The 104,761-nt window shown below is 39.4% G+C and overlaps 1 protein-coding gene across 3 annotated transcripts; it reads right to left on the minus strand.

Annotated features, from left to right (window-relative positions):
- Positions 1-9,419: 9,419 nt before the first annotated feature.
- GALNT7 (polypeptide N-acetylgalactosaminyltransferase 7) lies at positions 9,420-89,418 on the minus strand. Of its 3 annotated transcripts, XM_027676720.1 has the most exons (13): positions 89,301-89,418; positions 86,131-86,272; positions 50,962-51,416; positions 34,430-34,596; positions 28,546-28,676; positions 28,222-28,301; positions 25,862-26,044; positions 22,122-22,239; positions 20,231-20,353; positions 18,037-18,255; positions 15,808-15,906; positions 14,384-14,512; positions 9,420-11,647 (listed from the first exon to the last, which is right to left on the minus strand). In XM_027676720.1, the coding sequence occupies exons 3-13, from the start codon at positions 51,390-51,392 to the stop codon at positions 11,510-11,512; spliced, it is 1,818 nt and encodes a 605-aa protein (XP_027532521.1). In that variant the 5' UTR covers positions 51,393-51,416; positions 86,131-86,272; positions 89,301-89,418; the 3' UTR covers positions 9,420-11,509. The 3 variants fall into 3 exon arrangements, with proteins under 3 accessions (XP_027532521.1, XP_027532519.1, XP_027532520.1); XM_027676718.1 differs by lacking the exons at positions 86,131-86,272; positions 89,301-89,418 and adding an exon at positions 83,683-83,809; XM_027676719.1 differs by lacking the exons at positions 25,862-26,044; positions 86,131-86,272; positions 89,301-89,418 and adding exons at positions 26,210-26,392; positions 83,683-83,809.
- Between the last annotated feature and the right edge of the window lie 15,343 nt (positions 89,419-104,761).

Consider the following 104,761-nt stretch of genomic DNA (forward strand, 5'->3'; position numbering starts at 1 on the left):
TTTGTTTTGGTGTAGTAGCTGATAATGAGTGAATCTTTAGAGCTTTCTCTCCCAGAGCTCAGGGTCACTGGCCTTTTCTGTTGTCCATACCAGGACAGGAAGGCTATATGACAGACATGGTTAGAGGCATGTCTTCCCAGATGTTGCCTACTCCCTCCCTCTTCCCCTGGCCTCAGTATTAGCGGCTTCTCATAAAATACACAGCTTGCAGAACAGCATGAAAAATGTTGGAATGTTATCTCCACACATGCCAGTGGATTCCTGCAGAAAGGAGAGAAGGCATTTGTAAAGAACATGTGCTCCTGATATGTTCCTGTTTGTGGTGGTAACACTATCTCCAGTTACACCATTTCTTGGTTTTCAATTTTACTTCACCATATTTAAAAGCCTAAATCTAATATCTAACAATATTTGCAAGTGGGGAATTGGAGATAGTACAGGTAAACTAAATAGCTTAAGTTTAATTTTTTTGAGATAAATACCAGGAAATAGTTTTTACTAGACTTTGAAAGCCCAACACTGAAATGTGTAATATCTAACAAATTAAGTATAAAGGGCAGTGTTCCAAGGTTTTTGTTTAAACTGTCTCCCTATTGTCCATCAACTTAGGCAATATGTTTGTGTCCCATCATTGTACATGTGTGAGATAAAAAGTGTGTTCAGCACTCTTAACTGTGGTAAATGTCACTGTAGTAGGTCAATGATAGCTTAGCACTTTCAGAAACAAGTCTTGACAAAAAATATTTTGTATATTCCTATAAGTATGGAAATAAAGTAACTGTAAAGGCAATTCAAACATTTTTATACTGAAGTAGGTATTAATCTTTGGGACCTTTAGAAACCCAGAGTTGTTTTTTCCTCCCCACCATGCCCCTGAGATACTTAAAGTGGTATCAGAAGGATTAGCTGCTGTTTTACATATTGGACCTGCCAGAGATACTTGGCACAGGCAGGATCAACGGCTCCATTTTTCAGGCTCAGATTTTGGGAAGCCGCAGGCAAAAACTGGAAGTGAGGCAGTGGTTCTGTGCACAGTACTTCCAGTGTTCAAGAACATTTTCTGTAGAATTTGCATTCCTACAGCACCTGTATCCTTAAATCAAAAATTCTTCCAGCTAAAGGCAATTCCCTGTCATCATGTGTAGCCAAGATCATGCTGGTCTCACTCATTGTCAGCATATCCTGTTCAGATTTCCCTGTAGAAATGTACCATCACCTCCTCTCAGTTCTCATGCTCTTTCCCTGTGCAGAACAGTGATGCTTCAAGAAGTTTTTAGATTTAAATAATCTTCTGCAGTGGTGGAGGAGGAGTGTCAGAGTAAATTGACTAATTTGATTATTCCAAATGTTTTTTACTTCTGCTCAAGTACTTTTAAATTGAAGCAAAATATAGCCCTCAGGTGTCCTAGAAGCTGCATGGGTTATAGAATTTTAAATACTGTGTCAGAATAAGAGCATATCTTGAGATAATTCAGAATAAGGGAGCTCTTTTAATATTTTCCTCAGTGAGGTAAAATGGCTTTTGGATTCTATTTCATTTAATCATTAACTGTCTAATTTAGCTTCAGCACGACTTCTGCACAAATCAGTGCAGAACTGCCTAGTGTTGCCACTCTCTTGTCCCACATTCTAACAATGCTCTATGAAACACTAGCTGTGGGTTACTTTTCTTTATGATCTCATTCACAAATATATCCTGACTGCTGGAGAGATCTTTTTTGCAAAAAATAGGCTACTGCACTGCTCTGTAGCCTGCCCCACATCATGAGACAAGTCTCTTTGTTTACACACCATGTCAGCATGAGCTGCAGCAAGTCACGGCAAAGCTCTGCATTGGGCTGATCTATTAACTGAGAATGATGTCATGACTAAAGATAAGTAGCATTTTTAAAAAATAATATTTTGCCCCTTCTCTAAGGATGTTGAATATAAAGGCAAATGGAACAAAGCACATGAAAATTGCTATTTTCAAATTAAGCTTTAAAAAGTATGATATGTCAGGTTAGGGGATTCAGATAATCCCCATCTGTGAGCACTCACTGGAAAGAAGTAGTAAGTGATCAAAGTGTAACAGTAATGTTCAGGAAAGATAAGGCAATAGAAGAAAAGCTAAACTAGTTTTTCCCATAATTTTTTAATATGGACAAACTTGTGAAATAGCTCACTGGAGGTGAACTGGGAGGTCTGTCTAAAATCAAAACTAAAAGGGATGCCCGAAGTGGTTGCGGGCATCATGCAGAATGCTCACACTGCACTAGAGGTCCAGCATAAAGGCATCCCACATAGTAAAGCAGACCAAAAGACTACCAAAAATAAGACTGAGGTGGATAAAGAGCAGGAATGAGAGAATAACAAATGTAGGAAAGCAAGTCTTTAGAAAGTTCAAATTATTTCTAAATCAATAATCCAGAAAAAACCAGCACATCAACAGGCCAGACACAGCAACATGTGGCAAGGAAGAAAAGCATCAGGGCACCTTGAGAAAACAGATGGACTAATAACAACTTTCAAATACATCTGTCATGGTTCAACCTCTTCTGGCAACCAAGCCCCATACAGCCACTTGCTCACTCCCCCACGTGGTGAGACAGGGGAGAGAACTGGAAGAATAAAAGTAAGAAAACTCATGTCTTCAGATAAAAACAGTTTAATAACTGAAATAAAATAATAATAAATTAATATATTATAATGAAAATAAAAATAACAAAAAAGATAAATAAATCCTAAGACAAACAAGTGATGCAAATGAAAGATAATTTCTCACCACTGGCCAGTTCTCAAGCAATGGCCCTAAGCCAGCTTTCATCCTGGTTATATGCTGAGCCATGTGCTATGGAATATCTGTTTGGTCAGTGGACATCAGCTGTCCCAGCTGCGTCCCCTTCCAGCTTCTTGTGTACCCCCAGCCTCCTCGCTGGCAGGGCAGCATGAGAAGTTGAAAGGTCCTTGACTTAGTGTAAACACTGCTCAGCAACAACTAAACCATCAGTGTGTTATCAACATTATTCTCATTCTAAGTCCAATACACAGCACTGTACCAGCTACTAGGAAGAAAATTAACTCTAACTCCTCCAAAACCAGGGCATTCTCAGAACCAAGAGGGCTGCCATACTGTCCTAGAGACAAGAGATGTTCAAGATACAGTAGCAATGACTAGAGAAGATTTTAGAAAAACTTCTTTTTTTACCTTTTAGAGAAGCTTCAGGAAGTTTTCATGACACAACTTTATAATGGAAGAGGCATGGTGAAGCATCTGTCTCAAATCCAAGTGTAAAAGGTCTTGAAACAAAATGACAGGACAGATGGTATTCATCCAAGAGTTCTAAGGAAACTCAAATGCTGAAATGGCTGAACTATGAACTATACTTTATATTTTTTTTCACTTAAAACTAACTGCCTTAGTGCTAGAGGAATTAAAGGTCACAAATATGACACTAATTTTTAGAAAGCATTCTGTGGAGATACAGGGAGCCTCAGACCAATAATGCCCATATGGTAAGTTGGTAGGAGCCACAGTACAGCTGAGAGCTGCTGGACAAATGGCTAAATAGAACTTGTGATTTCACAAGAGGAAATCCTGTTCCATAGACCTGTAAATATTCTTCAAAGAAATCTGTGAACTTGAAGGTAAAGGAGATCAAGTAGTTCTGGTCTACTTGACTTTGGTCTGGTCTACTTCCTATAAAAGAAATAAGTCACCATTTAAGATCTTGCATGAATGAAAAGAGCTAAAAGTGAAGAACTGTAAAGCCAGCCTGCAGCCTGAAGTGACAGCATAGTAAAACAAGCAGGTGAAATATGGTATTAATACAAAGTGTATTAATTGATATGTGCTCCCCCCTCACATGTAAAAGGGAAAATGCAGGCTTAATGTTCATGTCATGGGTAACATGGGTAGACAATAAACTACAATACATTAGTCTGGAGGAGATGCTGGAGCTGTAAGAGATAACTCTGTGAAGATGTAACAAATGTTTGCTAGAAAAGCAAGTAGCACGTTAGGCATTATTAGGTAAAAGAGTTAAGGACAAAAAAAATATGTAGTATTGCCTTATCATCTTCCTAAAGGAATATAAAGTTTCCTTTTTCTTAGATCATCTTAGAACAAAGCCTATTTACAAACTCAGTCTTATTTTTCCAAAGCAAAACCTATGGTCTGGAAAATTCTAAATTTGCATGAGTGTGTGTGTGTTTGCATATGTACATGTGCCTGAGCGCATCTTGTTTAGAACAGCTACAGACCTGGGGACTGACTGTAGTATATACAGGCTTTAGAACTCCTACAACACAAATGAAGTTGTAAATGAGTGTGGAAAGAAAATCAGAAAAAAATCAAACAGGAGTTTTACCTTTGATTAGCCAATGACCGATTGAACCATTTCATAAGAGTGTATCATAGCCATCTGGTATATAACACTGGTATATATTCAGTACACATTGCTCAGAGATGGATTATTTGCTGTGGTGGTGACTGTCACTGATCCTGCTTCACTTGCCTTACCACCCTCAGCATATATTTATTTTTCTGTTTGTTTTCTCATTTTGGCTTGTATTTCTGTCCACATCTTGAAATATCTGTTTTTCCAGCAACCTCTGCATTTCCAAAATTGCTGGGTCTCTCGTATGAGCTGCATCACAACCTGTCTGCTTTTCCGTAATCCCATTTGAATCCGATGTCAAGAGTCCCATAACAGAGCCCAGATGTCGAGCTCACTGCTGCATTCTCCAATGGACACAGCCCTCCAGGGAAACATTAAGTCTCCTAACTGTGGGATATCATGAAATTCAGACCAACCTGGTCAAAAAACTGACTGCCTACACAAATTCCTCAAGTTACTTAATTGTCACAGGCCAGCACCAATTAGTGAGTGAACCTGTATGTTGCTCTGATTATCCTGTCCTGTGATCATCTATCCTCCTTAGCCTCAATGTTGGAGAGGCTTGTGATGTTCCAGGACTGAAGTCAACCACCGGAAAAATCTTTATAGTCAGCAGATCCAGTGCTCCATCTATAAGTTGTATGGCTATTCTCTGTATTTCTTGGCCCAAACATCTAATGGTAAAGTTTGTACCCATAAATCAGTTTTCCAGCAGAGCTGGAGGGATGTTTGTGTGGATAAGATCACAACATTCTAAAAGGCCTTTTCAAAAATGAGCTGTTGATGATGTTATTGTCAGTGCTGCTAGCTCTAGTCAAACTAGCTCCTGGTTGGCTGAACCCTGCATGGACCTAGCACTGACTACTCGTTCAGGAATTAAGACCTTTAACAAGCCTTCATAATTTGCCTATATCTCACTGATTTGTCACCACAGAAGAGTGCACTGCAGAGCCAGCAAGCCTCTTCAGAAACCTTCAAACTCTTTGCATAAATCAGATGATGCATGACCAAAGTCTGTGTAGATTCAAACAGCAGTTGGAGGAATTTTGGACTATTAAACAGAAAATACCACTTCTAGTCAGAAAGTGCTTGAGTTATATAATGCCAGAAGTAGGGACAATGTTAGACAAGTATCCTTGCTGCATCCTTTCACTCTGCCCCATGCTCTTTGACCACACTGATCCTTCTGACCACTGAGTGAGACAGGCTGCTGTGCTACCTGGACTTTTGATCTGATCTTGCATGTGCTTTTAAGTTCAAATGTTACATTCAGTTCTTATCCTAATTCAAAACATTTTTTAGCTTGTCCATCAGAGACAAAGGGTCCTGATATTGTTGGAGAATGAACTCCATTTTTCTCATAATAATCACATGGAAGATAATGCAATACTATGGCAGGAAAAGAAAAAAAAAAAGCAGGAGTGTTTCCTATTTCCAACTGGGAATGACCCAGTTCAGTATTACTGTATCCTCAATAGCTTTAATATCAGTAGTAACCAGACCCCACTCTGCTATAGGGTTACAGAATTGTTTTCCTCAGCAACACCCCCCACCATCTTACCTTCATGCACACATACAGCAGGACAGACAGCTTTCCCTTCCTTTGCCAAGTTGATTAGCTTGGTCTTTAGAGGTTCCTCAGCATCTTCAGGACAGGTAGGACTTCAGTGCATTCCTCAGTGCAATTGAAAGAGCAGCATGACTAGAAGTGCTTCCAGAGCTGGGTGTGCTTTTTCTTCTGGTCAGCTTTTCCCAAATCTCCCCTCCTTATGAACTCACAAGAATCTTCCAGAAGGCTTCTACTTTCATCCAGTTCTACTTTCTTTCACAGTTTCTCCTGCCTTAGAAACAAAAATATGAAAACTGCACGAGCAGCTGCCTGTTGGGCAACTGCGATGGCCCTGAGGGCTCTGGCAAAAGGCTGTAGCCATCCCGCAGGCTCAGGCTAGCAAGGCATTCATTGCCAGGCAGGGCTCAGGGTCTCCTGTGCCTACCACTGAATGACACAGTGCCTCCCCAGTGCAACAAGATCTCTGGCTGTATGGAAGCACAGCTGTATAGAAGCAAAGGGGTGTTTTCACTCAACAACCCTCAGAAGTGACAGTACCAGTCTTCATGGCTCTGGCACAGCTGTTACCCACAAGTATTAATGCTGTATCCTGTGGCAGGTCTAACTCAGAGAACATGCACTCACACACACAGAAGATCCAGAGGACTTTATACTCAAAGACCCACTGCTGTTTAATGTCAGGGCTTGTTGAAAGATACTGGCCTACATTATTTTCCTGGGGAATCCTCCCACAAATTTCAAGGAAAAAGGTTGTATTTTGATTCCTATTTCCACTCCAGTGCCTTCAAGTGATTCAGAAAGCCTATTCTAAACTGTGCTTCTTCATCTGAATACTGTGGTTTAACAGCTGTCTGGGCATGTTGCCTTACCTGACACACACTGCCACCAGCAGCTCTTTCCAGGGAAGTAAAATATCATCTCTCCATTATTTTCCTTTTCCCTCTCAGGACCCCTGGGATGCTCAGCCAAAGGGTTGCTGATGCCATCATGCGCATCTCAGGCATTAGTTTGTTTTGGTTTTATTGTGAATTAGTGCTATGCTGCTTCTCCCACCTTTCTGCTCCTTTCTTGCGCAGAAGACATTATGCTTGCACAGGAAACATCACGGAGTTGTTCGAACTGTCACACTGGAGGCAGTTCTGCTTTTACACTGAATGATCACATTCATGAGAGCTGCGGGACCTACCCAGCCCTCAGCCCTGCTTTATCCGCCCTCCGCTTCAGAGGGGACACTGTTCTTGTCTCTAAAGCAATTGTGTTTCTTCTCTGTGAAGCATATTTGTGAGAAAAAGTAAGGATCTAACAAGCAAACATACCTTTTCATCTTGGTGTTTGCGCAGCTCTAACTCCTCCTTACGCACTTTGATGCTTGTCACCTTCATTGACCTGTTGACTGAAGAAACATGCATTTTTCATCAGTCAGTTCAGGCCCATCAGACCATCAGTTATGCCACTACCTCACTGAAGATTCTCTATTCATACTGTTGTTCAGAAAAGCCACAGAGCAGTGCAATGCGATAAAAATTCTAAGAGCTGAGCAGATAGCTTAGTTTTAGTATTACCAGGACCCATATTACATGGTAATGGAGAATACTTCATTTGTTTCTCCATGTAAAAAATGGACTAGATTTTTAAGATTTTAAAAAATAAAGGTTACTAACCATTGCCTGGGTCACCGAGATGTATAATCCACAAAAGCACCTCTTCCCACTTTGCTGGGATCCATACCAGTGGCCACAGCTGAGGGTGTGATGAGGGAGGCAGCACGCGTCAATACACACGCTTGTGGCAGCAGTGTGTGAGGGAAGATGACCAGAAGCTACCCACAGTGAAAGGAGGGCCAAAGTGGTTTCAGGCTTCAGGGATTATGCACAGTTGATGTTTTGTTTTTTTTTTTTTAAACCCCAAGGGAGCCAAAATCACCTGCATTTTTTGATAGCCTATTACTTTTTCTACCTAGACTCATTCTACGCAGAGAATCCTCTCATACAGTGCCAGCCAAGCTACACAACTTACTATTCCAACACTACAGGAGTTCGGAGGAGGACTAAATGCTGGCAACTAGTTCTGATGTTCCCAGAAAGTACATATTACCCTGGAAGATAACCACTGACACTTCTCAAGGATTATTCTCATAAAAGTAAGCAAGATAAGATTTCAGAACACAGCAAGACATAGTATTCCCATGCTTCTTATAGTGAGGAAAACAACAAACAGAAACAGAAAGACAAACACGGCCAATTTGTTTTTCCTTGAGTTGTTTCTTTTCACCTATTACAATTGATGGATCCAAGCTCACCAGCAGGAAACAAACAATAAATACTTTTACAGAAACAAAGTTTGTGTTCAATGGTGTAGATGATTTCTTCTTCATGTTCTTAAATTCCCCTTCTTATTACTTTGCTTCCATGGATCTTGCTCAATTTGATCTTTTTTAACGTAAAAGGAAAATTGATGCACAGCAAAACCTACCAAAGCACCTTTTGTGTTTTTATAGGCAGTGGTATGTTTTGCTGTTTCTTGTGAGAAAGCTCACAGATCAGAGGTAAGCATAAAACTTTTACACCTCTGGCATGGTGTAATAGATCTCAAGTTTCAGAGCCGTAAGTTGATAATTTTTGGCTTTAAGGACTGCAAGTTGGAAGCAAATGGTATGGAGGAAGCAGACAGTAGTAAAGGAGATTGACTAGCATTAGGGAAAGAAAATGCACTGATTCTACGATGCCACCAGTGGGGACAGCATCTTTGGTACTGCCCAAAGTGTGCTGTAGGTTCTCCTGGTGCTAGGATCTTTGGTAATGAAGAAAGATGTCCCCTCCTTCCTATCAGTCCCTGTTTTCATACATAAAAGGGTATTGCCTACATGAATCGTCTCTTCCTATACTTCCATGGTTTTGTCAAAGGAGCCTTTCGAAATCTGAATACGCAAAAGTGCACTGAGAGATATGGCTGGGAAGCAAGAATCCCATCTGTAAAAAAGCCCTGTAGATTTCAGCATTTAGGTTTGCTCTTAGGCCAGAACTTGTGTCTTTCATGTCCCAATTTAATTGCATACTCTTTTGCTGAAGAAACTTCTCAGGAAAAAATAATGTTTGATTGAAACATGTTTGTTGGCAGAAACATCAATGAACCGAGATAAAATATAGTCAAAACACTACAAACTGTCCTGATGCTTGGTTCTACTTTAGAAATAATTCTCAAGTTCATTTTCTATGAGCATATTAAATCTACCTAATTAGATGAGGACAGGTGATATGAAAATCCAAATATGTCTATGTGACTGCTCTTAGTGGGAATTTTTCATTTCACTGGAAAAATAAGCTGAGTCCCCACAGATGCGACAAAAGGTACCTCTATAAAAATTAAAATAAACCACTTTTAATATTTGTAAATTTGTAACATTGAAGCTGTCTAGATTTTGAGATATGGGGTTTCTATAAAGATAATAATTCATTTTTACTTTGTAAAAGTATAGTAAACCAAAAAATTCAAATATTTTATTTACTTCACCTAAAAAACAAGCAACCCATGAGTAAGATATACATAGGTTTCCCAGATTTATCCCTAATAAATTTTTTTAAGATTTATACAATTTCTACAGAAACATACAGTGTATCAAAATCTGCATAAATCAAAGTTATAAAATATGTAGAAATGCATAGTGATATTATCATCAACTTACAAAGCAAGAATATGGGAATTATTTTTTTCCAAGCCGGCTATAGTAGGAAAAAGTCATTACAGCAACAGCTTCTTATGATTTCATGTTTTGTAAGGTTTCAGTCTCACATACAGATTCATATTCACACACAGCATCAGCTTTCAATGAATTGCACATAATACCCATTTAAAATGCACACCCACACAATTTATGTGCCACCATTCTTTCTTTTATGCATAGTTGTATGATTAAATTAATCTACTCAACACACAAATGGAGTCAGTTTTCATACACACAATTAACAACGTACCAGCACACAACCTTATTTTCCTTTTTTTTTTTCCAGTTTCTCCCTCCTTTATTTTCTATTTTTTCATAGCTCTGAAAGGATAGATGAGAAGTTTAAAGAAATTAGGAAAGATCCCAGACTAATAGATCAGTGCAGACAGCCCTATAAAGATCAAACTCTGTCACCAAATATGATACATAACCCTTGTTAACATCAATGGGAGCTGCATGCAGTGCTATTCTAGACTTTAGGGAAGTATTTAGTCATACTTAATTGTGTGACATGTTATAGGGATAACTGTTATAAATTCAGTACACTGATGTCAACATTTAAGTCACAAAATCTGGACAAAGGAAGTGAGGATAAGTCATTTCTCCTCCACCTCTCTATTCATTCAGAGTAAATATTTATACTCCTAAGGGAGTTTGCATCAACTCCTTTCCAGAATATTTTAAGAAACAACTTCTTCATATTCTACTCTGTACACTATAGCACCGAACAGTTGTTTTTTGTGTTTGTAATCCCTCCGGAGAAGTTGCAAATGACAAAAATAAGAAGAAAATTAGTATGAATAAATGTGGTTTCAGGATTTTCATTTCTTTTTTCGAATCTAAATCTGGCATCCAAAGTGGTTGACAGATGTCTTTGTAATGAACTACGCAGATGTGAAGCTGGATGCTTTTTCCTAATTAAAAGTTTTAGTCCACCTCTAATTGATTTCCATTCAAAATAACAATATAAATGAAGCATTTGATTATTTCCAAGTTTTACATAATCGTGCAGCTTTTTTTTTGTTTATTTTAAATATTTTTATGTAAGGCATGGTTTAAACAAGCAAGTTAGTGCTTATAAATTCTTAACTGGAATTGTGTGGGTGCTTACCTCCATTAAAATGTACCGCATTAGCACTAAACTTGACACTCTTCCTTCCACCGTACAAAGCATTCAGTCGAAGTAGAGCAGCCAAACTGGCAATAGGAATTTGTCTTTGCTAACACAGTAATTACATAGGTGATATAGTTGGTCCCTACCCCTGGTGACAGCTCAGAAAAATCCATTGTATAATTTTCAACAAATGCTTTTCTTGTGAAAGAGAGAAAGGAAAGAGGCACTAAATATGTTGAAATTCATCTTCCAAAAAAGCAGCATGACTGTGAGAGAAGGCCACCCTGGCTAATAACCTGTGGCAGTGCTTAGTAAGATGTAAAATTAAATAAAAATATACAACAGGTTGATAATCACCAAGTTCTATGAAAATCTGGTTACTCCAACCTTTTCAAGTGTGTGTAAAAAAACTGCCTTCAGACCCCTGAGTGTAATCCCAAAGAAGACGACAACGCTTTTAACTATGTTCCTATGAAACATAGCTAACAGCACATTAATTTACCAACATCTTAAAACAAAAAGATGTAAACATCTACAGAGTTTAAGGTAAAGCAGTTTGTAAACATTAACTGCGGATGATAATGTTATTGTAATAATCACAGTTCCTCTATGTCCTTCATCCAAGCCAGGAGGCTCACAGCTGTACAAAGTTAATAACTGCAGCAGTTTTCAGGCTATTTTCAGTCCTGTACAAATGAATGCGTCAGTAGGTAGGTTTTGGCTGTCTACACACTAAGAATGTTGTTCATTTCCCATTTTTGTGTTGCTTTACTGGAGTCACACTCTGAAATGAAAACTTGATGGAGGACTTCGGAGCGATCCAAGCACTTCCCTGACGGAATGTGAGTAAATCTGTGCAGATTCTGAAAAACAAAACCATCAGGAAAATGTGTTGGGCTTTTGTGTTTGGTTTATTTTTGTTTTGTTTGGGGTTTTTTTGTTACATTTTCTTTACAACTGCGATATAACTATTTAAAAAACCAGGTTTCAGGGTCCCAGAACAGATCAGTTCTATACTCATTTTACTATTTGTTAAAACTAGAGTTTCATAGCCTTCATAGCCTTTTGGTTCATATAGGTCCACTTGAGATGCCTCCTGTTTCTCTTAGGCAACAAACTGCTAAGAAAATGAGCAAAACTGTATCTAAAATGCTTCTAGCCTTTTCATCCATCCTGTAACCAAAATAAAAGATTAATTTTTGAGGTCAGCTTTATGAGGATTTCCCTGGGCAGATCCTCCTCTAGTTAGCCCTCACAGAATGCAACTGCACAACAATAATATTAACAACACAGGGGGGGGAAGTAGTAGTAACTTGTCTCCCTGTTTGGCTGGCAGAGGAAGAGTAGAGAGTATAAGAGTTAAGTCTGGCTTCTGGAGCAACAGGAGGCTGCCTAAGAAACTGCAAACCTATTGTGCCAGGCACATTCAGGCTGACTGGCACATTTGTCTCTTTCCACACCCCCGTGCTCCCTTGCTCAAGTGTCCTGCATTTGCAAAGTGGCCTGTGGTTCCCTTCCTGCTTGCTGACCCACTGTGCCAGATGCAGCCCTGACTCACTGACTGATTGCATCTAGTGTGGAGGGGAAGGGAGCAGAAGCAGAAGCAAGCCCATGGCACTGCAGCGGGGCCAACTGTGCCCATTTCCCCCGGACACGAGGACACTCTCTGCCACCCCCACACACGTGCATGGCCAAATGTTGGTTCAGCTCAATACTTGCTCCTTCTGTGTGGCCAGCATGGGGGTCCTCTACTTGGAAAGGTAAATGGATGTCTGAACAAAAGCAACAGGCAGACCACTGCCAGCCCTGTTGTTGATGCTTGCTTGTGGGCACTGAAGCCCTGCTACTGCTCAGCGCTCAAGCAGCACACATTACACCACCAACTGGCACACAAGCTTTCATTCCAGAACCAACCAACCAACCAGATAAAATCTCCTGGCAGCTTTCATTTACACAAGGCCACAACATTTTTCAGCAGTTCATAAGCATTTAATTCCTCACACCTTCCTCATTAGAAGAAATCGTCATACTCTCTGTACTACACAGCAGAGTGTGCCAAATTTGTACTATTTGCTTGGTTGCACACTCTTGGTGGTCCTTTCACTCTCACCCTCCCTTCTTTTTCCTTTTAGAAGCCAGTCAGTGTTTTGTTCTACAGCCCAGACCGTGCCTACTGGGCTTCCTTATAACGTGTGGTAATAAGCAAACAATTACACAACTTGGTACCAGTGTAGAGAAAATGAATCTTCTTGCATAAAAGAAATGCTTAGAGAAAGCCAAGTAACATGCTGGGATGCAGTAGAATGGCTGGAGAGTTAACAACTGCTATGTATTATTCCAATATTAAAACCAAAGTCAGCAGGCACTGAAACACTGCTTATTGATTTTTACATTTCAGATTTAAAGAATTTTGTCTGTCTATATGGCACAAGAAAACTGATCTGGGTAGAAATGGCATTACAGTGCCTGGTATTTCCTAGCTATATGCAGACACTAGAAAGAGTGAAGTGGCTTAAAGGATAGCAAACAGATTTCCCTGCACTCAGTGCTCGCATCTTTCAGATAAACAACAAAAAATCCAGATAACCAGCTAACAAATTATTAAATATGCAATATGCTAGTTAGACTGAAGAAAAGTTGACACAGAATAGTTTCTTAGATACAGAATCAAGTTTTATGTGTGGCTATATCCAGGGATAACGTCACCCTTAGACTATTCAGTCTAATTTTTTAAGAGACAAACAGAAATAGAACCTTAGATTTTTTTTAAAGTAACACTTACAAAACTACTATGAATAGAGAACTCACAGATGTAGTGAATAAATAGACTATAGCAGCCTTCACATGTATATCAGCTAACATTCCAAGTCCTTATTAAAAATTTACAGATTTTGCAATAGCATTATAACACCACCACACCCAGAATTAACGACAGAGCATGTTATTGTTATTAGAGAATGGCTAATGAACAGGAAAAAGAAATACTGAAGAAGACAACACAGAAATGCAGAGTATGTCACATTTACCTACTGCTATGCAGGCTTAAAATTACCTTGTCTTTAAACAGAGAAACATTTCAATTTAGACTGCCCAAAATTAGACCTAATACTGACCCTAGCTGCTAAATGCACTCCAGTATTTAAACAATCTTCTCACAGCATACATGAGATAAAGAAACTTTCTTGATAGAAAGCATGCAAGGAGAGATGGTGATGGCACTAAAAGCTTTTATAAACTTTGTCACTGGTAGTGGACATGCTCTTTTCTTCCTCTGAGACAAGTGCTAACTCCTAACAAACCCGTGGCAGCACATGTAGCCTCATAAGATTTCTCATAATGACTCATAATCTCAGAAGATTTTCCTTAAAGATTTTGCTACAGAAGACACCAACTAGAACTGATAAACAAAAGCACCTTTCCCTAGAGGAAGTTTTTCTGTCAAGCATGTATTTCCAAAAATGTACCATTAAAATTTACTCTACTTGATTCAGTTAGTCTTGTCATAGATCTTTAATTTTAGATATACATAAAATAATTTTAAAAAGTGCAAAAAACAGGATGAAATCTAACAATTTTTCTTCTACATATCTGTTGCATACCTTGAAGAATTGCCAGTCCTTGTATTCATTCTGATTACAGTGTGTAATCATAACTTTGGATCCATCTGGTCCTTTAGTTAAGCACTGATCATACTGCATGAGTTGATTAGCTTCGTTGATTCGAAAAAGCTAACAGAAAAAAGAAGCCATTTTTTTAACAGTTGACTCAAGAAGTATTTTAGAAACACTGAAAATGCAAGGAAACTGCTACATTCAAAAAAGTCTCTGGTTTTATTACACCTGTCTTTCAGGAGGGTTCTTCATTTTGCACAATGTAACACACCTTTACTATCACAACAGTAAATTTCATGGATAACTTTCCTGTAGGATTTAGAAGGCTAAGAAACTTAACCAGCAAGACAAAAATGGTGAAGGGATTCCTACCGGGGAGACTTCTGAAAAGTGTTTGATTAAAAACCTTTGTATGATTTGATGGTCAAACAGTCCACTATTTTTGTAAAAGTCTGGTAGCAAGACCTTGGTCCTGGACAGTAATTTCATGTGAAAACAGTAAAACTTTGACATTTTACCCATGGAGGAAATCAAACCCATGCATCTAGATACAAAAAGATTATCTTAGCTACTTCTTATTAAATAATTATTACAGGGGGTTTTGTGTATCATATCATATAATATCATATCATAGTTTAGGGAACCTTTTCATTAAATATCAAAATAAAAGAGAATTTCCAGGGCTACTAAGAGCTAACCCATATATGATTTGTAAAAACATCATCCTGCATGTGATTTCTGTCTGATGACTATCATCACAAAACTGCCTGGTTTAAGTTTACAATGGCTTAAATAAGGACTTTAAATTCTGAAAAAATTTCCACCGAAAAAGGAGGTGTAGAGACACCTTTGTGTGGTAATGTGAAGGTTTGCGAAGATACAGGTCAAACACAAGAGAAGTTTGGGTTGCAATCATCTAATAGTAATTACGTTCTGTCAATTAATTTATAAATGGAGCAGACAAATTTCTATTCAATTTCTTCTCTCGTGTGGTGGAAGATGAGTTATTGCACAAAAGTGTTTTATACTTCCATTAGAGCAAAACAACTTTGTGAAATAATTGAGACAGAGTGAATAAAAGGGTTTTCCTGAAAGATAAATTATTAAGTGAAGATAAGTGATGAATCAGCAGCAATGCTAAGAGCCGTAGTTACTCTAATGCAGTGATTTGATTGCTTCCTCATGCTTTGGAGAAGAGACTAAGAATTTGCCTTCAGTTTTGCACCAAAATGTTTGAAATGGTATTTTCAGATTGCCATACTTTAGCAATGGCATTACGCTTATGGAAAACCCTAACTCCCATCTTTGTAGCAGGCACCTAAGTGACTTTATGTACAGGCTTAACAGAAAACTAGCCTGTTATCAATCCACAGCAATCAATTCACCTTCAGACTTGCCTCCAACCTCCTTACCTGATTTCCTCCCATTCTGTGGCATGGGCCAAGCTCAACAAAGCCACCATTGGTGTGCCCCATGCTGTCAATGCAGTAAGAGGTTTCAAATCCTCTAATCTGGAAAAGAGGTTTTGCAGTCTAAGTTACTCTCAAGGAAAAAATAAGTGACAAGGAGTTCAGAAAATTCCCATTTATTTTTCAAACCAGGAGCAGGTATCTGACAGAGAGAGATGAGACAAACCTGTGTATGAAATTTAAATACTGATGTAACCATTCTGGAAGATGGAGCTTCAAGCTGCGCATGTTAATTTGCAGGCTCTTATATGAGTTGGAGTACACTGATAAGTTAGAGTTGCAGAGCTTAGTTCCAAATTAATAGCACCAAAATATCAAGTATTTTAATTTATTCAATCTGCTATCAGAGCATGTTCCATCTCCCACGTCTTCATAAATAAAGCAGGAGCTCAGCTAAGTTGCTCTCTCTCATCTTGTGGATGAAGAGAAGCGGGATGCAGAGAAGTTATGCACAGCAGCTATTACCCACAGCCAGGCACAGCCCACTGGCCCTGCTGCTCAGATGTACCTTCTGCAGCAGCAATTACATGGAAAAAAAAAAAGAAATAAAATTGACGAGAGGCAGGCACAGACATAGGAATAAAGAACAGAAGTCCTGTCATAAAGCATGCCTCAACTGCTGATTATCTCACTCCCTTCTCAGAAGGGCCAACAAGCAGATTTAAAAAGACTTTATGACACAAATAACATTTTCCCCAGATCTATTTTCTTTGCCAGAGCCTTCTTCCCCTTCGTAATGGTACAGAAAGTCTGGAGGACTAGGCTTAGACCTGACTTCCAGAGAGCATTAGGGAAGATGAACCCCTTTCATCTCTTATGGTTTGGAAATGCAATCAGTGTGGTGTTACAAATGGGGGGGGAGGAAGGAGGGATTTATCAGATGTAGGATAACTAGTAGCCTGTGAAGAAGAGTTGAAGAAAACTTCAGAGAAGTCTCTGAACTTAGAACTTTCCTGTTGCTTCACCAGACCTGCTCGCTTTTACCAGAGATGATTTCCCGCAAGGTCGCCATTATTATTTTATTCTCTTCAAATGCTTTCACCTCGGTGATTAGTTTTATAAAATGTGCCTTCATAACCCTTTATGTAGATTCAAAAGAAGCTCTAAGGCTAATATAAGTAGCTGATGCTTTGTGCTAGCTTTCAGGTAAGAAATCAAGGTAGCATTGTTCACTTGGTCCTTCAGATAAAAGATTGTTTGAACCACCTTTCACCATGCGCATGCTCTGTATCGCTAATTCTTCTGAGAAATTAGAGATGACACTTCCTTAGCCATAAGAAACAGCACAGATGTGTACTTTTTAATCCACGTCTGAAATTACAAAAACAGGTCCATCATATCTTGAGAAAGAAGGTTGTTAAATTTGGTGGGATACAGGATTTCTTCTCAGCTAGCAAGAAGATTTTCTGATTTTGCCTCAACAATCAGCAAAAGTGAAATTAATAGGAGAGGGCAAGGCTGGAACCAACTGCAGAGGGGAAAAAAAAATCTAAAAGCAGGCAGGGGACCTGTAGTAAGTGCTCTCCAAGGTGTGGGCTAAATGCTAGAATGAGACAAGCAGGGTTCAGTGAGGTGTCCTGCATTCACCTGGTGATACGCTACCTCTCTCTGCCAACCACCTGAAAATGCCACATTTATAACCACTTTCTTAATTTAGTGAAGTCATACTTATATACAGTTACAGAATCATATCAAATTATTACATGCAGATAAGGGATTCACTGAGGCTATAACTGTATGAGTACACCCCAGTCTAGTAAGCATGGGCAGAACGTACTCCGCCTTGATTTCATGATCTATTCTCTAGGCCTTCCCAGAAAAATATTTTCACCTATTAATACTCCTACACGCAGGATTCACATTTTTTCTTTTTAGAAAACCTAAATTCCAATTATGGAAAAAAGAGCTTTACATATAATTGAAGACAGAGTTAGGCATAAATCATCCATCAATGACCTGTGGAGCTAATTAAAAAAAATTACACCAGTGAAAGTAGATATAATTTTTTCCTGGGGTTATATTTCTATAGCTCTCTGGTTAGTACCACATAGCTTAGTACAGCAGTAATCAAACAGCTTGTTCACAGAGTGACGTCAAGTAACAATTGCTTCCTTTTGAATTCCCAATTTTTAAAAAAACCTAAAATACACAGAGGTTATGTGCTGTACTTACCTCTCCCCAGTCCACGTTTTTAGGTGGTAAGGGATAATATGAAGTTATATCATATGCTATTTCTTCCATAAACCACTTAAAACTTTTGCAGTTGTGATCTTCACGGAATTTTTTCAGCTCAGATATATCTCCATAGGGTAGCGCTTTTGTCTCCGGCCGACTGGCATAGAAGTAATCTTTGTATTCGTCCCACCATACCTCTACAACTCTGACGTAGTTCTGTGAAGAACAAAGACACTGCTGTGACCTCAAAGCACACGCAACAGGTCAGGCACAACTCCACGTTAATAACTGAAATGTAAGGATTTATCCTCTTAAAAAGTAGCAGCTTGAAATTATTATATAGCACTAATAAATTGTCACCATCAGTAGATTATACAAGATGCATGAATATTATTTTCAAATTGCTGTTTAGGACTGAAGCCAGCAAATTAAACTGGGTTGCTTAATGAGAGTGTAAAGTCTTTTTCTAAGGTTAGAAAATGTTTATTTGAAACAAAGCCTTTTCAGTTTTGTGTGCAATAAAATGTTGCATTCATTTGCTGTTACCAGAACTGCAATTCAGGGTTTCTATTCACCTTCTACAGTTTTAATACAGAGAATGATACATGTTAGTCCACTAACGGGGAAAAAATTCAGTCTTAAATGGGTCAGCTATTTGGAGAAGGGGGAAAATTAGATAGCTCACTTGGTGAACAAGCCTCTCTCTCACATCTTTCTTCTCCTTCTCTTTGTTGGTTCCTACCTCTACATTACCTATACAAATTCTAGATGCACACCTTGCTTTGTACAATTCTTTAGCATTAATGACCTGGTGTTAAATCAGTCTTAACAGATCTGACTAAAGGCACAAATTATTGTGACTTTAACCCACATCCAGCACAAACTGAACAAAGCTATAAAAAAAGGACATTTACTGTGGGGGATAGGAGGGTACCTGAAGAGGAAAAAAAGCTATTTCTACATCTTACCTTGGACAGAGAAGTAACTTAATATTTAAAAACACTCAGCAGTGTTTTGTTGCATTCAGTAAGCAGATCAGCAGAGTCATGTAAGGTGTTTATATATGCAGTAAATATTTTTTATCAGATTTTCAGAAGACCGAAATGGTTTTTATCATTTCCAACAAGGCAAACATATATCTTGCCTGCACTGAGCAATGGAGCTATCATTTGCTATCCTGCCACCCATTGCTCCGTTTCTACTCCCAGATACTGGCCTCCCTTGTACTGGTCCTAGTCCTTGTTTCATCAAAATGTTAATCAATTCACGTTACTAATAAGAGACTTTTTTTTGGCTGAGACATTTCCTTCTCAACTAACTATCTTGGCTCAAGCCATACTCTAAAACCCTACCAGTAGTCATTGTCAAAGGTAATGTCTTGGAAGATTGCTCTGGGATTGGAATTTACCAGGAATTGTGTCTTTGGGAATGGGATTTACCAAGGCCAAAACAGTACACAAGAGAAAGCTTAAACTAGGCTATAGGAAATCCTAGCAGAAGGGTTGCCTCTCTTCCTGCTGGTAGATGCAAACTGATATGGAACAGTTTTTCTTGATTCAAATTATCCCTTCAAATATAGACAGCTGGCTCACTCTTTTCTTGAGGTGGAGTCTAATTTTAATCTCACATCTTGAGTAACATTTCTAGAACCTGCAAGGTACCTGAGGAGTTACCAACCTTTATGGTGAAATGCAAAGCATGCCATTTTCTCAGGTGTCATTTACTGCTTCTTAACTAACAAAAGCAGTCACAAAAGTCTGAGAAACGCTAGATTACAGAATTTGCTAACTCAGCCTAGGATCACACCCTATCAAGATAAAGAGGGATTTCAAACCCATGATCATCATCTCTAGGAGTGTGTGATAGTTACTGGAGTTGTTCATACATAGTTGGGGACAGCCCAGAAATGGCTTGAAGGGCTGACATTAAGTAATATGAAATGTGATTTGTACCTCAAAGATGGTGGGGGAAGGCTTTAGAGCAAGAAGATGGGTTCCAGGAATTTCTACCCTTAATAACTGTGGGATTAACACAAAGATTTTTCTCCCATGAGGACGACCGTCTTAGCTTTGGATATTAAACAGCTTTGATGAAGTGCTTTCTAAATTATTACTGATAATTTCAGCAGATTTATCTAAAACTGCTCTTATCTGAAATCAAAACCACCTTCAAGGTTATATCAAAACTGTACCTTTAATGTAGGAGAAGACCCAACATACACAGGGGGTGGATTTCCTTGCCAGCCCTGGAGACGATAGATGTGTCCAACACGAGAACAGGGAACAAACAGCAGTTTTCCCCCACACTGCCAGATCTACAAGTTAAAGCATAGGTATTATTAATATATATGCACAGGAATTTAAGACAGACAGATAATAAATTATGGAAGAAATGTCAGCTACTTTTCTTACTATGTTGACTGTGATATATTTACATATTTTTTGCTTCATTTGTAAGCATAAAGAAAATAGGTCTCTGAAATGAAAGGCTGCACTGAATACATCTCCAACTCAGCCATGAAGCTACTCAACTAAAATACTTCGTTAAAAAGCTTTTTAAAAGGTTGGGCATCTCATTCCATTATTATTTTAAAACAACAGTAACAAATGAGTGCACAAAATCTGGAACTGGGTAATCTTTATTATGACAGAATAAATGATATTTTGATTTCATTTAAGTATCTCACATGCCATCACTAAAGTGGGTTTTGGTTAGATGCCCATTCACATTTAAGTTTTTCTTAATAAAGACTAGTAGGAGATAAGGATGTCTTAGGTAACCCTTTGCTCCAAGTAGGAACAGATTTTTTGTTAACTATAGTAGCTGAAAATAAAAAATGGGTAAAATATATCACCATTCTGAAATCCCCCTCTCCCACACATCTTTGGATAATCCCTTTACGGGAAAAAGAAAACATACCTAAATCTGAATTTAATTGCTCATAGTTTGCACAAGTTTAGTTGTAGCATCAAATCCAAATTCAAGCTAACTGTGGGGATGTTCCAAATTCCAGATCAAAAATATGACTCACCAGTATTAGGAAAAAAGGGCAGAATAGCTTACTTTCTTCATTGCATCATGATATTAATTTTCTTAAGTTTCATCAAAAAACCTCCTCAGATATGCAAGGCCATTCATAACATTTGCTATCTAGGAGCCAGCATACAAGACTGATAAATGATTAGTTCTTCTGAAGATTGGTTGTGACCTATGTGAAACAAATTTGGAGGTCTCTACATAATAAGCTTTTAAATTACAGAACTACTGTATGTAATTTCAATCATGATTTTGCTCTAAGCAAGATGGAGAATTATATGGATAAAGACCCTGTGTATGTAACATCCTCAATAACTACCTTTTGCATATGCATTTACAGCTGAGCAAGTGCACTCAGAGCCTTCCTCTAAATCAAGAAGAGCAAGAGTAGCTAAAAGAGCTCTGAATGTACTTTTACAAAAATTCAGCTATGATTTCTCAGATTGCTGCTGAGGATATCAGACATCTCCACTTTTGTTTGTTAATTGGTCCAGATTCTTGCTGTCTGCCACTTGAGTTATTATGAATACTGAAGCTACAAGAAGCTAATGACGATAATCTTACATTTCCTGCTAACTGAAGAGCATGCATACGCCTAGGAGTGAAAATAAAATCCTCTGCAGTGATTATGAATTATGCAGTTAACGTTTCAGTTATGAAGACTTCTCCTGTAAAGAAGTTCTCTCTCATTGCTTTCATTAGTAACAGCATTTTTCTATACTCACTATGAGAACACTCAGTTTCCCCTCATCAAATTTGAGAGTGTGCTTTCACATTAGATATTTGAGGGGCGTTGCAATCCCAAACCATTAACAACATCTAGATTATGCATCATTTGTGTCTCAGCACTAGGCCACCTCTCTGAACACTTCTATCCCAAAGCCCACAAGTAAACACTGAGGAGACACATCTCTGACATAATATCTCCTCACAACAAAACCTTCTGGGCTTCATAAGTCAGAGGTAGGCCTGCCTGAACTCCAAACAGAAGTATTTATAGAAAAAAAATCTATTAAATTGAATTAAGTTTCAAATATTCATGTTACCTTGTAAGAAATTTCAAAATTTTCACCACCCCAAATTTGAAGCCCTGGATCATAGAGACCTAGTTCAAAGAAGAAATCACGTTCAATGGCAAACAATCCACCAGCCATTGCAGGGGATCTGAAAGAGAAAGACAGTGTAACCCCTTCTGCCAAAAGTCTCACTTTCAGAGAAAGCAATAGTTAAAGAAGCAATTCACAGTTAACGTATAGTAAAGATCAGGTAAATGGCAATACACTGAAAAATCATGAAGCTTTGTCACCAGATTGCAGCAATTTTTTGAAGTGACATCTATATAATTTTTAGTTAAGTCACAGTTTTTATTATGTTGTAGGTTTTCTTCTAAAATTAATTTATTTAATTAATGAATTTGATGATACAAAACTTTGGTCCAAATTATCCATTTAGCCAGTCAGCATGCTTCTATTAATATAAATTTAAAAAAAAGGAGATAAGAATCAGTGTCATGAGATGTTTCTCTCTTGAAAGTTTTTCAAGTTTTTGAGATAACATACGAGACTGCAAAGCAGATTTAGGCTTATGTTCTGAGGAGCTGCCACATTGAAATATATTGTCTATTAAACAAGCAAGAGTTTTTCCAGTTAAATGATACCTTTCTTATCTTCTTCCTCTAGCTCTTTTTCTACTACTGCCATAGGAGACACTTTACATTATTCTCAGTAAAATTTTTAAGAGGGTGTGGATAAAGTTGTACAAGGTTTCCATTTTGGTTTAGTCTTTTTTTTTTCTTCTTTTTTTTGCCTTTAATGGCTTTGTAAATCCCTTCCCATATGGCAAGATTCAATTAGTAAGTTTTAATGTGTCAAAAAGATGCTGTGGTTTGGATTAGAGCATGTGCTGGTTTTGGCTGGGGTAGAGTTAATTATCTTCACAGTGGCTGGTATGGGGCTATATTTTGGATTTATGCTGAACATGGTGTTGATAATATAGAGATGTTTTTGTTACTGCTGAGCAGTGCTTGCACAGAGACAAGGCCTTTTCTACTTCTCATACTGCCACATTGGCAAGGAATTTGGGGGTGCATAGGGGGTTGGGAGGAGACAGCCAAGACAGGTGACCCCAACTGACCCAACAGATATTCCATACCATATGACATCATGCTCAACATATAAAACTGGGGGGAAGAAGGGAGAGTGTTTGGAGTGATGGTGTTTGTCTTCCCAAGTAACTGTTATTATATGTGGTGGGATGGCTGAACACCTGCTTGCTCATGGGAAGCAGTGAATTAATTCCTTGCTTGTGTGCATGTTTTTTGCTTTCCCTATTAGACTGTTTTTATCTCAACCCATGAATTTTTCTAACTTTTAGTCTTCAGATTCTCTCCCTGATCCTACCGGTGGGAGCATGAGCAAGCAGCTGCATGGTGCTTGGTTGCTGGCTGAGGTTAAACCATGACAGAGCATTTTTGCAGAACAGCTCTAAGCAAAATTCTTTGGTAGTTTGCTCACACTGAAATAGAGAGTAGTATATGTTAAGCCATTTCCAGTGCACATAGCAAGCATTTTTCACCTGAGGATCAATAAATATATGAAAACCCTAATGTATACAATCTAGAGTCCTTAGTAAGTAGACAATTTTAAAAAAAATGTAAGGATAAAGTGAATTCTTTCTGACTTCAAATGATCTGCAGTGCTGAAAGGAGGATCTGAGAGCCCAGATCACCCTGGTGAGCCAAATAAAACACAAGTGAAATACTCAAATTATTGAGATGGGTCATTTCAAGCACTATTCATACATTTCTAGCACTATTCATAGTCTCTTCATTCTATTAGATTTCTAGTTTAGTGGTGTTCCTTTTAACAGCAATGTTAATGTATTTCCTTTCCACACATAAATGTCTGGAGAACTGCTTAAGAAAAAGTGACCTGTAGGGTTAATATATATCCCTCTCTGCATAGCAGAGGCAAGGCAACAGAAACATAGCCACTGACTGTAAGTATTATGGTTATCAGTTTAGTTGCTGTCCAAATCAGCTGATCAGATGCCAAGTTACTGCTAAACGTCCCTTTCTACTTGCTGCCTATTGTATTTTCCTCCAACACTGCTTTCGTATCCCTGTGGTTCAAAGGGTAGGAAACCAGCAGGCACAGCAGGGGAAAGCACGTTGCACAGCCCAGCCCCGTGGTTTTCCTGCACTTTTGGTTTTCCTCAGCACCATAAAGACTTGGCAAGTGCAGATACTGAAGTCTGGGCCTCCAGCGTGCTGTCAAGTGTGTTAAAGAACACAGTAAAATCCACATAAGCTCAGTAGTTTACTTTATAGGATATGAAGAGGTAAGCATAATGTTACTGAAAGAAGGATTCAGTCCTCGGGCAAGTCTCACATTACAAAAAGTTTGTCTCTGTGCTTTAAGCTGTTGAGGATATTTTGTCTGTTTTCCTTTTAAAATAAGCAATCCTGGCTATGGTTTCAGCAAGACTTTTACTTGGTCTTACTTGCCTTGGTACTGTTGCAAGAAAATGCACACAGCTGAACATAAACAGATGTAGGGCATTTCTCTGAAAGTATTATTAAAAATAAAGTCATCTTTTAAACCATTCAGAGAACATGTGTTTTGTGTTGCTGGGAACCGTTTAAAGGATTTTAAGACCTGTTTGGATGGTAAACACAGAACACAACAGCGATTTTTGAAATAGTTTATCCCCCTCTAAGCGAATATTAAAGTTCCAATGTGGACAGCCTCACCAGAAAATGGTATTATTTATACTGTATACAAAGCAGATCAAATCTTCATAACTTGCTTGCATGTGTTGCCATTTTAGCAAAGAATAATCATGGGTGAGGATAGGGAATTACCAACATCAGTTCTAACAATGTTTAAATCATATATACAAGCAATAGAAGACATCAGATTCTGAATATGTGAGGATTGCTTTCAAATGTAGTAATACAATTAGTTAAGTGTGAAGGGGAAAGTAATAAAAACCAGCAGAACCTCAGTCTCCCAGTCTTGAAAAGCCAATCAGAAACCCTAGTTTCTAAGCTAGGGGTTCTAGCCAGTTTTTGTTTTTTTGGGAAGAAACCATACCCCACTACAAAGTGTAATAAAAAAGCAGAACTTCTGTGGAAATTATTGGAGTTTTCTCACAATATAAGGTACTGTTTTAATCTTTATTCCTTTTTATTTTTAATGTTATACGTATTATATTAAAATTCTTTGAAAATATCTAGCCAAGATTCTTAAACAGTATGCTTCTTTGTCAGATGTGATCTATTATGAAGCAAGCGGGAGAAATATGACAAAAGGGATTTTTTTGATACACATGCATAATCCACCAGCTGTATGCATGCATCAGGCCATGACAGCAGGCTACAGATTTTATGCATTACCTTCTATTATAAATACTTACAGCATGCTTGTTATTTCAAATCAAATGGTTAAACAAGCACTGTTGTTTCCAACACTACTTCAAAAAAAATATCATAGCTAAATAGAGTTTCCCCTGGCAACGAAGTTATACAATATTTTATTTTGCCAAACAAAACCCGGTCATTCTAATGTGCACCCTATTAACCATATAAGAGCAGGAATGGAGAGGCAACACAAGGTAGCAAAGATATTTTGTGCAAATAGTCAGTTGTGGCAAACAGGTCCAACTAAACAAAGCAGTTAGTGTGGTTAGAAATGTGAAGGTTTTCAGGCTGGAAGTACATGCAAGTTTTAGTGGATCAATATTGACTTCAGAAAAAAAAGAAACGGGTAAGTGATTTAGTGATTACCGATACGGTTCAGTTTTTGTCTTTCTGCTTTCCTTCTCTTTCTTGGTCAAGGGAACCCTCTTCCATAGCATACTCCAATCCCACGCTCCTCTAGCAAACCCATCTTCGTCACCACCCCCTTGGGGCACAATCTTATAAGTGTTGCCATCTATGACATCTATAAGCGGCACAGTGCATGTGGTTCTGCAGGGTGGCGGGTGGTGGCAGGGAAGATGCAGGTATGTGCAAGGACCCGCATGGCACACGTGCACCGACCGTAGTTCATGGGAAAACAGGGGTGGAGGGAAAAACGAAAGGGTTTAGAAAATTATTCATAATGATTCACAGTATGTAAACAGCTCTCTTTACCGATAAGGCTCAGTTTTATGCTTTCGTTTTGACTTTTCCTTGTGGTTTAACGGAATTCGTTTCCATAGCAAACTCCAGTCCCAGGCCCCTCTGGCAAAACCATCTTCATCCCCACCTTGTTGTGGCTCAATGGAATAATCATTCCCATCTATGTAATCTATTAGAGGTACAGTACATGTAGTTCTGAAACATTTATAGAAGGGAAAGAAAGAGCAAAATACAATTTCAGAAGAGCAATCTCTCTAATCTGAAATTTACACCATTAATTAAACTTATAGAGCAGTGTATATAAAAAGTCACTTGTAAACATATTAAAAAAAATGAAGCATCATTAGAAAAAAGATATAGTTTTTCCTTTATGCTGATTTAAGAGGTTCTGAAAACAGAAAAGTTAGGTCTGAGATGCAAATATATCAACTTATTTATCAGCACTTTTTCCGTTATGTGTACTTCTTGACATTGGTCTTCTACTAAAGCACTGCTAGAGGCAACAGAGGAGCCCTCAAAGGGCTAGGGTTCTCATAGTATTATTATTTCCTGTAATTTTTATTCATATTAGATCTTAGCTGTCAACAAGTATGATGAACTCTTGGCTTTTACTAGTGTTAACACAGATATTCATTATTCTGTCCTATTCAACTGCCCTGAAAATACAGCCTCTCAGGGTAAAAAAACATTACTAGTGCTCTTCTAGCAGCGGTCTTCAGTAGAATTTTTCCTGTTTGATTTGCAGTACACTCCTCTTTGTGACTGATCACATACGATATTCACCAAGGAAAAGACATTATCTTGTCATTGTCCCCACATTTTCTAAATGAGTTTCCTAGTGACCAAACTTGGAGCACTTCCATGTTTTTAAGTGAAATCTTATGAGATAAAAGAGTGGTGGAAAAAGAAATGTTAATACCATGCTCCTCTTTGAGGCAGCAGCAGCAGCAGCATGCTGCACCCAGGGCTTGGAAGAAGGCTGCCAAGCATTGCCCTCTGGCACCATGTGTAACCTCCACCTCTGTGGGCAATGCTGGAGGATGCCTCTAAAGCTGCCTGATCTCGCCAGCCTTTCTTGTGTCAAACAGTAATACACACTCAATGGAAGCCCACAAGCATTTCCATCTTCTCTCTAGTATCTTGGCCCAAATATAGTCTTGAAGTTGAGTTACAGCCTTTAAAACACACAAACCCCAATTCTTCAAGAGAATCCTGGAAGCACAACAGGTTAACAAATAGTTTTTAGGATTAAGCAGCTATTTTATGGTATTAAAGAGTTTAAACAAGCACATGGTTTCCTAAACACATATACCCTTGACTACACAAGCTAAGAGTGTGGCGCCACACAGCAACAACAGCATTGTAACAGCTGGAAGAAATGAAACCCCCAGACATCTCTCTCTTCTGTCACCTCTCACAGATCTCCCCATCACAATGCAGGCACTTCAACCAGAAACTCCTAGCAAGTGCCTGGGCTTGTGGCAGAGAGAGGCTCAAGCCCTGACCTTGCTTTGCTACAAACAACACTCCAAAGTACTTCAGAGCGAACAAATAAGGCCATATATCAAGACCAAAGATGAGAAAGTTATAAAACTCTTGAGATCACAGAGGCTTTAAATCCCCATTAAATCAAAACATTTATTGCTACTTTTCCTCTACCAAAAATCAAGTTTTTGTTTAGTTATTTTGTTTAACCAGGCTCCTTATTCAGCTATAACAGAACATTTTATAACAGTGCCTCAGATCATTGTAAAAAACAAGACTTGTCTTACACGTAATCTACACTACGCAAAATATTCAGTATGCCTATTAAAATAAACTATCTAGAGATTAACTTGCCTGACTATTTTCCTTCCTCCTAATGTACCTTTTATGCTGTGGGATAATGTAATCATCATACAGAAAATATTTATATAGTTTGATATAGATATAAAACATATTGACTATAGTTTGAAAAGTGAAGATTGTTACTGTGCCTTTTTTTCCTAAAAAGTAAGACACTGGAAATAATGGCAGAACATTACCTGTCCTTAGATATAGGAGCTATGAGTGGTGCATACCAATTAATTCCCACCTCACAGTGGGCATCAAGGTAAACCAAAACCTTCAAAAGAAAAAAAAAATATATTTCTGTATACAACATTGCAGTGATTTAATTAAGCTTATTTACATTGAGATACAGAGATATAAACATGAAAATGAAGATTGAGTAAAACTGATCTATTATTAAAACAGTATCAATAATATAATAATATAATACTACATTTCCACACATCTATTGGAACCACCAAAACCTCTCCCCCCAAAAAAGATAAAAAAGACAATCTTGTGTGTGAACTGGCTCCTACCTGTCCAAGTTTAGCCTTCTGGGCTCCAATACTTCTAGCTTGGATCAAACCTTCTCTCCTCTCATTTCGAAATACCTTTACAAGGCCATTCCACTGCTTAATATAGTCATCCAGCCTCTCTTGTAAGTGTGCTATCAAATAACAAAGAAAAAAATTATTTTGGTGATTTTTAATAATAAACAGTTTTGTACTCTTAATACAACCCCAAAATATCTACAGACCTTCACAAGAACCTTTATTTCAACCACTCACAAAGACTAAAACTGAGGAGATCAAGACCTTTGACCTCATGGTACAGAGGTTTATCTCTAGCACATTGGAAGAAAAAGCATCTGAAGTGGTTGGCCACATCACAGGGTTGACAATTCCCAATCACTTCAATATATGACATAGTAGCTTAGTGGTTTTCATCTATATTCCAAGAGGGCAGAGAAGTTTCTACACTTTAGCACACAGACTTTCCTCATCAGATAATGTCAATGTACAGTTGAAGGCATCACTTCTCAGTTAAACTTTTCTCTTCCTTCACTTTCTGACTCATAAAATTTTCTGTCAGTTTATTAAATCTAGAAACCTGAGGCAGGAACCCACCGTGCTCAGATTATTGCCCTTCCTCATACAGACCTGTTCCCTCCTGGGGAGGTCTTCCACTAGTCTTCTAATGAAATTAATAAGAATAATTGGAGGGCCAGAAGTGAAAATGGGACCTTTGTCAGTAAAGGGATGAGTAACCATGTAACAATCAAGACGAGCTATGCTTAAATGGCTTCGGATTTGTATTTGCACATTGGTCTTTGCCAAACTACTCTGGAAACCACATTCCTATTGCACAATGTGAAAAAAGGATCCTAGTGTTGCATAATATTTTGCCCAGATGATTCTGTTGAGAAAACTCATGAAGGCAGCAGGGCTGATAATCAGGCACCTCCTGTTTGAGGCTATGCTGATTTAGCTACTGGTGTTCATTTAAAATCTATTTTTGTTCTGAAAGGCTCAAAAGAATTGCCTACAGCTTCAGTTTCTCTCAGTCAGGAACCAAAATAAGCCACTTAAGCTACAGCCGAGGCATCCATTCACTGGTTTGCATCAGTTCCAAGGGGCTGATAGATGCCTGTGCTGATCTAACCAGGAGAGGGGACATGTGGAAGTGGAAGAAGAAGGATGTCCCTTTCAACTGCAACGGGCCATCAGGTTACTTCAGTAGCAACATTTCTTGCAACCTGAATGAAAACGATGAAGTCCGGAGACTTCTGCAACTTAGTTTCAGTGTCTTTTATATTCTGGTTTAAAAAAAAGCTACATATAATTGTAGTGGAAATGGTGTTTTTTTGAAGTGAAGCTTCCAAAATTGAAAATTCAGCAATTTTATCAAAGAACAATCTTCTGAAATCACTATCTTTTCATACGCTTATTATCCTTTCTCTCCATCTTTATAAAAGAATAAGTTTTCTCAACTGAGTTTTATGTATTCTCTTCCCACACACATTTACAATTTCTTTTGTAAATCCTGGTGTATAAGGAAAACCTCAAGGATACACAAATGTCAAATTATAGAAAGAACAATTTTATCACATATGCTGAATAGAATAACATATCATGTAATAAATAGAGAATATATGATATGATAGCTGTGATATAAATTTTTATAGGATAAAATCAACAGAGTTTTGAGGTCATACTGAAGTGGTACGAAGAGAATCTTTATACCACACCATTAATTATGCTGCAAATTCCAAGTATGTGTTACAGAAGGACTGTCAGGAATGTTTTAAAGATTTAAAACCTTAAGTTATTTCCAGCTCTCCTGCCTATGAAGCCAAATGTTTTAGTTATCAAATGTTCAACTATGTAAGGCTCACAGGGAGCTGTAAAAACCTGTCATATTGATTGTGTAAAGCTTTTCTACAGTACAAGTCTCAGGACTGTGCAGTCCATTATCTGAAACCGTGCCAGCGTTAGCAGCAAGTGCTATTTCCCATAGGAAACCCGAATTTTTCCTCCTTCCCATACTACAAAGCCTGCATGACAGCAGTATATAAAATCCCAATACTTTTACAGATAAAAATACTGTTTGGCCAGCATTAAATTTTGTTCACCTAGAATATGTATTTATGACATCTGTCAACAGCCTTACAGAAATCTGGTTTTTGTTCAAAAATGTATATTTTATCTTTCAAAATATTATAACCACCAACCTGGCCTTCCCCTGTTTGAGTTCCTCTCTCACATTTGACTGCATGATTAAAGCATGAATCAGTGTCTTTTAAAAACACATAGTTTCTCCAAAGGATCTTAGGCATTGCAGATTAGAAGGTGGAAGGAGGAGGAAAGCAGTTTTTTTCCCCTTGACTCATGGACATTAGTTTGAGAACTAGAAAATGGTATCAGAAGTCCTCCCTAAAGCAGCTGCCTTTGACTGACCTGAACTGTAATACTACTAATGTGGGGCTCTCGGCTCTAACACAAACACTGATCAGTGCTTCAGTTTCCCCACAGCAAGCACCATTAAACAGGTTAATAAAAATACTGTAACCTGTCTACTCTCATTACTTCCCTTCTGGTTATCTCACGGGATGCTGCATCAGTGGGAAATACAGATAGCAATAAAGAAAAAAATAAGTAAACACAAAAGGTTGACAAAGCCTTTAAATGCTACTAGGAACATTGGTATTGACCTTGCAGTCAGTCTTTACAGGTGCACAGACTACAAAAGCTGTACCAGCTGAGATATTGACCTCTATGCTCCAGAAAGAAAGCAAGCTGGTACCCAAACAGGTAACAAGTGGTTGAAGACCTAATACCCAACTGTAATTGTAGGGAGCTTTAGAATTCTCTTTGCCCTTCCATAACAGCTGTTTCCTTCACACAGCTAACATTCACAGGAAAACAAACTTTTTCTATGAAGAAACACAAGAAAAACTGGGAAAAAAACCCATGTGCAACAGTGTGGCCTCACTGACACTGCTGCAACACTTCTCAGACTCTAATACAGAGGTCTCCATTGAAAATGGAGATAGCATCATTTACTTAGCTAGGCATCATCTTCTTGCTACTGTTCCCTTTGTGCTCTGACAAAGGAAAAAATGCCAGAGTACAATTCAGCACATATCTCTGCACAGTTCTCCACAGTCAAATCCCGCAGTTTGCAGAAGAGATTAAGGAAAAAGTGTCATTCAGCAAAAAGACTGCTCCCAACTGACTTTATACAAAGAATTATAATGCAAAGAACATTTTCCAAGCGTTGCAACTGTTCCTCCCTGTAAGGCATAACATATATAAGCTTCTATGCAGCTGCAACTCCCTTCCGATGAAAGAGGATTTCTCAAAAGGAAGGACAGGCAGGGGTTTTTATGAGCCAGTCTTTAGAAGTGTTTGCAACCACTATGTTCCATTTTAATTTTATATCGCTGGAGAAGGCAGCAGCTAAGAAATAAGGACAGTCACACTGAGTGTGAGCAAACATCTACCCAGTCCAACTCCGGGCTCCAAGAGCATAAGATGGTCTTTGCTGGGTGGAAAGGCAGATATGAAGTGTGCAGCCTGAAAGTAGGTGGGGAAAGAGAAAATCCTGTATCTGTGCTATCAGCATGGCTTTTCTTCTGGCTGGAAAAGCAAAAAGCTGCCAGCAGCTCTGCTGTGATTAAGAGAGTTTGTGTTTTGCAGCTCTCCTAACAACTGGAGATGTCTTCAGGCAGCTTGGCACGCTTTGCAACCCATACTAGTTCATCCTTCTCTCCGGGGAGAAAGAAGTGGAGCGAGATTCTACTCTCTTGGCCGTTTTTCATCTACAACACAATTTGAATTATTGAAATTAAGTTAATTATATTTACCAAGTAATAGCCTAAAGCAGTTTGAAGAATTATTATAGTTAAATAGTGCAGTTGCAGCAAGGTGTTCAGAGCAATTCCAGCCTGTGCTTGTCTTCCAGTCACTCATACCTGGGAAAACTGCACCTTGAGCTTTCTGTATTGAATTTTCTGATTCAAGAAAGTTACTTGGGAAATTGAAGTGTGGCAAATATAGAGGCCTATAGAGGTCTACTGGATGTTAGGTCCAGGCTAGCTATATCTGCTAACCATTCATTTATGAGCAGAAAGCTAGAAAGTTCTGTATTTCAAAATAAATTTCTTGAAAAATACTGCTTTTATTTAACAAACATCATCTATTGGAAAACTAGTATGAGTTGTTATGCCAGACAAACTCATTCCATGAACTACATATACATTGCAGAGTCAGCTAAAACTCACGTGAAACCCAAGTACCGAGCCCTATCATTAGTAAAAAATCTGGTAAATTTTCTAGAGACAGTCAGTGTCATAGTTACTTTATACAGCTAACTCAGTCCTTGAATAGCTCTGAAGGAAAGCTGTGATCCCAGCTGAAAAGCAAAACACAGTATATGTCTGCTGACTGAATTATTAAAATAATTACGAGAGAAGATATTTTTATTTTATAGTATGTGCATATATCTAAGCCAAATTCTCAACAGCTGTTAAAGGATACAGGAGACTATAATTTAGCATTCAAAATCTTTATTAGACTAAGCATAGTCAAGTTTACAATACAGGGAACTTTTCCTCTCCTGTTAAAACAAACAGAAAATGATATCTACCTATCTACAGGTACAGTGTGAGAATTGACACAAAATAACTATTTTTAATAGTGACTTATACTCAAAAAAAGGTAAATTCAGCTATGTGATGAGTTCAGTTTTAAAATTTATAGTGGATATACCCACAGAAAACAACTCCCACAAGGCTGGAACTGGGAGAAGCCCAGATCACTCAATAAAAATACGAGTTTCAGAACAGTCATCTGTTTTCTATGCCGCTACACAATTCAGCTATTATAAAAACAAAGAGGAGGGTGTCCTGTGCCGCTGACCAAACTTGCCTGTGTTCCTAAAGCCATCATCATTGTCTAGAAGAGACTGTTACTCCACACATTCAAAATTATGTTTTTATTTATGGGTCTACCCTTTTTCTCTGTCAACTTCTATTCAAGAATTATGCTGCAATAAAATCCTACAGAATGTGCAGCTCTGATGCACTCTTTTGAAATTTGTTTAAAGTTTAAAATCAGTCAGATTTCCTCTATATCAGTCAACTTATATCTCTAGGATACCATTTTCAATTCTTCTCTGTATTCAGCCTTGAGTTGCATTAACACTGAAGTTATCAGTTTACATTTATATTTATACGAATCACATATAAGTACCTGCATCCTGACTATAAAACCAAGACTAGAATATAAATCACAAAGGATGAAGAAAATCTCTGGACTTTTGTTGATATGTAGGACTCAAAGAAAGACAGAAATTAAAACATACTTAAGTTCTTATAAGCTCCTCCCCTAAATAAGAAACAATAAAAAGCTTAATATAATGTTTAATTTAAAAAGGATGTCAGAATCTAAAAGGATATTGAAAATGAATCAGATAATTTGATATCCTTAGATACCTTTTAATTACAGTTAAAAAAAAACAAAAAAGAGACATCTGAATTCCTATATGGAATAAAGAAAGGAATTATTCCTAACAGGCTTAGCTCAAATGCCTTTGATACTGTTCAAACTACTTGTTTTCACAAGAGCTATGAGGGGTACTAGGTATCCCAGCTTTCTTCTATATACTACTCAACAACTGTGGTAGAGAACTTGCTACAAATCCTGTATTTCAAACAGCTACAGAATACAAAGGATTGCTACCTTTACAAGAACAGTTCATTGGAAGAGCTTTCCCTTCACTGAAAACTCAAAGGACTGTGAAGAAGCAACCTACTTTCCTTCCAGAGTCAACATGGCAGGTAAGAAATCAAAAGAAAACTATTTTAAGAAAATAAAAGTTTCCTATTCTACAAGTAGTGTGTTAATATTCCAAAAATACCTTTGTTGCTAAAATCATCAATCAGCACAATTTCTGCCAAGTATTTCCTTGGTGTTCTCTTAATGACACTGTGGACTGTCCTCATGAGCGTGGACCATCCTTCATTATGGAAGACAATGACAACGCTGGAGGTGAGCAGGTTATCGTCATAATGCCAGTATTTGCATCTGTAAAAAGATTTGATTTTATTAGTTTTCACAATGTGATTACAGAACTGCTTAACAACACCTTTGTGCAAATGACATCTTCACTTGTGGCTATCCTTCAAATTTAAGAGGAAGAGGATATAAAAGGTAATACAGCTTAAGTGCACTACAGAGGTATGAGGCCCAAAGAGCAACTTCCTTCCCACCTAGAGCCTTTTTTCCTCCTGAAAGAGGTGCGATGCAGCCGATAAATGATGAGTTCTGCCTCAACATTTACATGCTTCCTCCTGTGTAGGTGGCTGGTATTGCACAGACCCCACCGAGAGACCTCTGTCACCACCACCACCACCACTTGCTGCTTGTGCAGCCAGTAGAGAACAGTGGAAGAAAGGACCCAGACTGCAGCTGCGATGAGTGTCCTCTTCAAAACATCACACTTTAGGATGGGCTGCGTATTTGGCTCACCAACTGCATCACATACACAATAAGGAAGTGCTGTTTCTTCCTAAGGCTCTTTAAATCATATTTACCCAGTAGAAGGACTCTATAAAATATTTCTGTTTGCTTTATACAGTTCACATGCAGAATCTGCATAATTAGCAAAGTTACATTGTTGTGGCAAGGCAAAACTCATTAATTTCTGCTCTTTCACAATAAAATAAATTTAAACATAGTAAGTAAACTTACTAGAAGTACAGCAGCAGCACACGAAAATCTCATGTCATCTGCTCTGCATAAAACTATTTCCTTTTGCAAAAACCATCAGAAAAGCATAGTTACTCATAGGAAACGTAATCCCATGGCAGAGAAAATGTGATTTTTACTATCCATTATCCATGGTTAAACTTTTAGGTTAACTAGCTAAAAAAAAACAACCTTACCAAAACCATTCAGTCCTCCATTCCCTTACTCAAAATGCTAAGTCATGTGTTTCACCATATGTGGGAAATTAACAGCTTTGGCTAAATTTTTGCAATCATACATTTCTCTTTTAAACAAAATACAAACAAAAATTAAAAAAAAAAAAAAAAAGACTGCCAAGCACAAGTTTCAAATCTGGCCCAATTTCAATTGGCTCCTTTCTTGAAAGATATGAAAACACAGGGACAAAAAAAATACAAGACAAGAGAGAAGAAACCAAACAAAAATACTGCAGAAAACTCAAAGGAATAAAGTGAGAAACTGAACACTGAAGTGCTGCCAAATTTTAGAAAAAGACAAGAATTTATAAATAATTTGAAAGTGTAATGTCTATATAAAATTTGACAAAAACGCTATCACAATAACAAAGAACACACATTTTGATCAAAGTTAACGATTTCTAACTCTACAAATGCATTAAATGGGAATTCAAGTAACAGGTTCAATTTAGCACGCATCTGGCTATAATATACATCTTTCAGTAGCCAACATGACAGATCACAATTGCATCAACAGAGTGTGCAAGACTACTCAGTGTCAGAAAGACTGACACAGGAAACGTAACTATTGCCTATGTTCATCTCTATTAAACTTTTTCAATTGAAGTATCTGTATCAATGGGTTCTAGCTTGGTGTGCCATGAAACTCTGTATTCATTTAAAACATTTTGCATTTCTATTTCTCTGTGGACCTGGACTCAGGTATTTTTTCCTAAGGGGTTAAAAATTATTTAGAAAACAAGCAATATGAGTACTTCAGTCCACATTTTCCAATACCTATTAATCACATTTATAAACAATGGATTTAATTTGCAACTATAATGTTCATTTCCCCAACTGCATCCCAAAGTGAGACTGTTCACAGTCTCCCTAATTACAATCAGTCCAAGTATTTCCTTAACTGGAAGTTTCCCCAGCTGATCACTAGCCCCTTTTCCAACTATAATAATTCAATTCCTATCACCAAACACACAGACATAGCACTTTTGATTTCAATGAGCAAAATCCTTCCTTTTTTCATCTTTCAGCAAGTAAAGTCTTTAATAGAAAAAGTCTAACTTTTCAAAGACATCTATCATGTATTAAGAAATTATTAGTGACAAATAAAAACTTTTAAACTTACAGATGCACAAACTTCCATAGTTATAGTTCTCTATATACAATAAGAAGCTTAAATGCACAGAAACATTCCTGTGTTTGAAAAGAATGGCCTTAATCATTAGAAATCACTAGAGTTTCTGAAATTACATTCAGTTAAACATGGAAAAACTCACTTAACAGATCTACAGGTATTTAAAGGGTGTGTCTTTAGTGAAGAAGGACACATTTCACTTATTGTCAGGGAACAGCATAAATATTTATTTCTCACCTCACAGAAAATGAAAAACATTTGGTAGAAACATGCTATTAATTTTGGTCCCGTGGGAAAAGAAAATTACAGAATCAAAACAGACTACAACCAAACGGTATCTAATAAGGCATTTCTTTTCTTAGGTGAGCTGTAAGCAACGTCTGAAACAGCACGATCACTAAAAGTACAACTTACTGACTAAAGTCCTCCAGCTCAATTGTTTTTATGCCTGAAGTAGATGCAGCTAATCATAGTTACAAGTTACCAACATACAAGTGCTAGACTGGCTGTTTAAAAGGTTCAGGCCACAGATGCCTTCTTTCCACAGATCCTTCTCAAAGATTCCAGCTGATTACAGAATGCAGTACTACCATTTGTAGCACAAGCATTTAAGCTGTCAACAACTTACTTAGCCATTTGCAGAGATAAAATTGATATCCTATCTAGGTGTGTTAAGTGGGCTGTGTAAAAGGAATATTTAATATGTTTAATAACAGATTTATAACAGAACTGTGTTGCTTTACACATATATGTTAATTTTGGTGATACCGTTATGTTAAAATGGAGGAAAATGAGGTGTCATACATTCAAAAAAAAAGCATACCAGCTGAATGTTGTTCAAGAGCTCTGTTTAAGAGGTAGTAGAATAGCACCTTTTGCCTCAAAGGAGAAGGCAGTATCTGATGCAGCTTGCACTGTGCCCCTGACCTGCACCTTCAGCAGTTTAGCCAGGAAACTGTTTTGCTCTCCAAATAAAAAGACCGCAGTTTCAAACTGCCTTCAAGGGCAAAAACAAAGCAAACACTGAAAAAGAACCCAAATCTTTTGGTTGCTTATTTCTTCCACTTCCTGCAGTATAGGTTAGTCATATTCAGCAACAAAATGGTGAAGAGTATAAGAATCAATGACAGTATGTAGCTTTATGTAATTTTAAAAAGCCGAACCAAGTACAAACCCCTGAATTTAACAATACAATCTGTGAACAATTTATAACCCTTAAGCAATTTTTGATCTGCATTTCATAAATTTTGAAAACATAAAACCAAAGGTCTAGAAAGGCTTTTTGCTATACATCTGACTTAATCTCTTCAAATCTGTCAACACACTTTACTTTTTAAAGTTGAAAAATCATGCGTTGCTAAATGTGCCATTTGCAAGCAGTGAAGCACTAAATTTATATCTCTAGTAAGAGCATGCTTTTAGTCTTTTTCCAGAGATTTTATTTCACTCATTAGACAGTCCATAGATTGAATCATCAAGCCCATAAGCTCTGATAGACTGCAGTAACTCCTATGCACAATTTTCTCTCTCATCTTACACTGAGAATTAGAGGTTTGAAATATGGTAGTTGTTTCAGATATGTGCAATTAATAAATTTTTAAATCTCTGTGGCAGTTTTTTCCCAATAAATGTGATTGTTGCTCAGGGATCTGAGCAACAAAAGTCAGGAGCCTCAGCTCTCATTTCCTTCACATCTACAGGGAAGGAAGCAGGGAAGAGCCTTTCCTCAGTGGAGCAGCACTGACATCCAGTGGTGGGCAAACCACATACCAAGAAGCCATAAATGCATTTTCCTTGTGTTTGAAGCTGAATTTTAGAGTACTGTTTTCCCTCTAGGTTTTAGGCACCAAAAAAGGAAAATAATGTGCCTGAATTTCCAGGAAATTTCAGTTTTAAAAGAGACGGTCAATGTTCAGGTGAAAGCTGCAAGCTATTGAAAACTGGCATGAGCAGATTCAAAGTACAGAAGGGTCTGTGACAAAGAGGATTTAAATATGTTTCAGCCTCTAGCTTCATCCGCTGGGTGCAGTCCTGCCCACATACTAGCACAGTGTCCATTCAGGTGTAGCCTGCAGGCCAGCTGTGGCAATACACTATGCACCAAGTTAGTTAACAAAGTCTCTTAAAAAAATATTTTGAATTCTTATTGGTATAGCTGAGAGGATGGCACATTGCAGCAGATTTGCAGGAATAACAGGGTAGCATACTTAAGCAAGTTTTGCCTCTAGACACTTCACTTTTCCTGATGCCTGTAAGGAGTTATTATTGTATGGGCAAGAGTAACAGGCGTGCACAGATCTGTGAAGGGCTGGCAACACCTTACCTGGGCAGTGCTGCAGGGAAGAGCAGCTCTGTTTGTTTCCCCTTTCCTTGAGGAACTCATGAGTGAAAGGAAACAACACCTTCAGATCAGTCCGTGAATAAAAACTTTCCATTCCCAAATGAGCACCAGCACTATTGAGCAAAACCGGAAGTGACTCATCACTGGAGCAAGACGAAACCTTTCAAAAGGCACAGTAGTGATCTAATTGAGGAACAGAGTGAGTAATGTTTCTTCTGACTATCAGCCTGCATACTTGGGATGTGAATTAGTTCTACTCCCTCTCCACCCCTAGAGGAACAGCACTGTTGGTTGGAGCCTGTGCCATGTCAAGATCCCTTATCCCTCAATCATAAAGCTGTGTACCAGCCACATCAGAGAGGAGCTCTTTTATGGGGGACCCCTCTGGACAAGAAGCTGGGATCTAGGCTAGAGTGCTCCTTGGCTTGAGGAAATTTCTGCCCTTACAGCTTTGGACTCTGTTCATTGGCTTGCTCTTACAGATGTCCTGGGGCCCCACAGTCGTGATCATGGGTACATGGTCCAAGGATGGGATGACCGTACAGACTCCCTGTTAGTAACTGGTGAAGATGCAGACACAGACTCGAATTTCCTCAGGCTAAAAAGAGCCAAGACTGGAGTCTCCTTCTCCTTGAAGAGTAATCCAGCCACCAAACAAAAATGCAAGAACTGAAAAAGGATTGCACATCGACAGAAAGATATTTAGGAGGGCAATTTAAGACCTTGAGCCAACAGAAGTGCTTCTCATGTCATCTTGAATCCCTAACTCACCCAGCACCTAAGCTCCAGAAAAAGTAAGAGGTCTTATGGCTGCATATTGTGACACTCTATCTTGATACTAGTTTCCCCAGGTCAACTATCTTGCACCTGCATTTACCAAGGACACATCAGTACCCTCTGGATTTTAAGCACTGTACTTGTGTGCTCAGACCAAAATGTAGCAGCAGTGATTCCTCTAAGAGAGAAGGCAGCTGCCATCGCATTCCTGTAAGCACTCCAACAGCCAGCTCCTAAGAAGTTCCTAAGAAGCTAATCAGTTGTTGCAAGATGAGGGACCTGAACCAAAGCTGAAGGTCTCAATTTAGTATTTATCCTGAAACTGTAACTGACGGTTAAATAAAAAACAGAATCTCTCTTCTCCATTAATATAAAATTGTTCATAAATTGTATTTTAAATTTTATTTCATGTTTAAAGTGGTATGAAGCTCACAGTTGTATTATCATCTATTATAATTGCTTTATAGTGCATGCATTTTTCTCATTATTTGAGAGGATCCAGCACTAGCAAAGCCCAGAAATAAGCTAGGAGCTCTATTTTCATTTGCACCTTCCTTTTCTAGTAAGTCCTGTTCTTTTGTTACAAGGAGACAGCCCTTCAGATGATAGCATGGTGTTTACAGACTTTCAATATTAAATTTAGGGCTGCTCCTTATTTTAAATCATCAATTTATTATGACTATTGCAGTAAACTGAATCTAACCCTTAGGAAGACGGATGAAAATTTTTTTTTTTCACAAAACACCATCAACTGTTTGCTCATGTGTATGGTCGACATCATCAAGGTCATAGCTGAGACTGGCTACTAAGTCTAGAGTAGACAGAATAAACAGAAACAGATTACAAAACTGGGCATTTCTTTTTTAATATACAACTAAGTAAATCTAATGTTAATACTGGATTTGTTACCTATGAAGCCTTATTTTTTATGCACCATCACCATCAACATAAGATTATAGTAGTTGCCTTACAAAACAGGGGTTCTGGAAGAGAAGTGAACAGCCAACCCAAGCAGGACAGATTGATCAGCCAAGTCTTTTTTTTTTTCCCCTTTAGCAGACAGCAGCAAAACCTGTATTATACACTACCAAACAGCTTAAACCTACGCTGAAACAGCGTTTTCTATTTTTACAGTAGCTACAAGCTTTACCCATTTCCATTCCTGAAGTAATCTGCAAGGTTATGTGACTACATTGTATTATTAACGCCCTTGGGAGCACAAGATACATCTACCATACTTCTGAAAGCATCACAATCCAAATTCAGGGCAAGGTTTACACAAGGACCCAACACTAGGGTAACAGGAGAATTAAAGGAATAGCCTTTGCATTTATTTTTTAATCACAAGATTCTTGCCCGTATTATCACTTATCCAGTACTGAAAAAGTTGAATCAATAAACACCACAGGGCAGGAAAGCTAGGGCAGCTAGGTGGCTAAAATAAATTGCCTTCCCCAGGGAAGGGGAAGCTCCCATACAGGGAGATGAAGCCAAAGTCCTCTTCTTTCCTGGTTTGGTTTAAAGTGGTGAAGTCCTCCCAGGTCTCTAGGCCTTCTGCAGTGCGGTGACACACCGTGCATGTCACAGGGAAGAGAGGGGGCAAGCAGCTTCCTCAGGACCAGGGCAGGGCAGTGCTGTGGGCCAGCAGCACAAAAGCAGTTTGGATGGGATGCATTACCCTCTCCCCCTTGAGGTGGCGAGTGCTGCATCTTCAGAATTAAGCAGCCACCATATGGCAATTCTTGTTATTTCTCCATTGAGTGGGCACCAGTTGAGGAAGTTATGGCTTCAAACAGTCCAGGCTGTGCATAACTTTGGGTTTATGAAACATTGACAGGTTTTACCTAATGTAATAATCAAGCAACTAGAAAGAAGCTTGAGGCAGTGAGCTCAGTCCCACAGAAATACTGTATTTCCACCATGCCTTGCTCATCAGATATTAAACCTTGAAGTTCCTGCCCATGCTTAGCTGGACTACATTATAGTTTGTATCATGCACACCCATTTGGATGCTCTAGCACAGTATGTTCTGGTTAACAGGAAGAAGACAGAGCGTAAGAAGTCTATTTAATTTTTCAGTCTCACATTCAGATTACAACTCATTTGACAGAATGTTTCCTCCATCTGCCCCAAAATTTCTATGCTGCAAGTCAGCACCTGAAGGGTTACACAAACAGCTGCAGGAAATCGCTCAGACTGCCCCTCCACTGAAGTCAAGGTTTAAGACAGAATTTAAATATACTCCAGGTGCTGCGCTGTACATTTTTGTTGAGTAAGAGGTCATGTTCAGAACTTGGTCGTCTCTTTTCAAATGCACACACAAAGAAGTAAGTAAATCCAGCTACAGATAACACACCTGGTGCCTCTGTCAACTTCTCTGTACTCTTTGGGTGAATTATTTCTCCCTCAAAACTTAATATTTGAAATGCTAGCAGCCAACACTAAAGAGATGAAGGATCCATTTTCTCTGTAGTTTTCACTACTGGGACCTGAAATGTTAACAGAAAATGCTGGGTTTTGCTTTAATGCTTGGAATGCAAATCTTTCCTGATCACAAGGAGATGCTCTCATAATCTGTGGCTAATTACAATTTAAATGCATTCTTTTCCCCTCCAGGACTCTTACCAGCAGTAAGGCAGCTGATAATCTGCAGTGGAAAGCCTTCCTGATTTAGTGTGACCACTATAATTCACCTGATTCTCAATCCCAGCTCTCACTGAGGTGCACAAAGATTTATGTGCACACTATAAAATTAGTTTTCTTCGTTACAGAACAGTTCCAGTGTACTATGTGGCACTTGAATAAAAGATTTTCCCAAGGTACCATGTGAAATGAAACCAAGTCCCTAACGTTCCACTTCCAATGACATAGATATCAAGAATAATTACTGAAATCCTTTTTCTTATAACAGTATCAAATATGTAATTTGGTCAGTACTATAATTAAGGAACTAATCACATTCCTGAAGAAAGCAGGCTTTACTCCAGAGCCTTTCTATTCAATCTTCTTAGCTACAACAAGATTGACTGGACAAGTAACTACTCAGTGTAAGAGAACATATTAAATTCATGTTATTTGCCCAGACTAATAAGACTGTTCATTTCAAATAAGCAGCCAAGATTTATCTGCCTTATTTCATACCCTGAGTAATTAGTTACAACTAAAGATTTCGATATTTTTTGACTCCAGTCCAGCACCAAATATTTTCTACACAATTAAACATTTTTAATAGCACTTGGACCATACAAAGGGTCCAAGCTGTCACCATCAAACTATGATAGGAAAAATATCTTTCCTAACAGCTCTGCCTTACTATCACACAGCTCTGCATGTGTGTATTCTTAGTAAAGTTAGAAGTCTTTATTTTTGGCAAGAATTCCTTCCTCTTTTTTTTACTAAAAATAATTGAAAAATAAAACAAGCACCCTTCAAACATACATGTACAATTTTTAAAAACAAGCCAATCCTCATTCACTTTTGTTTTATAAAATGAGACGCAAAAAACAATTGTCCAAAAATACAAGCATCATTGTACTCAAGTAAGGGTTATTTTTCAGGTTTTTCAACAAAAGCTTGTTGCCAGTTCTGTTTGAAGTCAAAAGGTGACCCATGGCAACAGATCCAATTATTCAAGTACAAATTTGTATGGCCCAGGGGGTATGCCCTGTAACAGGAATAATGTCCTTAAAAAGGAAAACTCAAAGTGGATAATCCACAAAAGGAAAAAACACTTAAAAATATTTATTCTGCCATGATCATACTGACAGATGTGTGGGGGTGATACAGTTGAAATTCTGGCTCACGCTAATGAGCAGACAGCAGCTATCTATCGTCATATTGAAAAAAAATCCAGCAAGAGATTAATTTGTCTCATGCCATAAACATTAATGATGTTTCCTCTCCCAGGTAAACTATTCAGGATAAAGTTCCTGCGACATTTTTCAAAAGAAGCTGTCAAAAAAAAATCTAGTTTAAATAGAGTAATAAGACTAAAATCTTTTGGGTCAGTAAGAATAATTTGTAAGCAACTCTTCCATGGGTTGGATAACAACAGCACATCAAGACTGAGCAAAGCATGTTGAGCTCTGATCCTTTCTTACAGCCAACACTGTTAATTACCCTAGCATGAAATCTGATCAGCACTATGAACATCCCTGGCTTAAGGGCTCTACAGTATTGCAAGTTTGTTAATAGGAAAGATAGGGGGTTTCACAGTGCATCACTTAAAATATACTTTAACAGAATGTTACTTGACTTCAATCTCAATCTAAAGTGCACTAAGCATGACCCAAATGCAGCAAAATACAGGAACAGAAATGGCAGATGAGGATTTGGAGTGTTCTACTGTGAAAGTAACTTCATAAAGCAAAACCTGCATTGATTCTTAGTGGTTTTGAGCTAAAAGTATAAAAAGAGACTACTGCAAGTAATGCATCATAGATATGTATTTTTTAGAAATACTGAATACAGATTTTTTTTAACAACTCACACTGCTTTGGTCTTGTATAACCAGGTGCGGCTCCAGTGAGCCATACACCAAACAGCCTCTTCTCAGAGCTCTACACCTGTAGTCATCAATGGTTTTGTCCATCGGGCAGTTTTATTTCCCTTTTGGCTCTTTCACACATTATTTACATGTTTCCTAATATCTGTCATAAGCAGCTAATGATTTCAGGTGCTACAACTTCGTCAAAAAGGGCCCAGGAATGGCATCTTCCAGGACAACCTCCCCAAAACACAGGAACCGTCCATTCCCACATGCAGTTAGTTAAAGATGCATGGAAGGCAACCCACCTGGATGCACCAAGAACTCCAGAAGGAAGAACAGAGAAGGTAGATGCATGGACTGGCTACCTAGGAGGAGTTCAGAAATATTGCCTGAGCCCGTGCAGAGAGAATTAAAGGCAAAGCTTTATGGAGTTGAAATCCATAAGACAGGAAGGGTGAGAAGAGCTTGTAGGCTAAAGGAGACTAAACTGATAAAAGAGATGCAATTTAGTGTCAAAGAACACAGAAAAGACTAAGACACTCAAAATATAATTTCCTTCAGTCTTTACTTGCAAGGTTTGCTGTCACATCTCCCAGGTCCCCGAGTCAAGGGGCAAAGTCTGCAGAAGGGAAGAAATATCCACCACAGAGGTGAGTCAGGGACCACTTCAGTGGACATATCACAGCAAATGGGATAAACACAGCACAAGCCCATGGGATTTGGATGGATCACACCAGAGGGCACTGAGGAAGCTTGTGATGTCATTGTGAGGTCACACTCACCAATATTTACAAGGTCCTGTGCTTAAGAGTGGTTCCTGAGGACTGATAAAGACAAATTCTTGCCCACCTTCAAGAAGCAGGATCCAGGAAACTATGGCCTGGAACTCATTAGCAATGGGTGAAATTTTTGGAACTGATTAACTTTATCCATGAAGGACTGACTTCTGCTAAAATAAATCAGAACCAGTTTATTGAAGCTTAAATGTGCCAGGGATTGTCTAGCATAAGGACAAGGGAAAGCCATGAACAGAACCACAGAGAAGTACTGGCTGCCCAAGAAAGACTCAGACAGCACCTGTGATGGGTATGGAAGAATCGGAGCATCTGACAGGAGAGAAGACACAGGCAGGAGACACCTCCTTTTAAAAAAGGGAACTATGAAAAAGGGAAAGACATCTGATTTTTAATCAAATAAAACCCCAGATGCTGTTAGCAGTAAGACATACATTCTTTAAATGTACAGGGTGGTGTCCACACTAGGGAAACAGAAACGAGCACTAATTCAGGCTAAGTGCATCTAAATAATAAGAGATTAAAAAAAAACAAAACCCACAAAAAAACCCAAACAAAAACCCAAACCCCAAGTTTGAGAAATAGCTTACTGAAGCGTAAAAGCTGCTATTCAAATATTTCTTTCAAACATCAGAAGTAGGATGCTTGCCACAAAGTCTGTCAGGCTGATACATGATCAAAATGAAAAGACACCACTTCAGAAGCAGGAGAGCTAAATTAAGTATTTCCATTGAACTCTCAGCAGTGACCAACACCACATAACCAGAGAAGAGATCAAAACTAGGGTAAGTGCACAGTGATACTTTCCACTATATTCCCTATTCCTATCTTCAGCTACCTAAAGCTTAGCCATTTCGTAATTTGGAGATCACAGATAATCTGCATGATAGCTTCTACTGGAATTCTCTATTTTCTGCCATTAATAGTCTATTGATTTTTTTTTCTTTTAATAAACCCAGTATTTCCCAAACAATGCAACATAAATAGACAAACAATTGTAGTGTATAACTATTGCTGATTCCAGCCTTGTTATCAAACAAACAGAGGAGGAAAACACAAAACCAATTTGTATCAAAGGGCCCTGCAGACCACTCAATCTGACTTCCCTGTTGAATAGAAGCTAGTAATAAATAACAAAATTAGTAAACAACAGACACAACTTTTGTGGAAAAAAGCCATGCCATGGAAAAATATTATCATCTTCTGAAGAAATCAAAGATTATGTGAACATGGGTCAGGGTATTAATACAGTAACTGAATTTCTAAAGCATTTGATGAGGTTCTTTGCTTTCTTTACAGGCACAGTTCTTAATCAAATATGGCAGATCTCTTAGATTAATAACTGCTAAAGTCCATTCATTCAATAGATTTATTATTCAATTCATTCTAATCAATTTTTAAGTGAGTTTGTGACTGTAGCAGCATAAATGTCTGTGCTGGCAGCCAAGCAGTCCACCTCCTCTTCCAGGTCATTAATGAACAATAAAAAGCTCTTGGTAGTTGCAATTAAAATGACTATAAACAGCTGCAGAACAATTCAAGGACACTACCAAGGAAATGAGCTGGCAGGAGAGCTCACTGTAAGTGCAATGACTGTATATGAAGTGTTAGGCCACTTAGCGCATATGCTCAGCTACAAACCCTAAACTCTGTATCACCACTGGAAAAAAAAAATTAAAAAAAAATCTTGGAGTCAAATGTGGATAGCTCTTTCAGAAATTTAGCTCAGGGGAAATAAAATGGCAAGAACAATAAGGAAGGAACATGAAACATTTATATAGTAGCTTCATGGAGATATCTATTGATATTCCCATACTGTGGAGCAGCCGAGTAACAGAAGTACGTGACAGTATCTGGGAGGAAGGTTAAAACAAACACTACATTCTGCAGTCACTGACTCAGGATGTCATTAATTTCAGGTGTATATATGCATTTAAAGGACAAGTCAGTGCAGAGAAAGAGGTCTATGAAGCATGACAATCCTGTTGCAATTTTTGGCTCAAGTGTTCCAGCCCACTGATTGCCAGGAATGAAGCTTATCCATTCTTGTATGTTTTCTCACTAGTATATGTTATTGGCCAGAGCTAGAGATAAGGTTGTCAACAAAAACAATCACTAGTTAGACTCAGTATAGACGTATTTTTTTAAATTCAATTTTATTTTAAACTTCTCTAGACAAGTGGATCATTATGCAGGATAAACAACTAAGTTCTTGTTATTCCTAGCTACAATTCTCTGAAGTTATCTCTTGAGATTTTTTTTTTTTTTGAGAGGACATACCTTGTTACCCCACAGCATCAATCCTCAGACCTAGGTCCATTTTTTATTTCTCTAGCATGGTGTGTTTATCTTGGATCCAAAGTAGTCCAGAAACTTTATCACTCTAGTTTTACTTCAGCTCTACCTCTGTGGAGACTTCTGATTACAAACAAATAGTCCAGGGAGGAATCAAATTAATATCCTTCTTCCCGAAACCTAACATTAATTTTATCGCAGGTCTGCTAGGAAGCAGGTACAACATGTAAAATCCAATATAAATGACTGCTCTTAAAAGGCTGCCACCCACCAGGACGATAAAAATAGATCTAAAAAAGGTAAAAATCACCAAGTTTTAAGAAAAAGTTTTCTTCCAGCTACTATTGTACAGATGTTTTGACAGGGCCTGCTAAGCCTGCTCTACTTCTTTGCAACAAGAAATAAGGTGGAGAACAGGTTCACCTAAAACCAGTTTATGTCTCCCCTGGCCCTCCTAGAGGGTGCTGAAAAGGCTGCAGTGAGATGAGCCATCTTTGAAAGTTTCTACACTGCCTATTTTATATCCCCATATATTCTTGCTTTTGTTTAACCAAACTTATGACTTTCTGTATGTCAACAGAAGTGCTGGGCTTCAATGTTGAAATATACTGGTTAAAATCCATAAGCCAGGAGTATGTGGTATTGGCAAAACAGAAATATTCTGATGTACCTGACAAAAAATTTCAACACACCATCCAGCATTATTACTCTCTACAGCATACAACAAGAGTTAAGGCTTTTTACAGCAACTGAAACAGCCAAGAATCACCAGCAAAATACCTACTGAATCAATAAAGGCAGCTGGCAAATCATCTTGGTAACGTGTCAGACTACAAAGTCAAATCTAAACAGAGCAGAATTGAATCCCCCTTTATTGTCATTTCTTCCCTCTTCTCCCTCCAGCAGGGACAAGCCCTAAGGCTACAAGGCTTTTAAGGTGGGAGAAACAACTCTTGCAGCACTATTTCACTCTTGCTAGCAATGTCTGGGAAAGCATTTGATATACTTCACTGAACAAACCTGACTGCACAGGGTGACGCTTAAAAATTCTGATGCTTGAAGGAAGAGAGGGCTGAGGTGAGGTCTGCCTGTCTATGAACAAATAACCTGGTCTTTACCAGAAAGATCTTCCTTAATCAGAAATGCCAATATAGCATTAACTATAAAAATATTACTATATTGCTCTTTGGTAGGATTAAACTGAATTTGACCAGACTTATTAACCACAAAGGCTTCTACTCTTTTTAAGCAGGTCAGTGGGAGGAAAATAAATGGTGCATCCAATAGGCAATGTGCTACCTTTTGCTGCACTTCTTGCTCATCTTGGAGGATGCGCTGGAGAGTGAGGATGTGGATACCTAAAAGCATATATCAATATCAGTCAATCTCGCTTGCTTCCCCTCTCTTCTGCTGTTCCCAGGAGACACATGGAAGCTATAAACCTTTAACTTATTAGGGCAATTGCAGGCATCCCAAGTATTCAATAAATAAAATTATATCTAAAAGATGCCTTTTGATCCCATTGTTTTTTCATGCTGTTTTGTTTACTTGCTTAGAACATTAAATAATAAAACATAACTTTGATTTGAGCTACTGGCTTTGACCTCCAAGAAGACTTATCTGCAACTGTGCTTGAAGGAAACTGTTTCTGAAATTCATCTTTCCATAGCTGTCCCTCCTCTTCCCCAAAGTATTTAATAATTTTTGGGAATTTCTCTTAATTAATGTCCTTCAGAACAGAAGTAAAGACAAATTCTGAGATTATGCCAAAAATACTTCAGGAAGCTACAGGTGTGGAACTATTTGGCAGATACATATCTTCTCTGATGCCCTTCACCTTGGGTAAAAATTGAGGGGAGGGAATACTTGAGTTCTGCTGCCAAAGATATGGCAACTAGCCTGGGCAGAGTCAGCCCAGTCCCACCTACACATGACACGCTGCTGTACTTCCAGAGTGGAGGGCAGGAGGAGAGCGTGCTTCCATCTCCTCTCCTTCTCTCTCTAAGGAAGGCAGGGCCAAAGCCCTGTTCTGCTAAAATGAACTCCTGGCAACAGCAGGCAGCAAGCCCCCCTGCTCAGTTAATCACAATACTTGATGGAGAAATGCTTTTTCTTTGAGTTTCCTTAGTCCTGTTGCCTCCTACAAAAGGGATCCCAGTGGCTGCAAATGCCTCAGCAGAAGCAGCTGTGTCTAGGGAATAACCTCCTAAAAACAAAATGCTGACCTACACAGGTTAGCCAGATCATTTCTTCCCCTTCAGAAAAACCTCTTCAGCGCAGAGGACCAACTGCTGACCACAGCAAAGAAAGAAAAACAAAGTGAACACCCAGGAACACCCAGGACAGCTGGCACTTCATTGCCACCAGCAGCAGACAGGCACAGTCCTGTACTCTGACTGCCAGCAAGTGGAAACCTTTAGTAAGTCATCTGAGGAACACAGCACTAAGGAAGGGAAATGCTGTGCTCTGTGTACTTCATTTGCTTTCAATGAGCACACACCAGGTAGTAAATTCAAGCAGCTGTCCATGCATGGGTATGAGTCAGACCCACAGCCGGCCAGTTCTCTCCTGCCTTGAAATGGAAAAAATACCCACCACAAAAGGCCAGAGCAGAGGCCCAGGAACAAGAGAGTAACCAGCTAAACAGATCAGCTATCACAGCTGGAAACATAAGCCCAGAGTTTGGCACCCAGTCCAGGGATCAGCATCGATCCACTGCTAGAGATGACGGGGAAGTGAAAATTGCAAAGTACTTAATTTCATATCTAAATTCATACACCCTCCACAAAAACCCAACCAAAAAACCAGACTAAAAAATCCCTTACCAATCAATCAGTTAGCTCAGAGACCTGTCCTTAGCTGATATTTAACAAGGAAAATTATATCAAATGCAGATTAGCCTGACTAAAATTGGCTCCAACATATATCAAAGGTCAGAACAAACTGTGTAAACCTGTTAGTAATCACTGAGCAAATGTTAGTAAACTACGAGAATTTTCCCACAACAAAGTAGACACCCTCCCAGCAAGTAAAAAAATATTTTGTCTAAGATTGCTTCCTTCTTTATGACAAATGCTGTGAGAAACTATTAGAAGACTACTCCAACCATCACTATGGCAGATCTATATTTCTGTTACTACAGGTAATTAGAGCAGTGTTATTTAAAGAGAACAGTATTTCTTTGTTTCTGTTCTCTATTTATTTATTTATTTACATTTAATTTTAAAAACATTGGGGTAAACCAAAACTGAATAAACTAACTAGAATGGGAATGCCTAATAAAGGCAATCCTTCTCTCTTAAAAACAAATCTTAAATTATGGATTAAGAAAAGATATGACAATGAAGACTGTGGCTAGACACGGAACACGCAAATACATGCAATTAGACACTAAAACAAATGACTTCAGAGATAAATCACTCTACATTATCTCTTCATGAAAGGAATCATTGCAACAGCATTAAGAAGAATATATGGAAACATTTGGTATAGTACAGCACTCTTGCCTGTCAGTACAAGAAGCCTTAAGTATTTGGCCTAATAAATAATATTATTTTAAGCATCATTTAAGATATATGGAAAGCAAATAACTGAATCCCATAAAAACAGAACTAAAAGAAAACAAAAGGTTTGCTTACTCTTCTTGACGCAAGTCATTAACGCTCCGATCTAGTGAGATCATATCACTTGCCACCATATTAAACCCAAACTCTTTAATGCTGGCTTGAATGGATTCTTTGTAATCTGGTCCTAAAATATATGGCTTTGCTTCCTCTCCAGGGCCACCAACAACTCCATGAGGCTCAGGCTCTTTGGGTTCAAAATTACCAAGGACTCCAGGTCGTAAAACAGGATCTGGGTATACAAATGTCTGAGGTTTAAATGTGAGATACTGCCTCTGGATGATGTTCTGCTGTTTGTTATCACCACCATGATGATTAAGTTCATTTTTGGCCTTATTTTTCCTTCGAATGGATTCCAAGTCCACTTCCACACCTTCAACATGAGGCCAAGGTACCACGGGTTTGAACTTCTCATTTCCTAGTCCATGGTCTCCTTTGTTTGGCATGGGTCTGTTGTCTTCTTTGTCATCCTATATACACACACAGAGAAACAGCAGACCATATGAATTGATGACCTTTTATTTACATCCAGTAGTTAACGCACTGAGAGTTGGCACTAAATATATGTTGAGCAAGAATGGAGAAATCTGTGTTGAGAGGCTCAATGAACGCTTTTTACTAAAGCTACTGACTGCTGGAGAACATCACTAGCTGTTGTCCACACTTACCTTGGTGTGTTGGTCCTGGAAATTGACTAATGCCCAAAGCATTCCCAAAGACCAAATACCCATGCAGGACATGTTAACTTGAATGTGGTTCAAGCTGCACACCAAAGTGATATGCAGGGTGCACTGACAGAGCATTTTATGAAGGAAAAGGTGGTATGGAGGCCAACAATGCCGCAGTCCAGAGCATGGCATCCTTGGGCCCACTCTTGGACACTGGGTGTTTCTGAGGTATGCCTACCGGTGGCTCAGATCTCTATAAGGTCTCAGTGGTTGCTAGATATAGCCTCAACACGCTCCTGTGCTGGGAAAGAGAACTGTGACTACATGCAGTCTGGCACACACATCTGTGGCAGCTGTGAGCCACATATAATCCCCACCCTTCACACTCCACATCTCCCCACCCAACTTGCTCCCACCAAGCATTACTCCCTCTGCTACAATAGCACGGCAACAGAAATGAGATTCCTACCTGGGGAGGCAGTGCTGGGGCTGGAGAGAGCTGCCACAGGCACTGGAAGCTTGTTTGAAACAAGCCTCCTTGTTTGAAACAATTTTACAGCACTCCTCCCTGTCTCCCCACTTGATATTTTCAGTGATCAGTGAGGTTGATGGGGTTAGAATAAGGGTGGGTGATTTTGGAAGAAACTAGACAGAAAGACTCTGAAGTGTCTGTGTGAAGTCTCCAGGGTGCAACAGCCCACAAATGCACTCCAAAATCCAGTCAGTGCTTTTTCCAATACTACTGTCCAAGATGATGAAGGCAAACATTGCTGAAAGTTCAGACTTCCTGCTCACATTATTTATTTGTAAGCAGGAGAAATGTTAGATCATACTGAAACCTGCAGGAATCAACACACATATTTTAGCAATGTCTCACTATCTATTCATAAATACAGAATCAAACAAAAAATTGAGATCAGAAGGATGCCACCTACTTAAACCTGCTGAAGGCAGGTTCACAGTTAGATGCAATTTGTGAGAGGTTTGTCCAGTCATACACTGAAAACACCCAGTTTCTCTGGACAACCTGTTCCGGTTGCTTGACCCAGCTCACAGTGAAGGCATTTTTCCTCACAACTTGGTAGAAGTATCTCATGTTGCATTTTACAGTGATTGCCTCTTGCCCTTTCAGTCTGCACCCATCAGAAGATTTTATTTCCATTTTCTCTGTAACCTCACTTCTCAGGGTGAAAAGATGCAATTAGATTCCCCATTAGACTTTTCTCCAGCCAAATGCAGTCTCCCTAGCAGGTCTTTCCCAGGTCCTCTGCATCTGTTAACATCTCCCCTGAGCTGGGGCAGTGTGGGAGGAGAAGCCAAACACAGTGCTCCAGACAGCTCAGCTCTTTCTAGGGTATCCATCCATTATGCACTCTGCCTTTACTGTGACAAGGGCACAATGCTGACTCATGTCCATGTTTAACAAAACTACACAATACTTAACACTACATCACGGTATTTTCCTCATCCATCATTCTGCGTAAAAAAATCTTCAGAAATTAAGAAGAAAAACAGTATATTTCTAGGATAACAATGGGAGTCAGGCTCCAATTCAAAATAAATTTTATTCAAGAAACTTCCTGAGCTCTCTGCTTGTTATAGTTTAAACAGGGAAGACGTACAACATGGAGAAGTGTTACATTACTCTGTTCTTCCATCAACATTTTTTGAGGAACTCAAAGCCAGCGTGAGAAAATGGAAGTATAAGGGCATGTGAAAAGGCACATTTTTCAAGGAAGTAGAAGGCTGCCATGGATCTAAATAAAGCCCTGAGAGAACTTTTGAAGAGAGCATAATCTAACACTTACCCTAGAAATCAAAAGGAAGGCTTTGCCACTACTGTCAGAACACTGCTGAGCTCTCAGCTCTTACCAACTCAAATCTTAATTCCTGCTCTGAGTGCAGAGGCAGCTACAGAAGCCAAAAAAATGGTAGGCATCATCAGGAAGGATGCTAAAGAGCATTTTGACTACGTAAAATTTTGAAGCATTCATGTATTCACTAATATGTAGTTCTGGTCTCCATATCTCCATATCTAAAAGGAATTAAAGAACGTACAGAGAAGGGTAACCAGAATGAAGGAGAAGGTAGATAGGTACCTTGAGATGAAAGACTAGAAAGGCAGTTGGTCTTTCATCTCTAAAACTCTGCAGATGTGATGGCTGAGGGGCATACAACTCAAGTTTAAAAAATCATGAAGGTGATGGATAAATTCAATGGAAATCCACTGTTTACCTTGATGGATGACAGGTCCATAGGGAGATGTAAAAGGGCTGGGCAGGGAAGTACCTTCTAAAAACTCAAATTAAATATCCGTGGATGCTGGATGCATCCAAAGGGAAGGTAGCATAGAAAGAAGCCAGGTTTACACACTGCCATTGTCAGTAACTGCCCTGGATCATTAGTCCCCATCAGGTAGGAATTTCTTAATCCTCTGGTCTGTGTGGAATTTAATATCCTTTCATTTCATTTCCACTACCTATAAAAGAGTTATGAGCTTCCACTCAGTCAATTTTTCGACTGAAACATAACATTTCTGAAAGAAATTTGTTTACTTTCCTGCCATCAGAACTATGACTTATCCTTTATTACATTTAGCCTCATTATAACTGTTATACACAATTTGCATTATTTTGCATTTATTTGTAGTTCCCTTCAACACACTAAATATATTCCGTGTTAGTAGGCATAGGAAAGTATTTCATAAACCAAGAAAATCATACACAAACACATAGGCACACTCATTCACCCCATTCCTCCACTTTTTATGTACTGAGGACAAATAAGATAGAAGGCATTTGTTGTGGGTTAATTCCTGCAAGCAGCTCAGCATGACACAGCTGCTTACTCCTCCCTCCCCATGCCTGGACACAAATCTAAAACATGGCATCATATGGGATGCTATGAAGAAAATTAACTTCATCTCAGCATTTTATGGGATTTAAAAAAAAGGAAAAACCGTAGAGAAATTAACAGTGTTTAAGTGCATAGTGCAGACCACAACTCCTAAGGGTTATTAATTTCTCCAGAGATAACTGAGACAAAGGTTTTCCAAATACTGTGTGGAAAAGAAGCAAAGTCAAACCACAATCAAAGCACTCCTCTGGTCATCATATAAGCCACAATGCCTTAGTTAGGAACTTCTAGAGCTTCTTCTCTCTTTTATGAATTATTACTCTACACTCCTTTTTAAAAAAAACATTAATGACATATCAAAAATCTGAAGCAATTTTTATTAAGTGTTGTTCAGTGATTACGAGTTTGGCTTAGGTAAAAGTATTAAACCTAAAGATTCATACAACAACAAAAGCCAAACTGGAAGGTGTGTACATTAAAAAAAAAACAAACCCCAGCAACCTTTCTAAAGTGGAAAAAAGAGATGGTCTGAAAGTTATTTTAAAAACTTCGGAAGAGTTAATAATAGCAAGGTGAAGGGAGGGCTTGGAAGAAGTAAGCACAACATACATCTGGACTCTGCACTTCTAGGTTGTCCAAAAATGAGCGGAGAGAAGCAAAAATTGTGAATTCTCTCACATCTGAAGACAAACAACAACAATAAAATCTCATTACACATTTATAAAAAGGACACATAACGTGGAAAAAAGTTGTCTTTTTCTATAGAGATCATTTTCTTTTTCTATAGGGCTGGAACTCGAACTTGCTATGACCTTTCTAGCTCCAGTTTGGTGCATGCTTCTTTATTTTTTAGATGTTCTTTTCCCTCCTAAGGGACTTATACAGTCACTGCAATGGGTGTTTCCAAAACAGAGAGATGATACAAATACAGTCACTACCTGACTTGGAAAAAAAAAAGGGTTATTGAGTGTAATTTTATTTTGCAAATTAGGTGCCTTTTTGCAGAAGACAAGAATGCATAGGAAACATAACTGTTTTCCTTTGGAAACAATCTTATAAATTACACCAAGTAAAAGGAAAAACTGGGAGAGGACTTAATAGGGCTGTGAGATCAGTCAGCTGGTAGGAGGATTGTAGCTGGCAATAAAACTGCAAATGTGAAAGTTGTGTAATCTGCTTTTCTTCAGTCAACTAGTTCAAGACTGGCAACTCCCTAAAACTTTGTGAAATAATGTCTGAATACAAATTTATGTTAGAAAAGTGGATTTGCTTGATTTCTAAAATGAAAGATTATCATACTGAAAAAAGGTTGCTAATTAAAAGCAATGACTACAAAAGCAATTTCCTCATCTAGAAAAAATCAGTGATGCACAAAAAATTAGAAGGGAAATAATTAAGTAGAATCCAGCAGCATTCTCATTTCCCAGGGATGCAAAAGGAAATTAAAAAAACCTTATATTCTTAGAATATACATGTTCATACACAGCTCAATAAAGACAGATACTGAGCATTGCAATATCCTGGTGTTCCTCATGAAAAAACTATAAAAACTGATACAGTTTAATATTTTAGTAACCTAGAAGGCCAATCCATATGCAGTTTTTATTTTATCCAGTCCATCTTTTACCTTTCTTACCTCTTGGCTGAATCTACACTTCTGCAACTACCATGAAACACAAGTACAATGTGAGTTCTTATATCATAAGGAAGGGTTCAAGGACTTTTTACTGAGGACAAATCAATGGCATTCAGAGCTCACCTGATCCCTCTATGCAAAAAAGGGGATTTTTAATAGCGCTTCTGTCACAGGTACTCTGATACAGACCCACACAACTATCACTTTAGTAAAGATCGCAACATATTTAAAGTATTTTGCTTTGTTTGCATCAACTTAATGCAGTTGATCAAAGTTTATCGGAAGAAAAAAGTCACTTGAGAGAAATGATGCAGAGTCTAGCATTTTCAATTATTTCACTAAACAGGAGGGGGTTGTTTTGACTTATTCAGTTACCTTGGTAGGGGAAAAAAAAAGAGAAGAAAAAAGGACTACAAGCTGGATTCACAGATTTCATTATTGACTAGACTCATGCTGGGAAGATACTAAAATAATGCCTGTTCTCAGCCAAGCTTCTGGCATGATTCTGCTCTACCAGTTAATGAGAGAGACGAAAAAACCCAGCATGTAGTATATTTTTGTTTGCTTTGAATCATTATGTGTGAGTCTTACATACCAGGTTATAGTGCAGGGCATAGATAGAATAAATGAAGTGTCACACTGCATTACTTAGTCTTGCAAACATTTTTGCACCACAGCGTAGAAAGACTCCACAACACTCTTATGACCAAAAAAAAGATAACTTTTAGTATATAGGATCAAACACAGACAAAAGGGAAAATCAACACATCCAACAATGTATTTCTGAATAGATTTCACTCTAGATACCCACTAACCCCAGAATAAATAAAATAAGCAATAATTCCCACAACACAGTTGTCTGACTGTCAAAGGGATCCATCCCATAAGATTGCACACCTTCCACTTTCACCCCTGCCATGGTAGACTCCATCCAAGCAATTAGAAATTCTACCTACTGCAAGACCAGCTGCAGACAGGGAAAACAAAATCAAAAGCACACACAAATGAAAAAAACTAGCTTCTCAAACAAGGATAAAAATCTATGGCACAACTAGCATCATCTCAGAAAATAAATAAATAGTAATAAAGTATTTTCAAACATTACAACTTTTTGCACTAAAAAAGTCTGTTTTAAGTTCCACATGCAGCCTCTAAGTCATATTAGGCAAAACTTTCCATCAAACAATATCATCACAAGACAACCATATTGACTCAAATTAGGACTGAAGTTGGATCATGAGAATTTATCCAGCTTGTTATTTCTTGCCTTTTTTCTCTCAGGTCCCAAGCAGCTCCCTGAGAAGAAACAGTTTTGCCAGGAACAGATACCTGGAATAAACTGCTAGTCATCAGCATTGAGTAAAATCCCCTTCCCCCTCATTCCTTATGTCCTATCTGATAAGGCAGAACAGAGCAATCACTAGCACATACACTTCTACAGTACAGAAGTTACTGAGTTTTCAATAGATACCAGCAGACCACAGTCATTGATATTCACTCAGCCCCTTGAGAAAAAAAGCTTAAGCAGCAGTCCCTTTGAGCCAAGGCAAAACAACTTAGAGGATTAAGATCAACAATTTTATTCTGTCTTATGGTTGACATTTCTGAGATTTGAGAGCACTGCTTATGGAAAAATAAGTGGAATGTTCAAAAATAGGAAGGGCATGTAATAAAGGAGAGGAACTGTTTATAAAGATGTCAATTTGGCAACAGCTCCATGTTCTGCTATAATAAAGGAGTTTGAAAGAATTTAGCATTCAAGTTTTGAGTGACTTGCAATAATCTACTTGAGTCTCTGTATCACTGATTCCAAATAATGGCTAAAAACAACTTCTTGTTATCTAGTAATGAGTCTAAAAACTAACAATATTCACTAACATCTGAGGTCATCTCTGCAGGTGTTTGAACCTGTGAGTTCAAGTAAGACACTGAGGAAGATAAGGCTCAGTTCTTCAACTTTATTTTATACTTTACATGGTTGCTCAAAGAGTTCTCTTGGCAAAAAGACCAACTAGCTCTTCCTGTCTTCTTGGATACCATCTACTTTGTCACAGCAGAAGCATTCATCTAGGACAGTGACTTTAGGCTAATGCTGCATACTGCCATGGTCTGCAGCCAACATTTCACAAGGTCATTGCATACAAAGTTGTTTGAGGCTATGGAAGCCCTCGGGTAACAAATCTTATGGAAGAAGGAAGAATACTTATTTTCAGTGGAAATAACCTGATTGCCCAATTATTTGCCTAACAGAGGGGAACAGAACCAATCCCAAGTTTTACCTGTTTACTGCAGAGTACCTTGTTTAAAGATACGTATCCACATTTGGATGTCAGTATGATACCCATCTAAGCATCTCTTTTAGATGAAATTGTTCTGTTGTGATATTATCTTTCACTTGCAAGCTAATGATACTTCTGTCATCCTCTTTGGCCTTGCTGTGCATGTATCACTTAAAATTCCTGCAGGGTAATGCAATCCTGCCCCAAGTGCTCTTTCAACATGCACTGCTTTACCCTCTGTCCTTGCTCCTTGCTCCCTTTTGCCATGACAGATCTCCTCCATAACTTCCTGCTGTATATGTCCCTCCTGGAGTCTGGATTTTCTATAAATGAATTGGTCAAGTTCCTTTGGGAAGTTCAGTTACCTTCATCAAAAGCAGAGACTACCAGGAGACCTGGCCAGAGTGCTTTGTGCCAGACTCAGTCTCTTACAGAGCATGCCATTGGCCACCCAAAACCTGTAAACTTCTCTCTCTCTATCACCCTCAGGGAGATTTAAGGTAACCCTGTACCTTGCCTATCTTACAGGATGCCTCTTTAGGAGACGTGCAGTACTCCTTGAATTCCTGTGCGACAAGTAGTTTCACAATTAGACTATGCCTGACTGAAAGCAAGTAAAAATAAAGACACTGAGTGCTTCAGAACAAATACCTGTAAAAAATAACAGTCTTAATGTCCTTGTTTTCACCAGCACTCAATGCTTGGGGAATATTGAACCAGCTCTTAAACCTACCAGTCTGCCTTCCTTGTTGCCTGAGATTCAGCTCTTACTCAGCTTTCTACATCCTTCCATTCCTGTTACTGTCATACTACCCCTGGTCCCACCAGCAGTTCAATAGCCATGGTGTGTCAAAGAAGCCTCGACAGAGATCCACTTCACTCAAAGCCTCCACTTAAGAAATGCCCAAGAACTTTGTGGGGTTAACTTCAAGCAATCATAGAATCATAGAATGGTTTGGGTTGGAAGGGACCTTGAAGTTCATCTAGTTCCAACCCCCCTGCCATGGGCAGGGACACCTGCAACTAGACCAGGTTGCTCAGAGCCACATCCAACCTCGCCTTGAACACTACCATGGCTGGGACATCCTCAACTTCCCTGGGCAACCTGTTCCAGTGCCTCACCACCTTCACAATAAAGATTTTTTTCCTAATAGCTAACCTAACCCTACTCTCTTTGTACCTCTCAGCGTACCTGTCCTTATGGCTCTGGAGAGCACCATGTAATCTGGGATAGCAATTAATGAAATCTAAACCAGAAAGACTCAGATAAATACCTGAATAAACTGATGGTAAAGAAATCTCTGCTTGATTTTGTAACTTAAGGCTAGTTCCAAAGCAGGCAAAATAGTCTGTTATCATTAAGATTACAATCACTTTCAAGTAACACAAGTATTCATAAACTGAATCATAAATTAAGCTGTTGGATTACCTAAGGGGATGTATTTTAGTTGCTCCCATGTTCTAGAAATGAAAACATGTTGGCACTAGTAGCCTGTGCAATAAAGAGAACAAAAAAACATATCTGCAGCTGCTTGCTGCAGAATAACAGAAAAGTTGTTAAAGGACTCTTGAAAAGACAGAAGTATGATCCAAAGCCTCTGAAATCCTCTCCCTACAGACAGCACACCAAAGATGACAGAAAGACTTTTAAACTCAGAATAGCAAGAATCAATTAAAAGTTTATCACAACTATGCCAATCAACATTTTCAGTAGAAGAAAGCCAAAGTGATCATAGAACCATAGAATGGTTGAGGTTGGAAGGAACCTTAAAGATCATCTAGTTCCAACTCCCTTGCCATGGGCAGGGACACGTTCCACTAGACTAGACTGCTCAAAGCCCTATCCAACCTGGCCTTGATCAAGTGGAACAGAACATAAATAAAAGAGCATAAAAGCAAGTATATACCCTACACACTGCATCTTTTCAGGTGTTTTTGCTCCTTGTTAATTAAGTGGCTTCCTCAGTTGCATCAGAGTGCAATTTGTCTGCTCTCCAGGGAACCAGAGACCACAAGAGACCACACACTTTCCCTGCCTGCACTGATCCTGGCCCTGTCGTCTTGACACAAATTGAGAAAAGCCAAATACTGTACAACACACAAGGTAAGTCGGTTTAGGTTAAGCACTTAAGACTGATCTAATCAACCACCAGCTGACCCAGTAACTGTAGAAGAGTCTGCCATCAACTGCTTTTCAAATGTCCAAATGTTCCTTCTTTCTCTGCACAACAGATAGATTACTACGTGATGCAGCCTACATTGTAATTACCGTGTGTTTAGCATTGTATTTCAACTACAAACTTCTGTAGAGTATCATCCACATTAAGTCATTCTTAAACAGGGACTGCAGTGACTCAGACCTCCAAGCCAACAAAAAAGCACCTGTTCATTATATTTACCTTCAATTGCACCATATGGGTTACTATACCACAGATGAGACTCCATATAAATTAAAAAAAAAATCTAATTTGTATGCCAGTTGACTCATTCCATGGTAAACTCAGCCATTTAACATATGTTATTGTAATTTAGTTGTTCAGAATGCTGTTATGGTAACAGTCAAGTCCCATGAAGAGGCCAAAGAGCACCAAGCCCTGGGGCAGTTTTTCTACTGTGGCACCAGGGAGAAAATCTGTCCCAAGTAAGCAAAGCCCATCAGACCCTGAACCCTGTCTTACCAAAATAAAGCTTAGTTTCTTGTCTAGTTTTGAGAGGAGAGACATTAAGAACCCAACCACTTTCAGTTTTCCTTCTTTTCCTGACGTAACTCTCCACCCCAAGCCTTAGGAGATGTAAAGTGGCGTCTACTCACAGAAAGGCCAACACTTATTGCCCAGAAAGCTAAACCTTGTTTTCTCTTAAGAAACATAATGAAAATAATTATTTTTCAACTTCACAACCTGGAGGATACAGAATCACAGAATCAACTAGGTTGGAAAAGACCTCTGAGATCATCAAGTCCAACCTTTGACCTAACACCACCTCGTCTACTAGACCATGGCACTAAGTGCTACATCCAGTCTCTTCTTAAACACCTCCAGGGACAGTGACACCGCCACCTCCCTGGGCAGCCCATTCTAATGTCCAATAACTCTCTCTGTAAAGAACTTCTTCTTAATGTCTAACCTAAACCTCCCCTGGTGCAGCTTAAGACTGTTGCCCTCTTGTCCTACTGCTGGTTGCCTGGGAGAAGAAATGGACACTCACCTCGCTACAACCTCCTTTCAGGTAGTTGTAGAGAGTGATGAGGTCTCCCCTGAGCCTCCTCCTCTCCAGCCTAAAGAATCCCAGCCCTCTCAGCCTCTCCTCATAGGACCTGTGCTCCTAAGGGGTTCAGCAAGGTGACTTGTTCCTTAAGCTAATGTGCCAGCAGCTGTAGATATCACAGGAGGAACAAAGCAGTAGATGAATGGATGCATTTCTAAACAAAAAGTGCATGAAACTGGCTTCTGAGGACACAGTCAACCCCAGAACAACATTTAAGCAGATAATGGCTGTGGGATGTCTCCAAATGCTCAGAATTCTGGTGGTTCTAATTGATATCAACATCTCTCATTTCTGAAAACACTTGCTACAATTTTTGTTCAAATGCAATCTTCCATTCTCTTTTTAATTTTTCTCAAATTTGCAGTATTGTTTGCAGTTCTGATGAAGATGATCCCATTGCTTACCCTATTTTCAGAACGGCAGAAGGTGGAGGCAAGAAATTTTTCCAACTCTTTCTGCCAGGCAAAAGATGAATAGCAGGAAATCTCTATTGAAAAATGGACTGCAGAAATGGATGGTAGAAAATGCAGGATTTTTCTATCCTATCTCCCTCCTCCAAGTGATCAGGAGTACCACATTTGCACATGGCTATGTGGCTTGGAGTAATTCAATCAGATTTTGAAAACAATGCTTAATCAGAAGCATACTTGGGCAATAAGAAATTGCTTCATAATGCTTTGAATAACTAATACCTTACTGGCCTAGGATACAAGAAAAAAAGAGAAACATACCATAATTAGAAAACTATACACAACTTTTCTCTCTAGAGTGATTTTACAAATGCATAACTGGAAAAATCATGAGTATTAAGGACAAAATGGACAATTGCTTAACACACCATCTCTATCAGAGCTGACTGCAAGATGCAAAAGGGCCTTCAGATTTCAGGCCTTCATGACTCTTGGAGTATTTTTCCCCTCTTCATTAAAAAATACATTGATTTTTCATTTGACCTCTACTATCTTTCTCTGCATTGCCCATTAGAGGTTAGCAGAAGAACAGATATTCTGTTAAAAAAGTAGATTAGTAAAATGGTATTCACACAGGAAAGCAGGTCCCATTTCTTAGAAGCTTAAATGACCTCCTCCCTTTGTAGACTATGCAACTTTAACATTTAATTAATAAAAATTAAGAGAAAATAAGCCTGAATACCTGAAAATAGTGTTGCATTGATGACTTATAAATTTAGTATATGTTGATTCATGCAGTTTAACTATTTCTACAGTAGTATTCCACTACTGCCACATGCTTTGAAGTGCTTGGCAAACAATTCCTATAGTTCTTGCAATCAAATAGAAGATAAAGCGAGAAAACAGACATGAGAATGAATTATATCACTGCAATATTGCCATAATCCAGAACACCAATACCTCTATCACTCAGACCTTCTCTCCAGTAATTTCTCATTTCACTCCTGCACTCTGTGATCTTCAGCTGCATCACCTTGTCTTCTGTGACCTCTAATTGTTCTCACCCAGTCCTACACTTAGACTCAAGGCATTGCTACAAATGCTAAGAACTTTATTCCACAGCCCTTCATAGTTCAGCAATAACAAGCTATCTCCTTCACATCCCAGATATCTCTTTTATCTTTTTTCCTGGGAAGCTGTGCCCTCCAAGGTGAAAGACTTAAATCACAGCATCATTCAAGAGCTTCAGTACAAGATCTGTTCTTGTCACTACATTTCAACATTAAATGAAGCTTGTGACCTTTCTAGTTGAGTCATTGCTCCTTCCACATTCTGTTTCAGTCTAGGAATACCCTTCATTTCATGCATATGTTTGAATGAGATCTTAAAAATAGAACTCATGTTTATTCATATGGAAAGCAGATTCTTAAGAACTTCTAAGATATTCTCTGTCCAGCTTCATTTCCTTCCACGAAGGAAGAATTATTCTCCTTTTCCTGTGTAGTAGTGTGTTACAAACTGGACTATGTGGGAAAAGGCTTTTCATTTTACTAAGACCAAGCCCATTTTAGGAATGTTCTCTGTAGACTGAAAAAAAAAATAAAGCTGTTTCTTTTGGATTTAAATAATCAAAATTTAAGAAATTGTGGTTTAAACTGTAGAGATAGGCAGGTAAAAAGAAGCACAGACTTCCAGTTAAAAAAGTAAGGGACCAAAGAGTTACAACTTATAGTCCATAATTTTGCTATTGAAAATATCCAACTTCTATTATTTTTCAGAAAAAGCCTCAGAAAGAAACAAAAGCTATCATCAGTCCTCACATTATAAGTGGCTGAGGACAGCTTTTCTGGCCTCCAGGCATCAGCTATGAACATTGTACTGATTCAAGCCTGCAGAGGAGCTTCATCCTTGTTTCTCAATCATGTAAGAAAGATGGATATTTAAAAATCGTGCATTTCTTCTAAATAACTCAGTGAGTAAAGGACATTTACAATACAATAAATCCATCACTATGTATATGCTTGATGAAGGGATGCAGGTTTCTGTGCTATAGCTTGTCTCCCTCAATTTTTAAAGACAGATGCGTCAATCTCATTTCATTTTCCTTGCTATTAAGAAGAAAAATGAAAATCTAATCATGCAGTTATCTTGAAATATTGTCACCATTCTCAAGCTTTACAACAATCTATTTCTGTCCTTTTTTTTTAAATTGCATTTTAGAATTTGATCTACCCTACTATTTTGAAAGATTTTTCAATGAAACAGCTGAAGCCAAAAGCTACATTGTATGCAAATTATACATACAGTCTAAAACCCATTTCTGCAAGTTTCATCTGAACTACCAAAAGTTTTCAGAAATTCAGAGTATCTGTGTAATTACCTTGTATACTGCTTGACTAGATAATAATAATGGCCAGTCTTCACGAACGAAGATTTTGGGGAAAGGTCTTTTACCTTTCCAGCCTGCGCAATGGATTTTTTAGGTGAGACACAGCCTGCGCTGAACTGAGCCCACCCTTTAATCCTAAGGTTCATCTGCCGGGGCCAAGCAAGCTTGGACAATGGCAGTGAGGTCCTCAGGACGTAGGTTTGTTTAGAGTGACCTTCTCATAGATGGATGGCCTCATAGGCCTAACGGACTCCATCTGCCCGGGGGACTGGCTGGATTCGAACCTGGGTCGCAGAGGTGAGAGTCCTGCACGCGAAAGGGGAAATAACTTGTGATGAATTGTGTTCTCTGTCCCACCTTTCCTTGACCCTTCCTGCTCTTTTCTACATAGGAGAATCTGTACGGTATTTGCCAATAAGTGAGTTATAGTCTATTGAACTGTTGAGGTAAGGTAAGTTCTTACCTGTATTAATATCAAAACCTAATTTATACCTTTGCTTTAGAAGCCATATAATGTGTGAGCACAGCCAGGTTATCTGCATCTTTTAGATAGCCAGAAAGAATACTATAATATAATCTACAAACCTTTTCAAATGGACTCCACTAAACTGGTCTGGTCTCCACCATGCTTCCAGCTTTGCACTCTGTTCTGCACTCACCACGCAATATCTTTTATTTTAAGTATGGAAGCCACCATGGTCACCTTAAGACCACAGGACCAATCAGAGAGGCAAACATGCTGCATCTGACTTCAAGTAATGGACTGCTTTGACATTTAACTTCGTTAGTGCAGATGATCCATGGTGGTGCCTCAATATAAACTTGAAGCAGCACGAGACTAATGATCAAAACATTACTCTTAAAGCCAGCTTTGGGTATTGACATCCTACTGCCTTCTCTTAACAAGGCACTAAGGATCAGCTTCTAGCCCTGAACATCTTTTGAGGGACCTTCCTACATCTGTCAGATCCTGAAGAGAGTTTTAACATGACGTTTGTGTTTCCAGCTCAGGTACACTAAGGCCGGCATTTCTGATCACCTCTCTGGAGAAGATATAAATGAACATCATCCTCTCATGTGCACTGATTCCTCAGCAATGTAGCGTTCTACTGTTTAGAATAATGGATGTACAACACACACAAAGAAAGATGCATGAGGCTCCTTCTTGCTTGGAACAAATGGTAGTCAGTGTTCTCATCACCAGGTCTCTGTCTGCAGGATACCCTCACCATCTAAACAGCATAGCAACAGGCATTTCTCTGAAGCACTGTAACCTTTTCAACAGATATTCACTCCTTGTAAACATTTTTGTTATGAAATCAGAAGGCTTGGTAACTCAGATTCTCCACGTAAATACTGAGAATGGAATATTGGTTAAATACTGATCTTAAAATGACAGAGAGCCTCTCCTCAGGTTATACTTACCTCAGTAATGCTGTTTCCAGTGGAAGCAATTTCCACAAGCCCTAAGCCCACTCCTGGTGGGCTTCAAATAGGGCTGCTAATAACTGCATTTATGAAAACTGTGCTCTTCATTTACTGCTGCTAACACAGAAGAGACATTAGACTTATGATCTATCCAGTTCATTAGAGGAGTGTTTAAATCAGAACTCAGTTCGCTGAATCAGGACCTTTACATGCTAGCCTTGCACTTCTAACAAAGACAATTTTGTTAAAGCCTGTCAGAAAACTCATTTCAAAAGCCCTCTGCAGCCCCTAAGAAAGACAGTCTATTGTCTCTAACACACAAAAATCTGGCCAGCAGCTGGAGAAAGAAGAGTCAGTTCAGTTTGGTCTGACTGGGGAAAGATAGCACCTCCCAAGAGGAAGAGCTGCAAAAGAAGAAAGTTGTCAGTATTTCAGTTTCCAATATGAAAGAGAAGCTACATACACAAGCCATCAAATATCACAGAAGGATAAACTGGCAGAATTGTTTACTGTACATCAAAACAGAATCAGCAAAAGAAACCAAAATCCACAAGGATGATATTTTAATCAAAATACAAAAGAAATTAAATCCACTGTGTTTTGCTACCATTCAATAACCTGCAAAAATATTATATTAAAAATTATAAGGAAAAGCCATATAAAAGAGCCTATTCTGTAAGAAACAATACATTCCCATGCTTGTCAACCAAGCCAATATTATTGCTGTCATTAATCAGTCACCATTTGGGATGTGGTGTTTTCTTTTCAAATGTTCTTGGACACAAGTGACAACAGCACAACATAAGAGGTATATGCTCTGTTTGAAACTGTCATATGCAAGTTACACAAATCAGCATTTTTTCAATACATTATCATCCAGTGTAGACTTGGACAAATCTTGTAAGTTAAGATAAAGAAAACCAGCTTGATTCCCTAACCTATTAAACAGTTTCAGTAAACAATAAAAAAGTAAAACAAACAAACAAACAAACAATGCAAAAATTCCACCAAAAGCTGGAACTTTTGACATTTCAACTTACTTTCATTAAAAAAATATAACAGCTTAAAAGTAAGTTGCTACTCAGCTTTCACTGTTTAATAACTTCAACAGAACATGAACAGCATAACTCTATGCATCTCTTTTAGCTGTTGCTTTAGACATAGCACTTGACCTGGAAACAGCATATATTCCTTTTGTTTAGTATAGCACTTACAGTTCTACAATTCTTGACAGTAGGGCAACTGTAGATTTGTAAAGGATGTCAAATTTATAAAGGATGCAGCAAAAAAAAAAATCACTTGCCCACTCTTCCTACTGAGTGAAGAGACTCAAAGTGAACTTCCCCATTCTATTTAAAAAGCCAAGATTGGAAGACTTCTGAATGTCCGTACTATGATGCATTACGTGGATGTTTGCCCTCCCAAGATTGCAGATATACAGCAAAATCTGAAAGGGATATTTTCCAGCTCTGCACTAAGGAGAACTATGGAACAGCAGAAATATGAATTACAAAATGCACCTAGTTCTTGCAGAAGATTTATGAAAACTGCATTTTTTAGCCACTGCAGATGAGCTGCCTTTAAAGTTTTGTTTTTGCTAATTTGGTTTGGATTTAAACCTCTGTCTGATAGGTGATGGATTTTTCAAGCTGGTGTTATAGAGTGGGATGAATACATTTCTACAGTCAGTTTACTTCTGTGCCACATATTTTTTGTCCTGTCTGTGTGCCAACACAAGCACCTTTACACCCGCACACTGAGCTGGATCAAGGACTCCCCACAACCAGCTGGATTAGCAAGCCAAATGAATTTGGCATCCCTAAGTAGGGTGAACACCAGCGCCGAGGTAGTTCAAAACAGGAGCAGGGTGGGGGGGAAGCTGTTGGAAGCGAGGGGTAGCTGGAAAACACAGAGAGCCTAGTAGCAAAACACACAGAACACAGCTGCATCCCCAGGTTGTCTACAACCATTACTTGTGCACAGGCATACAGCAGAGACACAAGGGCTGTGCAGCCCTGCTCCCTTCAGCAATGCCTAGCCATCCTCAGGGCCCTCCTTAGCACCTCTGTGGGACTCCAGGGAGAACAAGTACCTGCAGCATGGCAGCACAGCAGCTGCTTGATTTGGTAGGGTTTGCTTCTTTTGTACTTTAAAACAAAACAACACAATCCAACTATACCGCAACACTTGAGTCCACAGAAGGGTCAGAGGGCTGAAGCACCTCTCCTGTGAAGACAGTCTGAGACAGTTGAGGTTGTTCAGCCTGGAAAACAGAAGGCTTCGGGGTTGTCTTGGAGCAGCCTTCCAGTACCTAAAGGGGGCCTACGAGAGAGCTGGAGAGGGACTTTTTACAAGGGCATGTAGTAATAGGACAAGGGCGAATGGTTTTAAATTGAAAGAGGATAGGTTCAGTTTAGATACAAGAAATTCTTTACCGTGAGGGTGGTGAGGCACTAGAACAGGTTGCCTAGAGAAGTTGTGGATGCCCCATCCCAGGAAGTGTTCAAGGTCAGGTTGGGTGGGGCTTTGAGCAACCTCGTCTAGTGGAAAATGCCCCTGCCCATGGCAGGGGGGTTAGAGCAAGATGATTTTTAAAGTCACTTCCAATCTAAACCATTCCATGATTCTATGAATTAAACAAAACAAACAAACACCACAAAAAAAAAAAAACCACCCTGAGTTATTCTCTCTAAACATTTCTTCCCCCTTTGAGGAGACTGATTTGCTGTGCTGAGAAAGCAGAGACACAAAAGGCAGCACACTTATGTCCCTACTGCATTTAGGACCATACACTTGTGGTGTATTAAGAGGATCAGAAGAAAAAAAGTAGACTCGCCCAGTTGTGTGGTTTACTGACTCTCCACACCCAGATCCTCTATCAGAAATAATCCAAGTGGAAATAATCCAAGCAGGAAAAGCCCATAACAATAAGACAGATAAATTATTTCAGGTGGCCTGGGTGATGGCAGCTGTTCCTCTTCCCCAGGAGCCCATGACTGCTCTCCCAGGGGTTCCTATGGTGTTAATGGTAATGCAGGAACATGTTATGCTCTAAATAAAAGCATGTTTCTGTTAAATATTCTTAGCAATAGGAATGCCTCTTTCTTCTTTCAAACCAAAGCTACAAACCCAATATTATTTTCTCTCTTACTACAGAATTAAGGAGATGGCTGCATGTTCCTAAATTCATGGAGAAGAGGAAAGATGTGAGTAACCAGCAGTTGCCCTTCTCTAGGTGAGGGCACTTCTTCCTTTTCACCAAAGCTCAAAGTCTCAATAGAGTTCTCATTAAAAAAGTATATGAAACTAGTGACTTTCCAGAGCATTATAATTTGAACATGTATTTCTAGGTCTCCTTTCCTTAGAAAACACACCAAAATATCAGGCAGAACTCCCTTCCACATAAGTATTTTCTCACTCTTGTATTCAATCTTTTATGCCACTACAGCTAAATAAAAAGGTTATTAGGGAATGTGCCAGTCTAGTGCTGGCATGTCTTCAGTCTAAAGACAAAATGAGTTAAGAAACCAAAATTTTAAAAGCAAATATATTAAGGTAAAGGAAGATCATAGAGGTTAACATTCATTGGGATAAAACCAGCACTGGATATAAAACTTTTGAGTTGCCATAACTGGTCTTTTTCATACAGTTTAAGGTTTCTTTGAGTGCAATAGCCAATGCAGTATAAAACCAGATAAGGAACAATTTAAAGTCTGACAAAATTAACAACTGCATGCAGGGCAGAAAACAGACTTCCTACAGGAAAGTTGTTGGGGTTTGGTGTTAGACTATGAACAGAACTCCTAAATATACACTGCTGAAAAGTTTCCATTTGTAAAGCCAAAGTGACTTACAGAACATCAGCTACATACAACTACATACAGGGATATTTAGTGGGTTCAGCTATAAGACATTGATTCTGTATCTGAAACCTTAATTTCCTCATCAGTAAAACAGGGCTTGAAAAGAAATGTCCATGTATTTTAGTAAACGTAAAAAATACAATGCTCTGGAATAAAGAAATCTCGGGTTGGAGAATAAAAAAAGGAAGATGATAAAACACAATGATTTTTGATATGCAAAAGCATTCTCGCCAATGAACATTTTAAGGCACCAGAGTCAAGATTATTCACTTAAGCTAATAAAATATATTTTTAAAGCATCGACTTAAAAAGTATAATGAATTCTGAAACATAATGCCTTTGGTAACATTAAGTAGTACATTATGGTTGTTAGATAAGCCAAATTATAGATAAAATTCTGTCAATTTCTTAGAAATTAACAGCCGCGAAGCCATTCCTGAAAATTATGAAAATTATGATTGCTGGGACTGCAAACAGTATTTTGACCAGTTATCAGTACAGAATAAATTCTTTCAAATATCGTACAAGATAAAACCTGTTCAATTTGCCTCTCCTTTGCAGCAACGCTAACTGGCCAAGTCTATCACTTGGTGCTTAGTCTAACACTGGTGCTTAGTGTTAAAGGCTGTGAAGACTTCTTTGATCATAGACATGAATTTTAGAGTTTAAAATGAAACTTTTCTTTTTTCCCTCATAAAAGCCTTAGCATTTTATATACCGTGACAAACCTGTTGGAAGATAGATTGTCCAAGCTATTACAGGGGATAAAATCAAGAGTAGTGTGACCATTTACTTCTAGATATCCATATCACTTAATACATTACTGCAATGCAAGAAAACTTTGAAGCTGTTGAACAGTGGGTCGTGAGAATATGCCTAATTAACTCCCCAGATTCCCACAAAGAATGAACAACAGAAAAAAAAACGGCCAGGAAGAAAAATAGATTAAGTGAGGTATTCATCCTTCAGCTGAGGATGAGATTTGAATAAGAACCTGGAATAACCAAGATCAATGCATCTCATTACACTAACATGGGCTTATGCTGGCTGCAGTCAACCAATGATCACCATCAAGCCCCCTTGTAAGGATCCAATCATACTTTTGTCACACAATGCAAACATAAAGGATTATTTTTAAAAGTTCATTTTAAACAGAAAAAACACATCATTGTTTCCAGTAAATATAAAACTTATGTTAAGAACTGAGAATCAGTGTCTTTCATGCCTTACTGTAAGTGCAGCAGCCTCTCAGTTCTCAGCTTAAGAGCAAAACCATAACTAGGTACCTCTGATTACCTGCAGTTCCTGTGTGCATTTCACCACACACATATAAGCTTTGATTTTGAAATTATGCACCCCTGGGAAATATTACCAAAACAAATACCTCCCAAAGAGGCACAAGACATCTCTCAAACACAAGATCTAGGCATATGGGAATCAGAGAAAGGGGACACAGGGCAGATGAAGTGTGCTCAAGGACAGCAGATTTCAAAGAATTCTAATTATTTTTAAAGTAGGCCAACCCCCAGGATATATCCATTTCATCCAGAAAAATTAATCCAGCCTGCTCCCTGCCATCCTCTTTTCCCAAGGCCCCTCAGGCATACACAAAGATTAAAAGCTACATGAACTATCCTGGCAGTCTGCTCCCTTTTATCACAACAGCTTGACAACTCCCCTGTCATCACCAGCCTTGGTAGAAGATAATAATGGGAGCAAAACTTGTTAACTTCCCAAGAGGTGACTGACGTGACTATTCATGGAAAGGGTAAGCCTGCTCTCCACTACAGCCACTCTGCATCTTGCAAAAATTTGACCCCCTGTCTGTCTATGTGAAATAATGGCAATGCTTTGACATTTTGGACACCTACTCACTGCTCTGTCAATGAGCACTCAAGCATCTCATCATCCACTGTTAAAGATGGGCCAGAGTAACTGTTTGCCCTAAGTTTGACATCAAAGTCTTCTCCCAGTCTTGATTCCAGAATTATGGATAACTGTTCTCCTTGAGGATGTGTTTTTTTTTCTGTAGATGACCCTGAAAGAGGGCATTATGCCTGGACCTGCACAAAATGCTTTATGACCTCACTCTCAAGTCAACACTTCTTGGCGTTCCTTAGACCAAACTTTCCTGTACTATTCATGTAAATGAAAACTAAGCAAGTGTTCAAGATGAGTATTTTAGACTGGTATTGGAAAACACAGAGGGACAGAAGACTCACCAAGATCACACAAATGCATCCAAGGAACTAATTAGCAGTTTTATTTTAGACACCCAGGGCTGAAATATCTCTAGAGAGAGTACTCAAGACCACTTTACTCATTTGGTAAATCTCATGCTGTAGGAGTATTTTACACTGATTGAAATATCAGAATTTGGAGTTGAGGATCTCCAAAAAGCTAGACAAAAGGCGGCAGGAGATTCTTCTCCCTCACCAACAGGAGCTGAGACACAGGAAACCCATGCAGCATCCTTCTGGACTTGAGAACCCTTGGCTAAGAGCTCTGAAATCAGAGGTAATCGATTAATTTACAATCACTAAAATTTCATATTCCATCAAAAGAAATAAACAACAGAAAACCCACCTACCACGCTTTTCCATCTCTGCAGTTTACCGAGATACTGTTTTTACACTATCACTAATGAAGGTCTTGGTTCTTGGTGCAGGAGGAACATATTTCATAGAGGGGAGGCAAATGGAAGAAGTGAGAAAAAAACCCCAACGTATTTCATAGCTGCAGTTGAAAGCTTCTCAGAGACTTTGAAATGTTAGAATAACACTGTGGGAGATGGATTAGCAGAGCCAGAGCAGGTGAAGCAGTCTTATAAAAGCCATATATTACGAGCCTTGAAGAGCTGACTTCAAGGCCTCATTTAAGTGAGTGTAGCAAATCTTGTTTCAGAGACAACCATACAGAGAACAATTAATTTTCTCTGAAGAACACATTATCTTAATATTGTCTTTCTTGATCTTCCTTCCTCAATTGGAAAAACAGAAACTTCTTTTATGAGGTATCTTGTTCACTTTTTTTGGTTTTGTTTCAAAACATGAATACAGATGAGGCATTTTCTACACCCAACCTAAAACATTAAATACTTCTTTCTTTGACATATCTAGAATTCTTATTAAATAGCTCAAAACAAAGACATTGCTTAAATATCTCAAATCCATAAAGGCAGGAACTGAGAAATAAAATGGGGTGCTGCTATGCTTTGGCCCTTTGTTCACTTAGTCATGCTTAAAAGGAAAATCTTTTACTATAGATTAAAAACAAAACAAATTTTAATCCTAAGCTTGTTACAAAAATGTCTGAACATGAAAAAAATTATATTTGATTTCAAAAAGATGGTATTTTTTTCCAAAACATAGTATTTAAATAATAATTTTCTGCGTTATTAAAAAAAATGAACTGTATTTACTCAAGTCAGAACAGTTCTTGCTGAGCTGTTTTCATTGCCAATTTTTTAAAATGCAGCAAAATAAGTAAGAAACTTTGTGGGCTGAGCACCATCTGCTTATGCTTTAATTTCATTAACACTTATATTTTGAGATTGTCAACTGTAAAGCAAGTTTTCCAAATGTAAACAGCACGTAAACCAGTATTATTGCTTTTACCTTATACCTTCTTCCATTTCTCTTCTGCTGCTCAGAGGTTTACCACACATCAGTGCTGACTGCTGCTATTTGCAACTGAACGTTCCACAAGGAAATAAAAGGAAAATACGTTGCAGCTTAGGAAAACAAGAGCAATGCAAAAAAATCTTACTGGAGTCAAGGATTACAACAAGGGATTCAAAAAGACATGGTCAGAGAGAAACTTAAAAGAAATACAGACCACTCTAGAGTAGCAAACTGTTTATTATAATAGTTTATAATAGTTTATTATATAGTTTATTATAATAGAGAGAAAAAATAAAAAAGCAATTTGTTCTTTTGCAAGGAAGCATGCTTATGCAGGAGAAGGATGCTTAATTCCTGATTAATACAATTCTTTTTAAAGCATCATCTCTTCATTACAAAAAGTAGCCATTTTTGTTTCAGTAATAATGTATATATGCAGCCTGGTAAGAAAAATATTTTTATTCCCACACGGGAATTCCATGGGTTTTCAGAAAATAGGAGTTTTGTGCTATAAAATGCACCTGTAGGAAAGCACCAACCTACTTCAAAATCAGCTCACACTAAGCAAAGAATTTGTTTTTTTTTCAAATTTCAGACCTACCAATGCAAAGATATTCCAGTGAGTAAGCAAACAGTTCAAAATTGTTCAATCCCAAGCAGGGGGAACACAATAAGGATGCTTATTTGAAAAACAAAGGTAGAATACAAGTATTAGCATTCTCCTCTAGATCTTTTTACAGTTATTTCCACCAAAGCACATACTTTCCCTGCAAGCTCTTTCAAAGAGGAGGATGCTATAATTAAACAGATAAATCCTAATCTCCCATAAATCACAACCTTAACCTTTTGTTTAAGTTTACAGGTTGTCAGCCTAACTGCTCCCCTTTGTTGAGCCATGCTGGCAACATCTTACTTCCTGAATGTTACCTTGGCACTGTGATTAGTCATAGGGGGGAAACCTCACTCACCAAAACAGTGTCTAAACCTACCACACTGTGGGACAGAGATGGACAGATAAAGGCAGATTCAAGCAAGATAAAGTCCCTTTAATTCACAAAAATACTAAAGAGAACTGATAGACGAGGTGGCCTTTTGAGCAGCACGGCTTTGTGGCCAAAGCTTAACTGGAGTTGAAGCTGGCCAGAACTGTGGGGGACAACTGAAAGATTTTTTTAAAAATACATTAACGGCAAAAGGCATTGCAGAAACAACACTGGCCTGTTACAGGATGATGATGGTTACCTCACAAACAGGGACCTTGACTAGGCAGAGATGTTTAATGCTTTCTTTGCCTCTGTCTTCAACACCGATGATGGACTAAAGGGGTTCCAATGATCAACTCTTGGTTGACCCTGAAGCTGTATGGGATCTGCTTCTCCAGCTGGATCCCTAAAAATCTATGGGGCCCGATGGAATTCATCTGAGAACACTTAAAGAGCTGGCTAAGGTCATCACAAGGCCTCTCTTGGTGATTTTTGAAAGGTCTTGGAAAGCTGGAGAGGTCCCAGTTGACCGGAAGCTGGCTAATATTGTTCCAATTTTCAAAAGGGCAAGAAAGATGACCCTGGAAACTACAGGCCTGTCAGTCTCACTTCAGTGCCGGGTCAAGTTATGAAGAAGATTATTCTGGGAGGTGTTGAAAAACACCTAAAAAACAACACAGTCATTGGTCACAGCCAGCACAGCTTCATGAGGGGAAAATCTCGCTTGACAAATTTGATTTCCTTTTATGACAAAGTAACCCGAGAAATTGATCAAGGGAAACCAGTCAATGTAATCTTCGGGATTTCAGTAAAGCTTTCAACGCTGTCTCTCACAGGATCCTTCTGGACAAACTGTCCAGTACACAGCTGGATAAACACATCATGCGATGGGTGAGCAATTGGCTCACAGGTCGAGCACAGAGGGTAATAGTGAATGAGGTGACATCAGATTGGTGACCTGTCACTAGTGGGGTTCCACAGGGCTCCATCTTGGGCCCTGTGCTCTTCAACATCTTCTTAAATGACTTGGATGCAGGACTGGAAGGGATACTACGTAAGTTTGCAGATGATACAAAATTGGGAGGAGCTGTTGAATCCCTTGGAGGCAGAGAGGCCCTGCAGAGAGACCTCAACAAATTAGAGGACTGGGCAATCACCAACCATATGAAGTTTAACAAGGGAAAGTGCCAGATTCTGCACCTGGGATGGGACAACCCCAGATGTACGTACAGACTGGGGTACGAGATGTTGGAAAGCAGTGCCACGGAAAGGAATCTGGGGGTCCTGGTGGATGGCAAGTTGAATATGAATCATCAGTGCCCTGGCAGACAGGAGGATCAACCATTGGTAAGAAAATTTCCCTGTCCAACCACCCCGTAGACACTCTGGCAGTCACACTCGCGCTAACTGCAGACTGCGGCCCCTTTGCAGTGAGCAGCTCCAGTGAGTTGACAGGTGCCCCACTTGACTCCCTGCACACCCCACACTCACACATTCAGACCAGGTTTCCTTACTGGCTCAATCCTAGGTTTCCCACAACACTCTCAGACATTCAGATCCTTCAAATAGTTTAATCATGGTGCAATAAGTAAATAATAAAATAACAGCTCAACTTGGATGCCTTCGAGGGAGGGACCCTGAGCAAAGGAAACTCTGGGCTTTTATACCCTCAGAGTCTCAACTTGGGAAAGTCTGGGCTGCTGTCTTCTGTGCTTGTGTCTCCGAGTGTCTCCGAGTGTCCCCATGTCGTTTGCTATGCAAAGGGTCTGCAGTTCAGTTCATGGCCTCTTGCCTGGGGCACCTGCTACACAGAGCTCAATCTGCAGCTTGAACTGCAGCTGCATATTCATTAACACTGTCTCCAGGGGTACATCAGGCAAAGCATCGCTAGCCAGTCGAGGGAGGGGATTGTTCCGCTCTGCTCTGCACTGAGGGACCTCACCTTGAATATTGTTTTGGGCACTGCAATATAAGAAAGATATTCAGCTATTAGAGAGTGTCCAAAGGAGGGTAACAAAGATGGTGAAGAGCCTTGAAGGAAAGCCATATGAGGAGCGGCTGAGGTCACTTGGTCTGTTCAGCCTGGAGAAGAGGAGACTGAGGGGAGACCTCATCACAGCCTGAAACTTCCTCGTGAGGGGAAAGGAGGGGCAGGCGCTGAGCTCTTCTCTGTGGCGATCAGTGACAGAACCCAAGGGAATGGCCTGAAGTTGTGTCAGGGCAGGTTTAGGTTGGATATTAGAAAAAGGTTCTTCACCCAGAGGGTGGTTGGGCACTGGAACAGGCTCCCCAGGGAAGTGGTTACAGCACCAAGCCTGATAGGGTTAAAGCATTTGGATAATGCTCTCAGGCACATGATGTGACTTTTGGGCCTCTGCTGTGCAGGGTCAGGAGCTGGACTTTGATGATCCTTCTGGGTCCCTTCCAACTCAGAATACTCTGTGATTCTATGTTGCTATTTTTACACTAATCATCTGCAGTAGACATTTGTTTTCCATATTTAAGGAGGAAATCTAGTAATTAAATATAACTGTTACCAGACTTGGAGTCCTTCTCTCAGATTATATGGCCTAGTTACTGCAAAAAGCATCCCACCCCCGCCCCTTCCCAAGGTAGAAGTCAAACCTATTAATGTAACAGCTTAGCCTGCCCTATTTCCACTTGGCAGTCTCCCATAATGCTGATTTAATATCTGACAAAAATAGGACAAAGACGCTGTCATTTTTCATTAGAGAAAGTCAGCTTAATACAAGCAATTTTGACTCTGCTGAGCTTGGGTTAGGGAAGGTGAATGGTGCTTGGCCATGTGGCAAAAAATCCACGTATCTACTTCTGGATATGTCTTTCTCTCAAGGCTGTCGTCCTGATGACCCACTGAGTCTTTTCCAACGACTAAATTTACTAGCACCAGAATTCCTACTACTTCAGTTTAGCTACCCATATCTTATTTCACCACATTTAAAATTGAGAGTTAACTATTTCCTAGATTTTGATTTTAAAGAGGAATTTATTACATGCTATTTTTAATATCCCACCATTTGGCCACTAAGCAGCACAAACTACCACTTATGTTTTGTTTTGGTTTTTTTCCCTCAAAAAACAAATTACAGCCTACCCAGTCCATGGCATTAATTCCAGTTTCTGTGGTCTTACTAATGTTTTCTTCATTAGATACTGCAACAGATGAATAGTTTTGCCTGTATGATCCCCAAAACAGACACAATTATTAGGTTTTGTTACATTATGTTACTTAAGTGTGCAGAGTCACCTTTCATCCTAGGCTAAGGATCCTGCCAAAGGTTCCCTGGATACTCTAGTTCGCTCTTCTTCTGCAGTGGGATTCCTGAAAAGCAAATGCCAGGTCTAGCTTAAGATCTTTGATTTTTCATCCGTTCAGTTGTTTTACATTACTCATAAATGGTAACACTTGGGGCAAAAACAGGACAAAAGGAATTTTGTCACATACATAAAAAATGGTGCAAACCTGCTCTTTATAGAGGAGTAGACATTTACATAATGAATAGACTTGAGATAATAATGAGTTCTTTACCTAACTTAATACAAGCGATCTTAATGACAAGAGAGTTCAAGAAACTTTTAATGCAATCTATATATGTATACATAAATTGTAAGTATTATGTAGGTTCTCTTTTTTTCCATTTCTTCACATTATTTGCTTTGTGGTCATTGATTCTGCAACATAACTTGAAGCATTTGTCAAATTATTTCCCTTTTAATATGATAGGGATTGGAGTTTTTACACTCTCCCAAGGGTGATAGATTTTTACAAGCTTTTTCAAAGCCAATTTAGATGAAAGCACAAATTTAAAAAATTAGCATTTAATATCTCAAAACATTTTGCCTATTACTGTTGCTAGCAACACTGAAGATTACTCTAATAAGTGATGCTTACTTTCCACAACGGCAGTAGCTTGGCTATAGCAAGCTCACTAGCTCACTGTGCACAGATTTCAAACAGAACTTTTTGAGCACAAAAAATTTGCCAAGATGTTAATTTCTGCTGAATGTTCTATGACAAGTAGTGACTTATTACAGCTTTGATTGGAGAATGCAGCGTGGCTACATCTAGCCCTGCACCTGTATGGAGCTTTTCATACCCAGGTGATGAATGACGGTGTTGAGCTTCTAGATAATGCCAGAGCAGCAGAACCAATGCAGTGCCCTTTGTGTTAGGTCTCATGCAATTATGGAAAGGCAAACAAGTCAAAAAAGTGACCAATATATAGATACAAAGCAGTTGGAGAGAAATTATTTTGTTATTTAATCACCCGTGTACCACCATGTTTTTAGCAAGTTCAGACAACTTGAATACCTTCACTACTGAACACCACTCTCCCTGTTACATCAGATTTACCATCCTAGTTTGACTCCTGCCTTTCCACCAGTAATTGTATCAATTTCAAATTCCTGTGTCTCAGTTTCTCTTCTAAACACACTTGCCATTATTCCTCAAGGGAAAGTGAAGAATTTCCTCTGGGATATACACCAAAGAATCTAATTTAAACCACAATAACACTTCAAGTTCAGTCTGCAACTTGTCATTAAGATCTCAGTGACAATCCAGCCAAGGTATACAGGATATTAGTAGTTCTTAAAGTGGGGCAGAAGAGGTGTCACCAGAGCTCAAAAATGTCCATTCAGCTTTTTTCTCTTTTTTTTTTCTAATGCTTCTGCCTCCACATCATAAATTCTCCACCTTCTATTGTCCATGTGGGAATTGTAATGTTTAAACTTGGCAGTCAGTGAAGGCCCATAGCCCCAGCTGCAAGCCCATCATCTGGTTTCCTGAACCAGAAGGACGTGCTAGAATTGCCACCTGCAGTAGGGCACTCAGCAAAGCCTCCTCTCCCATTCCAAGGGCAACCATTCTTCCCTCACTCTGGCATGGCTGCTGTGACATCTGGCAGCAAGGACAGCTAACAGCTAACTGTCCTGGCTGGGAGATGAGAGTATAAATGTCTAAGGGTGGGAAACTGACCTCAAAAGCTCCTATTAAGTTACAGAGCACTGAAAGCATGTCTGATATAGGAGATATGCATGCTGTCAAGGGGTAGTAAGAGGAAGGAGACAGTTGTCCAACTTTTTAAGCCACCCAAAAAAAGCCCTGGGAACACAGTCCAGAAAGTCTGAGAACTGTTGACAAACAAATATGATGGGAACAAAAGCCCATTAAAAACATGCCACTTACAGATACAAAAAATTAAATACCTTCAATATATGAGAAGCCCATCGGTGGCTCAGGTGCAGTGGCTATGGGAAATACTGAAAATACTGTAATGCTTCAAATCTGAAGCACCGTGTTCCCAGATATGAGGCCAAGCAGCCCATGCCAAGTTTTCAGGAAGTTCTCCTCATTGTACACGTGAACAGGACAGAACATGGAATTTATTTTGTGGGTTTATCAATCTCACCACCACATTTCTGACTTGTGCAAGGTCAGCCACATACTTCCAACAAATCTTTTATTACCTTACTAATCCCCTTCCGGAGCATAGGAACACACTGGACACTCTTCCTTACTATGTCCTTCATATGGACAAATGAATAGAGTCATTTGTATTTGGTCAGATTCAGAGAGTTAAAGTTGACCTATAGTACATTTACTCCAAATATGCTTTCAACTTCTCAGTAATGAATCTTTCTTTACTTTTTGGTCCTATGGTTCTGCCTGCTGTACTACCTACTCCTTGACAACACCACCTTTTAAGGCTGTGCCTCTGAGGCTGATCATTAGTGACACACCTTGCTGGAGACCAACAAGTACTATAGCTGGGATCCCTACAGCAGTCTTCTGATGAATGGCCTCAAAGGTGTGATTCGCTCATGGTGCAAGGCCAGGAGCTGGACTTGACAATCCTGATGGGTCCCTTCCAACTCAGCATATTCGCTGAATCTATGATTCTCAGTCACTTCCTGCTGCCTCCAAAACTGTGACCCCTTGACCAGAAGAGTAGAAGGTATCAGAAAACATCCAAAAGACACCACAACATGCTAATTAAATCAATGATTCTACCTAATCTTTTATCACAGCCATAAACAATAGAGTCCTTGCCTAAATATTCAGTAACTTTGCAGTCCTTACTATTAGATAGCAGGTAACCTTACTTACAAAAAAGCTGATGTTCATTTAAAGACTCTAAAGACAGACATTAATATATTTTCATTGTTTCTATTTGGTTTAGATTGAAAACTGAAAGCTCTTAAGGATAAGAGTGATTTTATTGTCTTTGGATATTTCTGATAATGCAAATAAATACTTTACCTCTCCCTCCAAATCCCACAGCACTTTTTCCTCAAATGGATTCTTGGAGAAAGTTCCACAGTCGGGTTACCTGGAGAAGAGTTTTGTCCTCCCAACTTCTACATATATTTTCAATGAACATAGCATCTGTGGGAAACTTCCATGAGAAAGAAAGGTCTTATCTCCAACTGTCTGTATTACTGTTATTACTTCTTTGTTCTCTCATTTCCTTCCTAAACAGCCACTTCTCCACTTTCATTTTTATTTTGAAAACTCTCTGTATGTTAATCTTTTTAATTCTCCAAAAGAATTCTGAAATCTTTTATCAGTAGAAAAAAACATAACAGTATTTGAAGGAATAATTTTTTAAAGGTACATAGTTATAACACTACAAGGTCTTCAATATTACCTGTTGGCTGCTGCTGTAAGCAGGAAAAGATTCAAGGTTACAACTAAAAAAGAACAACATGGCAGATCTTTTGATCTTTAATGCTTCGGTGTTATTAAAAAGTGACAAGGGTTACAGTGCAGAGAGGGAAAGGGTACTGCCAAGGTTAGCTAAAAAAAGGTAAATTCTATTTTAAACTAGCACTGTCTGAGGAGGAATTTTATACTTGTTAGCTAGAGCTTTCAACACAAGCAAAGGGAGGAGGGTGTTGTACAGGAAGAAGAAGAATTAATGTGTCATCTTTGGCTTAACAAACTTTTGGGCAACTAACAACAGAGCAAACACACATATTTGTATAACCAAACAACATGCACAGCACTGCATTTTAAAGAAACAGTTAAGATTAAACTCCTACTTCCCACATCCTGAAGCTGTACCAATGCACAGTCTGTTTCCAGGTGTTGCAGGGAGCACACCACAAGATACAAGCCCACCTCTTGGGATCAGCTCTGCCTCTCCTAGCATGATGCAGGGCATGCAGGTCCTAATCTCTGGACATACTGGGCTCTGACAGCTCCCCAGAAATATGCTGTGAAGCACTGCTAGCAGTGAATGCAGTCATTACTGCTTAACTACTGTTCCTTACCTGAGCAGCTTCTGAGGTGGAAGGCACTCCAAACCAAAACACAAATTTAGTAAAACGATACTCTTTCCCAGAAAATGATGAAGCAGCATGTGTTACCCACTCTCATATGTATCACAACAGCAAGTAAATAGCTGATCTAGCTAATGAACCAGATATTCTGTTTAGATTTCATCATTGTCAGTGTTTACTCAATATGATTATATTTGTTCTCAACAAAGACTGAATTATTTCCTGAGATGGCTGTCATGGATATTTCCTCCTCCAGTCAAGGGAGGGTAATCAAGACAGAATGCTGCTTTATCAGGGGCTGGACCGTAAAAACTCTTCCAATTCCTTTACTGGCATACATGCCAGACAGAAAAGATTTCTGAATTAGACCTCATGTGAGAATGGAAGTAGATACACGAGTTCAGCCCAAAAGTCTCCAAGTAAAAGCATTTAGGCTCATAAGAAAGGACAGCATGATTCATTACAGCACCCGAGTAGGCTGATAAAGCATATGCACTATAGGGCTGCAATACTTCAGTTGGCACCCCAGAATAAGCATCTGAAGATGGTCACTGCCCTACACAGCAATGCAATCACAACTACTTTTTTTCCCCAGAGATTGTCACTTTGCAGGTCCGTTTACAACCCTTTCCTGACCATGAAAAGTAACTTGACTGCTTTTGATGCAAAATGTCTTCTCCCTGACATTTTCTTGGGAGGTATGCAAATAAATTCCTGAAGATTTTTCTGCACACAGAAAAGCTCATGTTGGGTCTAGAAGACCAGATTACAGAAACTTCACCACTTAATAAACTGCTTAACCCCAAAAGAACCACTGTGGCCTATTACCTCAGCAGTAACTGCCAAGATACAGCAAACTGTAACAGCTTCAGAACACAGAACAGCTGCTGAAGGAGTTCAAAGTCATTTCCAGTTTTTGAAAGCAAGAGTTCTGTTAGTTCACTTGCCTTCCACAATTATTGAAAGCAGCCCACTAGAGAGGGCCAAGATCATTAGCAAACACATCTTAAAAGATCCCTTTTTAAGATAATCACTGGAAAATTTTATGACTTTTCCAAGATGATTTTAATCTTGGCTAATCTTACTTCAAGCCGATCTCCTTAAGTCCAGTTACATTCCTGAGCTCTAAAACATCTGGTGAAAACAGAAGAAGCACTTTGACTTCTTCTGAGACCTTGGTGTCAAAGGGTCAGATTATTCTCACCTGACTAATAGAAGGCCACGGCAAGACTCGCTCTGCAGATTTGTTCTGACATCCTGAAGCTTTTCTGGATGCACTGCCCACCTCACACCTCACCATTTCGGGTTGGAAGATCTGCACCGCCAGCTGGATAAAGCCTTTTGGCTTTCCGTGCGCTGTTTTTAAATTACCTGATCTGCTGCTTCTCCTTGGCAAAGCCTGCCATTTGGTTAGTAAAGCGCCAGGAAGCCGATCCGCGGCGGCGGCTAGGTGAGTTGGCGAGGGAACACCTGCACCCTTTGTTGAACCTCTAGGGAGACCTTTGCAGGACACTTACGCGCAGCGGACATCGGCGCAGGTATTTAGGGATGGAAAAGCCCCAAAGGGGAGACGAACCCACGGGTTTCGGGTGCCCACGGCATCGCCGGCGGGGAAGTCCCGGGGAGTGAGGGAAGGAGTGCAGGGCCCCGGCGGGACACTGCCCGCAACACGGCGCCGGCGGCGGGCACCGGGTGGGCGGGGGGCAGTGGCGGCCCCGCTCCGGGTGGGGCGGCGCGGATCGGACACCGGGGATCAGACATCGCCCGGGCTGGGCCGCCGGGGTCGCCGGCAACACGGTTCCCCCGAGCCCCGCCGCGGGCAGCTGCACGGCGCGGCGCCGCCCGGGCTCCGGGGGCCGGATGAGGCCGGCCCCGCCGCTTCGCGCTCCCCTCTCAGGCCTGCAAGGCTCCGCAGGCCGCAGCCCGGGCAGCCGCCCCCCGCCCGCCCGCAGCCGCCGCCGGTCACAGCCCGGGCGGCGTCCCCGCCACCCGCTCCGTCGCGCCCGCCCCGGCGCGGCCGCGCACTCACCCGCGTCCGTCCCGGGAGATCCGGCTCCTCGGTGCGGGGCGACAGCGAGGACCAGAGCAGCAGCAGCCCCAAAAAGCTGCCCGCCAGCAGCACGGCGCGCAGCAGGAAGCCCAGCTTCAGCCGCATCCTCTCGCCCGCCCTCTGCCTCCCGCCGCCGCGCACGCAGCGCCCGGCCCCGCGCACCGGCCGCCTTCCGCCCCCCGCGGCACGGCACGGCCCCGCCGCCGCTCCCCCGCCTCCCCCGGCCGCCGCTGCTCTCCGGCAGCCGCCCGCCTGCGGAGGCTGTCCTCCCGCCGCCGCACGTACAAACTTTCTTTTTTTCTTTTTTTTTTTTTTCTGTTTCTCCCTTTTTTTTCCTCCTTCCCCCTCTCCGCCCCGGCAGGCTCCCCGCTGCGGGCTGCGCGCCTGCCTCCCCGCCGGGCGCAGCGGCCGGGGTGATGCGGAGCAGGAAGTGGCCGCCGCGGCAGCCGCGGTTCCACGTGGCCGCCCCGCACCGGGGCGGGGGCGCCTCGCCCCGGGCCGCCGCTCGCTCCTGCCCCCGCCCCGGCCGCCCCGCCGGGAGTGCGCTCCCGTGCACCTGCTGCCGCCCGCACCGCGGCTGCACCCCGCCGGGAAGGGGGAGGAGTGGGAGAGCTCGAGTGGGGCTTGGGCTTTCCCAGCTGGGTGGGCAGCGCTGCTCGGGCACCGACTATTAAAAATTAAGGTGCAAACGCTTAACTTGAAGGGTTGTCATAGGCGTAGGGTAACACAGGCCCATTAATTGCGTGCAGCCTGGGCAGAGTAGCACTGGAAAGGCAACAGATTTTTCTTGCGGATAGCAGATTAAGTACAAGATTACAGAGATGCTATCAGCCCCATAGCTTGAGTGTGTTTTGTTACTAATTTTCTGCACTAAAAGTTGGGCATCCTATTTCCTCCTTTGGAGAAATCTGACACGTGCACGCACACACACAAACATGATAATGTAAGCTCTCCACAAAGCAGAGTGATGCAAGAACAATACAATTTAATACTTTTCCCTTTCCTGTATATTCAGTATTATCCGCTTGCTTTGATGATTTTTAGTTCTAATTCTTGTGTGCACTGGAAGGATATCAGATCCAAGGATTCTGAATATTAACTTTAAGTGATAAGGAGTATAGAAATGAAACAGGATATTACACCCTGAACAGGATCACTTTGGAGGAAAAAAATCCCCACACCTAAGTGACCTTTGTAGCTGGACACACCTAAACACGGAAGTCTTTGTTTATTCGTATAACTTGTGCTATAGCACTGTGTGCTTTTTTTTTCTTCCCCATTCTGTAAGATCAAGGTATGAGACATAGACAAATGCGATGTTTAAGGCATGGGCAACAGCCCTAATCCTTACAGGTGTTTGCACAGCCTTGTGACTTTCACAGGTCATCAGAACTGTTTTCCCCAAACCCCCTCCCTGTTTGCAGTTGCAGTAATTAGACAAACATCCCAACACAAAGGTTTAGGTGACTGTTTTCAGGTAGGTAACAGCATCTGCACAGGGCTGGGAGGATTGGGGTTTTTTGCTGGGAAAGACATGAGTTGAGGTGCCCAGCTCTGAACAGATCCCTTGGCTTCCTGAGCCTAGAAGGAAAAGACAAGCTGGGGCTGTAGACTATGGAGCTCTGGAGACTGTCAAAGAAGTATAGAAGTGTTTTCCCCATCTCTTGTTTCATTCCTTTCTGGAGACCTTATGGCAGCAAACAGTGCTCTTTCCTCATGCTGTTTCATTCTCCATGTTTGGGATCCCATTTTAGTCTCCTGTGCTGTTGCTCTCAGCACACTCAAGAAGAGTAAAACAAAAAAAGAAGTTACACTTAGCACTGCATGGCGGGTACAGTAAAACTCGCTACAGCCATGGGATGTGACACCACTGCTGCTGCTTCTCAGAGCTGAGAGTGACAGGGATAGAGCTCTCTGCATGCCAAGTCGATACGATGAAAACTCACATTTGTAAGGCTGCCTGCCAAAACTGGGTTTGAGGGTTTTTTTATATGAAGGTGTATGTTCTGTTGAAACCCATAGGCAAACCACATGTCCATCATTATCACAGAGAGCTGCACACTAGAAGATGACCAAGAGTTTTGTTGTTTTGGTTTTAGATACCCAAAGTCTTACTGTCAGTGTATTCCCCCATTAGTTGTCTGAGGACAGTGGCTTCTGTACACAGCATTTTAAAAACTCTGCATTTTACCCTGAAAGAGAAGAAGTTGAAGACCACTGGGAGGCAGTATGGGGCAATGGAGAGGGTGTTCATGCCAGCCAGCCCCTCTCTCTTCCAGAACCGCCAATGACAGGAGACTGGAGAAGGCATCATGTTTCTGCTTGACTATTACACCTGCCTGCCCTGGTGCCTTCTCAACAGGGAGAACCACCTGCTTATGCACTGGCCAGGCAGTCTGACTCCAGAAGTATTAGATTAATACTGACCTTGGAAGTAGTTTTATTTCAGTTGTATCCTCTTTAAGGATATGCTGAAGTTTCAAATTCTGAGCTTACAGTTTCTCCTGTGTAGTAAAGTGCCTAAGAAGACCTGCAGAACATATTTTCACTCTTGTTGAATTCGTATCACCTAAGACAGAAAATGCAAATTAAAGTTGGCTTTGGACTGCCTGCAGTAACATTCAAAACCACTTTTCAAAGTCTTTTATGGCCTGGAGGGGAAAAGAGAGTGAGTTAAACACAAATTTTTGCCTCTCTCAGTTATAAAATATGAGTATATATAAAAATATATATATATAAATATAAACTATGACACTTGTACTGTCCAGGCAGCACTAAAACAAGACACAATTCTGACTGTTATTAGGGAGTTAATCAACCTCTTTTAGACTGATATTCAGTCATTCAGATGTTTCAAATAGACTGGTAACTGTCATAATGTTTGTATTTATATGTGGACATCTATTGCTTGTTGCACAGAAATCGTATGTTCACTTCTCCAGCTATGCCTCCAAATAAATATCCAATGGCATATAAGTCATTGCAAAGTCTTGCTGCTCTTGAATCAGAGACCTGGAGGTGAGGTATCGGATTACCAATCCCCTAAGCCATGCAGTTGCCTTATTGCTGAGGATTTGGGGGATGGTGTCTGGAGCAGGGTCACTAACAAATGTCAAAATCTCATGCAGTTGCTCACATGGGAGAAGCGTCTGGATTTGGATGTGCCTCTTAACTCTTGTCCTGAATATTTGGCCACAATAAAACAAACTGCTTCAACACAATGTCTGAAAGGAAATTCCTATAGACTTTTGTACCTATCAAGATGAAAGTAATGTATTACAAAGTTCATAACGCAACAAGCTGCTGTAAAGGCTTGACTGTACATAACCCCCCCATTTTACTCATCTGAGGGGGATTTTTCTGTCAAAACATAGGTGGTCTTTGTAAAATCTACGTCAGAGACCACCTTTTCTTTCTGCTCAGTGCGGTGAGCACAAAACACAAGCGGCTCTTTGAAATTAGCATTGGTGTACTGGTTTGGGCTAAGATACAGTTTATCTTCATAGTAGCTGTATGGGGATACATTTTGGATTTGTGCTGGAAACAATGTTGATAACACCGGGATGTTTTGGTTGTTCCTGAGCAGTGCTTGCAGAGTCAAGGCCTCTTCTGCTCCTCACCCCACCCTATAAGCAAGCAGCCTGGATGTGCACAAGGAGTTTGGGACAGCTGATCCCAACTGACCAAAGGGATATTCCATACCATGCTCAGCATATGAAGCTGAGGGAAGAAGGAGAAAGAGGGGACATTTGGAGTGATAATATTTGTTTTCCTGAGTCACCGTTACACGTGATGGAGCCCTTTTCTTCTGGGGATGGCTGAACACCTGCCTGCCCAAGGGAAGAGGTGAATGAATTCCTTGTTTTGCTTTGCTTGTGTGCATGACTTTACTTATTTAACTGTCTTTATCTCGACCCAAAGGTTTTCTCACTTTTACCCTTCCAGTTCTTTATCCCATCCTGCTGGGATTGAGTGAGAGGTGATGTGGTGCTTAGTTGACAGCTGGGGTTAAATCACGACAAATGGATTGTAGACCTCAAGAAATTTCACTTTCCTTAGATGTTTCCAGATATAACTACCAACACTTTATTTAGTGCAGTATTTCACTATGTGATATACTCTAGGCTTCATATAACAGCCAACTTGGTCATGCTTTGATTAAAGAAAGTGTTGGAAAATGCCAGCTGGCAGACAGTAACTTGCGTTCCTAAACTGAATACTCTCAACACAAGCAACACCTCTGCTCTAGTGAAACCTTCCAGCTCCATGTAATTCCTTTTCCCATCCTTTCCAACCTCCTCTGCTTCACTTTCTTCACTTTTAAGATCATTTGCATGTAGATGGTCATCTATGAACAAAGCCTATGCTGTTTTCCATATTGCTACTTTGGACCTAAGGTGAGCTGGCCATTGACACATATGGAAAACCAGTGTAGTGTATTACCCCTACAGCAGATCTATTAGTGCTGTATATTGAAGTCTTGGGATGTCCAGGTGGAATCCAAGACATACCTTCCATAGTTTGCATCTGAGGGATTGCACACTCAATGTGTGGCTGGAGAAGCCTTGCCAGATCTACCTTAATTAGTATTAAACAGGTTCATACTCCCTTCTGACACTATTCCCAGCATTGAGGGGTTTGCAGTAAGATTCTGGATTAACAAGGTGGTTGCTGCTTGGAATAATCCATAAGGGCAGAGTTTGGCATATGTTATGAAGACAAATCTATGCCCTAAATATTTACAATGTATATTTAACCTCAGAGTTGATAAAAAGGAGCTGAAGTACAGGATTTTAAATTCTTCCTAATTTCTGAGATTGTTTTAAAAGTACTTTAATTCAAGTAAGTGCCTCTCAGTAGTATCTAATACATGCTTTTGCAACTTAGACTAGGATGTGCTTAATCTTCATTGTTTAGTGTTCATGATTTCCAATCTTCAGTACCATTTTTCCTGTAATTCTCAACTATCCTTCTTTTTTTAAGATAGAGCTTTAGCCATGCATATCCTACCAAAAAATTCTTCTTCAGTATTTCAGGATTTGAATGGATGCTTCTGGCAGAGTGCTGTTTGCCTCCTTTGCTTTTCCTGTCACTTTTATGAAGAACATGTTATGAAGTTCCTGTCATTACATTTAGCCCCCATACTCCTGTCATGCCTACTTAGTCTGTTTTTCTCCTACCGTATCACCTCTAGCTCTTCTTCTCCTTTCCCACACAGCAACAGTAAGCAAGCTCATTATTTTGTACTGATCTGGATGCTACCAATGTTCTGAAGACCGGAATGTAAAAACACTTTTTATTCCAGCTGCCCTTTCTGTTAATGAGTACCAATCAATGTTTATGAACTATGTTGTATTGTTAACACTGCTTTTGTCTGAAGAAATTTAACTTCTTTTGCACTTAAAAATCCTCAAAATATCCACACTCTGATGAGTGTTGACAATGCTTGACAGATTTAGATCTCATTAAAATAGTGGATGGGATAGTTATGTGGGTGTTTCATTTAAGTTTGAAAAGAATTGGAATGATTCTAAGCATAGTTATGCCATTTAAAAAATAAAATATATATTTAAATTACTTTTCAAATAAACTCTTACCTGTATTTTGAGCCAGACGTAAGGGTGAGTAGTAATATATCTCAGGTCCGGAAAATTTCCCTTTCCAAGGCACCACATTTCTGAGCACTTCAAACAGAAATTAACTTGCATCATTTCCTGAATCTAGGGCAGAGAAAATTGAAATAGGTTGCTGCAATTTCTGTTATGCTGAAAAAATGAACGGTGTAAACACCCACATTTCAGATGCTGATGTACTTTTCTAATAGACTTTTCAAATATAGAAAATAAGTGGAGTTAATTTGGTGAAATTGTCAGTCTGAACAAGATCCACATTACCTTTGTGGGAAAAAATGGAAAAATTTACAACTGGAAATTAATTAGATTTTCGTATTTCTTTGGAATTTAGTGATGAACTGTTGACAGTTTAGCAAATAACTGTCAACTTGGGTATTATCAATTCAGTATCATTTATCAGCAACAAATCTTCAATACATTTAACAGATTTCTCTTCAGAATATATTCTACTATGTTGTTCAAAATTAAACAAAACCTTACTATTGAAGATAAGAAACATTTGTAAAGCACTGGATAAGTTAAATAAAGCAAACATGTCAAATCTGCACAAGAAGAAGACCAATGAAGTTTCATAGACAAATAAAAAAAGGCACTCAAAATTTGTTACACAGTGTAACAAATAAATGTAAATGTGGATGTACAACAGTTAATAGATGCTAAAACCGTAGAGTTTTTTTGGTCCCTAGCTTAATCACAGGGTAAGTGAGCAAAATACCATTTCAGAAAGTTTGGCCTGCCTCATTAATACAGAAAAGGTCAATTAATAATTACTGGGGAAAAATGGTCCAATAAATAGATTTATAAAATAACATTGAAATAATAGAAACTGAATAACATCACAGAAATCTGCTGCACTCAGATTTTCAAACTGGGGTCCCTAGATGCCTGGGGAATGGGAATGGTGTCTGCAACAGAGAATGACAGCAAGACTACTGCCGCTAGTCATATAAAGTTTGTGGTATGTATCACAAACTGATAACTGGTAGTTAAGAGTCTTAGTAGCAATAAATCATAAAAGAACTATTAGGCAGCTCTGAGCTTTCTTAATTCTTTGGAGATTTCATAAGCTGTGAGTTTGATGTTATTGGTGGCTGGAAACAAACACCACAATGTTGTGCAGCCTCTTTTCTTAGTGAGCTGCCATTTGGAGAGAAATTCTTAAACAGTAGATTATTTCTATTATGAAGTGTCTGACACAAAGTTGTATTGATCAGTAATTCAATGAAATGATTCTATTATAAAATGCATGTTTTCTGGGAATTGCAGGCAATAGTAGCTGTTGTATCATAACACTGCACACATTCAAGTCTTCTATTAAATACAATCATAATAAAAAAGATTTCATAAGGGCTTTAGTACACCACATAGATGCATCATTTTGTGGAAGCTTCTCACTTTTCTCAGGTCCAAAGTTACACACAGATATCCCTACTTGATATGAACTAAATGATTTCCAACTTGTACAGTTTTAGCTCAGGTATCAATATAGATATTTCTTTCATTTTTTTTATTATGTTTTCCATTTTTTTCCCAAACTGAAAGCTAAACCAACCAACCAACCAACCAAAAACTAAAAAAAACCAACCCCCCCAAAAAAAAAACCCCAAAGCCCCCAAAAACTCAAATCTAAGCAACTTAAGGGAAAAAATTATTAGACCTGTCAAGAAGACTTTGAAATAAAGGTGAAGAACTGTAATAAAGTCATCATCTTGGCAAGCTGAACTCCACTGCTTTTTAGTCATCTGTGACAAGTAAGAGTGACAATGGCAGAATCTCATCCATCTTCAAATCCTTGCAGGTTTCCAGATCTCTCAGCTCACTGCCATTCAAGTTCCTTTTTCTAGTGTATAATGCTGTACTGGTTTTGGCTGGGGTAGAGTTAATTTTCTTTGCAGTGGCTGGTGTAGGGCTGTGTTTTTGAAATTGTGCTGAACACATGGTTGGTAATATAGAGACTTTTTTTATTGCTGAGCAGTACTTACACAGAGCCACGTACTGCCACACTGGCGAGGAGTCTGGGGGTGTATGGGAAATTGGAAGGAGACACACCCAGGACAAATGACCCAAACTGACCAAAGGGATATTCCATACAATATGATATCGTTCAGTATATAAAGTGGGAGAGGAGAAGAAGGAAGGGGGGGACATTTTGAGTGATGGTGTTTGTCTTCCAAGTAACCATTACGCATGATGGAGCTCTGCTCTCCTGAAGATGGCTGAACATGAGAAGCAGTGAATTAATTCCTTGGTTTGCTTTGCTTGTGTGTGTGGCTTTTGCTTTCTCTATTAAACTGTATTTATCTCAAACCGCGACTTTTCTATCTTTAACCCTTATGATTCTGTCCCTGATCCCACTCGTGTGGTAGTGAGCAAGTGGCTGAGTGGAGCTTGGATGCTGGCTGGGGTTAAACCATGGCAAACTGCAGTGATTTAAAAACTAGTTGGCTGAATATTCCACTTAAACCAAAACTTCTCTAAATTCCCAACTATTTGCAATTACCAGGAAGCAAATCTCTAGATTGTACTTTAAGTCTGGCTTAACTAACTCTTTGTTCTCAGTAGTTTGCTCAATTTAGGGACACCCTTTAGATTTAGACATTAGTTGGGGTTTACAGAGGAAGAGGGGAAAGGCTAATTTAAAGTTTTATCCTTAAAAAAAAATTTTAAAAATCACTGGTTTCAACTTGAAAAGCATACTTAAGGAGGAGAAGACTATTTCAATTAACATTATTTCAAATTAAACTGAAAAATCACTGATTTATTCCAATTCCCATGCACTGACCCTTTGAGTAATGAAAGCTGGTCCTGTAAGTCTTAGGCCAAAATGAAGTTTATTCCATTCCTGATTTACTATCAACAACTCTGGCATATTTGTATATATATAAAAATAAACAGAGTATCTGTGTAATTAACAGATTTTTCTTTTTCTTTTCACACTCAAATGGTGCTATGGGACAAAGTAGAAGTGATAGGAAAACCACACTCTGTTAAAGCATGGGAATTCACAGCCGAACTTTTGTAGACTCTTGGCTAACTGCCTGAAAAACCTGGTTGACTTCTTACTAACCTACAAGATACAGGAAGCAAACGTCTTCAAAACATTTTAGATTTAAATAAGCAGGCTTACAATATGAATGGAAATTAATGTAATAATTTGCCTCTCTTTCAGGTTTATATCCAAACAGTCTTTCCAAAATTGCCCTTCTAAGTCTTTGGTGTCAGGGCTGATTAGCAGAAAGCAGGAGATAGAGGCACTGTTCCTCAAAACATTTAGGTCAGCTCTGATACTCTCTGGCGTGTATCTAGGCCACATCTAATTAATCCCAGAATATTCCATCACTGCTAGATTACCTCTGTCAGCTTCTCCCTCAGAAACCTGGCAGCAAAGGTTTTTTACCTTAGGTGAGGAATTTCCCTTTTCTAAAGACAAATGGGAGTGGTTTCTTTGATCGTCTAACTACATAATGTTTATGCAACAATTTACAGAGCCCTTAGGATGTAAAGTATTTAGTTGAGGTGAATACCTTCACTTGAAATTACTGGAATGTTGCCACAGATTTAAACAGAGCCATGATTTCACCCATGATTGTGTTTAGGATAAAATTTACCAGCTTTCTCAGCTCTAAGTTTGATGCTGCTATTCAAAAGAATTACATATTCTTTCTTTTTCTAAGCCAAATGTGAATATAAAGTGTTTGATCAAAGTAAGATCAGAAAATACAGAAGATCTGAAAAATAAAATAAGAATTCCATCTAAAAGCCTATTGGAGATCAGAAAAAGTTAAGAAACTAAATTGTATTTGTCCACTTTAGGCTGCAGTCTACAGTCTGCCACAGTCATTACTAGAATTACATAAACAATTTGAAAAGACACTCAGCAGCTCCAGGAGATAGTTAAATCAAGACCAGCTATCACTGTGGAGCAGCAGATATGCAACTGGTGACCACTAAAAAGTAATCCGACGCACTTACTGAAACAAGGATACGCTGCATCCATCTTCTGTGTATCACAATAGTGAAGCACAGAATCACAGAACTAAAAATAGAGCATTAATTAGCAATGATAAATTTATATGCAATTATGCAAAGTGCTGAGTGTCTCGAACAGTACCATATTTGTATCTTGAGGGCAAAGGATCATGACTTTTGAAATCAATGCTCTATAAATATATATTCATTTAGTATGCAAAAAGCCAGAAGATTTTTTCTTATACCTGATGATAAAATACTAGATGATAAGACAACTTACTACTTGTAGAACCAGAAATACCTCTTATTGGAGATCTATTAATATGCACTTCAAAACAAAGGCCAAGAACGGCCCAGACATTTTTGCAGTGGGTGAGGTATGTTTTTTAACTCCACCCTCCACTTTTCAAATTATATCCTTACAATCTCCTTTAGTTAAACATCAAAAGGATTTTCCCTGCATTTGGTACAGCACTGTTGTCAAAGCCTTCATTTAAATACTTCTACTAATACCTTCGAATTATGTAATATTACAAATGTAAATAAGATGCAGATTTTTCACATACTTGTTCCTTTCCTATGCGAGTTGATTACTAAAGCAGGAAATGCTATTCATAAATGCTCAGTACCAACACACTAAAAAAAAAATCCATATTGAAAGACTTCTTTTTTTTTTAACATCACTTGAGAAATAGTCAAATCAGTATCAACCATGAATTTTGCCTGTGTTGAGATTTACCTGTCCTTCAAATGTGCAGCTGATACCTGCATTAACATGCTTCACATCTGTGTTTGAGAAGTCATCTTATGTTTTCGCTCATATCAGAAGAAGAAAAGCAGATTTTATGAGATGCAGGATGAGTCCACCTGCAGAAAAAGTACATATAGGTGTATTGGATTCCATGGCCAATGCTGTGAAAGTGACAAATCCCACCATCTTGCACTTAATGTCTTAGGATGAACTCACAGATAGGTAAAAAAAATAATGTTTTGACAGGTGAAAAATGCACACAGGCTGGTGATGTGATACTAAAAACATTCTAAGTTAGTGTAAGCCCTCACAACTCACATTGCTATTCCACCAAGGTCCCCTACCACTATACTGGACTTCACCACAGGAGAGGAACTCTCACCTTTTTGTTGTGGCCCACATTTCTGGCTGTATCTGAGAGTCCTATAAGAATATGCGGCAGGTAGGCTCTGCCTAAATTTTGGTCGTGCAGCTCAGTTCTGAGCTGAAGGATGAACTAGATTTATACAACTGTTTTTAACAGTGATGGGCTCCTGATGCTATGCATTAAGTAAAATAGCAAAATAAGCATAATGGTGCAGGACCGAGTACCATTACTGAGAGATTATGTCATATTTGTCCTTTTGCTTTAGAGATCTTACCCCTTCTTGTGCTTCATCACTCAGACACTGTGCAAACCATGGTTTGGTGGTGGTAGCAAGATGAATACACCAAAGTGATCTCTAATCTTGCCATTTCCCATCATGTTCAATGCTCACTAGGCTACTAAATTTTCACCACCTTTTTTTATGATCAGCCTCTCAAACTCATCAGTTTCAAGTAGCTGAGCAAAAGTTACAGTTGTTGCAGTTACCTATAATCTTTGTGGCAGCATCTTGATGAAAGAGAGAGAAAGAGAGAGAGAGGAGAGAAAAAGGTGGGCTATTTGTGTGGATTCTACAGGCTCTAAACTTGGAGTGCTATTGCCCTGTATCAACAGAAAAACACAAAATTATTATTATGAAGTGTTTCAGTCATGTTAATTTAAAAATTCCCTACATTCAAGATTATGGATTTTAGATTCTGTAAGGCATAATTTTCCTTATAACACCTTATATAAAATTTCTTATAACAAAAAAGTTAATTAAACTGATAGTTATTGCTTTGCAGACAGAGATGCACTATTAACTTAGGCAAGAGGGAGAAATAACTTGCAGTGTCCAAAAGAGTAAGAGCATGTAGTACATGGAAAACACATGCAATTATCTTAAAAAGAGCTTTTAACTTTTTATGAGTGCCTGCACAACCTGCACTGTTGTTGAAAAATTAGAACAGTTCATTGTATGCCTTGAATGCTAGAAGTTGCTTCATCTGATAAGATGAATGATCCTCTCTGATCATTCAAAGTTTCACCTTATTTTTCCTTTCCTTCTACTGCCCTCTTGTTAGTCTGTCATTCTTTTCGCTCCCTCAAAACCAAAACCAAACAAACAAAAAAAGGAAATATTGTTTTATAAATTATAAATTCTCATCATGCTCCTAATACCAGGATTTCCAGTTTCCTGGTCAGTTATCTTGGTAGAGTTAAATTACTCAATTCAATTATCCACAATAACCGTCATCAGGAAGACAAGTGTTTCACCCTGCACCATGGTGCATGGAAAGGGCCAGCAACAGCATCAGCATCTACACTCACTACATAGACTAAGAAAAAGCTAGACCTTTCTAAAGCTTCTGGTGTTGCAACCTTCTCCCTGCTACTTGCAGGTGTAGGAGAAGCTTCTCACAGTGATCAAACAAGCCTCCAGCACTTCAGGGTAATACCAGTCTGTTGCTGATGAAACCTGTGACCTGGTATAAAAAGCAAACAATAAGCAGAATCATTCAGCGAATGGCTGTCATGGTTCAAGAGCTTCTGATGGTTAAAGTCCTTAACAAATACCTGTAACCCTGCCTAAGCTTATGACTTTGAGGTTCCTCAGCTCTACACAACAACACATGCCTTCATTACAACAGTCCTTGTATTAAGTGCTCCAACACCTGAGCTCTAAAGAAGTAGCAGAAATCAAGCTGAAAAATCTTCACATAGTTTGTCTGAACACACACAACTTTCCACCAAGTATAGGCTCAGGGGTTCTAGGGATGAGCATCCTGATGAGCTTTGAATGAAGGTGAAAAAAGATAGTGCTTTCTTACCACTATCCTGTCCAACTTCTAAAATAAAGTTGCATAGTTAAAGAACATCATTATGTAAGTTGATCTATCCAGAAATCCTTAGCAGATGCATCTGGTTTTCTTCATTCTCCTGTGATGTTGTATTTCAAATTCAATACATTACTCTATGCATCTTGCTGACAGTGTTTATTTTAAACTCTCAGTGCTTGTCTATTGTTCCTGAATGTGGACAGTGCTCTCCTCATGGCACTGGCTCTCTGAAGCTAGAAAAATGAAATAGGGGACATCTTAGAAATCGTTCTGCTTAACATCAAGAGAGATATTCCCCTGCCTTCTGGTTTCGAAATTTCAGTATGCAAAATGCAAAAAGATCCTAGGAGCTCTGCAGGGTTGGCAAGGAGTACAAAGTTTGGGTACTGTCATGCTGACCTGGTTCAGCTCTTTCTTTATCTTTCTCTTTTTGCTTAGTACACTGTCTATTGCGTATCCTTGTCCTGTGTTTACTAAGTGCCTCCAGGCTGTTAGAGCACCTAAAGCATAGTGCATGTGTTTGCGGTCTCTTAATCCTGGATGAAGTTGAGACCTCAAGCACACACACACAACTTATTCAGGAGTTTCAATATGTTTCAATAGATACAAAAACCCCTTAGGAATTTCAAAAGGTGTATCTGCACTAATTAGAATCTGTATCATTTGCATGCCAGAGCTTTACTCATCACCTCAAACATCCCTTACCTACTCCTATTTTAACATTCATATCATCTTGCTGCTTTGAGAACATATTTGAAAATTCAAATTCAAAATCCATATCTAAAGCAGTAATGAATCCTGTGACAATTCACAGCTTTTATTACTGTTAAGTTGCTTAATTCTCTAAGACCCCTGATGCTGAAATACCTGGAGCTGTTCAGTACCAATGAATCAGTATTTAATCTCTGAAAATACAAGTACCTTTTGTGCATCAAATATTGTATACTGCTTTTCTGGGTAGTATTTTAATAAGCTTTCATCACTACTTTTAACCAATCATTCTTAAGGTCCACAGGCTAGATGATGAGTATGTATAAATCATGCAGCTACAAATACATCAAAGAAAATATGTTCATTTGTCCCAGGATTTGGCTTCTTACTTCCAGTTTTACCAGGCTTTTCTTTAACTAATCTTGCAAATGCCTTAACCACATCCAATTCCTACTGTACTCCTCTCAATCCCTTTCAATTACCTCCTTCTTAACATATAACAACCCCTCCATAATATTTCCTTGTAAATTCTTTTAAATCTTGATTTTTCTTCTTCCTCTTTTTTTTTTTTTGTTTTTAATAAATTGGCTAACTGTTAGGAGCATTTGTAACTCTTTGAAATTGTACTTCTGAATGCATTGTGGTATGTTGACTCTAAGGGCTAAAGTTTCTAAGCAGCTTTCAGAATAATGAGATTTGTGGGCATGACTCCCTTGCGCTGCTATAAAGGTTTACTCTTTAGAGCTAAAAGATTTTCAAAAAATCAGTTTCTTTGTGCTGCTGGCTTGTAAACACTGTGCTTGGAGCATGCATCCTTTACAGCACAGTTATCCTTTTCTCTTTCAAGTTACTTATTGTGCCTAAGGAGCTTGTGAACATCTACCCTTAACATGCAATTTTATAACCCGAGGGTGCGTCATCTTTAGCAGCAGCTGATACATGCTGCAGCTTTTGTCCAATTTGCCTCCACTTCGCATTTAGCATTTATGTGCATGAAATATTTGCACCACACATTTCGTTAACGGGCGACTCATTCTCTTTCTTTGCCTGACCACATTTCCACTGATAAGTGGAATAACTTGTAGATATCTTAGGTAAAGTGTAAGTGGCAGCAACTTGTAGATATCTTACGTAAAGTTTCAGTCCAACTGAAAACGGTAGACTCATGTGCCACATTTTTCAAGTCAGCAACGCCTAAAATGTTGATCTAAAATTCCTGGGTTTTGCAGACTGGCTCGGTTGCTACAATTGTTCTGACACTTCATATTATTATTTCACATGAAGTTTCATGACAAGTACCTCACACGTAACTGTTGCCTGCAGTATGTTTCACGTTGTGATTTGGGCTGGGTTTGCCAAGTCTAACCTTGTGTGCCTTTGTTTGCTCTTGCACTGATGCTGTGGCACAGGTGTGCCAGCGTGCCAAACAAGGTGGGTTGGCTTCACTGATTACGCCAGTTGGTGCTGGAATATTTGCATTGTCTGAGGTCAGCCCAGCACTCCTCCATCCACACCTGCCACTGTGCGTGCTCTGGGTGCTGCAGGACAGTTGTCAATCTGAAATCCAACTTCCTGATGCAATCCAGGATGCAGCCATGTATTATTGCTTTTTTATTTCTTTCACCTACCTCCCCTAGCGCAATGAAACCACATCTCAACCTGTTTTCTTCAGAGATAGTCAAAGCACGTGCTGAAGCCCTTTTCATCCCCCAAAAGCATATTATTCTACTGCTTCCTCCATATACCACATTTTGAGTTCCAAGTTTTTGTCTCGGCAGTAACTTTTGGTTAACTAGCTGATTCTGTTAATAATGAGGTATGGGAAATATATTTACAAATAATTGGAGAATAAGTATGCTATGCAAGCCTCTTGGAACTGAGGGAAGGAAAAAAGCTATCTAGTACTTATATAGGTTTTTACACACAGCCTCATTTGCCTTCCACTTTCCTCAGGGATTATGGGATAGTCACTTTACGATGACTCTGTTATCAAGAAGTTACACATATGCCTAAGTTATTTTATAATCCAGGTAGTGGTGCTTGTGTTCTGTTTGTTATGCTGCCCAAAGCTGTAGAAGTGTATTGACTTTTCCATAATTAAGACAGCAATACTCACTGATTGGATTTAACTGTTCACTGAAGGAAAAAAAAAACAAACCACCAAAACTCTTTTGCTGCAGACTTCCTAAAGACCCTGGAACATGTTAGGGATACAAGAATGACATGCATAGACATGAAAAGCTGAAAGACACATTGAAAATTAAAGCATAAAAAAAAGTAAAGACTGTTGAGTATTTCCACACCCTAAGGTGTTTAGAAGGCTTCATTCTTATCTATTCCTTATAACAACTGTGCTTTTATACTTATTTTTTAAATCACTCACTTCTCAGTAATACAACTGTAACACCAAATATGTTGTAGGTATCTTAAAGTGTTTTCATTTCCAAGGAAAAAGGTTTCCTGCATTCAGAATCACCTCCTTGCTTAGCATGCACTGAGAGTAGAGGAGGTTGCAGTACTAAGAATGTGTCTGAATCCTCAATTACATATGCCCATCCAGCATCTTTTAGTTTATTTTCTTTAAATACAGAGGCTTTGGGGAGGGGGGTTGTGGTGGCATCTTTTTGCTTCATTTTGCTGCTCAGTGATGTGACTTTGTATAGCTGTTTTAGGGCAGGCAAAGGAAAGGAGACCAGAGTCAGGCTTTTGTTCCTTGGCCAGCACAGCGTTTCAGGTCAGCGAGCCAGGCTGCATTTGCTGCTGCACGTTCAGCTTCTCCCCTGTATTAACCCCAGCAGCCTCAATACACCTTTTTAGGGGGAGGAAAAATGCTTTTCTTCCCAACCAAGTTGTTGCCAGATGTAGTTTATACAGGTTTAAGGAAGCGTTGCACAAATGCTTAAAGCATGCAAGAGTGAACTCCTGCAATCATATACAGCCTTAAACATGAAAGGATGCTTCAAGAATTTTAATTCTTTAAAAAGCTTTCCAATCAGAGGATGATCTAGCCTGGACCTGGTAAATGGACCCAACAGTTCCCACAACTTCAGCATGTCATAAATGGTGGGACTAAGCTGTCTCTGATGTACCCAGATCTGGTACTGTAAGAAGCATCCCCAAAAGCAGTGTTTTACATCTGGTCTGCCAAGTGCTGGAGTGGGACACTGCAGAAAAGAAGCCAAAGAAAAGATATTTTCTCCTTTTTGACACCAGCTTTTGCAATTCTAGGGCTTTTTCTGTAAGGTTTCAGTCCTTGCAGCTTATGAATAAACTCTAGCTGTGACAACTAAAGAAAAACAGAATCTCCCCATCCTTGTTCCCCAAACCCTGTCACCCTCCACTCCCCCACAAAACATGACAAGAACTCAAATAGCCCTAAAGTCAATATAAGCACATTAAAAATACACTTTATGAGATAAACTGGAAATTTGGTATGCTTGCCATTGGCAAACTATTTTGCCTTTCCAGTTTCAGACTTGTGCCTCTTCCTCTTTCTTTGAGGATAAAGCTCTCCAGGGTTTCTAAAGGACTCCAGTGACCTTTAAGGACTCAGCTGGCTTTTTCAGCAGGCAGCACTTCTGTTGCCATGGTAGTGGGAGCCAGGGCCCCAGCTCCAGTCAGAAGGGTTGGGGACTTTCTTCTGATGCATCATTACCACAAGTAATACAGAAATTAGGTAAGGATATATAGATGTTGCCTGGGTTATCTGATATGGCATATCTTGCTGCAGATGTCATTTATGGAGCAAATTACTTTTTTGTGAATTTGGTAATGCGAAAAGTTCATTTTGGGAGCTCTTCTACACTTAATCAACTTCACCTTGGCCTGAGATCATGTGCTTCAGAACAGTGAGTGGTAGTGTACTCTGTAAGGGTAAATACAGCAGCTCCATCTTGTTGGGCATAAGCAAAGTACCAATAGATATTCTCCTTGCAAACTTTATTTCATTAAGAACTATCAGACTTCTTGCCCCCAGCCCATAAGCAGCTGCTGTTCACAGTCAGATTCACAAGCCGTCAAGCATTGTGGAGCCCAAGAACCTTCGCTGGCATTTGGCTTTTGAGATGGGAACATCTCCGTGCAAGTAAGTTCATATTTGGTCCTTGCACACAGCTGTCACCATTACAATCAATAAAGCTTAAAGAGAGGCCTACCATACAGTTTTGTGACCAGATGCACTCTAATGACAGCAGTACAAAATTGCCTTGTGCCAGTTCCCTCAGCTCACGGGACATGGAGCAAGAGATGGCAAGAGTCTGCCCAAGGGCTATGCACTAACTCGGCTCCTCCTAGCCCTTCTTGCTCCCTTCTGGTTCCTCCCCTTCTCCATAATTTTTGAAAAAATAGGTGCTGTGTGGAGGTTTTTTTGTCCTCCAGTCAACTGATGAGGAAATTTGAGACCATGTGGGGTTTTTTTGTTGTTTGGTTAGTTGGGGTTTTGTGGTTTGGGTTTGTTTGTTTGGGGTTTTTTGTTTGTTTTGTTTTGTGGGTTTTTTTAAAGCCAGAGAAAAGAGAATGACTAAGATCCATTCTCAGTGAAAATGTTCTTGTTTGCTGAATGTTGGTGAATAGTGTAAGACTACTAAACTAAAAAAGGCAAAGAGGTTAAGTTTCCTATGTTGCTTAAGAGCAGAACACTTATGAGCTTGTGCTGACCCTTCTCAGAGAAGGAAATAAAGACTATGATCTATTAAAAAAAAAATCCAAAAACCCCCCACGCCTTACATGCCACATGCTATAAAAACTAAGATCTAAATCACTACTGCTTTTCACAGAATATAAATTCAAAGATGCCAGACAAAATCTAATCCTTTTACTTACAGAAAACTGCTTAGCACACAAATAAAAACCTTAGTTAAAAAAAAAAGATGTAATCTTTAAATGTATACACACACTGCTGTTAAATGGTCTGTAAATTGCTGCTCTTCTGGGCAGAGTAAATATTTTGTGATAAACTGTTGTCTCTTCATCTGAAATGCAAACTGTTATCTTTATTAATCATAAAAGACAATGCTTTTTTAAAAAATGAGCTGCTGTATTTGTATATGCCAACCACTGTGCTCAGACACCAAGTAAAGAATATCGTGGCAGGCAAACAGTAGATAAATATTTAGTTTCCCTTGCTTCAAACATGCTTTAAGAAGGGAAATATTTCACTTTAGATTTACTTTGATGGAAGCTCTCAGGGGAACTAAAAATGTTACAGACCTCATTCATAGCTAGACTTCCCTTAATTTCATCACACATGCATTGACAAGAATGTTCTGAGAATCACCACAGCTTCAGCCTTTCAAGTGTAAGCCTGCTGAAGATTATCTAATAATGAGTCAGGTGAAGGTCTAATGCGAGAGAAAAATTTTTTGCATGGAACAAAAGTTCAGCAACATTCCCTACACCAAAAGCAGCTAGCATAAAGGACACGAAATTTATGGTTGTTGCTTTTCATTTACTGGAAATCGGAATGTGGCAGCTCCAGAAACAACACTCACACTTCGAGTATCTTGCATTTCTTAACAGAAGAGCTTTGCCTCCCCACCTTCCCCTCTCCCAAGCTGCTATTTCAGAAACAGTTAAATAGACAGTTCTTGCTCTCAGGTCTACAACTGCAAATGACTTCATGAGTACCCTTATGATACTGACACTTGACATGCCAACATGAAGAAGTTTAATCACTGACCTGATTTTGGGTTGATGTGGTCTTTTTTCAGTTGTGTGTCCCAGTCTTTGGAGAATCAGGGTCATATCTTCTTAGAGGGCTGCAAATGCAGGTTTCTTGGCATGAAAATGGTGAAACCACAGCTGGTCACTAAGTAGAAGGTACAAACAGGAACCCCTGAGTGAGACAGCTGAAAAAAACGCAACAACCAAACCCTGAGCATGAATCTGCAAAAGACTTTAAGCAATTTTTGGTATAGTCTGTTGCTGTGTGGGATGATGAGGAGCTGGCAGTTCCCCCTCTGACTGCAGTCTCCTGTCCTGGTGGTGCCAGCATGGACCCTGTTGGGTCACCTGAAGCATGTGTGGTGGCCTAAGGAGGCACTTCAGGGGGATGTCCAATGATAACTGGTTTCCTGCTCTCAATTTGGGTTCTGGGAAGCACCGAGGAGATAAGAATAACCAAGTAATCCAGATATAGGGGGCATTTTCTCCTCTAGTTCAGGCAGTAGCTACAGAGCCAACCTCTGGCAAAGGGCTGCAAGTAATTACCTTGAAGGTGCTACTACTGGGGTTAGTCCCCCAGCGGCACTTTCTCAACTCTTCCCACTTCTCTGGGAAGTTGAGAGACACTGTTGGGAGACACTGTCCTTCTACTTGTCAGTTTTGCTTCCCCCCTGCCAAAATAAAGTTTACCCTGGCATTTCCTTGATGTAGAAGCTCATTAGTTCTAAATCAGGAGATATGTTTAACTAAGACAGTAGTGAATGTCACTAGAGGATCCCTTAGTCTGGCAGAAGAAAAAACAGTAATAAAAACACCCATTTCCCCCCCTCATCTTGAAAGCCAAAAAGAAATAAGCTAGTTGGAGCAATCATCCACATACAAACATCCCACCAGACACCATCTTCTGAATCCACTTACCAAGGCCTCCAGCTGAAGAGGTCACTACAAGTCCCCTTCAATACCAAAGGGGAGATACTGCTGCTGACCAGGGGTGCATAGACTCGTCTCCTTCTCACCCAGCTGGGACAGCTTGTTGTCCAGAGCTCATAGCATTACCCATTGTGCAGAAAGGCAACACATCTCCAGCCGGTGCATAGAATTACCAGTCAGAAGTAGGGATGTAAGCACCACCACTAGGTAGCTAATGTACAGAAATACTTCACGAACTGATGGCTTTTCATGATGGAAATTCAAGGGCAGCTGCCCTATTCAAGCACTTACAAATGGCTGCTGCTATGGTAGAGCTGTATCTGTAGGCTGAGATCTTGTAGCTGCTGCTGACCTCCTCTGTCAGAGAAAACTCCTGCCTCTGCAAGGAGATGCCCACCTGGGAGGATCACAAACTGCCCTCATCCTTCCCCATCCACAGGCATCACAGAGGACAAAAGGAGGCCAGAAGGTAGGAGCCAGACTTGGATCCTCTCTTTCTTGACTAGCAGGAATATATGTGGCAGCATCTCAGCCTTGAAGTAAAAGAAAAGCAAAAGCAGAAACGCGTCCAGTCTTCTTGTCCCTCTTCTCATGCCAAAAAACTGCATTTGGAGTTAATAAACATGCTCCAGTAACTACCATGTAACTCTTGTCCATCACTGATCCTTGCAAACAGAGACAGCACACTCATTTCGGAGCAAGATGCAGTTCCTTCTACTTTCTTTTCCTCCTGTTTAAAGTCTTATTACTCTCCTGATGCACTCTTACCTGCAAGAACTCTTTAAAGCTTTTTCCTTAAAGGTTTGCACCTGATGTTATCAAAGATAATTAGATAATTGACACACAATTCACACAAGGCTCTCTGGTTTCTTTATACATGGTGTTTTCCTCGGGCTGTGAACTCTAAATGATACAAATGGGAAAATTCTCTGTTGTTTATCAGCTTTTAAATTTAGGCTACATTAAAACTAATGCCTAATTGATTTTGATGTATCTAAAGCACTTTACTGTTCTTTTAATAATAATTTTTCTTTGTTCCTAGTTGTTCCCTCGCCAAGGGTAGTGCCTGTAATGTTAATGACTCCAGTCTCATTAAGGATTTGATAGAAGTTTTTCTTATTTGTCACATCCCCCTCACTTGTAATTTGTTTTGTTGTTATAATCACTGTTTCAGTCTATCATCACTATTGGAAGATATTTACCAGGTTTGTTCAGTAGA

The sequence above is a fragment of the Neopelma chrysocephalum genome, unplaced genomic scaffold (assembly GCF_003984885.1).
Source record: "Neopelma chrysocephalum unplaced genomic scaffold, ASM398488v2 Primary Assembly neopelma1_42, whole genome shotgun sequence".
In the NCBI taxonomy this organism is placed as follows: Eukaryota; Metazoa; Chordata; class Aves; order Passeriformes; family Pipridae; genus Neopelma; species Neopelma chrysocephalum.

Bases quoted from the DNA above. Each gene is read 5' to 3' on its own strand.
- GALNT7 (XM_027676718.1), bottom strand. From the start codon at position 83,808: ATGCGGCTGAAGCTGGGCTTCCTGCTGCGCGCCGTGCTGCTGGCGGGC. The intron at 28,302-28,545 runs GTAGGAGCCAGT...TTTCTTTTGAAG, and splicing joins AGAAGGCTAAACTTGGACAG to GTTTTGGTTTACCTTGATGC. The intron at 22,240-25,861 runs GTAATCACTAAA...TTTCTCTTTCAG, and splicing joins ACAAAAACTGAACCGTATCG to ATCCCCTGCAATGGCTGGTG.